Source organism: Loxodonta africana, chromosome 10, assembly GCF_030014295.1.
Source record: "Loxodonta africana isolate mLoxAfr1 chromosome 10, mLoxAfr1.hap2, whole genome shotgun sequence".
NCBI lineage: Eukaryota > Metazoa > Chordata > Mammalia > Proboscidea > Elephantidae > Loxodonta > Loxodonta africana.
Window position 1 is genome coordinate 64,933,873 of NC_087351.1, and position 144,179 is coordinate 65,078,051.

Genomic DNA, 144,179 nt, shown 5'->3' on the forward strand with positions numbered 1-144,179 from the left:
TAATGAGGGAAGAAAGACCAATCTATAAGAGGTAGTATACAAGATAGTATAAGATAAAACTGCAGTAATTTACAGCGTGTTTTGTGAATGAAGTCAGTGGAATAGATTTGAGAACCCAGTAATAGATGTATACATAAAGAATTTTAGCATGATAAAAGTGGCATCTTAAGTAAACAGGGAAAAGATTGATTGGACAGTTAACTGAATGGCCATCTGAAAAAAATAAAAATGAGATGGTATCCCTGCTTCGCTATACCAAAATAAATTTGAGATAGATCAACAAAAATTTAAATGTAAACAAACTAATTAATAAACGCTCTAGGAAAAAACACAGGATCCATAGACACATCCAAACTCCCTGAGGGGCCAAATTACTGGGCTGAGGGCTGTGGGGACTATGGTCTATGGGAACATCTAGCTCCATTGGCATGACATGGTTTATAAAGGAAATGTTCTACATTCTACTTTGGTGAGTAGCGTCTAGGGTCTTAAAAGCCTATGAGCAGCCATCTGAGATACTCCACTTGTCCCACCCCATCTGGAGCAAGGGAGAATGAAGAAAACCAAAGACACAAGGGAAAGATTAGTCGAAAGGACTAATGGATCACAACTACCACAGCCTCCACCAGACTGAGTCCAGCACAACTAGTTGGTGCCCAGCAACTACGACCGAATGAATGCTCTGACAGGGATCACAATAGAGGATCCTGGACAGAGCTGGAGAAAAATGTAGAACAAAATTCTAACTCACACACACACCCACAAAAGACCAGACTTACTGGTCTGACAGCCTGGAGAAACCTGGAGAGTATGGACCACAGACACCCTTTTAACTCAGTAATGAAGTCACTCCTGAGGTTCACCCTTCAGCCAAAGATTAGACAGGCCCATGAAATAAAACGAGACTAAATGGGCACACCAGCCTAGGGGCAAGGATGAGAAGGCAGGAGGGGACAGAAAAGCTGGTAATGGGGAACCTAAGGTGGAGAAGGGGAGAGCTTTGACATGTCATGGGGTTGGCAACCAATGTCACAAAACAATATGTGTATTGTCTAATGAGAAACTAGTTTGCTCTGTAAACTTTCATCTAAAGTACAATAAAAATTTATTTTTAAAAAATGGGAGGATTTTTATGAGTAATGTTTAGGGAATTCTTTGGAGAAAGAATTTAACAAGTTTTTTGGAAGAAACAAGTATTAAACATAGTTTAGGAGAAATTAAATCAAACTAAACCAAACCCATTGCCCTTGAGTCTATTCTGACTCCTAGCGACCCTATAGGACAGAGTAGAATGGCTCCACAGGGTTTCCAAAGAGCGCCTGGTGGGTTTGAAGCATCAACCTTTTGGTTAGCAGCCAGAGCTTAACCGCTGAGGAACCAGAAGAAATTCCTGCTGCGTCGAGTCGATTCTGACTCATAGTGACCCTACAGGACAGAGTAGAACCGCCCCGTGGACTTTCCAAGAAGCGCCTGGTGGATTCAAACTGCCACCTTTTGGTCAGCAGCCATGGCTTTTAACCACATGCCACCAGGGTTTCCCAGGAGTTAGAGGCCTTAAAAGCCTGATTTCCTGACCAAGAGTTGGAGACTGGGTTAGTTAAAACCTCTGAAAGTTTAGTTTTAGAGGAAGGAGTGGGAAATGCTGTATACTCCTTTTGTGCCTATGTAGTGCTGTAGATATACAAATGTATCACTTACTTTACAGTCTCATTGTTTGAGTCTTTACTGGAGGGAAGTATAACCCAGAAGTCAATTGAAAATCAAAGGAAATTAGCTTGAACTCACCTGCCCCTCCTCAGGGGAATCTGGGCAATTGATCATTTTTCCAGTTACCTCAGGATTGGAAGAACTACTTTATAAACTGCTTTGACTTTCTATTGCCATTACTGTTCTGCATTGCTTTGTCCCAAGAGAGCAATATCAGACCTTTTCCCTTCATCCTTTCTCAAAACATCACTCACACGAGGCATTTATGTATGGAGCAAAGTTTACTGAAGATTGCTTGGTTTCCTTTTCCCTTAGACGCCCTTTTTGCAGTTTTCTACCCTCCTGAGCTCCTTACCTTAGGGTTTTTTACCCACCAGCTCAATCCCCCCTTTACATGTAAGACCATGTTGCTCTCCTCCTCCTTAGTTCCAGTCCTAGGACTTAGCAAGTCCCAGGATTCATTGGTTCATTTTATAAACAATGGCTCATCTAAGGGGGTGTGAACCTTTAACAGCACAGTGAAGAACTGGCAAAGGCTTTTCTTTTTATCCTCTTTGTGTGAGGTGGTGCAGTGGTTAAGCATTTCAAATCCACCATCCACTCCTTGGAAGCCCTATTGAGCAGTTCTTCTGTCCTCCTATAGGGTCGCTATGAGTCAGATTTGACTCGATGGCAGTGGGTTTGGTTCTTTTTTTTCTGTGTGAAGAAGGGAGATGATATTTCCCCACTGATAGAAATTATTCCACTGTCCTTCGAAGGCAGAAATGGCTATAGTCTGTTTTGGTTTTTAGTAATTTAAGTAATTTTTCTCTATCATAGAACTTTGCCAATGTTGTAGGTAAAACATGTTATCTCATTGTAGGTTAGGTACTTCTTGCTGAATCATTTGAAACGTCATCTTTACCATACACTAAATTGCCCAGTATTTCATCTACTTTCGGACTTTGTAGTCTATTCCATTGAGCTCTTTCGTCTCTTCATATATTATTACTATACTGTTTTGATCACAGTGGCTTTATAATTATGTTTTACTGTATAGTAGGTCTAACCCTCCTCATTACTTCGCCATCCTTACCCCCCAAATTTCCTGGTCACTCTTGTTTATTCTGTATGAACTTGAGAAACAGATTGACTGGTTTTAAAAAAAAAAATCCTGTTGAATTTTTACTGGGATTGCATCACATTAATAGATTAGAGACTAGTCCTCACTTTTTAAAGCTTATTATTATTGAAGGCTTACCATTTCTTGTGAATTGTATCTTCCTTGTGCTTATAAAAACAATGCCTTAAATAAAATGTTATCTTATTAATTCTTCACAGCAACCTTGAAAAACAGGGCAGATAGAAGGCAAGGGGTTAATTAGCCCAAGATTATATTTGGTAGAAAGTCTGAATCCAGTTTTCTATCTACAATTTTATAATGCCTCAGTAGTAGATTTTATGCAAATTAAAAAACAAACTACTAAGGGTTAAATTTTCCTATTGCAAAAAACTAGCAATATGCAAGCACAATTGTGCAGTGTATTTCTTGCTTGATGATCTGTGGCAAAGCACTGTGGAATGTGTTCCAATCATGGAGTAAAAATTTCAAAAGAATTTTGAAACCGGAGTTGGCCTTAATGTTGTACAATGACACTCAGGATCTTGGTCCATTTCCCAGATTTTCTCCTTTTGGTCTTCTTGCAAGTTTGTCATGCCTAGGAAATTGCTGAATATGGTACTTGGATCAATGACACCCTAAATGTGGCATTGGGATCAATGGCTCTTGTCTGCCCAAGGGTTTTGGGACTATAATTTTTAGACATAAATGCCATTGTAAGTAAGCTCTCTACAGAACTGGTGCTCAGGAAGACTTGGCACTGGCGTGCAAACAGGAAGGGCAGTTTGTGAGTTGACTATGGAGAAAACAAATATCTTGAGAATGTTCTTTTGTGAATATTGAGTTGCATACCTGGGCACACTGGAGTTTCAGCTGGAGGATCTTTAAGTCTTTAAATAAAGATCTAATGGATTTAAAACTATCTTTAATGCCTCCTTAACAAACAGCCACTCACTAAAAGTTAGCCAGGTCTTGATAAACTCACAGCTGATTAACTGCAGCAATCTGGGCGCCTCCTACCTTCACCCTACGTCAGTTAACATGGGGAGAACTAAAAATCTGTGTTAGTAACTGAATAGTTATGACACAATATGTGTTGACATACATCTGAGTGCATTTTTGGATTACATTTCTAAAGCAAATATTGTATTTGTCATTTTGCATTAATCAACACTCCTCTTATTGCCATATGTAATTAGGAGCTGAATTATGTAAGATATTTAAAAAATGTATATCAGCATGATATACGTACCTAGATAAGTGTCTATCAGTATGATATACATACGTACATAATGTCTATCTTCTGCCATAAATGTGAACATTCTTTAGCTTGTCTCTCTGCAACAAAGACTACTGTGTTCTAAACTAGAATGTTACGCACGAATCTGAATAGTGTACGGTTTACTGAATGCTCAGCCTGTTCAGTGACGTAACCAAAAAGTAGTACAAAGGCTAAAAGCAGAATTTGGAGCAAGTTCCAAGCAATGAAGTTAAAGGCATACGGATGATGAAATATTTAATTATTAAGGCAGAGACCAGGTTATAAAATCTGGGTAGCAAAAATATAAAGGGGAGCTGCAAATGGAATAGCTGTTCAGTTCAACAATCTCACTGGTCTATTGAGCAATAAGATTGTTACTAAGCTTCTGAATTAGACCTCTCTGATAGAGAAGTCTCATGGTTGTGATGGTGTCCTCTATCACTCACCTTTTATTCCCACTATAATGACAACACCTTGGGCTATAAATATTATTTATACAGGAGAAATTAATGAAAGGTGAGGCAAAATGGGCAGCAAAAGAGTAATGCAATAAATTAAGCATATGACATACATTACAAAAACAGGAAAATGACGTTACACAAATTTCATGATTCTTTTTGTTAATTTGTCTCAACCAAGTTCTAGGAGGACTACTTTTTACAAACATGACTGTGATCCCGAGTCTTGAAATTTGCCTTAATTATTATTAAATGCTGCGGTTACAGGCCTCAGCAAATCTCAGATGAATGAAAGTCTGAGAGTCTTAAAGCCTCTCAGTGAAATACAAAACACGATTTAAAGTAAAGGTAATTCCAGTTCCTTTGATGACAATTTATGGACTCCTGAGGGACCTCGGTACAGCCGAGAACTTGAGTGCCTTAGTTATATATATACATATACACATGTACAATTAAATATATACATATATGTATATTATATAAACGTATACGCATACATGTATATACAGACATATGTGTGTATAATGACTCCAGAGAACTGTTTGGAAAATTTTAGGGTCTCAATTCTGGAAAACACTTCACATTGTTAAAAATGTGTTTCCAGGATGATTCTATGACAGATTACAATATGTGATAGTTTCAGATTTCTTAAACCTAGGTAATACGGATTGACCAGTTCCGGGACTACTTTACTCCTAAGTAAGAATATTTAGCTGCTGTCTGTCCTGGAGGAATACAGGAAAGGTTATATTCATTGGGCAAACTCACTTGTCAAGACACCAGCCATTTAGCCCAAAGCCCTGAAGGAGGCAAAGCAGAGAATGATCACCTGGTTCACTCTTTCTTGTTAAATATGTGTATTTCTCTCTCACTTGGAAGTGTTGAGGTTATTTTTACCAGCAATCCAGACCAGAAGCAGGGGAGTAGGCTAGAATCTTGGCTGAGTTACAATCATCGGGCTGCTACCTACAGATATGTATGTGGAGTCTGGTTTCAAGGCCCATCTCGAATGCTTTCACACACATTAAACTGGAAGGCGCAGCAGAGCACACGGTTAAGCATATACACACTGTGGCTCCACCATCATCTCTTAGTTGTGTGACTGTGGTCTGGCTACCAAACCTTTCTGTGCCTTGTTTCCTTATAGTATAATAAGGGCTAGCAACAGTATCTACCTAATAAGGGTATTGTGAGCATTAAATTAGGTAATACATCTAAAGCACCTAGAACAGTGCTAGGTAGATAGCAAACCTTCAATATAAGATTTATTGATTGTAATAAAAGCTATAAGACTGAGAATTTAATAAATTTAGCAAGCTAGTAAGCTCCCATTCCTATGTATATAGACATATCCTTAAATATTTTTACAGTTGATAGGTGAAAAATTTAGGCAGAATCCTTTGAAATGGGTGGTGGTAGCAAATCTTTAGACCATCAATCTAATTGAGAAAAATGCCCATGGCTTTAATGTAATTGTTAGAAATGAATGTTCATCAATTTGGCATTACTATGAAGAGCCTGACTCGCCCCTCAAACAAGCTGCCCCAGCTCTTCCTGGTGCTTAAGTAACTTTTCACCGTCACTACCTGTGAGAGCATTTCCTTCCCAGGCTCTTTGTTGTGTTGTTCTATTCCTTTCTCCACGAAAGTCATCTTTAGCATAATATGTGATCAGTTTCCATCAGAGACAAAAGTTTTGTGTTCAGGAGTGACACATTTAGATATTGGTAGAAACTGGTGATCCTCAGTCTCCAAAAAAATTGCGTTCCTAAAGTTAATAGCTATTTATTTGAAACTTGGACTACATCCCCTCCTTTAAAAACAAAATACGGCAACAAAGTGTTATAGTGTCTCTCACAAAAGCAAATTAATTGGCCAGCTACCTTGAACCCCATCTTTTTCTTCTTTCCTTGTTTTCCCTTCCATTATGTTTCTGTTGCAGGGTGGCTAAATCATAAATTACTGGCTGGTATAGAGAGAAAATCATCTGCAGCTGGAAGGCATTAGGCAAACACTAGGAATGTGTTTGAATACTGCTTTCAAAGTAAGTAAAAGTTCAACAAATGGAAAACAAGAAAGAAAAAGAAAAATGAAACAAAACAAAAAACCCGGAACCAGTTGAGGGGAGAGCGAGTGGAAAGGCAGAGAGATATGAACATGCACTGTTCAGGGAACAGCCAGAGTTAGATGTTACTTTGGGGCACAAGTTGGGGAGTGCCTATAAGTATAAATATCAAATATCTCATCAGGCATTTTAGTTTGGCATAGGCCAATACAACAGACTTTTTAAAATAGTAAACTCAAGTTCTATTTTCAAGTTCATCCCATCAGTACACTTCCCACCCTTCTGCCCCACCCCAGCGTGGTACGGTACCAAAACCAGTTCCCATCCAGTCGATTCTGACTCATGGCAACCCCATGTGTGCCAGAGTAGAACTGTGCTCCCTAGGGTTCTCAGTGGCTGATTTTTTGGAAGTAGATTGTCAGGTCTTTCTTCCGAGGTGCCTCTGGGTGGACTCAAACTTCCAGCCTTTGTTAACGGCCAGCTCATTAACTGTTTGCACCACCCAGGGACTCCAATGTGGTACAAGAGCTACTGATCTTGCTTTCTTTGATTATAGAAAAAGCCTCTTGGTTCCACTTAGGGTTACCTTTCCTCAAGGCTTCTCCCAGCTTAGCACTTCCAGTGGTCACATAATTTTCCCACTAGAATGTAAACTACATGAGGGCAAGGATTTTTAAATTATTTTATTCATGGTTATTCCCAGCACTTAGCACACAGTACCAGTCTAGACATAATTCAATAAGTCGTAGAGGGTCAAACGGTCATTAAGATACGCTTCCTAACTTTAAAAAGTTTGCAAACAAGTGGGAAAGCGGTGTGTAATCAAACCCCAAATCAAAGCAACTATAGAGGTATACACTGTTAGTGGGGGCTCACAAATAGTAACTAATGTCAACCAGGAGAATGAGGAAGGGCTTCACAAGACATTGTCCACAGACAGAATTTCATTAAAATTAGGGATGTGGAGGTTATTCTTGGTTGAACCATTAACTTGAACTCTTTTGGATCCAAGAGACAGAAACACATCCCAAAATAATTTAAACAAATAAAAATAGTGTAACAGGGAAATCTGGGGGTGACATTTGCTTCCATTCTCCAGGACGTCTTGGCCCTGCTCATCCATGTGGCCTTCCTTCTCTCTCATGGCAGATGGCCATCATCCATGTCGCAGGAGGAAGAGGTGTAATGTGGTTACAGATGGCTTCATGTTCATCCCATGTGCCACAAGATTTTGTTTAACGGCCAAAGAAGGCTATCTGCATCTGGACACCTACAAATAAAATCTTAGGGAAGGCCTCGGTCTTCTCTAGTTTGGGTCATGTGCCTAACTCTGGGCTAATTAATCATTGTGGCTCATGAAGTGGGAAATATGGTCTGGCCCGAGTCATGACCTATCTCCTGGCCATGGGTAAAGATAGCACCATCACTGGGACTCATGCATAGGAGAAAATAATATTAACCAGGGGTGGGAAAGGGTGCATGAAGAAAGACTTCTATGGGATTGGTAGCCCCATTAGAATCAGAGTAGGTAAGGCTAGTGCAGTGCTTCCTAAGGAAGCGGGGAGGATTGGACCCAAAAGGAGTGAAAATAGGATGCTGGGAAGACAAAAACATGTCACCACAATGACAAAAGTGCAAGGCATTTGTAGGTGAATAGCATGTAGTTTGCTGTGACATATATAGTCTGACTGCTGGGAACAGGGGGTAGAAGGTCAGGCAGGGTGGGTTGTGGGGAAACTTGAATAAATGAAGCCATCAAAAGGCTTTGATTGAAAAAATGGTGTGCTCAGACCTGTACCACCGTATTTCCCCTTTCTCAGAAACACAGAGCACAGACTCTGGGTTAACTTTCTTGCATTAAACTGCCAAACTATCATGACCATGTACCAAGTCTCTTTTCTTCCGCACATTTTTGCCTTATTCTGAATTGTCCACTCAGTGTTCCACCTCAATTCTGCAATGTGGCCACTATATTCAAGTCGTTTATTTTCCAATCTAGGGTCAATATCACTTTAGGGAATTACTTTCGTTTAGCACTGGAAATTCCTGGACTCATACAACATATATCTAAAACACTCTACTTTTTAGTCACTCTGGAATGGACCAACAGGGGCCCTGGCTGGTGCAGTAGTTAAGAGCTACAGCTGCTAACCAAAAGGTTGCCAGTTGAAATCCACCAGCCGCTCCTTGGAAACCCTATGGGTGGCTCCACTCGGTCCTACAGGGTCATTATGGGTCAGAATTGACTTGATGGCAACGTTTTTTTTTTTTTTTTTTGCACCAACCAAAGGGTGAGGGAATGGGAAGGTTAAGTGGAAATGTACTTGGTCCAAATCTGCATGGTTTCTTAGGGTTAATTTTCTATCAGCTACCACATATTTAGGTTAGCCTAAAAACTTAGGAATTATGGTTATCTCTTGAGTTCTAGACAGAGGAATTGTGAATGGGTTATACTCTGTAAGATTATAATGTGCCGCTGTAGCCACCAACCTTCCTAGAACAGGGTGTAGTAGCCATAGACAGCTCACTACTAGGTAGATCTTAAGATCTTCCAATCATCATAAACCCTTTGGGAATCTTATCACAGACTGGGTAGGATCAGGACTATGCTCCCTAGAATGCTCGTAACAGCCTAGTCTTTGGGGTTGTTTACTGTAGGGCACAATCACCTGTTCCTGAGAATTGGCAGGGCTGGGTAAAATAGTACCTGACAACTTAAGAGGGTGTTCATCTCATTGACGGTCATTTAATTCAACCAAAAGAAGGAACTTTAGGGGGATACTGGAACTAGGGGTAAGGGAGAGAGAAAACAAATAGATCTGTTCAGCCAGAGAAACACAGTAAAATCCAAGAGAAAACACTACCTTTACCTCTTGCTCCCTTGAAAGTGTTAAATGCGCACGCACCAAAGTTCAAACTGAGAATACGCTGAACCGGACAATGCTAGAAGTCAAGGTTATAAGGTTTTTTTTTTTTTTTTAACCATTCAAGCAGATCACTGCAGAGACAGAACAGAAATAATGCATGCTTTTTTTCAGTAAAGTTGGAGATGCTGAGAAAATCAACTTGCCATGACTACAAAAAACAAGAGATAGCAAAAGAAAGAAAAACCAAAAAAGCCTTCTAAGAGTTGTTAGTTATTAATGCAGTCACTGAGAGAATTTAGTGCTGTTAGGGAGAGTGAACATACAGAAAGTGGCACAGAAGTTGAAAGAAAGGAAACAGTTTAAGGCTCTCAGGAAAGTCACAGTGCTAGCTGCTTCTGAGAAACGTACAACCTGAGAGCAAAATGCAAAAAATCTCCCGGGCTCTTACTAGAAGAGTAGGGATTTATTGTGACAGTCTTAGAACCAGAAAATGGTTATTTTTTTTAATCACAAAGGTCACGAGAAATCAATTAAGTATTTTTAGAGAGCATGCAGAGATGGTGGTGGGTGTGGGTGTGGGTGTAGTCAAGGGAATGAGTGGTGCCCATAGACATTCGATATATCTTCCAGGAAAAGGCATTAAAGGTGAAGTATTAACATTTGTTTACCATCTTACTCCAACGGAAGACCAGATGTAATCTTCCTAAAGAAAAATTTCCCAACATATCCTGACAACTGTAGGGTGGGGAGGAAACAAGTTGCACCCTGTTATGTATAAATGAAAAACCATAAGGTAACAGACAATACTAAGCACATTCCCACTCCTATTCAAACACAAAGGCAGAGGAAAAGTTTATCCTAGCCATCTGCCAAGAGATTATCTTTGGGGAACACACACACACAAATTAACAACAAAAACTCTTTTTCTATTTCCAAAAATTCCAGCAGTTAACTTTTAAATTTTTATCAGTTAACCTAAGTTGGAACAGTTTTAGAAGTGACCTACTTGTCATGAATTGAGGCCAATTATGGAAAGAAATGAAAAGGAATATTAAACATTTAACATGGCAACTTGTTTCCCTGTCAAGTTAGCATTTGTCATCAAAACGGGGAACTAACAAAATTTTCCTTTTTGCTCTTGCCTTTCCTTTTTCCTGGGTATTTTGACTCTGAGCCATGTAAAGAAGTTTGTCCAGGCCTGGTAGGACCCTCTGTCGTGAGGGCCTGAGAAGAAAGGAGGAAGACCAACTGGGAAAGAACTCAAACCTACAGACATTTGTCAAGTGCTTGGTGCAAGTAAAGCATCAAGTTATAAACATGGGGGGAAGGGAGAGGCACGAAAAATGAAGAGAGACAGTTTCTCCCCTGCAGGAGTTCCCCGTCTATTAGAGCAAACAGTAGTGGTACAACAGGCATAGCTGGGAATCAGGGGACTAGGTTCTAATTCTGGCTCTGTCACTGGCTGGCCATGTGATCATACAGGGTGTGAGCGGTCATTTGTAAAATGAAGGATTTTCATGTGAGGGGATGAAACTCTGTAATATGAGAGAATTAAATCTGATCAGCATTTCTCTAAGTATATTCCTAAGTCACATGCAATACTCTAATAAAAAAAAAAGTCTTGTTAATCAAGTTTGGAAAAACATATACCATAAACCCCATACCCAAAATAGATTCACAATGCATTCAGTATATCAAAGCTTCCAAAGTTCTGCTATTAAGAAACCTTTTTAATTTGGCATTTCCCAAATCTATTTTCTGAAGTGACATCTATTAACATCTGTAGAATATGTTTTGGAAAATGATCTCTACATCCCTTCCAGCTTTCAAATTCTACTATTGCTAGCGGTGTTTTTCCTTTGAGATTCCATCCCTTCCTCCTTTGCCTCTGCGTTTATTTGGTCTTTCACTGAGTCTTTGGGCTGCACCCAAAAGGCCACTCCTTACTTTACTTTCCACTACCTTTATTGCTATTTAAACCTTTCGTGAAACTGTAACATGTGATTCCGACTCACGGCAACCCCATGTGCACAGAGTAGAACTGCTCCCTAGGGTTTTCAAGGCTGTGACATTTTGGAAACAGATCGCCAGGTCTATCCTCAGAGGTGTACCTGGGTGGGTTCCAACCACCAAATCTTTCTCGACTACTAGTTGAGTGCTTAACTGTTGGCACTACCCACTCTAAAATCCCTGCAAATTCTGAAATTTTATGAATTTTTTGAAAATTATCACAAGCATCAACTGAAGACTGAAACAGGTTGTGTAAGATCCAGGTAGTCACCATCAGTCACTTGTTGTTAGGTGCCATCAAGTTGGCTCTGACTCATTGCAATCCCACATACAGCAGTACGCAGTGTTGCCCAGTCCTGAACCATCCTATCGTTGCCATGTTTGAGCCCATTGTTCCAGCCACTGTGCCAATTCATCTTGTTGAGGCTTTTCCTTTTTTTTTTTTTTGCTGACCCTTTACTTTATCAAACATGATATCCTTTTCAAGGGGTTGGTCCCTCCTGAAAACATGTCCAAAGTACGTGAGATGGCCTTGCCAAATGAATGTTTGAGATGAAATTCTATATCCTGCCATTCTGTACAATGCTCTAGGTTCCATACAATCAATATTTCCTTGGCAACTTCCCTTCCCCTTGACTAACCCAAAAGGAAAATGTAGGGAGACAACCTGAGTTGTACTGGCTTCCTAGATCCAACATAGATCTAACAGAGATAAGCATTCAGTGGGGATGATACCTACCAAATTTGCTGTTTGTAGATACAAGTTGTTTTTTTTTAAACATATGTATTCTAAAATGTTAGGGAACTACTCGTACTTCCCATATCTAACCATAAAATGGAAACCCTGGTGGCATGGTGGTTAAGAGCTATGGCTGCTAACCAGAAGGTCAGCAGTTCAAATCCACCAAGTGCTCCTTAGAAACCATATGGGGCACTTCTACTCTGTCCTATAAGGTTGTTATGAGTCAGAATGGACTCTACGGCAATGGGTTAACAATAAAATCCTCCATGCGTCTGTCAGTTTGTCAAACTGTGGGGGCTTGCATGTTGCTGTGATGGAAGGATGGGATATCATTACCGATGTTAGATGGATCATGACTGAAAGCAAAGCATACCAGAAAGATGTTTACCTGTATTTTATTGACTGTGCATTTAACTGTGTGGACTGTAACAAATTACGGATAACATTGTGAAGAATGGGAATTCCAGAACACTTGATCGTGCTCATGAGAAAACTGTGCTTAGACGAAGAGGCAGTTGTTCGAACAGAATAAGGGTATACTGAGTGGTTTAAAATCAGGAAAGGTGTGCGTCAGGATTGTATCCTTTCACCATACTTATTCAATCTGTATTCTGGGCAAATAATCTGAGAAGCTGGACTATATGAAGGTTGGGGCATCAGGATTGGAGGAAGACTCATTAACAACCTGTGATATGCAGATGACATAACCTTGCTTGCTGAAAGTGAAGAGAACTTGAAGCACTTACTGATGAAGATCAAAAACCACAGCCTTCAGTATAAATTACTCAACATAAAGAAAACAAAAATCCTCATATAACTGGACCGATACGCAACATCACGATAAACAGAGAAAAGATCGAAGGTGTCAAGAATTTCATTTTACTTGGATCCACAATCAACACCCATGGAAGCAGCAGTTAAGAAATCAAAACAACACATGGCACTGGGCAAATCTGCTGCAAAAGGTCTCTTTAAAGTGTTAAAAAGTAAAGATGTCACTTTAAGGACTAAGGTGCACCTGACCCAAGCCATGGTGTTTTCAATCACCTCAGAAGCATGTGAAAGCTGGACAATGAATAAGGAAGACCAAAGAAAAATCGATGCCTTTGAATTATGGTTTTGGTGAAGAATACTGAATATACCATGGACTGCCAGAAGAACAAATCTGTCTTGAAATAAGTACAGCCAGAACGCTCATTAGAAGTGAGGATGGTGAGACTTCAACTCACACACTTTGGACATGTTATCAGGAGGGAACAGTCCCTGGAAAAGGATGTCATGCTTGGTAAGGTAGATGGTCAGTGAAAAAGAGGAAGACCTTCGATGAGATGCACTGACCCTGTGGCTGCAACAATGGGCTCCAGCATAACAATGCTTGTGAGGATGGCACAGGACCAGGCAGTGTTTCGTTCTGTTGTGCATAGGGTTGCTATGAGTCAGAATCAACTTGACAGGCCTAACAACAACAACCATAAAATATTTAATGCATGTGTTCCAAGTTCAGCCAGACAACCATCAGGTTTCTATCCGTGAAGGCATCAGTAATAACAGGATTCCTGGTAGAAGGCTTCAGGGCCCAGGAATGACAGTACAATCAGGATGAGAGATGGAAAACTTGAGAATAATCACAGAAGTCAAGTATCTAATACTCAGATGGGTTTAGTCAAATTCTAGTTTCCTTTTTCAGTATATAATCACTACATTCTCTTTTTAGCTGTCTTGACCCTGGCTTTAATACCTTCTTTGGCCTCATTTGTAACAAGATTATTCAAAAATAGTTCTAAATATACACTCAAATTGGTTTTCTCAATTGTCAAAATGCCTTAGTCATTAATAGTGAAGACAGAAATACAGTACTGACCAATCTAATCAATCAGAAAGAAATATAATTATTTCTCTCTACTATAGACCTGTTTATAGACCTTACAGTAAAAATCTGTTGGTCTGGTCTGACTCCACCTCGAGGGGTTCAGGTGCTATCACTATCACTGCAACGAATGGTTGAACTAGCTGTGACACTACATGGATGATTTCTTTTCCTCTCTCTATATTTTGCAAGAAATGCCAAGCTGGGTGGGGAATGGATGAATACATGCTTATAGACTACGATGCTTCAGGCCCAACAGGAAAACAGACTGAGGATTAATGTCTGAGGGCTTCTATTGAACATATTCAGTTTGAGTATTTAAAAAAGCTAACAGATGCTGTTTAATAGGAAGAAGTAAAACATGTAAGATTCCTAAGGCTTGTTTCACATATAAAGGAGTAGTTGCTGGAAAAACCAGTATATTTTGTGATTATATCCTAAATTACAACAACACTGGATTATAAAATAAGCCCAATTACTACCAAAAATAACCCAGCAAAAACCCAGTGCCATCCAGTCGATTCCGACTCATAGCAACCCTATAGGACAGAGAACTGCCCCACATAAGGTAATAAACTAATAAAAGGCCTTAGCAAAGGCAAATTTTAAACTAAAAAGGCAAGACTTAACCCAAAGACATTCTCCTTATTCTAACCTTCAATAACTTTTGGGAACCTAACTAGCTTAAAACTGAATGATCTACCCAATACTCAAGAGAATCAGCCTAGTATGTATGCAAAATAGAGAATACAATTTTAATGGTATAAAAAATATAACTTTTTAGCCAATTTAGTACTTGCTAGAAAAAAGTTGCAAAACGCTACTTAGCTTCTAAATCAAGTCAGAATTACACACACTCTGTATACTACTTGAATATATACAAACACATCCCATGACAACAAGCAGAGACACGGAAACAAGAAGAGTACCATAACATCAAAACCACTCTCTCTCTTGATGAAATAATGTATTGGTGGAAAAACAAAACACCTGCCTGGTAGCTCAGAAGGTCTCATTTTGAAATGGGATTTTGGATGATGTCCTTTCCAACAATTAAAATGAAACCAGAGATTAAATTTGACTTTGTTTTCTCCAATGAAAAAAGGGAACAGATACATTCCTATGGCTCTGAGAAACTACTTTTCTTCTTATTCAATGATACTAAATCAAAAGATGTGATAGACTTCCTCTCTTCTCAGGTAAAAAGGGCTCTTCACATTCTAATGGTGAAGGATCAGTACCATAAAGCTTTTGGGCATTTCAGTGTCACATCACCCAAAGCAACATATGCTCAAGTACCTTTAGTGATAGTCATATGACATGAGCTTAATTTTCCTGAGAACTAAATTAGACCTATGAAATAAACAGGTTATGAAAATGATCTGAGTTCACAGGAATCTCTAAATTTGAAATCAAGATTACTTCAGCTTTGCTAAGACCTGATTAAAAGCCTTTAAAGGCAAGAGTTAGTGAGTCACGTACTTGGTCATGGAAGTTTAGGATTTTTTTAAACACTAAAAAGAAGTGTTTTATTTTGTGCAAACTCAATTAAAGGCCTAAAGAGACAAGAGTACTGATGGTCCAGAGTAAAAGCTACAGTAAGCCACAGACTCTACTTTCTTATAAAGAAAGGAGTAATGAGATGTGCAATGGATCAGCTTTGCTCCCAGTTTGAGAATGATTACTGGAAAACTAAGAAAATTCTTACAAGACAAGCAAAGACAGCACCTTAAGTGGAATCTAGTGGGAGCCACTCAGAAGTGAGGGTTGGTCGTGGCAGAGATGGCTGCTAATCCCCTCTAAGCATTTCTTTGTGTCTGACAGCCCAAGAATGCGTAAGACAAGTGGGGTAAGATATTGGCTTCCTAGCCATTTCTCCAAACCATGGATTGCAACTTCTATTATTATTACTGTTTACAAACTTGTAAGAGGTCACCTGTGAATTATTAGTCACTGAATAGCATATAGAAGAATACAGTCTGACTTCAATCTTAGCTCTTCTGATCTGCTATGTAATCTAATTCGAGGCACTTAAATATTTGGTGTCTTAGTTTATTAACATGTAACATGAGAATAACACTCATTTACTTACCTCCTGGAGCTACTACATAGACTACTGAATGTATACTTTTTAAAGCACTTTGAGCTCCTCAGATGAAAAGCACTGCGGAAGCAATTATAGTTGAAGGAAACCCGCCCAGTGCTCCAGAAGCCTGATCTACCGTGCCTTACTTCTCCATCATGTTTTCCTAAACATTTTAAAAATAAAATTTGTTAGTGGCACTCTATCCCTTCATTTATGTTAATTGTTTGGCACATGACTATGTATACATTTAAAATAATTGTCACACTCCATACTCCAAAGAAATTTACTAATTTTTCCATAAAGTTAATGTACCCATTTTGGATTACTGTGTTGAGTTTACTTTAGCTTTCTCTGAGGTACATGTGACATAATAAAAAGTTTATTTTTTTTCAGAATAACTGAACTAATGTTATTTGTGTGAAACCACAAGTTTTTAATGAAAAAAATACTGAAGGTATGCCACAGTGTCTATATATTCATCTGAAGAGTACAAAGATGGAGTTCTGAGAAAAAAGGGTCTTAACACCATAGAAAATAAATGTAGTTCTTAAATTATGTTCAAAGGAAACAGTAAAAAATATGTAATGTTTCATACACTGAAATAAACAGAGATAATAAATTATAAATACAGTAGTTCAAATATTGTTTCTTTTTTAGCATTAGTTTTCCTAAAGTTAAATTCAAAACATTTTAAATCTGTTATACTGCATTTTCAATTAAATAGTGGAAATGGAGGCTTTCATAGAAATCTAAAACAATATCACCTTGTGATCTTTACATAGAATACACTGGACCTTGGCCATTTTAGATTTACAACATATTTTGGTTAATACATTAGATCCAACCCATTAGTATACTTTTACATTTGGAAAAAATGAGATCGTGATTTATACTGTTTACATGCAGTTCGCCCAAACCTTTCCCACTTCTAGGTCTTGCTTGATGCTCTGCAGAGGGTTCCGTCAGATTCATCATCAAAATGATTAAAACCATAAATAACTCCTTTTGGTCTGAAAGTTTCTTTCTTTCCTTTTTTTAAATAAAATAAGGTGCTTTTAAATTCAAATATTCCTTGTCCTAAAAAAAAGTGAAACATATTTAACTGGAAATTTCCACGTCCTGACACACATATTTTAACAGGAAAAAAATCAGTTTGGGGCCATTAATGTCCTTCAAGAGTTCAGATTGGATCTAAATTGGGCTTTGCATCATTATCGTGCTCCTGTTTGTACATGAAGGTTAAAAGAAAGAGGGCAACATCCAAGGATGACCAATAGGCAGTGTGCGATGTGACGGCTGACCAATAGCGGCTCTCCACCAGGCCTTCTCTGAGTTCAAAATCAATCCTGTGATCCAGTTCCACTAAAAAAAAAAAAAAAAAGAAGTTAAACAAATAAATAGTCTAGTAAGATCTGTTCTACATAGACCTATTAGAGAGTAAAAATTCAGGCAGTAGAAGTGATTCTAATCGCCTTTTTTCTTCAAATAATTTTCCACTCTAATCTTATGGGGAAAAAAAACACTCAAAAGAATCTCAATAGCTCAGGACTCTCTCTGGTGGAGTCTTTTCCTATGCTCTGGTCAATATGGCTCATTGACTTAACAAAAGACAAAACCAAAAAATTAATTTGCTTGCAACACGGATCATAGAGTATATTTGGAGTCAAAAGGCAGGCCTCAAATCCTGGCTTTATGACTTAATCTTTGTGCCTAATCTGTAAAATAAGGAAAACATTTCCTCAAAGATTGGTGCAATGATGCTGCGGGAGTACAACAGATTACTCAACAGCTCCTTAATCAGTGAGGCCTATGACTCTCTGGGTGGTGAAAACTGTTAATGATCTCAGCTGCTAACTAAAAGGTTGGAGGTTCGGTTCTACCCAGAGGGACCTCAGAAGAAAAAAAGCCAAAAGGCTGGAGGTTCAATTCTACCCAGAGGCACCTCAGAAGAAAGGCCTGGTTATCTACCAAAAAAAATCACTCATTGAAAAACCTAAGGAGCAGAGTTCTACTCTGACACCATGGGGTTGCCATGAGCTGGAGATGACTTGAAGGTAACTGGTTTTGTATAGCAACTGGCTCTGTGGGAGACACGTTAGAAGATAACCATCTTTTTATAGTCGCAGACTGTTTCCTTATCCACTAGGCTAAGTTCCTCAGTGGCAGGCACCATACACCCTAGTCTGCATCCCATTAGTGCCTAAGACTGTGCTTGGAACAGACAAGTGCTCCTATAAATGTTTAAAAAAAGAAGAATCCATTGGGTGGCTAGGGAAGTTAAACTGGGAGAAATAGTGATTCTTGGAAGGAAAGACTTTGCTTATAACACTGCTGTCCTCAAACAATTCAGTGAATTAAATCATCTTTTCTAAAATCCAGAGTTCTTGCAACCCCTGTTAGAAAAGATTACGTCAGCAAATCAAGGCTATAAAAGAATCTCAGTGGTTTCACTTAATGTATCCTTAGAGGTAAACATTTAGAAAGTGATTATCTGATCTTTAGGAAGGCCTTTAAAACTGTCAAGGGGCCATATAGTATTTTGAAAGGTCTACCTTAAAAACAAAACAGAACAAAACACTCAAACCATTACCGTTCAGACACTTCACAGTCTGTCCTTTGTTCAGCGTGCCAAAGATGTAAAAGGTAAAAGCCAGCAAAATTAAGAAGGGGACTGGAGAAAAAATTGGGTTTTGCTTCACACTGGGAATTTGGTAATCACACATGAGGCAATCATGATACACTCTAGGGAATGATATATAAACGTTTAGCTACATGCTTATTAAACAGATATTTTGTGAAAATGCCATTTGGTGATGTAAAAATGCTTATACAGTTGTTACTTTTCAATTATGCTTTTCTGGGAATGAATGTCCATGGATCTATGTACACATTTTCAGAGGTTTTACGAGGTATAAATATCAATTAGGCCATAAAACACTTGTAAAATACACTGAGATATGCTTTTACAAAAGTTTTTTAAACTCTATTTTTTCTCATTTAAGTTATAATAAGCTAATCCCTAACAGGCCAAAAAGCTTAAATCATCATGTGGACCTGTGGGGTAATGCCCCCATCTTTTATCTTTTGCATGCCATACAACGTTTGTGTTAGATTCGTAGGTATATTCTGGCATAACAGATGGGAAGATGAAAAAGGAAGAGGGAATTGGAATTCTCAAGCATGATGAAGAAGAATCAAGATGAAGTTAGTTAAAAAGAAAAAAGAAGGAATAAGAGGAAAAACAGAAGAAATGAGAAACATATGTGTTAATATTGGTGAAGACCACCAAGTTACAGTTTCTAAGAATTCACTTTTGAATGCCCCGGTATAATGTCATCCTAGTCCAACAATCTTGGCTTGAATTATTCTGTTTTAAAGCCAAAGAAAGGGAGATTTTTCCTATTATAACAAGTGTTACTCTGCTTTGATTTTATGTCCCAGGAATTTATTCTTAATATGCTATTACTGTGGTGCAAACTTGCCTTTCATGTAATAGTCACTCAAACTTTAAATTTAATTATTGTCCTATTATATAGCATGTGCCCTTGTCATTCTTAACACCTATAGGGTATAATCAATGATATTAACTAGATTAGCCCTCCCATCCCTTTCTATTATCTTTAGGTTGTCCCCATGAAAATGGGAATTAGGTAGCCAGCTTGTACCTGATAAACTTGTTACAAGCCTATCATCCTTAAAAGTTCACTGCAGGCAGTTTGGCTGCCAGTGCAGTTGACCTTACATTATCTTGGTTTTGCAGGTGGATAGATGGTACGGGGTGGGCAAATGTCCCATCTTCTCCTTCCCGTTCATGTACATCACAGAATTCCCAAGGGACTGAGGTTCAACGTGGCAACATCACTCTCTATGTGCTGTAAGATCTGATCTTGGCTTAAGTAGATCCAAATCTACATGGAGTTGTCTTGGGCCTACTTTCTCATTATTACATATTGAGAATGGGTGACCCCATGCAGGCTGGTAGTTTCCCCCTAGCTTCTCTCACTGAGTTGGGTCAAAGAGAAAGAACACAGAATCATCATTTCTTCTTCTATCTGTCTCTTGAGTAGCTAAGTGCTAGAATCACTCTATCCATAAAGAGAAGAACAAGGTTCTTGAACAGTTGAAGAGATGTAAAAATGAGAAAGACAGCTGGTTTTTAACAATCACCAGGAGTTTGCTTATGTTGTTTTAAAACATTAATTTTTTTGACGGGGGGAGTGATGCATATAGGCACATTGCCCCCACCCCCCAAAGGTGAATGTTCGCAATCCACATATTGTGAAAGGAAGCTGCCATTAGTAATGTGCTTTCATTACGGAATACTTTTGCACACAAGGCTCGTCAACATGCACAAGGTATTAAAGAATAATTAATATATATAAATAGAAAATAAGCATCTTTGTATTATAACATGTACTAATTGGTCAGGTTTTTAATACAAAAACTTAACCAAAGCATCTGAACTTCCCTGAAGAGAAATTTTAAAAAATTTAATGAATCTTAAAAGTTATCTTATTTGTAAGTAACAATTATGGTCATAATTACATGATTTTTGGCTCCAGGCAGACATCAAGAAAAGTACTTAAAGTACCAGCAGAGGATACACTGATTATGTTTCCAAATGATTGGTAAAACATTCACTCATAGTAAGAAAGATGATATTCAGAGTTCTTGTTGGCAAATTATGCCTTATTTTGTGCTGCCTCAGAGCAACTATACATTTTATGTGGTGAAGCGTTTGATAGTCAAGGAATATTTGCTTTAAAATTATCATCGTTTCAAATATATTTAGGAATACTCTCCTCCAACTAGCCTTTATCTTAAAAAGGTAACAAAGACTCTAAAACAAGTTTAGTTGTCATATCTGCCAAAAAATATTTTCTAACACCCATTTACCCATACAGACACTGAAACACCTAACATTTGACAACAGATAGACTATGTGGGAAAACAGGGACTCTACAGGTAAATCTTGAATACAAACAACTCCAGAGATGGCCAGATTTGTTGGGCCCTCCACAGTCTGGTTTAACAAACTTTGCCAGTCTTATTGAGAACTACTCCTCTCTACTCACCCTTGGCTCTTCTCAAGAAAACTAACTTATGGGTCTCTACATACTCCATGCTTCCCACCTCTGTGCTTTTGCTCATGCTGTTTCTTCTCCCTGCAATGTGTTCTCATTTCTGCATGTCCAAATTCTACTTCTTCCTCATAGCCTTTCATGACTTCTCCAGCTGAAAGCAGTTTCTCATTCCTCAGTCCTTTATCTGCACTGCTCTTATGTAGCTTATCACATTTAAAAAAAAAATCACATACTACCATATAATTATTTATGTAGTTATCTACATTTGCTAGAAGAGTGAATATATGCTCTTTAGGAAATACTTATTTTATACCAGTATTTAATATCTTTTTGGGCAGTATTGAAGTCTGTTTCATCTTGGCATCTTTTCTAGGGACTAGCATGGTATCTTGCTCACGGTAAACATTTAATAATTGTTGAATGAATAAAAACAGGGTAAGAGAAAAATAGAAGTCTTATGCATATCATTGCCTGAATCACTTGAGTGTCATTATGATTAGTAGTAGTCTAACTATTTAGGTAGTTGGGATGGTTTTGACATAGTGTATGTAAGAACAATCACTACTTGATTGCAGGACAAATGTATTAGTAGATTAGTTTTCCTTTTCCCTACTAAAAACACAAAAAGCACAAAATCAAATTATATCTTTATGGACGTGACTGGCTATTACATAAGCCGCTATTACATAAGCCCAAACCAGAGAGAGTAATTATATAAGATCTTTCCTGGAGGGGAATTTATTGAGTTAGAGCAACACAAACTGTTGCTATGGAATAAAAAACAAAACAAAAACCAAACGACAAAAAAAAAAAAAAAACCCAGCTTGTTATACTAAAATATTGTTTTGGTGTATCAAGTAACATAATTTTTTTGAAAACTAGCGATCAAATAAATTAATTGCAAAATTAAATATGGTTAAAATATCCAAAGAAAAACCTGCATGATGGTTTTTGTCAAAGACAAAATCCAGTATTTAAGAGGGGAAAAAAAAAGAGGAGCTGTGGGAAACGGAATGAGAAGTGAGTGATAAAAGTAACTTTAAATTGCTAAGATTTATCCTTGGTGATACACTTAGAATCTGCTGAAAATTAAGAGTGAAAATATATTTTGCATCCAACAATACAATAAAAACAAAAAAGGATCTACCCTTAAGGTATATTAAATATTTGAATATTTATGTTAAAATCAAGTCTCAGCTACGGCATACCTAAACCCTAAGTGGTAATGTTACTGAAATCGGAAATAACTAGGAATGATTAAACTTCTTGTACTACGAAACCCCTTTATATCTAAGTGTATTACATGAAAAGAACAGTGAATCTCTTTGAAGCCTTCAGGAAAATAGAGAAGAAAAAGAATGACCTAGTACTTTTCTCCCCTCCTCAAAGGTTCCTTCTCTGTAGGAGTATATGGGAATCTCATATATTTTTGCACATTTAATGGCTAATCAATAACCAGGTTTCAGGATTACTAACATTGAAGATTAGAAAGTACATATCAAATTGTCTGCAATGGTAACATCCAAGCTGATCACATAGAAGAACTGATCCAATTTTTCAATGAGCAGAACTCTAAGTAGATCATTTTCATAGTATTCTGAACGCTATTCCTGTCATATACCATACCGAGGGTATTATCTTTATTCTGCATTACATTTTCCGGAAAAAGAAGTTGTGGGAGATTAAAGAACGATTCCTGAAGTCTGAAATCTGCGAAAAAAAAACATAAGATGCTGTAAAGGGTTCGCTGATGGTTAAAAATGGCCTTCAGTGATGTAGTGGCCAAAAGTTAGAACAATACTCCCGAGTAAGCTGATTAAACCTAGCATACATAAAGATGCACAAACTTTGGTTTTTGTGAAGAGCTTTCATGGAAAATGTAAGCACAATTAACTCTGAAGTATAATGTCATAATCTGTAAACATCCAGACATTCCCAAAATTTATAATCATTTAGGTTCTAACCTAGAGGCAAAACAACACTAAAAGGAACTGATCTTTTCTTTCCATAATATGTTACAAACACAGGAGGGCACAAAAATGAAACAGTAAAACCACAGAAAATAACTTTTCCAAACTTTTCAAAAGAAATGAAGAACACTATATAAGCTTTAGCTTAATGACGACAGAGTAGGTTTCAACTGACAATACTTATTCTTCAAAGAGAGAAACCCTGATTGATCATGAATTCAGTCTGTGTCCACCTTACTCTGAAGTATTGAGAGATTCAAAGTCAAAGCTTCAGAATAACTGAAGCAATCAGTGTGAGTACAAGGAAGAAAGACAAGAAAGGAAGCCAAAATCACCTAATCACAACAACCAAATTCTAGAAAGAAGATTTAAGGAAGAAAGGTTTCATGATTTGTCAGATACAGCCAAAACAGCAATTGCGACGTATTTGCTTAAATCAGGATTACATAGAAGGGCATATTATTGAAGCAACTCAAAGAATCAGTAAGGCAAGTCTTAGGGATGTGATTTAAAAGGCAGAATCCTACTGCAGGAATAGTCTAATTTTAATGGTCACATCTATGTCAAGAGATGGATATATGCAACTAAGACACATGATTAGCTCATATTTAGTTGAATCTATAGTTAACAAGAAATTTACCATCAGGAACAGGAAAGAATGTATATAGAAGAATGACAGAAAATGTATTTCATTAATCTACCAAAATATAATGATGTAATACAGCTAAGTACCTCTATAGTCTACTATACTCAAAGAAGAAACTGGAGGTTTCTCTATAATCATTTGGAAACTATGTTAAGTAGTCAATATTTAGCTGTTTTCTTCCCTCATGTCCTATAGATTTTATATTGTCTTCACTATCCTTTCTCTGGGGCTCAAATCCTACCCTGCTCTCCTTGCTCCTTCATTTACCCTAACGTTTACTAGCATCGCTGTTGTGTACTGACAACATTAAAAGGAATCGTAACTTTTACCTGTCATCTTACAAAATTCTTTGAAATTAATTTTCCCTAGAAGTTTAGAGTTTTCTTTTGACTTCTATGTGCCACAACAAAATTTTCACAATCATATTTCTGATATTATGTAGAAATAAGAGCTTAAGTCAGCAACAGTATAAAAATTCTTAAAAGAAAACTAAAATATGAGTTTTTTTTTAAATATAATGTCAAAGTCTAAAGAGAAATTTTCTAGGCAGTTTTCAAAAGGCTGCCGTAAGAAGATTTCCAGTACTCAGAGTCTGACACAGAAAGAATTAGGTTAAAAATGCTGTTGGCCCAAATAGGAATGTCCAATCCTACTGATAGTTCATTCTGGACTGAGGTTGACTATGAAGGAAACATCCAGCCTCTGGGACTATCACACCTGAACTACTCTAACTTACTTCCTTTTAAAGCAAGTTTTATGGATAGCAATGGATGCTGGTCATTTTCAAATTGAGAATAGTAGGCACAGTAAGAAAACAAGGATACAAGTATCTAAAATTAATTCTAAAATTTTTAGCAAAAGAGAGTAAAGTTTTCTCTTGCTCTAGTTACAGAACGTTAGTAGCTACCTTCAGAATCTACATTTCCTTTTTTTTATATAAGTCAATGGAAAAACAGAACTTGATTTATTAATCTTATTTTACTGGGCACTCAGTAATAATGCTTAAGTTTAGATCCTTGGTAGTAAATATATATATGTATACTAAGTATATTAGTGTTTCACAACTATTCAAGATTTTATATGCTACATTCAATGTAACTACCAAGACCTCAAGTCCTATTCATTCATTGATTCAATATTTCTTGAGTAATGACTTTATATTAGGTAGCTGGGATAGAACTGAAAGCCATACAGGGAATTCAATAAAGTGTTTAAGCTTTAAATGTCTTATAGTTAGGCTGGATGAAGGGATCTGTGGGATATGGAGTAGGGCGATATTGGCAGAGCCAAAAAGTTTTTTTTCAAGTCTAAGGACTAGATACAGTATAGAGTTGAAGCAACTGTGGCTATCAGAATTTTTAAGACTGAGGTCATATTAAACAAAACAAAACAACAAAACAAAACAAACAAAACAAAACAAAAAACTATAAAAATCAGATGGGTGCTTACCCAAAAGAGATTTGTTTTATGCTTGATGTTTAAGACCCCTGTGCCACAAGGTCCTGATTATTAATGTTTGTAATTATTAATTCACCAGTGCAGAGAGCAAAACTTAATTTACCTGGAAATAATTCTTAAAAATGTAAGCAGAAGGAAATTTTTTTTGTTGTTGTTAAAGCTTAATGTATGTTTTAGATCTTAGAGTTGACTGCTAGCATTAAGATCTTCACCCTCCCTGCCCTTCTCAAGTTTTAGAAAGATACAATATAAACTTAAGGAAAGAACAGTATGAACTAACATGCAGAATCAAGAAAGCCAGAGCTGCTGTGTGGAAGGGTCTGTGTTGCCACAGTGGTAGCAGGAGGCGAGGCAACTGACTTCTTCTCATCTTCCATTGAGTCTTTTGATGTCTCAGATGGCTGTGCAGATGAACGTCCAAATCTTGAGAACAACATTCCTCCAAGTCCCTTTCCAATGCTAGCAGCCCCTGTATTTAACGAAACAGGAGAGTCATTGTGTTGAATTACACCACATACCAAGCTAAAAAGCACCACCCATAATTACAGCCAATTGGCAGCGGGACTAAGCTCTAGTCATGTTTTTCCAGGGTGGGAACATAAACCTTAAGAAAACGACAATTTATATTGTAGTTCTAAATAGAAATGGTGTAAAATAGAATGAAAGTTGTACTAACTCTAGGAATATAGTTTATAAACAAAGGAATAAAGATTCTATTTTTATTCAAGTGATCACTGTTTATTAAAATATTTGGCAAGATTAAAACCTTTAATAAAAATACCATGCCATTGACATGGGTAACCCAGAACCCAGTGCCATCGAGTCGATTGTATATATTTACTATTGATATTTTTATTATTGAAGTTGAGCGGGTATGTTATAAAAAGCCATCAGTAAACAATCTGTGTGGATAACAAAGTAAAATATCAAATGAGTCCAGCAGATAAAGACTATTTATAGTGCCACCTTGTGGCATTTTATATTAAGGCAATGGACAAACTTAAGTGGCACATAACTGAGCTCCAGTGATACACCCAACATTGCACTGGTACTGAGATTCATTCAGAGAGAAATGAGATGTCCTTGCTGCCCTCAGGAAGCACACAGTTTCAGAGACACGTAGAACATCAGAGAACTCACCTGGGGGACGGCATCCTTAGAACTCAAGCACTCCTTTATTTCACAGATGAGGAAGGGGAACATTAAAGACCATGTGGTTTGCCCAAGATCTCAAAGTAAGTAGCAGGGCCAAGAGTAAAGCGAGGGACTTGACTCTCAGACCAATGCTTTTTTTGTCCATCCAGCTCTCTCATATTCTGAAACTATAGAATCTGATCTAATTAGAGAACTTTAAGGCTTTCTGCCCTCAAATATAAACAGTGAGAGGGCAGTTAATTCTAGACACAGGGGTTAGCTGTTAGAAGTCAGAGTATTTCAAAGTACCTAAAATTTAATGTCTACATAAAAAGTGTCTGTATTCACAGATAAGAAATACTTAAGAGAGATTACCTAATATGCTTGCTTTGCCTATATTTGTTATAGATTCCCCATAGTGTCGGCGGGACAAGACTGGTGAGGTCACTGGGCTTGGTATGGTTGAAATGCCTTCATTCTCTGAGACTGAGGTAGGTTCTTTTGCTGGGTTGAGAAAGCTTGGCTTCATATGCTCGTAAGGTAGAGGATTTGAAGTATTGTACCAGTGGATCTGGACAGGCGAAATGTTGCTGTAGTGTTTCAGTATTAATGGTTCTAATCTATAAGCCTTGATGACAAAAAAAAATCAAAGAAGCACAACATTAGAGCACAATCCTTGGATTTTAGTAAACTGTTCTTATCTTATCTTACTGCACAATAAATAGACCTTAGAGAAGGAACTGATAAAATGGATATTTCAAACATATATTCCTATTTGTTTACTGTTAACAATACGTTGTTGACTTATATATTCTTAATGAGGATATTACCATGTTAAAAAAAAACAAACTCTAGGATAATGTGCTGTGTGCAGTCAATTGACTTATAGTGACTCTATAGGTCAGAGTAGAACTGCCCCATAGGGGTTCCTAGGCTGAAATCTTTACGGGAGCAGATGGCCAGGGCTTTTCTCCCGTGGAGTGCCTGGTGGTTTCGAAACTCTGAACTTTCAGTTAACAGCTGAGTGCTTTAACCATTGTGCCACCAGGGCTCCCTCCTAGGATAATCCAAAAAGCCAAACCAAGCCCATTACCGTCGAGTCAATTCCAAGTCATACCAACCCTACAGGACAGAGGGTTTCCAAGGCTGTAAATCTTTACAGAACCAGGCTGCCACATCTTTCTCCTGTGGAGCAGCTCATGCGTTCAAACCACCAACCTTTCAGTTAGCAGCCAAGCACAAACTGTTTGCACTACCCTGGGACCTTAGATTTTATTAAACTCTATTTAGTCCATGAGGAATTTTCAAATAGCACAAATAAGAGTCGGACACAAGGCTATTTGTCTAATGTGAAGTAGGGGTGATTTAGAAGAAAAGGCAATGGACTTGGGTGGTGTCAGAATCCCCTAAGTTCATATTCTAGCTCTGTTACTTATTGACTGTATGATGCTTGTCAAGTTACAAGGTCTCAGTTTCCTTTTCTTTATCTGTGGAAAGAAGATAAGGAATGTTGGGAAGAAGAGACAACGTCTGTAAAAAACTGCCTAGCACAGTTCTGACATAAAGTATTAAAAAAAGAGTTATTAAAATATTTTCTACAAAACAGAAAAACTACAAAATGAGTAATGAAAATAATTTATAATAATAAAGTGATTTGGAACCTTCTTTTAAAATACAGTAAAGGTTAAGATATAAAGGATGGGGTATTCACTGAAAGCTCAGCATTCATCCAAGAAACCCAAGTTCACCTTCAAGTTATAAGGATGAGTAAAATGAAATGTATATTAATGAAATGCTTATACTATAGCTGAGTTGCTTTCATGTGTATTTTACTTAATCTTAATGACTGCGACATAAAACATGGTCATCTGCATCATATAGATAATAAAGTCTCAGAAATGACTAAGATCATATAGTCTGTATTTGAATCTAATATTAGATTCCCAGTTATTTGTTAAATATAGCAATTTTTATTCTTTAACAAACGGGAAATTTTCTAAAATTCTAGTGTTTATTCAATGTTATATTTACTTGGTACTAGCAGAAGATCCCTTATCTCAGAATGAATGCTGTTTAAATTAGTTTTAGTATTTAGCTATACCCAGTCTTATTCTGAAAAGGATTTAAGAATGCATTTTTCTTATCTAAAAATCTTATTTGGCATTAAACTGTTTAACTGGATGCAAAATCTCTGGAGTGCTTATGTTAAAAAAAAAAATTATTTATTGCATAAACATTAAAAAAAAAACCTAGTGCCGAAAATATAAATACACAAAATTTAAAAACTTCCCCATGCCAAAATACACAGTTGCAATATTTGAGTATTTTAATTTCCAAGAGGATCTATCAAACACATTTCAATATTGTACCATGCTTTAAAGAAAAGAATTTAAAGTGGAATTTTTAAAATTTATGGTTGCTAGGTTACTGGTATTATAATTGGTTAAAGCTTAAAAGTCAGACACTAGTCCCTTGTATTAATTTCCAAAGATAATATTTTTACATTACGCTCTTACATTGCAAATACAACATAAACAGATCATTTGTGTATGTGTGTTTTATTGTACTTTAGATGAAGGGTTACAGAACAAACTAGTTTCTCATTAAACAGTACATATACTGCTTTAAGACACTGGTTAACAACCCCACGACATGTCAGCACTCTCACTTCTCAACCTTGGGTTCCTATTACCAGCTTTCCTGTCCCCTCCTGTCTTCTAGTCCTTGCCCCTTCGTTGGTGTGCCCCTTTAGTCTCGTTTTGTTTATGGGCCTGTCTTATCTTTGGCTGAAGGGTAAACATCAGGAGTGACTTCATTACTGAGCTAAAAGGGTATCTGAGGGCCATACTCTCAGGGTTTCTCCAGCCTTTGTCAGGCCAGTAAGCCTGGTCTTTTTCTTGAGTTAGAATTTTGTTCTAGATTTTTCTAATTTAATGCAAGAGCCCTAAATTAACCAAAACACAAATGTTTTAAGAATATAAACTTTTTCAAATAAAAGTAGATAAATGAAATATTTCTCATTAATTCACTGGTATCTTTCAACATTTTTTACAGATTCTTTTAGGAACAATTTAATATCGAGCAAAAAATGTCTATATTTGCAACTCACCACTGGATCTGTTGGATGAAAAATATTTAGTAACCGGTTACAAATCTCTCTGGGCAAAATATGGTCTTGACTTCCAGTGTTCCCCGGGCGGATGCCACGCAATGCCAAAAAAACTGCTAGTGGAGATCCCATACAGAAGAAATTTTCAACCTAAAACGATAAAGTCAGTCATCCTAAATTATAAAAAAGGTTAAGTGTCATCTTACAAAGATTTTGGGCACAATACAATCTATGGTAAAATACAAATAACAAAATTATCTCCAAATAATAGCTTTGTCCACATGGTATATCTAAATTATTTGCTAACTACATTAACCATTAAACATTCTGAAACAAACTATTTTCAGGAGCAATGTCCTTATCTTTAAATCTAGTCATACTATGAAGAATGAGATGAGGAGGAGGACAAGGAGAAGAAAGATCATTTCATTGTGTGTACATGTTTACTTATACTGATCGAGGGTTTATTAAGCTACTATTTTGTGTAAAGTAATATGCTAGGTGCTGTGAAGAATATAAAGACCAATAAGGCAGAGACTTTTGCAGTGGGGGTGGCAGAATAAAATAAGTACATACTAGAGGGAAAGAGTGCAATAAGACAGCGGAGAAAGGAATAATTTCGACTCTGTGGGCTTTACAGAGGAGGTAGCATTTGCACTGGCAAAAGATGAAAACAATTTCCACAGTCGGGGTTGGGGCATTGGGGCTGGAAAGGTGACATTCCAGACTGATAAAAACACATGAACTAAAACTAAAGCAGAGGCAGAAAAGAACGTGGCTTAGTTTAGAGAAAAGAAATAGTCTGATATGGCTGAAAAATTGTGTATGGTGAAAATGTAGCCTGGAATGAGAATGTATAGACCCCTAACTGTGTGACTGAGAAAGCTGGCCTTTATTTTATAGGCAGTGAAGGACAACAGGATTTGATCTATGTTTGAGGATGTTAAACCTGGTAATATTGTGTAGACGAATTGGAACATTGAGAACCTGGTGACGTAGAGACAAATTAGGAACTGCTGAGTTTGTTGTTAGTTGCTGTGGAGTTGATTCTGACTCATGATGGCCCTGTGCTGCAGAGCAGAACTGTGCTCTGTGTGCAGAGTAGTCTGCTCCACAGGTCTTTTAAGGCTGTGACCTTTAGGAAGCCCATCACCAGGCCTGTCTTCTGAAGCACCTCTGGGTGGGTTCAAATTGCCAATCTTTTGGCTAATAGTTGAGCACTCAACTCTTTATGCCAGGAACTCCACTGAAAGAGTTTAGGGCAGAGATAATCTGAACCAGGGCAGGGCGAGCTGTTCCATTAAGAAATAAAAATGTGGGGGGGCGGAGCCAAGATGGCGGACTAGGCAGACGTTACCTCGGATCCCTCTTACAACAAAGACACGGAAAAACAAGTGAATCGATCACATACATAACAATCTACGAACCCTGAACAACAAACACGGATTTAGAGACGGTGAACGAACTAATACGGGGAAGCAGCGATAGTTTCCAGAGCCTGGAGCCAGCGTACCAGTCAGGTACGGCACAAGCACAGAGACCTGCTCCACCCCCCGGAACTAACCCCGGGAGGGGGACCAGCCGGTTCCACGGGCAGCATGGGATGCAGCCGGTAGGAGAAGTCCCCGGGAGGCAGTGACTGATCTTGGAGCAGAAAGAGCAGCAACCGAGCCGGGGAACCGTCCCGCAGGGATTTGGACTGCTCGCAGGTACGCCATAAACACGGAGAGTTGCTCCACCCCCTGAACTAACCCCGGGAAGGGGACCAGCCGGGTCGCGCGGGCGGCGTGGGACGCAGCCGGTAGGAGAAGTCCCCGGGAGGCAGCGACTGGTATTGGAGTGGGGAGAACAGCGTTCCAGCCGGGACACTTGGTCGCGGCACAAGCACGGGGAGCTACTCCACCCATCTGAACTAACCCCGGGAGGGGGCTCACCTGGTTCACGGGGGCGGCACGGCCACGCGGCTGGTGGGACGAGAAGTCCCCGGGAGGCAGCGACTGATTTTGGAGTTGAGAGTGCACCGTCCCAGTAGGGGAGCCTTGACGCTGGGCGTGGGGCTGGAAGCGGAGGATCTGACCGTGACTCCAGCGGGCCAGACCCCCTGGGGGCAATCTCCACACAGCCAGCACACATAGGCGACGCGCCCGCGGGAATCTCAGATATAACAGTCATTCCAAGCAAGATAAGCAACTCTGGCTATATTCTGAGGTGCTACTCTCCTATCTCTCTGTTCCCTCCCCCACCCTCCCCAGGCGGCTTCATTAACATCTGAATAGCCTGAGCCAGAGGGAGAACTCTGATAGGGATCTGACTGCAGTTTTTTTTTAGCGGATTTTCTGGAAAAACTAGTTTCCCAGTGATGGCTCGGAGACAACAATCCATATCAAACCACTTAAAGAAGCAGACCGTGACAGCTTCTCCAACCCCCCAAACAAAAGATTCAAAATCTTTCCCAAATGAAGATACAATTTTGGAATTATCAGATACAGAATATAAAAAACTAATTTACAGAATGCTTAATGATATCACAAATGAAATTAGGATATCTGCAGAAAAAGCCAAGGAACACACTGATAAAACTGTTGAAGAACTCAAAAAGATTATTCAAGAACATAGTGGAAAAATTAATAAGTTGCAAGAATCCATAGAGAGACAACATGTAGAAATCCAAAAGATTAACAATAAAATAACAGAATTAGACAACACACTAGGAAGTCAGAGGAGCAGACTCGAGCAATTAGAATGCAGACTGGGACATCTGGAGGACCAGGGAATCAACACCAACATAGCTGAAAAAAAATCAGATAAAAGAATTAAAAAAAATGAAGAAACCCTAAGAATTATGTGGGACTCTATCAAGAAGGATAACCTGCGGGTGATTGGAGTCCCAGAACAGGGAGGGGGGACAGAAAACACAGAGAAAATAGTTGAAGAACTTCTGACAGAAAACTTCCCTGACATCATGAAAGACGAAAGGATATCTATCCAAGATGCTCATCGAACCCCATTTAAGATTGATACAAAAAGAAAAACACCAAGACATATTATCATCAAACTCACCAAAACCAAAGATAAACAGAAAATTGTAAAAGCAGCCAGGGAGAAAAGAAAGGTTTCCTTCAAGGGAGAATCAATAAGAATATGTTCTGACTACTCAGCAGAAACCATGCAGGCAAGAAGGGAATGGGATGACATATACAGAACACTGAAGGAGAAAAACTGCCAACCAAGGATCATATATCCAGCAAAACTCTCTCTGAAATATGAAGGCGAAATTAAGATATTTACAGACAAACACAAGTTTAGAGAATTTGCAAAAACCAAACCAAAGCTACAAGAAATACTAAAGGATATTGTTTGGTCACAGAACCAATAATATCAGATATCAGCACAACACAAGGTCACAAAACAGAACGTCCTGATATCAACTCAAATAGGGAAATCACAAAAACAAACAAATTAAGATTAATTAAAAAAAAAAAATACACATAACAGGGAATTATGGAAGTCAATAGGTAAAAGATCACAATAATCAAAAAGAGGGACTAAATACAGGAGGCATTGAACTGCCATATGGAGAGTGATACAAGGCGATATAGAACAATACAAGTTAGGTTTTTACTTAGAAAAATAGGGGTATATAATGAGGTAACCACAAAAAGGCATAACAACTCTATAACTCAAGACAAAAACCAAGAAAAACGTAACGACTCAACTAACATAAAGTCAAACACTATGAAAATGAGGATCTCACAATTTACTAAGAAAAACGCCTCAGCACAAAAAAGTGTGTGGAAAAATGAAATTGTCAACAACACACATAAAAAGGCATCAAAATGACAGCACTAAAAACTTATTTATCTATAATTACCCTGAATGTAAATAGACTAAATGCACCAATAAAGAGACAGAGAGTCACAGACTAGATAAAGAAACACGATCCATCTATATGCTGCCTACAAGAGACACACCTTAGACTTAGAGACACAAACAAACTAAAACTCAAAGGATGGAAAAAAGTATATCAAGCAAACAATAAGCAAAAAAGAAGAGGAATAGCAATATTAATTTCTGACAAAATAGACTTTAGACTTAAATCCACCACAAAGGATAAAGAAGGACACTATATAATGATAAAAGGGACAATTGATCAGGAAGACATAACCATATTAAATATTTACGCACCCAATGACAGGGCTGCAAGATACATAAATCAAATTTTAACAGAACTGAAAAGCGAGATAGATACCTCCACAATTATAGTAGGAGACTTCAACACACCACTTTCGGAGAAGGACAGGACATCCAGTAAGAAGCTCAACAGAGACACGGAAGATCTAATTACAACAATCAACCAACTTGACCTCATTGACTTATACAGAACTCTCCACCCAACTGCTGCAAAATATACTTTTTTTTCCAGCGCACATGGAACATTCTCTAGAATAGACCACATATTAGGTCATAAAACAAACCTTTGCAGAGTCCAAAACATCGAAATATTACAAAGCATCTTCTCAGACCACAAGGCAATAAAACTAGAGATCAATAACAGAAAAACGAGGGAAAAGAAATCAAATACTTGGAAAATGAACAATACCCTCCTGAAAAAAGACTGGGTTATAGAAGACATCAAGGAGGGAATAAGGAAATTCATAGAAAGCAACGAGAATGAAAATACTTCCTATCAAAACCTCTGGGACACAGCAAAAGCAGTGCTCAGAGGCCAATTTATATCAATAAATGCACACATACAAAAAGAAGAAAGAGCCAAAATCAGAGAACTGTCCCTACAACTTGAACAAATAGAAAGTGAGCAACAAAAGAATCCATCAGGCTCCAGAAGAAAACAAATAATAAAAATTAGAGCTGAACTAAATGAATTAGAGAACAGAAAAACAATCGAAAGAATTAACAAAGCCAAAAGCTGGTTCTTTGAAAAAATTAACAAAATTGATAAACCATTGGCTAGACTGACTAAAGAAATACAGGAAAGGAAACAAATAACCCGAATAAGAAATGAGAAGGACCACATCACAACAGAACCAAATGAAATTAAAAGAATCATATCAGATTATTATGAAAAATTGTACTCTAACAAATTTGAAAACCTAGAAGAAATGGATGAATTCCTGGAAAAACACTGCCTACCTAAACTAACACATTCAGAAGTAGAACAACTAAATAGACCCATAACAAAAAAAGAGATTGAAACGGTAATCAAAAAACTCCCAACAAAAAAAAGTCCTGGCCCGGACGGCTTCACTGCAGAGTTCTACCAAATTTTCAGAGAAGAGTTAACACCACTACTACTAAAGGTATTCCAAAGCATAGAAAATGACGGAATACTACCCAACTCATTCTATGAAGCCACCATCTCCCTGATACCAAAACCAGGTAAAGACATTACAAAAAAAGAAAATTATAGACCTATATCCCTCATGAACATTGATGCAAAAATCCTCAACAAAATTCTAGCCAATAGAATCCAACGACACATCAAAAAAATAATTCACCCTGATCAAGTGGGATTTATACCAGGTATGCAAGGCTGGTTTAATATCAGAAAAACCATTAATGTAATCCACCACATAAATAAAACAAAAGACAAAAACCACATGATCTTATCAATTGATGCAGAAAAGGCATTTGACAAAGTCCAACACCCATTCATGATAAAAACTCTTACCAAAATAGGAATTGAAGGAAAATTCCTCAACATAATAAAGGGCATCTATGCAAAGCCAACAGCCAATATCACTCTAAATGGAGAGAACCTGAAAGCATTTCCCTTGAGAACGGGAACCAGACAAGGATGCCCTTTATCACCACTCTTATTCAACATCGTGTTGGAAGTCTTAGCCAGGGCAATCAGGCTAGACAAAGAAATAAAAGGTATCCGGATTGGCAAGGAAGAAGTAAAGTTATCACTATTTGCAGATGACATGATTATATACACAGAAAACCCTAAGGAATCCTCCAGAAAACTACTGAAACTAATAGAAGAGTTTGGCAGAGTCTCAGGTTATAAAATAAACATACAAAAATCACTTGGATTCCTCTACATCAACAAAAAGAACACCGAAGAGGAAATAACCAAATCAATACCATTCACAGTAGCCCCCAAGAAGATAAGATACTTAGGAATAAATCTTACCAAGGATGTAAAAGACCTATACAAAGAAAACTACAAAGCTCTACTACAAGAAATTCAAAAGGACATACTTAAGTGGAAAAACATACCTTGCTCATGGATAGGAAGACTTAACATAGTAAAAATGTCTATTCTACCAAAAGCCATCTATACATTTAACGCACTTCCGATCCAAATTCCAATGTCATATTTTAAGGGGATAGAGAAACAAATCACCAATTTCATATGGAAGGGAAAGAAGCCCCGGATAAGCAAAGCACTACTGAAAAAGAAGAAGAAAGTGGGAGGCCTCACCTTACCTGACTTCAGAACCTATTATACAGCCACAGTAGTCAAAACAGCCTGGTATTGGTACAACAACAGACACATAGACCAATGGAACAGAATTGAGAACCCAGACATAGATCCATCCACGTATGAGCAGCTGATATTTGACAAAGGACCTGTGTCAATTAACTGGGGAAAAGACAGCCTTTTTAACAAATGGTGCTGGCATAACTGGATATCCATTTGCGAAAAAATGAAACAGGACCCATACCTCACACCATGCACAAAAACTAACTCCAAGTGGATCAAAGACCTAAACATAAAGACTAAAACGATAAAGATCATGGAAGAAAAAATTGGGACAACCCTAGGAGCCCTAATACAAGGTATAAACAGAATACAAAACATTACCAAAAATGATGAAGAGAAACCCGATAACTGGGAGCTCCTAAAAATCAAACACCTATGCTCATCTAAAGACTTCACCAAAAGAGTAAAAAGACCACCTACAGATTGGGAAAGAATTTTCAGCTATGACATCTCCGACCAGCGCCTGATCTCTAAAATCTACATGATTCTGTCAAAACTCAACCACAAAAAGACAAACAACCCAATCAAGAAGTGGGCAAAGGATATGAACACACATTTCTCTAAAGAAGATATTCAGGCAGCCAACAGATACATGAGAAAATGCTCTCGATCATTAGCCATTAGAGAAATGCAAATTAAAACTACGATGAGATTCCATCTCACACCAGCAAGGCTGGCATTAATCCAAAAAACACAAAATAATAAATGTTGGAGAGGCTGCGGAGAGATTGGAACTCTCATACACTGCTGGTGGGAATGTAAAATGGTACAACCACTTTGGAAATCTATCTGGCGTTATCTTAAACAGTTAGAAATAGAACTACCATACAACCCAGAAATCCCACTCCTAGGAATATACCCTAGAGATACAAGAGCCTTCATACAAACAGATATATGCACACCCATGTTTATTGCAGCTCTGTTTACAATAGCAAAAAGTTGGAAGCAACCAAGGTGTCCATCAACGGATGAATGGGTAAATAAATTGTGGTATATTCACACAATGGAATACTATGCATCGATAAAGAACAGTGACGAGTCTCTGAAACATTTCATAACATGGAGGAACCTGGAAGGCATTATGCTGAGCGAAATTAGTCAGAGGCAAAAGGACAAATATTGTATAAGACCACTATTATAAGATCTTGAGAAACAGTAAACCTGAGAAGAACACATACTTTTGTGGTTACTAGGGGGGGAGGGAGGGAGGGTGGGAGAGGGTTTTTTTATTGATTAATCAGTAGATAAGAACTGCTTTAGGTGAAGGGAAAGACAACACTCAATACATGGAAGGTCAGCTCAATTGGACTGGACCAAAAGCAAAGAAGTTTCCGGGATAAAATGAATGCTTCAAAGGTCAGCGGAGCAAGCGCGGGGGTCTGGGGAGCATGGTTTGCGGGGACTTCTAAGTCAATTGGCAAAATAATTCTATTATGAAATCATTCTGCATCCCACTTTGAAATGTGGCGTCTGGGGTCTTAAATGCTAACAAGCAGCCATCTAAGATGCAACAATTGGTCTCAACCCACCTGGAGCAAAGAAAAATGAAGAACACCAAGCCCACATGACAACTAAGAGCCCAAGAGACAGAAAGGGCCGCATGAACCAGAGACCTACATCATCCTGAGACCAGAAGAACTAGTTGGTGCCCGGCCACAATTGATGACTGCCCTGACAGGGAGCTCAGCAGAGGACCCCTGAGGGAGCAGGAGATCAGTGGGATGCAGACCCCAAATTCTCATAAGAAGACCAAACTTAATGGTCTGACTGAGACTGGAGGAATCCCGGCGGCCATGCTCCCCAGACCTTCAGTTGACACAGGACAGGAACCATCCCCGAAGACAACTCATCAGAAATGAAAGGGACTGGTCAGCGGGTGGGAGAGAGATGCTGATGAAGAGTGAGCTAATTATATCAGGTGGACACTTGAGATTGTGTTGGCAACTCTTGTCTGGAGGGGGGATGGGAGGATAGAGAGAGAGGGTAGCCGGCAAAATTGTCAAGAAAGGAGAGACTGAAAGGGCTGACTCAAGACGGGGTGAGTAAGTGGGAGTAGGGAGTGAGATGTATGTAAACTTATATGTGACAGACTGATTGGATTTGTAAACGTTCACTTGAAGCTTAATAAAAGTTATTATAAAAATAAATAAATAAATAAATCCTAATCATAAAAAAAAAAAAAGAAATAAAAATGTGAAAGGATAGGGTAGAACCAACATGATTGAATGGAGGTGGAGATGACGAATGCATCAGAAACAATTCATAAGATTTGTGCCTAGCTGACTAGAAGGGCAGTGGTTCCATTACTTCTAACAGGAAACTCTAGGTAAATCTTGTTTTGCTCACACTGAGTTTTAACATTTAATATGTAGCTGAAAATTTAGGTCAAAAGATATAGAATTGGACGTGTCACCATCTAAGTCCACATGTCACCATCATAGAAGTGACATGTAAAACCAAGAGAATGGGTGAGATTACCTAGGAGAGTAAGAGGATAATTTTAGATAGAGCTATGAAGGATGTTTCATCATTTAAAAAACAGGTGAAGGATGTAGAGCTACAAGAGATTAAAAGGAGAAAGAGGACCTGGATAGTATTTTTATCATGGACGTCAACGGCAACCCTTCCCTGAATCCCTGGCAATCACTTATCTTTTTACTGTTTTTTTTTTTTTTTCCCAGAATGTCACATAGTTGAAATCATGCAGTATGTAGCTTTTTCAGACTGGCTTCTTTCACTCAGCTTTATGCATTTAAGGTTCCTCCATGTATTTTTCTTTTTATGTATTTTTGTAGCTTGCTAGCTCATTTCTTTTTATAGCTCAACAATACTCCATTGTAATGGATGTACCACAGTTTATTTCATTTACTTATTCGAGGACATGTTGGTTGCTTCCCATTTTTGGAAATTATGAATAAACCTGCTATAAACATTCGTGTGCAGATTTTTATGTCGACATATGTTCTCAACTTGTTTGGGTAAATAACCTAGGAGCGTGGTTGCTGGATTATATGGTAAGCCTATGTTTAGTCTTGTAAAAAACTGCCAGAATGTCTCCCAAAGTGGCTATACAATTTGGCATTCCTACCAGTAATGAATGAGAGTTCCTGCTGCTCTCACAACCTCACCAGTATCTGGGGGTGCCAGTGTTTTGGATTTTAGCTATTCTAATAAGTGTGTAGTCTTACATCCTATTTTGTATACCTTTAAATCCCTTCCCCACAATGTCCCCGGAGTCATTTTTTCCTTTTTTCAAAATGAGTATACGTTTTTGTTTTTTCCATTTTGAGATGGTACCCTTTATGTTAAAGAAGGTTTGAGGAAAAAAAATTTTTTTGCGGGGGGTAAGGATTAGGTGACTTCAACATCTTTGAAGACTGAAGAAAATGAATTGATGTTAAAAAAAAACAAAAATATAAGAAAAAGCATTTGGAAAAACAGATAAGGGCACAGATCAAAGCACAGATTTCTGAAATCTGTAAAGAGAAGAAAGAATACAGGATAGAAAAAGATACAGAAATAGCTGAGATGGGGAAAAAGCTACGTAAATTGTTTTAGCTTGATTTTGGAATAACAGGTAAGGGCACAGATGAAATCACAGATTTCTGAAAGGCATATGGCAGGAAAGAATAGAGGCTAGAGAAAGATACTGAAATAGTTTAGAGGAGAAAGCTATGTAAATTATTTCTGCTTGCTACACACATATGTGTGAGAATGCACACACATCCTCTCTCTCTCCCTCCCTCCCTACCTACGAAAATGCTTTATGCATTGGCCAGGTACTCTAAAAATGTATGTTAAATTGTTAAACCCATGGAATAAACAACTTTCCTTCTTTTGTTTATGATGATAGGACTGCAGTTTGATGAATACACAAGGAAATTATTCAGTCTCAGAAAAGGCTAATGACTGCTTTAGTGATATCTAAATCTGAAGACTTTCAAAGGTAAAAGATCTTTAAACATTTAGCCTAACCCTCTTGCTCAGAGATGAGTAAACATATGAGTTCAGAAATGTTAAATGATTTGGCTAACGTTCTATAACCAGTTAGTGGCAAAGTCTCATGATCAGAAAGCAAGTTTTCTATTCTCCAGATCATTGTTTGTCAACATTTCTCTCTCTCTCTCTTTTTTAAGTTAAAGGGTCAACTGTGACAGATCTAACACCTGTACTCTGCACATAAGCCCATCTGTTGGTTAACAGGCATGGAAAGACTTTTGTTCCTTTTAGAACCCTGGAGTCCTAAATATTAATTTGTCAATTCATCAGATATTCCTTTTTAAATTTTTTCTCTAATTAAATAACACTTAAAAAACCCTATATTAAACTATACCTGACTATGTATCAGAAGAATACAGAATTATAGGGCATAAGCTGTAGTGATGTGATATTGGATTTTTAGGTCCTAATAGGCACCGGGCACTGGGTTTTAATATACTTAACAGATCATTCCTAACTCACCAGTAATAAAATCCAAAACGTAAAATAGAAGGGTTCACTTTTTGTACCAGATCAATTCTGTAAGTTCAACATTGATTATATATAGTAATGGTGATAGAAATGCATCTAAAATTCCAGGCTGCGATGATCTGAAAGAACATGCCCTTATCTCTTATGGCTCTTTAATGTATGGTATAACTTTACTGCATGGCTGTTAAATGTATAAGTTTAGGAAAAAAAAAAAAAAAGCTTATAAGTCGTGGGGACAGATTCAGTAGAAAAATTCTCAGTGTTCAAAAAAAAAAAATTTGCATCATACTACTTCTTAACCTGTATGTTAAATTCTTATGATAAAAGAGATTTCAAGAAATAGTAATATATAACACATTAGACATTAGCATATACCCATTGTCACTGAGTCAATTCCTACTCGTAGCAACCCTATACGACATAGTAGAACTGCCCTACAGAGTTTCCAAGGAGAGCATATAGTCAACAGGAAGTGAGTATTAAATTTATAACATCTTACACTTAATAGTGTAAACAAGTTAACTGTTATTCAGCTATTCAGCATCCTTTTCACTAGTCTAGTCAATGTTGACATCTCTCTGCCAGATTTTATCCTTTTAAGCCCCTGCTTTCAAAAAGTTATTCTGAAACTCAACAACCTAAAAAGCTGCTCAAAATCAAACAGAAGTTCCCTGTTTCTAGCTATTTCTGCTCTCCCCCCAGTTACCCTGCCCTGAGTCCTATATATTCTAGCCAAACCGGTTTGCTTGCTCTGCTCCAAACTGACCATGTGCATCCTCTGCTTTGTGCTTGTGTCATGTACTTCTCATTGCTTGAAATGCCAACTTTCCACCCCTGGAGTTATAATTCCATTTAATTTTCTCACCACATACAACCAGTTGGTCACTTGTTGTTGTTGTTGTTAGGTGCCGTTGAGTCGGTTTCAACTCATAGCAACTCCATGCACAACAGAACGAAACACTGCCCGGTCCTGAGCCATCCTTACAATCGTTGTTATGCTTGAGCTCATTGTTGTAGCCGCTGTGTCAATCCATCTTGTTGAGGGTCTTCCTCTTTTCCGCTGACCCTGTACTCTGCCAAGCATGATGTCCTTCTCCAGGGGCTGATCCCTCCTGACAACATGTCCAAAGTATTTAAGACGCAGTCTCGCCATCCTTGCCTCTAAGGAGCATTCTGGCTATACTTCTTCTAAGACAGATTTGTTCGTTCTTTTGGCAGTCCATGGTATATTCAATATTCTTCGCCAACACAATTCAAAGGCATCAATTCTTCTTCGGTCTTCCTTATTCATTGTCCAGCTTTTACATGCATATGACGTGATTGAAAATACCATGCCTTACACCTTAGTCTTCAAGGTGACATCTTTGCTCTTCAACACTTTATTTATTTATTTTGCAGCAGATTTACCCAGTGCAATGCGTCTTTTGATTTCTTGACTGCTGCTTCCATGGCTGTTGATTGTGGATCCAAGCAAAATGAAATCCTTGTTAACTTCAATCTTTTCTCCATTTATCGTGATGTTGCTCATTGGTCCACTTGTGAGGATTTTTGTTTTCTTTATGTTGAGGTGCAATCCATACTGAAGGCTGTGGTCTTTGATCTTCATCAGTAAGTGGTTCAAGTCCTCTTCACTTTCAGCAAGCAAGGTTGTGTCATCTGCATAACGCAGGTTATTAATGAGTCTTTCTCCAATCCTGATGCCGCGTTCTTCTTCATATAGTCCAGCTTTTCGTATTATTTGATCAGCATACAGATTGAATAGGTATGGTGAAAGAATACAACCCGAGGCACACCTTTCCTGACTATAAACCAATGAGTATCCCCTTGTTCTGTCCAAACAACTGCCTCTTGATCTATGTAAAGGTTCTTCAGGAGCACAATTAAGTCTTCTGGAACTCCCATTCTTTGCAATGTTATCCATAATTTGTTATGACCCACACAGTCGAATGCCTTTGCATAGTCAATAAAACACAGGTAAACATCCTTATGGTATTCTCTGCTCTCAGCCAGGATCGCTCTGACATCAGCAGTGATATTCCTGCTTCCAAGTCCTCTTCTGAAACTGGCCTGAATTTCTGGCAGTTCCCTGTCGATCTACTGCTGCAGCTGTTTTTGAATGAGCTTCAGCAGAATTTTGCTTGCGTGTGATATTCAGGATATTGTTCTATAATTTCCAAATTTGGTTAGATCACCTTTCTTGGGGATAGGCATAAATATGGATCTTTTCCAGTCAGTTGGCCAGGAAGCTGTCTTCCATATTTCTTGGCATAGATGAGTGAGCACCTACAGCACTGCATCTGTTTGTTGAAACATCTCAATTGATATTCCATCAATTCCTGAAGCCTTGTTTTTTGCCAATGCCTTCAGAGCTGCTTGGACTTCTTCCTTCAGTACCATCGGTTCCTGATTATATGCCACCTCTTGAAATGGTTGAACATTGACTAATTCTTTTTGGTATAATGACTTTGTGCATTCCTTCCATCTTCTTTTGATGCTTCCTGTGTCGTTTAATACTTTCCCCATAGAATCCTTCACTATTGCAACTCGGGGCTTGAATTTTTTCTTCAGTTCTTTCAGCTTGAGAAACGCCGAGCGCATTCTTCCCTTTTGGTTTTCCATTTCCAGCTCTTTGCACATGTCATTATAATACTTCATCTTCTTGAGACAACCTTTGAAATCTTCAGTTCTTTTACTTCATTAATTCTTCCTTTTGCTTTAGCTGCTTGATGTTTGAGAGCAAGTTTAGAGTCTGCTCTGACATCCATCTCGGTCTTCTCTTTCTTTCCTGTCTTTTCAGTGGCCTCTTGCTTTCTTCATGGATGATGTCTTTCCACAACTAGTCTGGTCTTCACTCACCAGTGTTCAATGCGTCAAATCTATTCTTGAGATGGTCTCTAGATTCAGGTGGGATATACTCAAGGTCATACTTTGGCTCTCGTGGACTTGCTCTGATTTTCTTCAGTTTCAGCTTGAACTTGCATATGAGCAATTGATGGTCTGTTCCACAGCCGCCCCCTGGCCTTGTTCTGACTGATGATATTGAACTTTTCCATCATCTCCTACCACAGATGTAGTCAATTTGATTTCTGTGTGTTCCCTCTGGCGAGGTCCATGTGTACAGTTGCCATTTATGTTGGTGAAAGAAGGTATTTGTGATGAAGAAGTTGTCGGTCTTGCAAAATTCTATCATTCACTCTCTGGCATTGTTTCTATCACCAAGGCCATATTTTCCAACTACTGATCCTTCTTCTTTGTTTCCAACTTTCACATTCCAATTGCCAGTAATTATCAATGCATCTTGACTACATGTTCGATCAATTTCAGACTGCAGCAGCTAATAAAAATCTTCTATTTCTTCATCTTTGGCCCTAGTGGTTGGTGCATAAATTTGAATAATAGTCGTATTAACTGGTCTTCCTTGTAGGTGTATGGATATCATCCTATCACTGACAGCACTGTACTTAAGGATAGATCTTGAAATGTTCTTTTTGACGATGAATGCAACACCATTCCTCTTCGAGTTGTCATTCCCAGCATAGTAGACTATACGATTGTCCAATTCAAAATGGCCAATACCAGTCCATTTCAGCTCACTAATGCCTAGGATATCAATGTTTTTGTGTCCCGTTTCATTTTTGACGATTTCCAGTTTTCCTAGATTCGCACTTTGTACATTCCAGGTTCCGATTATTAATGGATGTTTGCAGCTGTTTCTTCTCATTTTGAGTCATGCCACATCAGCAAATGAAGGTCCCAAAAGCTTGACTCCATCCACGTCATTAAGATCGACTCTACTTTGAGGAGGCAGCTCTTCCCCAGTTTTCTTTTGAGTGCCTTCCAACCTGGGGGGCTCATCTTCTAGCACTATATCAGACAATGTTCTGCTGCTATTCATAAGGTTTTCACTGGCTAATGCTTTTCAGAAGTAGACTGCCGGGTCCTTTTTCCTAGTCTGTCTCAGTCTGGAAGCTCAGCTGAAACCTGTCCTCCATGGGTGACCCTGCTGGTATCTGAATACCAGTGGCATAGCTCCCAGCATCACAGCAACATGCAAGCCCCCACAGTATGACAAACTGACAGACACACGGGAGAGTTGGTCACTAAGTTCTGTTATTCTAAATGCAAAATATTTTCTAGATGTGTCTCTATTTCTCTATTCTCACTAGCCCAGATTATTTGGTGCTTCTTGAAGGTGCTATAATGTTATATCCCTCCATGCCTTTGTTTATGCTGCTCCATTTATTATATACATAAATGCTATATATATGTAGCATTTCTCCTTTTCTCCATTTAGCAATATTCAACTTACTGAAATCAAGTACAAAATGCCATTCCTTTGTTAACCTTTCCAGGCAATATTAAAAACTTCCTCTCTTGTGTAAACCAAAGGAAGAGCTTGCTTTTCATTCTGTAAACTGAAAATAGTATCCATAACACTGTGTTAAAGTAACACACATAGTTATATAGAGTTATATATCCTGAGAACTAGGGTACTGTTTTGTTCAGTCTTTTCTCAGTAGAACTCAGAAACTAGTAGCATCCAACATGTAGCATGTGTTCAATAAACATTAATTTGAAAGAATAATAATTAAGTTTTCATTTGAATTCTAATGATGTGTTTCAAATGATGCTCAGAAAAAAAATTAAGATAAATAATAAGAATCTCATCACTCTCTTACCTTAAATTTTAAGGCAGGTGTTTGTGTCATAGATGATGCCTTCAACCCATGCAGCCGTTCTTCTATTTCCCTCAGCCTACGAAGAGGTATGAGATTATATATACACACATATTTATAATTTAAGAAATATTAGATGTTCACTAGTTCACTAAAGTATAAAGAAAATGATGACCCATTATTCCATCTCTCAGATAAATAATCCCCACTGACAGTATTTGATAAATGTACCTGCTGTAGCATAGGAAGCCTATAAAAGTTTATAAAACAATTATTAAAAGTATCCCTACTTCTCAGAAAACCTACTCATAGCTTTTTTGGGGGATCCTTTAGTAAAATGTGAGGCATATACAAATCTACACATCTTTTAAAAAAAAGACACCAAATGGTTAATACCAAACACACAATTCTATGTCTTCAATCTTTATAAAAGCTGTGTAACTGTCCATCATATGGATGAACCATAATTTACAACCCTCCCTGCTGATGACACATGGGTTATTTCAATTTTTCTCCCATCACAATTTTTTGTATTTACATTAAATAAACAATGGAACTAAGTAAAAGAAATGTACCGTTCATTTCCTAAGTCTATTTAAAGAAAAAGTTTTACTGGATTTTATAAATCTAAAATGCTGCTGAGGCTTGCCAAGTATGAAAACATGACATTTTCTTTCAAAATTAGCAATTATTTTGACACTATAAAATTTATTTATCTAGCCTATGGAACTTAAGATTCTAAATGAAGTCCTTAAATAACTTCTGTAAGACTAGAACAAAACCAAGGCTACCTGAAAGTAAAAAATTTAGTAAATTTAACTGGCTTTTTTAATATAATGCCAAAACTATCAAAATACGTGGTTTCTCACTGTTTTATTAGCATTGATCAGATGAACTTGTGTCATTGATAGGACAAAGAAGACAGGGTACGTAACTATAGGTGAAGATAGGAATGTAGCAAAGAATTAAAGAGTACCAGCAAGTCCCCAAAAGACCCAATAATTTTAGAATCTACCAAGTATATTTGCCAAGAATAATAAAAAAGGTTTTGAAATGATTTTTAGAGTAATAAGAAAGGCAGTGGTCTACCTCTAAACATCAGTAAAACTACAAAAGGAGGATGACAAAATAATTTATTTTATGATTTAGGAAAACCACATGTAATTAGCATGAAAATTAACATATACTTTCTGGATTACTGGATGCGTATTCTATTGCACTCTGAACAATATATGTATTTTTTATCATGGAAATCTTAAGTTTCCCCTTTAGAAGTCCATGAGGACATTTTTCATTCTTTTTAGAGCACTGCATATCTTACCGTCGTTTTGTTATATAGAGCTCATCAAGAAGATGTCGTTTTTCATAGCTCATCCATTGTTCATCAGGCAACTCTTCTTCTTTCTGCAGCAACTGTTCATAGAGTCTAACTGGATTCCAGCCAGTCATTATGTCATAAGTGATTACACATCCCAAGGAATGTGACACTATTGAGACTTTACCCCCTTTTTCTTCAAAGTCTGGATTCCGAGAACAGAAAAGGGAATATAATCGATTCAGCTCTTGCTGAAGGCCTTTAACTAGCTGTTTGAAATAAGAAAACATCATATTAGAGTTATCACTGACTGCTACAAACTATTTCTAAACTCAAATACATTAAGAAAGAAAAACAGACATTACTGACCTAATATACCTAGGTTATTAACATTAACTTGCGTGCCTTAACACCTCACAAGAATGAAGTAAGGTATACATAATATTAATGAGCCCTGGTGGCACAGTGGTTAGGCATTCAGCTGCTAAACCAAAAGGTCAGTAGTTCAAACCCACCAGCCACTTCACTGGAGAAAAAGGTACAGTCTGCTTCCATAAGGACTACTGCCTTGGAAACCCTATGGGGCAGTTCTACTCTGTCTTATAGGGTTGCTATGAGTCAGAATGGGCTTGATGGGAATGAGTTTATATATTATAATCCAAATCATCACTAAAAGAATACTGGCAGATATTACCCATGTAGATCCTTGCACAGCCCTATATGAGCCACCAGTTTCACAGGTTAATATTGAATATTTCAGTAAGATTTCCAGTGTGTTCTGAAAATGTCTTCTTCATTGCATCTTACCTATATGTAACTCAAAATTTTTTTATCTTTTGGTTTTTAAACCATAGTAAATTTTAGAAAAAGAATGTTTAATGATAACAATTGTACTATCACACATGCATATCTCTATATCTATATAACGTATTACGACAATAATGAAAGGCCATTGTATGATTGAAAAAAAACCTAATGTTGACCTACTTGATATTCTAAAATCTCATCAAGTTGGCATTATAGATATGAGAAAAAAGTTGTTTTCTATGACTGGAAAGCTGGTTTTTTTTTTTTTTTAAGTTTAGGTTTTAATAATAAGAGAGTATCTTATGGTTAAGTGCTACGGCTGCTAACCAATAGGTCAGCAGTTCAAATCTGCCAGGGGCTCCTTGGAAACTCTATGGGGCAGTTCTGCTCTGTCCTACAGGGTCACTATGAGTCAGAATCGACTCGACGGCAGTGGGTTTTGTTTTGTTTTTTTGGATCTTAGTAATTTTATTTATAAAATTGGTTTCTTTGAAATGTAGCTTTAACAGGTTTTGCTGAAATATTCCATTAAAGGCGTAAGAATAAGGTTCGTTCCTCAAACCCACAGAGCCCTGTCTTGAGTTTTAAAACAATTCCTTCCTTTTGCTATCATTACTTATTGCTATTTATAAATTTCACACTTGATATTCACTTTTTTCATTTTAGTATTTATTTACTATGCCAGCTGCTTCTTTCACATACAAATTAGTTAACTATTGCTTCAGTTTTTAATTTATTTTGTCTAAAGAGACAACTAGACTCCATTAGCTTTTACTGAGCATTTTTAACCTACTGATATAAACTGAAAATCATTTGAGCTCCTCATGGCAGGGTTAGGAATGACATGAAAAAAGGCATAATGCTCCCTATGTTGACATCTTAGAGCTCTGTAATGCAACACTGAGGTCTAAAGCTACTGAAACCATGTATCGTGGCCAGTGAATGTATTCAGCCAATGAAGGGAGAGAAGGATAAGACAGGGTAGTAGCATGTGGAAGGATGATAAGCTGCTTTTCATCTAGGGACGAATTCAGAAGTTTTAAATTTATTGAACATTTTATTTTCTTCCCCAGGAAAAGCAAAAGAATCCCATCCCTTAAGTGCAAGGGTCCTGTAACATTTAGCATGCATAAGAATCACCTGCAGGACTTGCTAAACACAGATTGCTAGGCCTCATCTCATCCCTGGGTGCTGCAAATAAACGTGCTCAGGTTCGAGTCTACCTGGAGGCACCTAGGCAGAAAGGCCTGGTGATCTACTTCTGAAAAACCAGCCACTGAAAACACATGGGGTCGCCTTGCATTAGGATTAACTTGATAAAAAAAACTTGATGGCAACTGGTAAAAAAAGGCCCTATCCCAGAGTTTTCGATTTAGTAGGTCTGGTTGGGGGTGGGGCCTGAGAATTTCTAATGTTTCCGGAAGATGCTGATGTGACCGGTCTGGGGACCACACTTCAGCAACTGCTTTAGTGGCAAAAGCACATAAAAACCTTTGACGGCATGGGTTTTTAGTAAAATTCTAGTCAATATAGTTTAAGGAGTGCGCAGTATGGCATGAAATTACATGACTTTGTTTAAAGGGGAGATGTAATGTTTTGGACTTGCTTTTGATAAGATTATCAACTAATCCTTAAAATTTAGCAACTTTCCTAATCTACAATCTACCGTAAGGGAGGTAAAGACAAAGCTAGTGCTTAGGTAAAGTAAGTTCCTTTAAAAACCTTTTTGAACAGTTTTTACTTTTGAAGGCCTCCTTGATTTTAAGACTCATACCATGTAAGTCTAGAATCACAAAAGGTATATACTTTAGTACTCTGGCAGAAGGTACTCAATCTTTTTTTTTTTTTTAAACAACTCTCCAAATTAAAATTTAGAAATTAAAAAAAAAGTAAGAAAAGAATAAGTACTTCTACAGTGATTAACCTACTTCATATTAAAAAAATTGAAAGGGTCTCTCACTAAGTTGAATCCTTCATTAGTCTGGTGAGCACACAGAGATAAATTTACAAAGGTAAATCCCTAAGACAGAGAAAGCCTGGCTTTTCAAAACAATTTGTTTCTGATAGCCACTGCTCATAGGTTAAAATTTCCAAAGAAAATCAACTCAAGGTAAAAACACAGCATTTTCAAGGGTGAAACCAAACACAAAATATAGGTGAGGACTATAATTAATTCTTTTTCTTTCTACCTGCTTCCAGAAATTTTAATGATAAAGAGTAATTCAGAGAGTTTGTCACATACACCAATTAAGTAATTTTCAAATAACAATGACAAGCGGAGACCATGACTATTCTCTCTATAACTTTTCATTTTTAAAACTCATTGAAAACACAGTTCGGATATACACAAAATGCACAACTCTCTTTGAAGCTCTTATGTTTCTTTATTTAGAGTGAAATAAGGGCCAAACACAGGAGGCCTGGTGGAGCACTAGTTAAAGTGCTCAGCTGCTAACCACTGCTAACCAAAAGGTCAGTGGTTCAAAGGCACCAGTGGCTCTGCGAAAGATGTGACAGTCTGTTTTCGTAAAGATTTATAGCCTTGGAAATTCTATAGGTCAGTTCTACTCTGTCCTAAAGGGTCACTCTGAGTCAGAGTCAATTTGATGGCAGCAGGCTTGGTAAGGGCCAAACCACAACTTCCCAGTTTGTTGAACTGTGGTGGCTTGCGTGTTGCTGCGATGCTAGAAGCTATGCCGCTGGTATTTCAAATACCAGCAGGGTCACCCATGGTGGACAGGCTGCAACAGAGCTTACAGACTGGAAAGAAGTCTTCCAGTCTGAATTTACTTCTGAAAAAATTGGCCAGTATAAACCTCATGAATAGCAGTGGAATACTGCCATAGTTAAAGTGCCAAAATATGAGCCCTGAGGTTGGAAGGCACTCAAAATACAACCAGGGAAGAGCTGCCTCCTCAGAGTCTGCCTTAACGGTGTGGATGGAGCAAAGCTTCCAAGACCTTCATTTGCTTATGCGGCATGACTCAAAATAAGAAACAATTGCAAATAACTGTTAATAATTGGAACATGGAATGTATGAAGTCTGAATTGAGGAAAATAGGAAGTTGTCAAAAATGAAATTAAGATTGATATCCTAGACATTAGTGAGCTGAAATGGACTGGTATTGACCATTTTGAATCAGACAATCATATGGTCTACTATTCCGGGAATGACAAATTGAAGAGGAATAGTGTTGCATTTACTGTCAATAAGAACATTTCAAGATCTATCCTGAAGTATAACGCTGTCAGTGATAATATCCATACACCTAAAAGGAAGACCAGCAGTTAATACTATTATTCAAGTTTATGCACCAACCACTAAGGCCAAAGATGAAATTGAAGATTTTTTTAAATCAATTCTTGCAGTCTGAAATTGATCAAACATGCAATCAAGATGCATTGATAATTACTGGTGACTGGAATACCAAAAATAGAAACAAAGAAGGATCAGTAGTTGGAAAATATGGCCTTGGTGACAGAAATGATGCCAGCGATAGCATGACAGAATTTTGAAAGACCAATGACTTCTTCACTGCAAATACCTTTTTTCAACAACATAAACAGCGACTATACATGTGGACCTCGCTGAATGGAATACACGGGAATCAAATTGACTATATTTGTGGAAAGAGATGGTGGAACAAAATATCATCAGCCAGAACTAGGCCAGGGGCCAAATGCAAAACGGACCATCAAATGCTCATATGCCAAGTTCAAGTAGAAGCTAAAGTAAATTAAAACAAGTCCACGAGAGTCAAAGTATGACCTTGAGTATATCTCACCTGAATTTAGACAGCATCTCAAGAATAGATTTGACATACTAAACACTAATGATCCAAGACCAGGTGAGTTGTGGGATGATGTCAAAGACATCATACATGATGAAAGCAAAAGGTTATTAAAAAAGACAGGAAAGAAAGAAAAAATGGATTTCAGAAGAGACTCTGAAACTAGCTCTTGAACACAGAACAGCTAAAGCGAATGGAAGAAATGATGACGTAAAAGAGCTGAACAGAAGATTTCGAAAGGCGGCTTGAGGAGACAAAGTAAAGTATTATAATGAAATGTGCAAAGAGCTGGAATTAGAAAACCGAAAGGGAAGAGTATGCTTAGCATTTCTCGAACTGAAGAAAAAATTCAAGCCTTGAGTTGCAATACTAAAGGATTCTATGGGCCAAAAAAAAAAAAAGGAACCCTGGTTGCACAATGGTTAAGAGCTCGGCTGCTAACTGAAAGGTCAGCAGTTTGAATCTATCGGCTGCTTCTTGGAAACCCTACGGGGAAGTTCTACTCTGTCCTATAGGACTGCTATGATGTGGAATCGAGTCAATGGCAACAGGTTTGGTTTTCACAGGTTTTATGGATAAAAAATTGAATGATGCAGGAAGGATCAAAAGAAGACATAAGGGAAGACGGCCCAAGATGACAGCTTCGTCACACACACCATGCTATTGTCCTACAGTAAAAAAAAAAAAAAAAAATAGGAGCCTAGAAACCAAGTGAAACAGATACAGATGACAATCTGGGAACCCAGAACAGCAAATAGATGGATGAAGAATTAAACACCGAAGGGAAGGAGAAAACTGAAAGAAAACTGTGAACAATGACTTACAGACCGTAGGCATCCTGCCAGCTGGCCTGCTGCAGCGTGGCCATCTTAAGACAAAGCAAGCAGCGTTTCCAGGTGAGGAGCACAGAAGGCAACTTCAGAGAATCCCCAATAGGAGACAGACATAACGAGTAGACAAACGCAGAGTGAAGCAAGGTGAACAGAACATGAACTGGGTCTCAGGAGGGAAGGTGCCGGAAGGCAGATGAGACCCCTAGGGATCTTGGTGACCGCAGAGCAGGACAGAGCCAGAAAATAAGGACAGAACTACCCACCAACAACAATATCTGTTCCGTGGTCCCCACCACCTACTAAGATGCCAATTCATGCACGCACAGCGGGCCTACCCTGTCCATCTGGGTAGCACTCCCTCACAACAGATACAGAGACATCCCGCTTTGACTGCCAGAGAACACACTAACTACTAGCACCAACCTGGAAAGAATCCATGGTCCCACAAGGGCTGTTGAGGACCCTGACTTGTCATCCAATATCAGGGAAAGAACCTGCTCTCCCTTTCCACTTAATCCAGTAAGGGAAGACATACAGCCTAACCACAGAGGACTTGCACGTGGGTGTGACCTACCATATCCACTAATAAGAGGAAATCACGCTCAGCCAACAGACACCACCAAAATCACACATAGACCAGAATCACAAAATAATAACAATTAAAATATTATAAAAGAAGAAATACATTCTAAAGAGAAGAAACAAAGCTCCAGATACATCAAAACAAACAAAATTAATAAAAAATAAATCAGCACAAGACATACATACAATCAGTAAAGAAATACATAAATAAAGAAATAAACACCTTAATGCCTCAGAGACAGCACACAATAACAAATCATATGAAGAAACGGGATAAGATAATTCAAACAAGTGAGCAAATTAAAGAGGCAGAAAGCCTTTATTTGAAGAAATGGTAATGGAACTACTTGATAAGGAATTCAAAAGACTTATATATAGAATCCTCAAAGAGATCAAGGAAAACACAGATAAAATCCTAGAAGAATTCTGGAAAACAATACAAGAACAAAATATCAAATAAACAGATAATTAGAAACCATACAAAAACAACCAGAAATCCAGAAGATTAACAATAAAATATCAGAAATAGATAACTCAGTGGAAGGACACAGAAGTAGAACTGAATCAACAGAATAAAGAAACAGTGAAATAGAGGACAGATCTCTTGATATTAATTTGTTTGAGGAACAATCAGAAAAAAGACTGCAGAAAAGTAAAATAAGCCTAGAGTTATGTGAGACATTATCAAGAGGAACAATTTACACATAATAGGAATTCCAGAAGAGGAGGACTGAATTTTTGAAGATTTACTGGAAGAAAACTTCCCTAATATCATGAAAGACAAAGTTTCCATCCAAGAAGCTCAACAACCTCACACAGGATAGTCACCTCAAAAGAAAGACACCAAGACATATCATAATCAAACTTTCCGAAACCAAAGACAAATAAAAAATTCTGAGAGCAGGTTGTGAAAAGCAAAATATAACCCACAAAGGTGCACCAATAAGATTAAGTGCTGATTTCTTGACAGAAACCATGCAGGCAAGAAGGCAATGATATGACATATATAAAACTTTGAAAGAAAACAACTGCTAACTAAGAGTCGTATATCCAGTAAAACTGTCTTTCAAATATGATGGTAAAACTAGGACATTCCCAGAAAAACAGAAATTAAAGGAATTTGTAAAAACCAGATCAAACTTACAAAAAATATTAAAGGGAGCCCTTCGGACAGAGAACCAATGACATTAGACAACAACCTGAGATTAAGACACATGACTATCACCCAGATGGCAACCCAGATAAAGAGTTCTCTAAAGAAAAATAAAACTGAAAACAGGGAACCAGAGATGTCAATCTGTAAGCAATGACAACTTCAAAACAAAAAAGGGGAATAAATGCTGTAGACATAGGACTTCCATATGGAGAGAAAGTCAAGGCGGTATCAAGATACAACAGACTGTTTTAAACTTAGGAAGATGAAAGTAAATTTCAGAATAATCATAAAGAAAATTAAAAAAAGGTTTTTAAATTTTCTTTGTGGTTATTTGGAAATTTACTTTATCTTTCTAAGTTTAAAACTCACCAAAATACAGAAGAAAATCAAAAAGACTCAGTAAACACAAAATCAACAACAATGAAGGATATGAAAAGAAAATCCATAAACAAAAAGAACCCAGCACAGAAAATTAAGTGGAACAAAGAAACTGTTAACACCATCAAAAAACAAAACAAATAAAAGCCTAGCAAAATGGTAGCTGTAAATTCATACCTGTTGATAATCACATGACTGTAAATGGTTTAAATGTACCAGTCAAGAGACAGAGAGTGGCAGAATGGATAAAAAAACATGACCCAACAGTATGTTGCCTACAAGAGACACACCTTAGACAAAAATAAGCTAAAAATCAAAGAATGGAAAAAATATATAAAGCAAACAGTAACCAAAAGAGAGCAGGAGTGGCAACAATTATCTCTGATAAAATAGACTTTAAGTCAAAATCCACTATAAGATACAAAGAAGGGCATCATACAATGATTAAAGGGTCAATGCATGAAGAGGATATAATCATAATAAATATTTATGTACCCAATGACAGAGCTCCAAAATATATAAATTCCAACAGAATTGAAAAGAGAAACAGTTCTACAATAACAGGAGGAGACTTTAACACACCACTTTCGATGGACAGAACTAGAAAGAAACTCAACAAAGATACAGAAGATCTAAATAACACATGACCAACTTGACCTCATAGACAAATACACAACCCAGCACGTTCTTCTCCAATGCACATGGATCATTCTACAGAACAGATCATATTTTAGGCCACAAAGCAAGCCTCAATAAATTAAAAAACAACAAAATAATACAAAGCATCTTCTCTGATCATAATGCTAACCTAAACCTAAATGTTAAAGCTAAAACTATAAAGTTCCTGGAAAATAACATAGGGTCAAAACTAGGATACCTAGTTTTCGGTATAAATAGCCTATCGAACAAAACTAAAATGCACAAACAACAGAAGATAAATTAGATAACTACGACTTCCTAAAAATTAAATACTTATGCTCATCAAAAGACTGTATCAAGAGAGTAAAAAGGGAACCTACAGATTGGGAAAAAAATCTTTGGCAATGACATAACTGATAAGGGTCTAATCTCTAAAATATATAGAAAACTTCAACAACACAAAGATGAACAATTCAATCAAGAATGGGCAAAGGTCATGAACAGATATTTTATCAAAGAGGACATTCAGGCAGCCAACAAATACATGAAAGATGCTCACAATCATTAGCCACTAGAGAGATGCAAATCAAAACTATAATGAGAAACTGCAAAAATGGTAGTGATCAAAAAAACAGAAAACAACAAATGCTGGTGAGGTTGTTGGGGAACTGAAACTCTTATACATTGCTGGTGGGACTGTAAAATGGTACAATCACTACGGAAAACGGTATGGCGCTTCCTCAAAAAGCTAGAAATAGTAAAGCCTTATGATCCAGCAATCCTGCTCCTAGGTATATATCCTACAGATACGCCTGGGAATTCCAGAACACTTAATTGTTCAAACAGAGTAAGGGACAGCGTGGTTTAAAATCAGAAAAAGTGTGTGTCAGGGTCATATTCTTTCACTATACTTAAATTCAATCTGTATGCCGAGCAAATAATTTGAGAAGCTGGACAATATGAAGAAGAATATGGCATCAGGATCGGAGGAAAACTCATTAACAACCTGCAATATGCAGATGACACAACTTGGACTTGTGGAAAGCAAACAGGGCTTGAAGGACTTACTGATGAAGATCAAAGATTAAAGTTTTGCGTATGGATTACATCTCAACATAAAGAAAATAAAAATCCTCACAATTGGACCAATAAGGAGCATCATGATAAATGGAGAAAAGATTGAAGTTGCCAAGGATTTCATTTTACTTGGATCCATAATCAATGCCCATGGAAGCAGCGGTCAAGAAATCAAAGTACTGCACTGGGCAAATAGGCTGCAAAAGACCTTTCTGAAGTGTTCAAAAGCAAAGATGTCACTTTGAGGACTAAGATGCACCTGACCCAATCCGTGGTATTTCAATTGCCTCGTATGCATGCAAAAGCTGGACAGTGAATAAGGAAGACTGAATAAGAATTGATGCACTTGAATTACGGTGTTGGTGAAGAATACTGAATACACCATAGACTGCCACAAGAATGAACAAATCTATCTTGGAAGAAGCACAGCACCTTAGAAGTGAGGAAGGCCAGATTTCATCCCACGTACTTTGGGCATGTTATTAGGAGGGACTAGTCCCTGGAAAAGGACTTCACGCTTGGCAGAGGGTCCGTGAAAAAGAGGAAGACCCTCAACGAGATGGAATGGCACTGTGGGTGCAAACACTGGGCTCAACCATAGCAACAACTGTGAGGATGGCACAGGACTGGGTAGCACTTTGTCCTGTTGTACACAGGGGAGCTATGTATGTGTCAGAACCGACTGGATGGCACTTAACAACAACAAAGGGCCAAAGGCTCTCTGATAATCTCTTGATAGGATTTTTTTTTAACTCATCCTCAGAAAGTGTGACCTGAGAAGTACTGATCCATAACCAAACCTTTTTCCCAAACCATGGCTTTTTAGTAATTATTAGCATAATCATTAATTAGTGTCCTCCCCCTCAGAATCTGAGTTTAAAGGAACCTCAGAGTTGATCTAATTCAAATTGCTATGAAGGTAGAAGTCCTTCTAGTATCACCCCGATAAGTGGCTGCTTAGTATCTTTTCCAATGAGTTATCCATTCTAAAGTGGCCAATTCTATTTTTTAGGCAGCTCTAGTTACTACAAAGTTCTTCAAGATAGTAAACAAATAAGCATATTTCTTCCCATATTTTCTATTCACTAATCCTTATTCTGTTCTTTAGTGTTAACAGGATGAGAATCCTCCCTCCCTTTTTTTTAAACACGGTAAAAAAATACCCCGGTAGTCCTTGGCATATGTAAAGACAGAGACCATATACATAATCACATCTTCAGTGTCTTACTAAAGATCAGAAATTATGATGGGAACTTCATATATATTTTATCTTTAATCCTCATGACAACCTTCATCAGTAAGCATTTTATAAGAGAGGAAGCTGAGAAGGTGAGAAATTTGACCTAAGGTCACATAGCTGGTTAAGTGGCAGGTTTCAAATTTGACTCCAAAGGCTCAGACAGAAAGGGGAAAAAAAGGGCTCTCTTAGTTTGTTAGTTTGTTAGTCTGCCTCTGCCCATACTATCCTTAAGAATATCATGGGACCTTGCCTCAAATCCAGATGTGCTAACCAAAAACCCAATCCAACCCAACCCACTGTTTTCAAGTCGACTGCAACTCATAGCAACCCTATAGGACAGGGTAGAACTGCCTCCTAGGCTTTAAAACTTTACGGAAGCAGACTGCCACATCTTTCTTCTGTGGCCAGATGTGCTGGGATATAAAACTTGCCAGTTCTACCAATGTTATAAAACAAACGAACACAAATGAAGATCATTCACCAGGCATAACTTATTACTAATGAAGCCATTCTGGCTATCATTTATCATTAGTTTTCTAAGAAAGTATAAACCAACCTTCTAAATAGTATCTTCTAGGCACTGGGTTTTCTGGGTTTTTAGAATACTGCCTAACACTAACCTAAATGGACTTTAATTTGCAGAATAAACTTCCCTTTTTTGAAAACAAGAACAATTTTTGCACACCTCTCACTTTTTTTTTTGTTGTTGTTCCTTTTTGTTCTTCACAATGCCTGAAGCAGTGTTTTCCAGACTTCCCTGATGGTATTACCTGGGGAACTGTTAAAAATACAAATCTAATCTCAGACTCACTGAATCAGAATTTTGAGTGGATAGGCCTCGAGAAGTGTTGTTTGTTATTTTTTCTCTTTCCATTTTAACTTTTTATTTGGAAATAATCGCAAAGTTAGAAAATGTTATAAATTAGAAATAGTAGAAATATTATCCCTATACCGTTTGGTCAGATTTTATAAAATTTTATTCTATTTGCGTTATCATTTATTCTCTAACACACACACACACACACGTACGTTACTCTGGGAACCACTTCAGAATACATTACATATGTCATGGTCCTTTATCCCTAAATACTTCAGTGTATATTTCCTAAGACTAGGAATATTCTCTTCCATAATTAAAGTATAGGTAAAAACTTCATAAATTTACACTGATATAATACTTTCATCTAATCTACCATCAATATTTCAATTTTATCAGATGAACTAATAATGTCCTTTATATCATTTGCCCCTTCAGTACAGCAAATGGTCTAGGATCAGATATTTAGCCATCATTTCTCTTTAGCCTCCTTTCCTCTAGAACATTTTCCACAGTCATTTTTTATCTTTTATGATACTGATATTTTTAATGAGTGCAGTCCTCCACCGGAACGTTCTCATTTTGTGTTTGCTGTCTCCTCAGGATTAGATTGAGGCTATATATTTTCAGACAGAATACTGTGTAAGTGATGCTATGTCCTTAGGGGATCACACCTGGAGGTAAATGATGTCCACCTGTTCCTCACAGGTACTGCTCATTTTCTCCTTTTTAACTAATAAGTGGTCAGTAGGGATACCCTTTAAGACCATGCAAATATGCTGTTCATTAAAAATTTTCCCTAGATTTAGCATCTGTTGATGATTCTTGCCTAATCCCATCTTTACTATGACGGCTGGCAAAATGACTTTCCAACTCTGCCTCTCCCTCAACATTCACCAGTCATACCTAATTTGCGTTAAATTCTACCAATTTTATACGCCTATCAAGAAAACGAAATGAGGTTCATTCACCAGTCATTGCTCACTTCTGGCAGATTCTAGGAGGCTGAAATCTCTTTGCTCTATTTCAAACCTAGACCAGTTTTGTTAAACTATGTGGAGATTCCCTCAATGTGGCTGGAAAGTTCATTGCTATACTGCTTCTACAATATCACACCCTGGCCTCTACTTTCACCTTTATCTTAATGATCTCAAGCTGTCCTCCACCCATAAAAAAAAAAAAGCAAAATTCTGTGGAGGCACACCAATCATCAACATTCAGTGGTATTTCACTTTTCCTTCTAATGAGCTCATAATTTTTAAACAGCGTGGAAGAGATAATGATTTGGCTTGAGGTACCTAGAATCTTGCTTTGTACCAGTTTCTTCATCCTTCAAATGAGGACAGTAATCTTACCTACACCTCACAGGGTTTTTATGGAGATTAAACAAGCTAATACATGCTAGGCAATTAGCAAACGTTAGTTACTCCTATGAAACAGAATTCTTTTTCTTTTACCAATAAAGTGACACAATGCATTTGGTAGAGATGCTCTCACTCTATCGTATAAACCTTCACCCCTCAGCTCCTCCAGGGTTATATTTGTGTAGCATCAGTAATGCTACCACTTGAGGCTGATATGAAACCACCACAGAAATGAGGCAGTAAAAGTCTGTTGTTTTTTTTTTTGCAAAAAAACTTGAAGGAAATTTCCAAGTGCCTAACACTTTGTTGTGAGGACAATAATCACAAACATAATTAATCAAATATAAGAAAACTGATATTCTTCAAATAACTATTTTCGAACCCACCTCCCACACTCATGACTATCCATTTTATTAAGGGTCCCAAAGCTAGTTTGAAGACTATCAAATTCACTATTAAATACCAGTATTTATAGATTAATGGATGCCTGCAATATCCCATTTGTTTTTAAAATTCAGGACATTTATATGTTATCACTCCAAAATACTCAACGGCAACAAGATATCACGATACTTACTTCATCTCTATAAAGTGGGCTAGTGTAATACATTATGTCCATTGCACTGCTGTTTAACATATCCCTTAAACCTCGTACTTTGTCAGGAGTAATAGAATCAACAGTGTCTACAAATAAAACAAACAAATTTAAACTTACAAAAGATCTGTTTTAGAGAAAAAATATCTTGTGAAAAAAAATTACATTCCCTGAATAACCACTCTTTAAGTTAACAACATTTGAATATTCAAGGCTAGCTTTGGGTCTAATGGACCTTTCTTTCCTGGAAGATTATTTCAAGAGAAAAAACAGTAAAAGACCACCTTTGGCACTTACATCTGCTGCAACATTTTTTTCCAGTTTGTGGCTTGTTCTTCATTCTTTTTATGATAAAAAAGATATCTACTGATAAAGTTCTTACTTCCAATCTAATGAGATATATCCATATGCCACTTCATAGTTGTGTTTTTCATGTCTTGTTTAAAAATTTCTTTCCTATCCTGAAGTCTTTATGATATTCTCCTATATTTTTTTCTAAAATTTTTAAAAGTCTTGGCTTTCATATTTATGCCCTAGATCTATCTGGGACGTGGGGTAAGGATCATTCCCATTTTTTTTCCTCATAAAAATAACCAGTTACCCAACACTCTTTATAGAATAGGCCACCCTGTTGTTAATGATCTATGATGCCAGCTCTGTTATAGATCGAGTTTTCCAAACTACGCACAGGTCTTTTAGAGACTCTTTAGTCTGGTGCACTGGTCTCTTTGCCTAGCCCTGTACTAATACTGGAAGCCCTGGTGGCTTAGTGGTTAAGAGCCGGTTGGCAGTTCGAATCCACGAGGTGCTCCTTGGAAACTATGGGGTGGTTTTACTCTGTCCTATAGTATCCCTATGAGTCAGAATTTACTTGACGGCAAAGGGTTTGGTTTTGGTTTTTTGTACTAATGCTAAACTTTCTTAATTACAAAAAGTCACATAATATAATCTGGCTCTCCAGTAGGACATGACTCTCATCTCCATCCCCCCTTGGTTATTTTTGGCCCTTTGCTCTTCTACAATTATTTTAGAATCAGCTTACCAAGTTTCATGAAAAACCTATTGGGATTTTGATTGGAAATGCATGGAATTTATAGATTAATTTTGGAGAAACGACATCGCTAGGATAATGAAACATCCTAAGAAAATGGCGTATCTATTTAAGTTGTATTTAATAGTTTTTTCATTTTTAATAAAAACATGTATCTTTTATTATATTTATTTCTACAAAACACACTAGTATTTATTTCTAGGGACCTTTTATTATTTTTTTTAATTAACTTTTATTGAGCTTCAAGTGAACGTTTACAAATCAAGTCAAACTGTCACATATAAGTTTATATACACCTTACTCCGTCCTCCACTTGCTCTCCCCCCTAATAAGTCAGCCCTTCCAGTCTCTTGTGACAATTTTGCCAGCTTCCAACTCTTTCTATCCTCCCATCCCCCCTCCAGACAGGAGATGCCAACACAGTCTCAAGTGTCCACCTGATACAAATAGCTCACTCTTCATCAGCATCTCTCTCCTACCCACTGTCCAGTCCCTTTCATGTCTGATGAGTTGTCTTCGGGAACGGTTCCTGTCCTGGGCCAACAGAAGGTTTGGGGACCATGACCGCCGAGATTCCTCTAGTCTCAGTCAGACCATTAAGTATGGTCTTTTTGTGAGAATTTGGGGTCTGCATCCCACTGTTCTCCTGCTCCCTCAGGGGTTCTCTGTTGTGCTCCCTGTCAGGGCAGTCATCGGTTGTGGCTGGGCACCAACTAGTTCTTCTGGTCTCAGGATGATGTAGGTCTCTGCTTCATGTGGCCCTTTCTGTCTCTTGGGCTCTTAGTTATCGTGTGACCTTGGTGTTCTTCATTCTCCTTTGATCCAGGTGGGTTGAGACCAATTGATGCATCTTAGATGGCCGCTTGTTAGCATTTAAGACCCCAGACGCCACATTTCAAAGCGGGATGCAGAATGTTTTCATAATAGAATTATTTTGCCAATTGACTTAGAAGTCCCCGCAAACCATGGGACCTTTTACTTTTGATGCTATTTTAACTGTACCTTTTTTAAAAATGGCACTTTCTGTTTGTTGCTGGCATGTAGAAATGTAATTACTTTCATAAACAGATCTATTTTACAATCTTGACAAATTATTAATTTGATTAATTTTTCTGTAGATCCTTTTGTATAGTCTATATAGACAACCATATAATTTGCAAATAAAAACATCTTTTTCAATCTTTGGAAACCCTGGTGGCATAATGGTTAAGTGCTACGGCTGCTAATCAAAAGGTGAGCAGTTCAAATCCAGCAGGAGCTCCTTGGAAACTCCACGGGGCAGTTCTACTCTGTCCTATAGGGTCACTATGAGTCAGAATCGACTTGACGGCAGTGGGTTTGGTTTTCAATCGTTATAATTTCTTTTTCTTGTTTCAAGGATAAAGTTTAAGTGTAAGAATAGGCATCCTTAGCTTGTTCTTTTTTTAGCCTTTCACTACCAACGAGCATCATGATGTCTGTGTATTTGCTAGATACATTATTATTTAAAAAATTTATATACAGTAAAATGGTTTCTTTTTAATGCATAGATTGAGTAACCACTACCACAGTCAGGATACAGAACAATTCCATCACCCTAAAAAACCCCCACACGGTGTCCTTTTTAAGTCAAACACTATTCCCCACCTTCTAACTGCTGACAACCACTAATTTGTTCTCTGGTCCTATAATTTCAAGCTTTTCCAGAGTGTCATATAAATGATATCTTTTAAATATCTGTGGGGTCTACAGTGACAACTCCTTTTTAATTTCCCGACGTTGGTCATTTGCGTCTTCTCTTTTTTCCCCATGAACACTCTTTCTAGAGATTCATTAATTTTATTGATATTTTCAAAGAATCGGCTTTTGGTTTCATTTATTTTCTCTACTGCTTTTCTGTTTTCAATTTAAATGATTCTTTGTCTTTAAACTTTCTTCCTTCTGCTTGCTTTCGGTTTATTTTGGCATATATATTTTTTTCCTAATTTCTTAAGGTGGAAGCTTACTGATTTGAGACCTTTTATTTTTTTTAACATAAGCACTTAATACTATATATTTCCCTGTAAGCACTGCTTTAGCTGCACCTCACAAAGTTTTATATGTTGTATTTTTAAAAAATATTTTATAGTGTTTTAGGTGAAAGTTTACAGAGAAAATTAGTTTCTCCTTCAACAAACTGTATACGAAGTGTTCCATGACACTGGTTGCAATTCTCATACTGTGCCAGCCCTCTCCCCATTTCTACCTGGGTGCCCCATTTCTTCTGGTTTTCCTACCCCTTCCTGCCTCCTCATCTTTACTCTTGGGCAAATGTTACCCTTTTGGTCTCACATAATTGTTTGTTCTATGAAGCATGTTCTTTTTTGGGTGTTACTGTTTATTTTATAGGCCTGTCTGTTGTTTGGCTGGAAAGTGGCTTCTGGGAATGACTGCAGTTCCAAGTCAGAGGAGTACCTCAGGGTCACAGTCTTAGGGGTTCCTCCAGTCTCTCTCAGGCCAGTAAGTCTTGTCTTTTATTTTTTTTATGAATTTGATTTTTTTTTTTCCTACATTTTTCTCCCGCTCTGTTTGAGATCTTCTATTGTGATCCCAGTCAGAACAGCTGACAGTGGTAGCCGGGCTCCATCTAGTTCTTCTGGTCTCAGGGTATGTGTTTTATTTTCATTTCTCTCCAGCTTAAGATATTTTCTAATCTCCCTTGAAATTTGTTTGACCCATTGTTGAGAAGTGTGCTATTTAACTCCCAAGTATTTGGAGATTTTCTAGCTACAGATTTCTAGATTAATTCCATTATTCCTAGGTAATCACTTCACATGATTTCAGGTTTTTAAGTTTTTTATTAAGGTTGTTTTATGATACAGGATAGGTCTATCTTGGGGAGTGTTTAACAATGTACTTGAAAAGATTATGTACTTTGCAGTTGTTGGATGGGATATTCTATAGCTATCACTTAGACCTAGATGCTTGATGATGTTGTTCAGTGCTTTTATATCCTTGCTAATTTTAATCTGTAACTGAGACTGGAGTATTAAAAGTATGCTAGTACAATTATGAATTTGTCCATTTCTCCTTTCAGGTTTCTGAGTTTTTGCTTCAGGTATTTTGAGGCTCTCTTAGTAGGAGCATATACATTTAAGATTGTTATGTTTCCTTGGTGAATGGATCCTTTTATAATAATGCCTCTTTGAATACATTAAATAGATCTTTTGTGTCTGATGACCTAAGACATGTGGCCTTTGTAGATCAGATTATGTAGTTTGTAGTTTCTATAGACTCTTGCTCATAGTGACTTGTTTTCTTCTGTATTCAATTATGAATTCATTCTCCCCGGAATCTCATCTATAGGAAATCTATGAAGCTTGAGGTTAAAAATGCGTTCTTGAAGGATCTGTGTTTGCTTCGGCCAGGTGCCTAAGGATACAACTGTCTGGGACCATTTTAAAGTATTTGGCTTTCACAGGTAGGAAGATTCTGGCCCAAGTAAGTGCAAGCTTGTCATTAGGAATCCTCAGATATCATTCTGTTCTTTCTTGTCCTCCCAAGATCCAAGACCAAATGAAGCATATATCTTTACTGTCATCCACTGTGGGGTGAACTTTTTTTTCCTAGTACCCACCAAAGGTGCCACCTTTCAGGTATTCTAGTATTACACTGGGGTTGCTCATCCGAATTCTGAACACGCCTAGGTCACAGGCTTCGTCTTCTGTTCCCTGTGCTTGTGGTTTATTAAACCCAGACCCTCAAGAGAGAAAAAAAAACTCTGGTCTTGCTTAATTCTCTGGCACAGCACTCTGAAAGGAATTTCATTACTTTACCACAATTTCAATCTTAAATGGAAAAAAAAGAACTAAACAAGAGGTGTCTCTGAACATCTAGTCTGAAAAGTTTTCAGAACTGGCAGTCCATGATGCATTTTTGACTCAGGCAAAATTCTAACTGTGCGAAAATCATCTAAAATGGACACTAATGTTCACTGCACTTTCCACAATGGCTAAAATGTTTTAACAACTTAAATGTCCATCAACAGATGAATGGATAAACAAAATGTGGTATATACACAGAATGGAATATTACTCAGCCATAAAGAGAAATGAAGTCCCGATACACGCCACAGGATGGATAAACCTTGAAAACATGCTGAGCAAAATACGTCAGTCACGAAAGGACAGATCTTATATTATCTCACAGATATGAAATAAGCAAATGTATAGAAATCAAAGATTATTAGTGGTTACCAGGGGTTGGAACTAAGGGGAAAGAGGGTGTTTTTGCTTGGGGGACATTGAGTTTATGCTAATGGTGGCAGCTTAATTAGGAGAAAGATAGTGATAGGGGTTGCACAACATGAAGAAAATAATCAATGCTATTGAATTGTACATGTAGAAACTGTTGAATTGGCAAATATTTTGTGTATATATTCATCACAATAATGAAAAAAAATCTAAGATGGGACAAATGCGTGAGTCAAGAGTGTCAATTGTAGCTTATCAAATCCAAATGGCATGATAATACGTAATGAGTGAAAAAAATTGCTAACAACCAAAGAAGAGGTGTCAGCAGCAACAGTTCATATGGAAAGTTCTGGTGTAATTAAAACACTGTCCTTTGGGCTTTTCCCACCTACCCAGATAAATTTCTTAGGCTCCTCAGGAATATGGGCAAAATTAATGACTTAATATTTAATAAAACCCCAGAGTTCACAACTTTCTGTTAGATTTAAACTACTGAGATAGGATCATAGATCTGGAAGGATTCTGAGAAATCATTCAGGGAGGTAGCTTAGCACTGTGATAGGCTCAGGTGTCATAGAGACCTGGATTCTGCCTGCTATTCTAAATTGAGCTGAATTCACTTTTTATTCAGTTTTAGTTTCCTCATCAGTAAAATGGAGAAAATAAAGTATCTGATAGATTTGTGAAAAGATTAAATGAGATAATCCATGTGAAATGCACAGCAGAGTGCTGGGCACATAGTACAGGTTCTATGAATGGAAGCTGCTAATATATCCAGTAGAACTCCCTCATTTCCCAGATTATGTAAATAATTAACCTAAACATTCTATTTTAGTGGTTTTAATATTCAGAGGATACAACTTTCTGTAAAGGGAGATGTATATTTTGGTTGGTATCAGCTCTTTAAGGAATGAAACAAAAATGATTTTATTTAAATACATACAATTTCTCTATGCTAGATTATGATTCACCAACCCAGAGTATGCAAGAGTCATATAACAAACAGAAAAAAAAACCCAGAGACTTTATCTTCCAAACATAGGGAGGAAAACTATTTTGAAGAAAATATAAACTTACATGGAATTGTGGACAATTTTTTTTATAGTATTGACAAATCACTCTTCTGTCAAAAGATTCAGAAAACATTTTGTTCCTTCCACATTATTCCCTGCCCCCCACCAAAAATACCCATAAAAGACACTCACGAAAACAGTACTATCTGTGAAATCTATGTGGTGATCCAAAATGACATAAGTAAATAAAATTATTTTTTAAATCAACAATTTTTATTTTCTTAAATAATCTAGAACAAAGAGTATACCTCAAAACGGCTAAATTGAAGACACCTTGTTTCCAGCAAGGAAAAAGCGTTTTCTAAAATTTTCCACATTACCTTAGTAAAAATTTGCCACTGGCTAAATCATTCAGTTTTTAAACAAAATGTACCTCCATCAAGAGTAAGTTTTGACCGCCACTCAACAGGTAGAAACTCAACATGTGTTGCATGATTGGAAAAATGCTTTTCTTCTATTTTTCTTGCAGCTTCTCTCATCCTAAAAAAATAAAAACAAAACTTTTTCAGAGTAATTTAGCACATGGATTTATATAGTATTAAATGTCTTTAATCATAACACTTCCATTTCCTTATGACATTCTACTTTTTCTAATTATATTTCAATTACTGCTACACTAAGCAATAGTTTACAACACTGGAATACATTAATCTCAAAGTTATTTGCCTAAATCTGCCACATAGGAATTTCAAAATTTCTAATCTTTCATATTATAAGTAATTATACACTTAAATTTTTTTATTATGAAAATTTCAAATACATACAAAGGTAGAAAGAATGGTATAATGAACACCCATGTGCCATCACCCAGCTCTAAATATTGGCAAGTTATAGCCCGTTTTATTTATATCTAGTGTCCTAGTCTTTCTCTCTATAATATGTACTTCTGAATTATATTTTTTAAGATATCATATAGCAAAATTGACATTTTGTTTCTCCTTTTTGGTGTCACTTATGTGACTTTCAACATATGTATAGATTTGTGGTTACCACCAAAACAACCAAGATATAGAACAGTTCCATCACCCAAAAAACTCCCTTTGCTCTCTTTTTATAGTCATATCCGTCCCCCATAAGATTTTAAAGCAAATTTCAGGCAACACATCATTTCATGTATAAATAGTTTAATATATATTTCTAAAACTAAGGACATAATCCACTCAGTACTATTGTCACACCAAAAATTAATAATTCTGTAATTTCAGCAAATATCTCGTTCAGTGGTCCAATTTCCTGAATTGGATTATGTTATTTTATAATAACATAAAACAATTTTTTATAGTTATTTGAACTAAGATCCAAATAGAATCTGCGCATTTATAATTGGTTGATATGTCTAAGTGTATTTTAATCTGTAGGTTCCTGTCCCTCTTTCAGGTTTTGCAATTTTTTCTCTTGGTCCTGTAGAGTTTCCCAAAGGAGCCCTGGCGGTGCAATGGTTAAGCGCTAGGCTGCTAACTGAAAGGTCAGTGATTCGAACCCACCAGATGATCTGCTCCCATAAAGATTACAGCCTAGGAAACCCTTTAGGGCAGTTCTAGTCTGTCCTTTAGTAGGGTCGCTATGAGTTGGAATCAACTTGACGGTACACAGCAACAACAATTTCCTAGAGTCTTTTACTGACTGCATGCCCAAGGTGTTAAAGTATTACTTTGTTGCTGGATTCAGTTTGCAGTTATCTTGTTGGGGATTTTTGCATTTATATTCATGAGGAATACTGGCCTATAGTTTTCTGTGATGTCTTTATCTGATTTTGGTACTAATTATCTCAGAATGATTTGGGAAATTTTCTTCCACCTTCTGTATTTTGAAAGAGTTTTTGAAGAATTAGTGCTAGTTTTTCTTGAAACACTTGATGGAATTTGCTAGTGAAGCTATCTGGTCCTGGCCTTTTTTTGTGTGTGTGTGAAGTTTGATTACTTATTTAAAATCTTTACTTGTCTTAAGTCTAATCAGATTCTCTATTTCTTCTTCAGTCACTTTGGTAGTTTGTCTTTCCAGAAATTTGTCTATTTCGCCTAGTTTATCTAATTTGCTGGCATACAATTGTTTACAGTATTTTCTTATAATCCTTTTATTTCTGTAAGATTGGTAATAATGTCCCTTTTTTCATTCCTGGTTTTAGTACTTTGAGTCTTCTCTCTTTAACATCAGTCTAGCTAATGGTTTCCCAATTTTGCAAATCTTTATAAGGACCATGTTGTTAATAGGTGCCATTGAGTCAGTTCCGACTCATAGTGACCCTATGTACAACAAACAAAACACTGCCCGCTTCTGCACCACCCTCAAAATCATTGCTATGTTTGAGCACAGTGTTGCAACCACTGTGTCAACCCATCTCATTGAGGGTCTTCCTATTTTTTGATGACCCTCTACTTTACCAAGCATGACGTCCTTCTCCTTCTCCAGGGACTGATCCTTCCTGATAACGTGTCCAAAGTACGTGAGATGAAGTCTTGCCATGCTCGCTTCTGAGGAACATTCTGACTATGCTTCTTCCAAGGCAGATTTGTTTATTCTTCTGGCAGTCTCCAGTATATTCAATATTCTTCGCCAACATCACACTTTAAATGCATCAATTCTTCTTCAGTCTTCCTTATTCACTGTCTAGCTTTTGCATCCAGATGAGATGACTGAAAATATCATGGCTTAGGTCAGGCACACCTTAGTCCTCAAAGTGACATCTTTGCTTTTGAATCCTTCAAAGAGATCTTTTGCAGATTTGCCCAATGCAATACGTCATTTGATTTCTTGACTGTTGCTTCCACGGATGTTGATTACGGATTCAAATAAAATGAAATCCTTGACAACTTCAATCTTTTCTCCTCTATCATGATGTTACTTATTGGTCCAGTTGTGAGGATTTTTGTTTTCATTATGTTAAAGTGTAATCCCTATTGAAGGCTGTAGTATTTGATCTTCATTGGTAAGTATTTCAAATTCTCTCCACCTTCAACCCTGGTGGCGTAGTGGTTAAGCGCTATGGCTGCTAACCAAAGGGTCGGCAGTTCCAATCTGCCAGGTGCTCCTTGGAAACTCTATGGGGCAGTTCTACTCTGTCCTGTAGGGTTGCTATGAGTTGGAATAGACTTGACGGCACTGGGTTTGGTTTTGGGTTTTGGTTACTTTCACCAAGCAAGGTTGTATCATCTACACATTGCAGGTTGTTAAGGAGTTTTCCTCCAATTCTGATGCCGCATTCTTCTTCATACGATCCAGCTTCTCGGATTATAAAAATATATTAGTATATAGAACTATAGTAGTATACAGAAGAACTATAGTAGTATATAGAGATCTCCCTTACTGCTTTTTATAACTTCACAGTACTCCATCATATGGATAATAAAAAAAAAATAACCATAGTTTATTCAATCATTCTTTTACCAATGAATATTTGGGTAGTTTTCTATTACAAGTAATGTTGCAATGAATAGCATTATACATATGTATATCTTTATAATTCTGCTGATATTAGCTCTGGGATAGATTCCTAGAAGTTGAAAAGTAAATATGTATGTAATTTTGATAGATATTACCATATTGTCTTCCACTGCGTTCCACTATCAGTGTGAGACTGCCTATTACCTACAGCTTGGGCAAAAGAGTACGCTGTCAAACTTTTTAATTTTTTGCTTATCTGAAAGTCAAGAAATGGTATCTTGGTGTGATTTTTTTTTTAATGGACCCTAACATTTTATTTGGCAAGATATGTAATAAGCAAACATGTAGCATAATGCCAGTTAGTTTCAATCACAGGAAAATACACACACACACTCATAAATTAACAACAGATTGGCATAGGGTTAACAAAATAAGGGTATCTAAACAAATACTTCAGATTCAAAATGAGTTGTGAGATGATGTGTTTTTCTTCCATTCGATTTTTCTTTTTTTTAATTGCTCTTCAGGGGAAAGTTTACAGCTCAAGTTAATTTCTCATTCAAAGATTTTTACACACATTGTTTTGTGACATTAGTTGCAATCCCCACAATGTGACAGTACACTCCTTTCCACCCTGGGTTCCCTGTGTCCACTAGACCAGTTCCTGTCCCTTCCTGCCTTCTCATCCTGTTTTTGGACAGGAGCTGCCTATTTGGTCTCATATATCTGATTGAACTAAGAAGTACATTCCTCATGTGTGTTATTTTTTGTCTTATAATCCTGTCTAATCTTTGTCTAAAGAGCGGGTTTCGGGAATGGTTTCAGTTCTCGGTTAACAGTGCGTCTGGGGGCCACAGTTTCGGGGGTTCCTCCAGTCTCTGTCTTGGTATAATTTTAACATACATTTTGTGAGCAAGGTTGAACACCTTTTCATATTGTTAGGAGACATCTGCATGTCTTTTTCTTGGCATTGGCTATTCACATCTTTAGCCCATTTTTCTATACTGGTTGGTCACTTTTTTCCTTTATTTAAGAAATCTTTTTAATACCAGAAGATAAGCTAGATAACTGGGGGCTTCTAAAAATCAAGCACTTATGCTCATCCAAAGACTTTACCAAAAGAGTAAAAAGACAACCTACAGACTGGGAAAAAATTTCTGGCTATGGCAAATCAGATCAGCATCTAATCTCTAAAATCTACAAGATACTGCAAAATCTCAGCAACAAAGAGACAAATAACCCAATTAAAAAAGGGAGAAAGAATACGAACAGATACTTTACCAAAGAAGACATTCAGGCAGCTAACAGATACATGAGGAAATGCTCATGGTCACTAGCCATTAGAGAAATGAAAATCAAAACTACAATGAGATACCATCTCACCCCAACAAGGCTAGCATTAATGCAAAAAACACAAAATAATAAATGCTGGAGAGGTTGTTGAGAGAATGAAACACATACACTGCTGATGGAAATGTAAAATGGTACAACCACTTTGGAAATCGATTTGGCGCTTCCTTAAAAAGCTAGAAATAGAACTACCATACCATCCAGCAATCCCACTCCTTGTAATATATCCTAGAGAAATTAGAGCCCTCACATGAATAGATACATGCACACCCATGTTCACTGCAGCACTGTTTACAATAGCAAAAAGATGGAAACAGCCAAGGTGTCCATCAACGGATGAATGGATAAACAAATTATGGTATATTTACACGACGGAATACTATACAACAATAAAGAACAATGATGAATCCATGAAACATCTCATAACATGAAGGAATCTGGAAGGCATTATGCTGAGTGAAAATAGTCAGTTCTAAGAAGACAAATATTGTATGAGACTACTATTATAAGAACTCAAGAAATAGTTTAAACACAGAAGGAAACATTCTTTGATGGTGATGAGGGTGGGGAAGGAGGAGAGGGGAATTCACTAACCACAGAGTAGACCAGAATTATCTTAGGTTGAAGGCAAGGACAGCACACAATGCAGGGGAAGTCAGCACAACTGGTCTAAATCAAAAGCTAAGAAGTTTCCTGAATACAACCAAACATTTTGAGGGACAGAGTAGCAGGGGCGGGGACCTAGGGACCATGGTTTTTGGGGACATCTAGGTCAACTGGCATAACAAAATGTATTAAGAAAACGTTCTGCATTCCACTTTAGTGAGTGGCGTCAGGGGTCTTAAAAGCTAGCAAGTGGCCATCTAAGACACATCAATTGTTCTCAACCCACCTGTAGCAAAGGAAAATGAAGAACACCAAAGACAAAAGGAAAATAAGAGCCTAAGAGACAGGGTCACATAGTCAGAGGCTACATCAGCCTGAGACCGGAAAAACTAGATGGTGCCTGGCTACCATCAATGACTGCCCTGACAGGGAACACAACAGAGAATCCCTGATGGAGCAGGAGAAAAGCAGGATGCAGAACTCAAATTCTAGTAAAAAGACCAGAGTTAATGGTCTGACAGACTGGAGGGAACCCAGAAGACATGACCCCCGGACTCTCTGTTAGCCCAGAACTAAAACCATTCCCGAAGCCAACACTTCCGACAAAGATTAGACTGGACTATGAAACATAAAATGATACTGGTGAGGAGTGTGCTTCTTAGCTCAAGTAGACACATGAGACTATGTGGTCAGCTCCTGTCTGGAGGTGAGGTGAGAAGGCAGAGGGGGACAGGAGCTGGCTGAATGGACATGGGAAATACAGGGTGGAGAGGAGGAATGTGCTGTCACATTGTTGGGAGGGCAACTAGGGTCACATAACAATGAGTATATAAGTTTTTGTATGAGAAACTGACTTGAATTGTAAACTTTTTTATTGTGCTTTAACTTTCACTTAAAGCACAATAAGAAAAGAAAAAGAATTCCTTATATATTAGGGATATTAATCCTTTATCTGTGATATAAAGTTGTACATATTTTTCTTTCTTTGTGATAGCGTATTTTTTTAATGATATAATAATTATATTTTCCCTTATTGCTTCTGGATCAAGTCATAGTTTTCTCTATTCCCAAGGTACAGAGGAATTGCCCTCTCTCCTCATCGACTTCTTAAATTCCTAGTACCTGCACGGTTTCAATTATTACATTTAAATGTGATCCAGCTCAAGTTTATCCCAGTGTGAGGAACGGGTTCAGTTTTATTTTTTTTCCATATGGCTATCTAGTTATTCCAACACTATTGTTAAAATGTCTATCTTTCTCCATATCCAGCATATTTTAAAAGGCATAATTTAAAATATACTGATATTTTATTGATTGCATAGCCCCCAATTTGCCATTTTAAAAGTCTAAACAGATTCTAGGTTGCAAAAAAAAAAAAAAAATTTGCTTCCCTTATCATAATGATGTAATGACAATAGTCAAAACTTCAGATCTCTTTATTACTCACAAAGCCTAAAAGCTCCTTGTTCACAGCAAACACTCAAATCATGGTTACAAATATACTTTTTAAGCTTCTTTGCCATCTTTTCAAATGCTTCCCTTTTGACAAATATGAGTATATGCAAGAAGGAACATATTTAAAATTTCTAATATTTTTCTAGCCAGTTACTCATCTTTGCTGTATAATACTCACATATTTCATTGTGGTGTAATAATTAGAAAGTAGTATGTATGATACTGAATGAATTTATCAAAAAAGAAAAAAAAAGTTCATTTAGTCTAGTGATTCTCAACTGTGGGCAAACCTCCACTGCCCCTCCAAAATAGGGACATTTGGCAATGTGTAGACACGATTTTGGTTGTCACAATCAGGGGACTGTATCGGAATCTAGTTGGGGAGAGGCCAGGGATGCTGCTAAACATTTTACAATGCACAAGACAGCCCCCAATAACAAAGAATTATCTGGCCAAAAAATGTTAATAGTGTCAAGGTTAAGAAATACTGATTTTGAGTTATGAACTGAGAAATACCATGTCTGCTTAAAACTGTCCTTTTCTAGGGCAAGCTCACATAATCCTCAAATCTATCAGCTCACCACCCTAATTTTGACATGGTCACATAAGTAGATGCTGATTAGGCAATTAGTTATTTTTCTGTTTTATGAACCATTTTTAAAAAAACGAAAGGGAAAAAAAAGGACAGATGAAAGAAAACAGCGAGGGAGGAAGACTGACTTACTGACTGGACTGACTGGACGGACGGACGGACGGACGGACGGACGGACTGACTGATTTGTGGCTACCTTCCCAAATGTGCCTTACCAAAAATGGTTAAAATACATTTCCTAAGTTTGTCAGTCTTCACTACATGAGAAACACAGAGACCAATGAGAAAAGAGAATGATTTAAAAACATTCTACTACAGCTCAGACTATGGTCTATTATTGTGCAGCTGTACTGACATGCACAAAACTGGTGGCACAGTGGTTAAGCGGTTGGCTGCTAACTGAAAGATCGGCAGTTCAAACCCACCAGCCGTTCTGCAGAATAAAGATGTAGCAGTCTGCTTCTGTAAAGATTTACAGCCTTGGAAAACCTGTGGGGCAGTCCTACTCTGTAGGGGCTGTTATGAGTTGGAGTCGACTCAATGGCAATGGGTTATAAGGTTATTAAATTTACATGTTCTCCTGCTGAGCAATGCATGTTTAATTCATATTTTGAAAAGGGAAGAGATTAACAGCATCTGTGAATTCCTATCCAACTAAGGATAATTAAATAGCTCTGAAAAAATATGTCTTTATGATTCTTCTCAATTAGAAAAATCAGTTCATAAACTTAATAGTACTAAAATATACAGAGAGAGAAGGGAGGGAAATAGAAATCGTAAGTAATAATCTCCAAGATATATTTTTTTAAACAAAAAGGCAAGGCTCATAACAGTATGTGTATTATGCCACCTTTTGTGTAGAAAAATTTACACTTGTCTAAAGAAACTCTGGAAGGAGATAAATTAATAACTGTTTTGAGACGCAAAGACAAGGAGTAAAAAGGGAAAAATGGGAACAAGGTTGAAAGTCAGCATTTTCACTCTATATATTTTTATATTTTCTTGAATTGATGAACAATGTGAATGATTATTTAAAAAAATAAGCCTTTGACAATGTCTGCTGTTGTCTCTTCTTCCATTCTTTCTGTACTTACAGATGCATGCCTTTTTTCTTTTTAAAATTTCTTTGCTATCATTTTTAGTGAGGTTTCAGGAGGGAGTAGGATAAGCTTTTATGTCTGACCTGACATGTTTAATTGAAATTCTCTTTATATTCTTCCAAAAATCACAGTTTAAAAATTACTAATTTATGGCATTAGATATATAATTTCAAAGAAGACCTCCCTTGCACTAAAACTCTGTAACAAGTAAATCCAGTTATATTTTAAATGTATTTATCCCTTTAGTAACCCAATTCTGATACTCCCAGAAAACTGTCTATAAACTTTCAACCTATGTAAATAAAATCATGCTATGCTGGAACAAAAGTGATTAAAATAAGTTTAAATTCATTAGCAAATTTACTAAAATAAGATAAAAGGGGAGGAAAAAAACTCTATTTCAAGGCATCTGAGACCTGATTTCAAGACATCCTCAGAAAACAGAAGGTTGCCAGTGGAGTGGAGTGTGGTAACCCCTTAGTCTACCTTGTTTATTTCAACTGCAGTCTTATAAATCAGCTCATGAGTGCGAATAAGCTTCAGAATGGCACTGACAAGGATGAAATGAATTTTACCTTCTTCACTGTCCTAGACAACTACCTTAAGAATAGTAGAAAGCAGGGAAAGGGTAGGAAATCTTGATGTTCCTATCATTAAGCAGAATTTCTTTTTGTTTGAATATAACTCTGATGGGGACTTTTCCATCGAATTAACCTGACTCTGACTCTGTCTTGGAAGAAGTACAACCAGAATGCTCCTTAGAAGCAAAGATGGCAAGACTGCGTCTTACATACTTTGGACATGTTTTAAGGAGGGATCAGTACCTGGAGAAGGACATCGTGCTTGTTAAAGCACAGGGTCAGTGGAAAAGAGGAAAACCCTCAATGAGATGGACTGACACAGTGGCTGCAACAATGGGCTCAAGCATAACAACAATTATAAGGATGGCGCAGGACCAGGCAGTGTTTTGTTCTGTGGTACACAGGGTTGCTATGAGTCGGAACTGACTTGATGGCTCCTAACAACAACAACAACAACCGAAGAAATGATGGCAAACCTCCTTGCAGTGGACCTTAACTTTTTTTTTTTTGAGTTACCTTTAATTCAACCACTCTACTTCCAATAATAGTTCTTGATTTTTATCTGTGGCTATATCACTCTCTCTGCAGTTGTAATGAAGCCAACTTCTACCTGATTATAGGGTGGGATTGAGTTACTAAATCCTCTTTTTGGCTTAAGTTTTCCTAGCCCAAATCAAAGAGATACATTCTCATTTACCAATGGCTCCAGAGAGAACATGCCACCAAACCTAGCTCTTAGGTTCCCAGATATCCAAGCAAAAAACATGCCTCCTGACAGAAGAATTTCAGTATTATGGGAAATAATGTAGAACTCATCAAAAATAAAATCAGGATTAGAGAGAAGCAACTCCTGTAATACGAGCTATGGAGATTGACAAGGATCAGGGTAGCTTGGCAGCCTCTGACAAAATGTTTTTGTTTAAGATGAATTTTACTTTATTCCATCAGCTGGTATTAAGGATGTCACTAAAAAATGAAACAAAACATCATCATATTATTATAGAGATGTTATTGAGGATATAGTTCATGGTATCATGTATTGGTGCCTTATAAAGACTCAAGAAACACATTTATTTGAAACCTCAGTGCCAGTTAAACTGCTTCTCACCTGCAACTGGTTTGTTCTCATCATATCATAAATCTGTAACTGATCAGAATTTTCTTTATATTGGTTGCTAGTTCAGAGAGAAATCTGTGGAAATCTTAATATCCTAATACTCCCTTATAACACAACTCTTTACATTTCTGTAAAACAACAATCACACACAATAACATCTTAACAATTATTTGAATAAAGTTGAGTATAAATAAGTTAATGAGGTAAATAACCTGCCTGACATGTGCTCCACTGTTTAATTTCCTCTGGTAGCAATTAATTGCACAGCTTAAGCTGCTAACTAGCAATTTAAACAATTTTTAGCTTTTCCAGAGTTATGCAACTTTGCAGTACTCTCAGTATCTATAGTTCACAGAGTAAAATACAAACTTAAAACTAGATCTTTTTCTTGTTTTCAATCTTAGTTCGATATAAATTAACTTAATATACTAAGTTAAAAAATGATTTCTTAGGCCTTTCTCCAAACTGCGTGTGTGCTGGGGGTGGGGGATCAAGCAAACAACAATAAAATCATCTAGATATAATTACTCTTAAAATTTGTCCAGAAACTTGATCTATACTTAAAGAGATATAAATTAGTTGGCACTAGGGAAGCATGTGGTAGAATGAGTAAACCCTCTGTTACTATCTGCTATAGCATGGACAAAAGTTTGGATTCTAGACTATAGAATATATACAGATTTAGAAGAATATATACAGATTTAGAATGTATTCATCAAAGAACTCACATGGCTGTATTTTTGATAATTCTTCCTTGGTCCATTTTCTGCCCAATGCCATGCACGACAAATACAATATGGGTAGTCTGTGATGGCTTGTCTTCTAATGTGGCTTCTTCTACATAACCTCTATGAAGTCTGGTCCCACTACTTGATGCTGTAGAAAAATTATGATTCTAAGTTTAATATTTTATTCTGAGAAACAGCAGCATTTTCACAATATGTTGAAAGAAAAAAAGAAGCAAAAGGAATACTGAGAAAAAATTTGAGTGGGGATGGGATATAAAATCTATAAAATAATGTATATTGATTGGCTCTGATATAAAATGCTGAACTTGACATGACACCAAAGCCAGAACTCATAGGGAAAAGATAAGGAAGAAAGGATGAACTGGATACATAAAAATTAAAAACTTCCCCATTAAATAATACTATGAATGAGGGAGGAACACTTCAGAAAAAGAGGGCGAGAATGGGCATAGAACTCAAAGAATGTAATCAATGTCACTAAACTGTACATGTAGAAACTACTGAATTGGTGTATGTTTGGCTGTATAAAAACAATTTAAAAACTACTATGAAACCAAGAAAAAAAATGGCAAACTGGGGAAATTTTTGCAAAACATGACACACAATAAGTTAATCAACTACACATTCAAAGGGAGCTTACTAATCAAAAAATAAAAAGATAACCATTCAAATAGCAATGTAGATTAAAGATATGATCAGACAATTCACAAAATAAAAAATATAACTAATAAACATATAAAAGATATTCAAGTACATTTGTTATCAAAGAAATTAAAATACAAAATGGGATAGTAAAAAAATTATATCAGACATAATAAAAATAAAATTTTTTTGATAATGCTCTCACATTTTCCCCACACACCATCCTCTATCTCTTTTCTTTCAGTCAAACTTCTTTAAAGAGTTGTCTGTTCTAACTGCCTCCATTTCCTCACCCTCTACTTAAGCTTCAACCCATGCCAATCTGGCTTCTGCTCCATCAACACATTTAAAGTCACCAATGACCTCCACATCTGGTGGGAAAATTACAGTATTTTTCTTTCTTGACACTATGAATCGCCATGTTTTATTTTCACATCACTGCTTCAGCTTGACTGCTTTTGTGCTTTTAGAAGTATAAAGGTATTTATTAATCTTGTCAGATCATTCTAAATACATATTTATTGATGAATCCATGTCAACTCAATCAGCTTAATAAAATTTTCATTTAACAGGACAGTAACTGCTAGTAAATTTAATACGTATTTAAAATATACTAAAAATAGAATTTGTATAGTCTATTTTGAATGTATAAGACAAAAGTCAGATTCCCAAAATTTTGACAAACTAAAATAATATACAATGATTACCTTTAGAAAACCCCAGTTTTTGAGTAACTGTTCTTGCAATTTTAGATGTTGTTGCATCACTGTAAAGATACACTTCATCAACACTGTGCCAGTCCACATGGTTTCGACTCAACTTGAAACTATGAATAGCTGTTACAAAAAGGAAAAACTAATTTGAAGGGTTTCAAAACAAATTTCATTTGTGTGGAAAATTACGGTCCACAAATTCTTGAATCAATATTATCTAATTCAACTTAGATTTTTAACTCAGTTCAATAGAAAACTATTTCACTGAAACATATTTATGTGATGCAAGTAATGGATACCAAAAACCAAACCAAACCCAGTGCCGTCGAGTCGATTCCGACTCATAGCGACCCTACAGGACAGAGTAGAACCGCCCTGTACAGTTTCCAAGAAGCGCCTGGTGGACTCGAACTGCCAACCCTTTGGTTAGCAGCTGTAGCACTTAACCACTACGCAGTAAGTAATGGATAGGGACTTTATAAATGATAAACCATGCTACAGGGGATGACAACTTGTAAAAATAACATAGATTGACTAAAATTACCTGTACTTATCTACATGACTGGATGAATTACCATAATTTTAACCTGTAACACATAATTAATATGTGTGCTGATTATTAAAGAACTGCTTTCCTAGGTGATTTGACCATTTCTTAGGTTTAAGGGATATAAACTACTTGATAGTTCTCAATAGCTTCGACACTTAAGTTCCATTCTTCTGTTGATTTTACTAAATATATTGAAATCTTTGTGAAAATTCTGCTCACTTCAAGACAAACTAAGACTTGGAAAAAATTACCTTTAAACTAGGAAGAGAATAATCTAGTTTATTAGAATATAAGGCATTTTTGGAATGCATATTAAAGCCAATTATTACTGGGTATTGCTCACCACAGCAGAAATCCAACCTTGGAAGATGTTTTAATAATACAAAAATAAAAGAACTTTTTTTCTACCATGATATTCAGAACAGTATGGTTATTAATTTCTATTACTGAGGTTGGGGTATGCTTTGTGAAAAGGAGCTCTTAAAAACAAACAAACAAACAAACCTATATACTTAGGAATACATAAGCTCCTTGAGGTCAGGGGCTGTGTCTTAATCATTTTTCTATCCCTAGCACCAAGCACAATACACCAGCACAATGCCTAGCAAACAGCATAGCATTCAATAATAATGTTTGTGGAAGCAATTAATTGAGACAATGCCATCCACCAGTTCATAATTTGTTTGTTTTTGTATTCTGAATGCTTTTAACTTCTCTTCTATACCTCTTATACAGGTTAGAAAAACTCACATACCCATCTTCAGAAAACCAGGCATCTTCTAATCACTATGCCTGATTCATTTTCCTAAAATCCTCTTATGGCAAATATTACCCTCCCCCTCTTTTTATCTAAAGATAGAGATACAAAGTGACTTCTCCCAAAGTTAGTTACTGGCAGAACTATACCACAGTCTAACTTTTCTGATATGAAAATGAATAAACTTTCCTCTAGAAAATTAAAAAACAGGTTGAAAATAACCTCAAGGTATATACATAAAAGGATATGGCTCTAGTCAAGATCTAAGACCACTGAAACATTTTTATCTAAACTTAGTACACAGAGAAGTAAACCCTCTATGGGAAAAATGTACTACTTTTTAGTTATACTACAAATGTAATTTCAAAAATTTATGAAAAATCAACTCAAATTTTACTAACCTGCAGGGTACAGTACTAACACTGAACATAAGACCAAGAAGCAATTAACATAACAAACATTAGTAATATCTAAGTTCCAAAGAAAGCAATGTACAAACTCAGCTTTTTAAAAATGAACTTTTCATAAATTTTTAAATCTTTTCCAAGAGTTTAAAATTACTTTTCTAATTTCCTGTCTGATGCACGACACTGTTTTTATTTTAAACCAGTTTCTAAACCACATTTTGGTTAAAATACTTTTGAGCAACATACATTTAATTGTTGCTGAACTACAATTAGTTCACTGAAACTATACGACCAAGATATTTAGAGAGGAGCCAACGAAATTTTGTTCTTCCCTAAATCGCCCACTACAATATATACTGTTTAAGGTTCATCATTTTAACATTGGCTATGTACAATATTTATAAATGTTTATACACAGTTATAGTTAAGTAAAGCGAAGCAAAATAGCATAATGGATATATTAAAAAAACTAATTTCTATGACTTAAACACAGTCTTTCAACACATTTCATAGCAAAATAACTGCTATACTTAGAAATACGACTACATGGAGAACTAAAACTACAATTACTGTACCTTGGTAACGCTTTCTTTTAAGACCTGTCGCATCTGTACTCTCCTTATATCCTCTCCATTTGAACAGAGAAGGGAGGGAGAAGGGAGGGAGGTGGTAGACAACTAAGAGAGCAAAAACACTGAGCTTCAAAGTAATTTTTAAATGAGGTTTGTCATTTTGCCTTTTTGTTGCAGTATTAACTTTAAAAACGAGTTGTATTTGACAAACATTATTCTAAATGCTTTATTTATATAATTTCTAATTAAAAACCAGTAAGCAAAACATTTTTTAGCAAAATTCTTTTTTGTAGTAAAACATTTTTAATGTTTATCAAATATATGCTCTACTTTTACTGAAAGAAAAAAAGGCAAATGATATCTAAATTTATCAGTTAAAGATTGATTATCACATTTAATGTCTTTACACAGATTAAAACAAAAACATAGCAGTTTTGAGCACTTAAGAGATTTATAAACCCTATTTTCACAAAAATAAGGTTATTTACTCTCACCAAATTTAGGACTACAACATAGTCGACATCTGATGTACCAATCAAAAATGCAATAAACATTTTAAACACCTAATACATCTTTCCTGAGACGATACCACAGCATACATTCTTCTAGATGATTTTTTATTACTGATGTATAATGGAGCCTTTCCCAAAGAAATGAAATATTCTTCTAACAACTCTGTTCAAGTTGTTAAAAGACTTTTAAAAATGAAATTTCAACTAAAAAAAAAAAAAAATGGCAAGTTCTACTGTTAACTGAAGATCTATTAATGATAAAATAATGGAAAAAATGTCATTGGTAAAAATGTATGCTATGACATCTTTTAAGCATGAAACAGACAACGTAAAAGCCAGGCATAGACTTGGTATTTGGCAAATCAGTAGATAACCTTAAAGTCAACATTTTGTCTGTCAAATTTTACTAGTTATACATCAATAAATTTCTTTACAATTTTAAGTAAGGACCTATTTAAAAATCTACTTGAAATACATCCTTACAAGTCAATTTTCCAATGAACTATAGAATAGAAGCTTTATGGTTTAGTTTAAATTTACATTCTAATATGTTTGATTTTCATCCTCACTCCCTTCTATGTGAATGTGACATTCAAAGGTTAAATGCTGCTCGAATACGAAGAGTTAATTCCTACTGTACGGTACCAGAGATATAACAAATCTTTTGCATATATATGAATGATATGCAAAGATTTGTGTAATAAAGTGATTTGAAAATGCTTACAAGGCACTCTAAAATACCTATACGTAATCAGACAGCTATAAAAGACTATAGGCTATGACTAAAAGCTGAGTTTTTACATCAGGATTATAAAAACATTTCAATGCCACAGAGAGGTGGAAAATAACAACTGAAGCAATTTTCTTCACTGAAAATGTTTCTTCTTTCATGTGCCTTCTGGTCAGTTACTGAGGAGTAGGTCTACTATTTAAATTAAACATTTTTAAACAAAGAATTCATTAGGAAAAAGCTGCTAACGTATCAAAGTAGATCAAACTGGCACAGACTTGAAATTTTACCACCCAAAGAAGCAAAAACTAGGTTTTGACAATCTAGTAGGTTTTGTCAATCCGTATGGACTGATTCTACATTTACTAAAAAAAAAAAAAAAAAAAAAACACTAACGGGAAACATATGGACCATTTGACCACATTTTAAAGTTATGCACACACTTCCAGAAAGCTAGTGAAGTTACAAAAATGAGAGGTTTTTCTTTCTAAAGGCATAGTATAATTTAAGGATTAAAAAAGACAAACACCCAATATACTAAAAACAGAGAAGCATGTTTACTTAGACATTTTCACAAAATTAAATAGACACGGTTCTTTAACTTCTTTTGAAATTTAATTCTTATTTTCACTGGAAAGTTATTTATTTATTACGCATCCTGTAGCACGGTTAGAGAGCTTAAATTTAAGGAATTCTTAATCCAAACCACAGAATTAGGGATATTATTATAACTATAGCAGAGAAAAAAAAGTGCTACTATTCGTCAAATAGGGAACGCTGTTAAAGGAAATTTAAGTGCTAGAAAGCATTATTTAGTTTTTCTTTTTTAAGCTTTAGTTACCCAGTGCTATCTAGTCGATTCTGACTCATAGTGACCCTATAGCTTTAGTTAGAAATTCTTATATAGTATGCACAAAAGTACACATGAATTCAAAATGCAACCGAAATGCTAATTTGTTAAATGCTAATATTAAGATATACTTTTATGTATTAAAGTCTTACACAGTTATATTCACTGTAATTATTGATATGGTTGGATTTAGGTCTATCATTTTCCCATTTATTTTTTCTTTGTCCCATCTGTTTTTTGCTCCTCTGTTCTTTCTTTCCTATTTCTTCCACAAAATTGCCTAGCACAGTACTCTTTGCACATGGAAACATTACAAATCTTCTGACAATAGGAAGAGACAAGGCTTCATTATATACATGTGAAAAAATTTAGGTGGAAAAGGTATTTTCCTTCTCAAACTAATGAAATGTGAAATTTCAGAAGCGTGGAGGTAAAAAGCAAAATAATCAAAAGATTTATATTTTTCATCTTTACACATGTGGTAAGTTTGAGTTGTTTTCTTGATAATGGTGGCTTGTTAGACTGTAAAAATTCTTTCCTAAGGCCAGTTATAATTTTCAAATGTACAGCAAAATTCCCCATAATCTTCGAAATTAAATGTCACATCTCAACACGTAAATGTATATTCAAAATATTCCATAACAAATATAATGTCTGTAAATCTTTAACAATATATACTGAATTAAATTTATACTCTTTATTAATAATAAAACATACTCATGCTTTACCTAATGCTGTAATACTTAAAAATTTTTTTCTTCTAATGAACCTCAATGAATCAATCATAATTTTGAAAAAATACAATGCAAAAGCACTTTAATAATTTGACAATTTTTTGTTATTACTAATTAAAATTTTACCACCCTTAAAAAAAAAAAAGTAAAGCTAATAAAAAATGTAATTATTGTAATACCCTACAACTGACACACACATACACAAAGACATACTAAAAAGATCTACTCACACAAATAAACCATGTTCTTACCAAAACCAAAACCAAACACGCTGCCATGGAGTTGATTCTGACTCACAGTGACCCCACAGGACAGAACAGAACTGCCCCACAGGGTTTCCAAGGAATGGCTGGTGGATTAGAGCTGTCTATCTTTTGGTTAGCAGCTGAGCTCTTAACTACTGTGCCACCAGGGCTCCTATGTTCTTACATCAGACTTATTTAAGAAACTGGCTCATAAAATTAGGATACTTTGAACAAAATATAAGTATTCTGCTATGGCTAACATTTAGGTAGGGAGCAGAAGTAACAAAGACACATGAAATTCTAATTTTGTTTTTGTAATAGAAACAAGATTCCAAGCAGATAAGATCTAGAGATGAAAAAGCTGATGACTAACCTCCACAGGATGAATTAGCAAGCAGGAAAAAGTGTTTTGAACACAGTGTCAGAAAGGGGAACAATCTACTTATATTTTTAACACTCATTCTTTTTCTTCTCCAAGCTCCTGGATTTTTTTCATACATTAATTAACAGTAAAGAATTGGAGTGGCTAAACTGGGTTTGTTAAAGTGAACTGTCATTTTTGAGGCAGAAGACTTAAAGAGAAGAAATAGAAGGGGAAAAAATTCAGAGATCAATTTTCTCAAATAGCAATGAAATTAATTCACAATAAAAAATCTTTTGAGACTATTCTGGTAGTGGTGATGAGAGGTTACAAAATACTTCCGTTACTAACAAAAGATCAGGGATATATCAAATTTGCTATAAGAACAAAGTATTATTTCTATCGTAATCTAAAGGAATGAAGATTTGGCAGTTATATACAACTTTTCTTTATATATTGATATATAAGAAACTTCAGTTTGAATTTCACAGTGAAATAATACTTGACTGTACAGATTAAAGAAATTAGATAGTATATTAAATATTCCTAGAATACAGTATCTGGCACATAACAGACAACTATTATTATACAAACCTGTTAAATTTAATTGCCAATTCATATAGAAACCACAACTTTCCTCAGTTACATAAATTTTTAATGAACCTGATATGAAAGATATTTTAATTTGGTATAAGTTAAACTATACAGTTTCCTTGCTTGTGACAAATGTGTATATACATTTGTACAGAGAGAGAGAAGGCTGGAAGAGAGAAAAGACTTGGGACGTAGCTACTAATAAGAAAAAAAACAAAAAAAAAACCAACCAGTCTATAGATTATTCCTCTGCCATTAATTATGTTATACTGTAAAAACTGTGAGAGCTGGAACTTGATGGGATTGCCTTTTTTTTCTGGGTCTTACAAGTTTTCCATCTTTGTCAGGGTGCAGTCTTACCACTTTTCTATCGCTCGTTTTAGTGGAAACTATTCTGAGTTTCCCTTCTCTGATAGGTTTCTGCCTTACACAGGTTCCAGGTTTCACAGGTGTTTACTGTATAAACAATTACTTTCAACTACATAATTCATTTTTTCAAGCTACATTCTGTGGATTACTTGATCAATGTTATTTTTTTCTGTTTGAGATATTTTATAAGAAGAAAAAAATAATTTGTATTTTAATTCACTAAACTCAGCAGAACTTGCCAAGAAACCTCCCAAAAAAGGCAAGCATGGATGAAGAAACACTTAAAAATATATATTTTTAGAGAAATCTATAAATTGTAATCTATCTGCACTGTTATACTCACCAGAATAGTTGATCCCACTGCCTGCAGTAAATGGAACAACAGAAGCGTTTTTAACTTGACCATACATTTTGAATTTTACACAAGATTCAGAAAACATGGCCATCTTGGCTATTATTAAAATGTTTTTAACTACTGCAAACATATTCAAATGCTGAATAAGGAAATGTAAGGAACAGATTGTTTCAAACTAGACACTGATGGGGTTATCAGTATGGAGACAGGTAAGAGGCACTTATGCAAAGGTAACTGAAGGTTTTTTTTTTAGTTTCAGGAAAAGAATCAACATTAAAATATTAATTGTTGTTCTATTAGAGTGGCAAGGGATTTTTTTTTATAAGTTCAATTTGCTTTGATAACTGTAGAAACTACTAAAAAGGACTAGTTTGGGACTATATTATAATAATTTAAACATTTATAGCAGATTGTGTTAGTGTCATGCCACTGAACATATATCTTACTTAATAAAAATTGAAAAAATTTGCTTCAGAAATTCATAGTAGTTTATTACTCTAATTCTAAAATAATAATCAAAATGTTAAAAAAAATCAGTTGTATGAATTGTAACCTTTCTGAATTACTGTATCAAACTTAGAAACTACTTTAAACATTACCAAAATGCTTGGTTTAAAGAATGCATTAATCGGTCTTACCCTCTTTTCCATCTATGGGTTTTGACACTTCAATATCAAAATTTTCCTGCATCTGCTGACCCCTAAAACAGCTGAGATGTTCTTGCTCAATTAAATTACTTTCTTCTTCTTCTAGAGGTTGCCAAGTACCATCAATAAACCACTGTCCACGCATTACTGGTATTTTATCAGCCTCTGAAAAAAAGAAATCACAGGATTATACATTTTTACAATACAAAGACACATGGTAATTACATTTTTATATTTTGCTACTGCTATGGCAAAAACAGACTTTTATGAAACACAGAATCATTTTAAAGTTTTAAAATGCAGAGTTTAAGCCAGATTATATAATTTTACTTATATTAAATAAAAATACAAAAAAATTACTTTGGCATTAACAAGGTCAATGAACAGTTACCTATGTGACGGAGGTCCTGAGTATCCAAAATTAGTAGGATAAGGGGTTAAGTTTCATGCAAGGCTCTAGTGATAGTTCCAACACCTTGGAAGATACTAATATTATAAAATCCCAGAAGTAGAAATAGTGTGTGTTGTAGTAGTGTGTTGCACGTTTTAGGGATACCTTGGGGATTATGAGTTTCCAGTTAACACATGGCAATAGCTGAAACCTTTAGTTATACTGCAGTGACCTCAGTCATTTTAGGAAAAACTGAGAAAAATTTCCTTGAATAACTTAACATACCCTTGACTAACATTGTTCCTATAAGCCCAATTAGCTCTGTATTTATTTAAAATAAATCACAAATGTCAGCTAAGCCATCTCAAATCCTTTAAAAAATTATTTTAAGTCAAGCAAAAATAAATCAAAATGGAAATAATGAAACCCTAAAAGTAAAAAGAGCAAGATGAAATGAACGCCCTAGTCAAGCTGACACATAACATTAACCATCACAGCAGGTAACCAAGAAATGATTCTCTTATTCCTCGTAGCTGTGTGTCACAGTGGAGGGACGAGGGCTCTTTCTGAATTATAAAGCCAAAAAGTAGGTGACTTCCTTGGCATCTCTGTACTTGTAAACTTTGACTTTCCTGTACCAGGTCACAAAAAAGCTGTTAAGCATTAATAGGAAAGGGCTAGATATTTTAGTATTTTGGTAACTATCTTTAAATTTGCTTCCAAAAACAGAACATTAGATTCAGCAAAACTAAAATTTTCATTTAAATGCTTGACATGTAATACACACTAGAATAAAATGCATTTTATAGAAATACAAAGTTTCAGTTATTCAGATGCAATTCCTTTGCTTGATGCCCTGATTAAAATTAGTCTAATACAGTAATACCTTGGTTATCCAAATGTAGTATTCTAAATAATTACGGCTTCTCAAAAGTTGAACATCCAACTGTGGAGTTCACATTAACTTTGTCCAAAGAATTTGTCTTTGCCCTTGGTTTTTAATCTCTAAAAAATAATCCTTGGAATTTAAGTGTCTCTGATAAGGACTCCATACTACACCTGGCTAACAGGTTATGCCAATGAGGTAATGAGGTGACTCTAGGGTGAGGACTGGCGAGGCCAGAAAGACCTACTGTGTGAGACCTCATAATCACCTAGTGATATCAACCAATCTCAGGGAAGAGGGGCTGGAGTTTGTATTATATAATGAGACCTACAATAAAAGCTCTGGACACTGAGGCTCCATGGGCTTCCTTGTTGGTGAAAGACATTGATGCACGTGGGAGGGTAGTGTGTCCCTTTCTGAGATGTAGAAGCTGTGCTGGGAAACTCCCCGGATCTTACTCTATGCATCTCTTCTTTATGCTGATCCTGCTTTGCATCCTTTCCAATAAAGCTATAATCACAAAGTGCATTCTGTGAGTTCTGTGAGTTGTTCTAGTGAATTATTGACTCTGAGATAGTAGTGAGAACTAGCACATCAGAAGGGGTGGGGGGCGGGGGGAGGAGGGTTGGGAGCCCCTTAGCTTACAGCTGGTATCCTGAAGGAGTAGATAGAACCGTTGAAGTTATAGCCATCAGGTCAAAAGTAAGGGAGCTCAGGGGGGAACCCCCAAGCTTGTGGCTGGCACCTGAAGGGGGCATGGGAAAACTCTGAATTTGTAGCCAGCAGGTCAGAAGTGAGGGTGTCACATGGATCCCAAACTTTTGGCTGGCATTGAAGTCTCAGACCTACTTGGCAGTCTGGAGGACTGTGTCCCTTTAACTTGTGAGATCTGACCTAACTCCAGATGGACAGGGTCAGAAGAACAACTGCTGCATGGGCAGCTGGTATCAGAAATGAACAGTGAAGTGTAAAGTGGGAATTTGTCATACGCTTGTAGTAGGTATCAGGAAAAAGTAAATTTGATATTTATTTCCACACACCAACCTTTAAAGCACAGAAAATTTCCTAAAGTATCTAACATTGTCCCTGGTAAACAGAATATATACTAAATATAATTTTACATTTCACGTCTAACTGCAGGGTTCTCATTAACTTTGTACAAAGAATTTGGTCTTCACCCTTGGTTTTTTTTATCTCTTAAAAAAAAAAAACCTTGGAATTTAAGTGTCTTTGATAAGTGAACTTCGCTGTAGAAGCTACAGATGATACAGCATAGGACTGAATGGGCTCTGAGCATAGAAGATACACTAAACACTAAGTCTCTAAAATCAACTTGGCTTTCTAGTTGGCTTTCTAGCATCGCTGTCAGTTTAGTTCAACATGAATGGAACTTTGTAAAATTGTTATATCAAAGCTGTTGAAAACAGCTCTTTTCTCAAGTGATTTTCTCACCATACATAAAAGCATCTTCTATGGTAATTATGCTTTTTGCATGTTATTAACATCCATAATTTTCAACACATTTTATTTGTTTTTCTTCATTAAAACTAAAACCCGTTGCCGTCGACTCAATCCTGACTTATAGTGACCCTGTAGGACAGAGGACAACTGCTCCATGGAGTTTCCAAGGACTGCCTTGTGGATTTGAACTGCCGACCTTTTGATGAGCAGCCGTAGCTCTTAACCACTACGCCGCCAGGGTTTCCTATTCTATATTACTAACATAATATACCTATCAATCTGCTTACCAAAACATCTACCTCATTTTCTATTATTTTCCATTCTTATTATTTGTATAAATAATAGGTGAAATAGTCTCTATAGCGTTAGTCATTTATACTAGTGTAATCTGCACAAATTCTTATCATCAGAAGACGGTGACAAAACTTCTTCATATATATCACTAAGCTCTGCTTGACTTTCAACAGAATTGTTTGCATGCTGTTCATCAGACTGAAAATCTTGGACTGCCTGAATGTAAAAAAGGTAAATTTGAAACACTTGATAGAGAAATGCATTAAGAATTTAAACGTGATATAAACTGTAAAAATAATGAGTTAGATTGGGAGAACTTATTTTCCACGCATACAGCCTTTAAAAAAAAATACCTTCTACAAACCAAATAAAAAAATACAGCAACTAAATTAAAAATATGGGCAAAGGATTCTGTGTAACTTATCAATTTATTGCCTCTCAGCTCCAAATCTACCCTTCCCTAAACGCTCTACACAAAGGTATGCCTCCCTTAGCAGCTGGCCTAATATTAGGCTTTGCCAGCAGAGGGCACTGGAAGGACACTCGGAAAAGAAGGGGGTTTCTCTTCTGGGTCCCAATGCACTCACTCAACTCACTGGGCTCCCACAGAGGGTGCTCCTGTTAGGCGCCTAGCAGCTAACAGCAGTGACACTTCCCATGGGCATTCCCCTGTCATTCCCTCTCCCCCAGGCAGTTTCACAATGGAATGCCACCTGCTAGGCATCTCCCATTGGACTACTTGTCGGGCACCCTTCTAGCAGCCTGCAGTGAGTTCTGAGGCTAGGTACCTCCCTGTATAAGACTCCCCCCAGCACGCCAGAGAGCAGAATTACAGCAACTTCTACTGGTTCAGCACCTCTGGGAACCACTGCCGTACGCTCCCTCCAGTCAGGTCTGAATCTCACCCCTTGCAAAGAATAGGCTCTTCCTTGGGTGCTCTATCTCAGTCCCAAGGAGCAGTGGCTGCTACCTATATCTGCTATTTCTGTATTCTTGACAGAGTTCTCTTTGCTCTGTTACATCACACCTCTGTCAATAATTCTTTATATTAAACTTTCTCTGCTGAAATTATTGTGTGGTTTCTGTTTCATGACTGGGTGCTAATATACAAAGACTTTCAAAGAAGAGGAAACCCAAATAGGTAATACACTTATAAAACATGCTTAGATTGACTGGTAACGAGGGAGATGGATGAAATTTGAAACAGTTCCATCCTAGCTTTATACTTAAACTGTGGAATCTCTTTTGTACAAGGAGGTATATATAAAAATGTTTATTACAGCAACGTTTATAGTATCAAAAATTTGCAAATAATCTAAATGTCCAAAAATGAAAACAAAGTGTAGCATATACACGCAATGGAATACTACTATATATAAATATACAGTGAAAATAAATAGATGGAGTTACATGTGCCATCATGGATAAATCTCAAAAACCTAACACTGAACCAAAAAGCAAGTTGCAGAATACAAACAGAATGGCACTGTTTATATAAAGTTAAAACAAGTAATGATAAAAAAAATGCCACTGTCACTTATTGATACATATACATATGTTCTGACAATCTAAAAAATACATGGGGATAAACATCAAGTTTAGGATGATTTTGATTCTATCTCTAATGTTTAATTTTTTAAGCTAGGTGGGGGGTCCTGAGTGTCAGTTATGTTACCTATGCCTTTTACATGCTTGAAATATTTCAAATACAAAATCAATAATTAAAAATAAGCAACTGGTAGTTCTCAGAAGGTGGGTGATAATAATATACTATGTAGAAAATTAATAAATGTTTAATTGGCAAATGGAATTAATTAACAGTAGAAAATGAGGAACTAGATATCAAAATGTTACCTTTCATTTGAATACCTGAACACTTGCTCATTGACCAGGCAGAAACTAACCTGGAGGGATTATGTAGGACAAACGCAATTAAACAATCACTATGTCAATCATCATTTAGCTTGGTTGCAATACCTTAACTGCAGAATTGGGTTAGTAGTTAGCAATCACACAGAATTCTACTGTATCAGAGAAATACTTATACCTCATAATATACCTGGGATCACCTTTAAAATAACAATTACACTAAGAAAACTAAACTACGCTCAGGAAAGAGTTACTATCAATAATACCTGTCACTGATCAAGTTCCTATTTTATAGGGGTGAGAAAGTATGGACAATATACTTTATACCCTCAATAGTTTGCTTCTTTTGATTAAAGAGTCAAGGATGTAAGGGTTTTTAAGCCTGTATATATTTCTTAGTTCTTAAGCAATATAGCTAAAAAATTGATTTACTGTCCTGAAAAGCTTTTATTACATGATCCTTTCAGGAATTCATATTACATTCTCATCCTTTTCTCAAATTTTAATTAACAGGCATATTTTAGATTTTGTTAGCAATCCCTTTCATTTCAAAAGGAAGAACAAGCTTTAAGTGACAGGTCCTTTTGTCCTAAGTCTTCCAACTTTAATATTCTGGTGGATCTAGGCAATGCAGAATTTCACGTAGTGATTAAGTGCTATCCAAGTGCTATACCAAGAGGTCGGCAGTTCAAATCTGCCAGGCGCTCCTTGGAAACTCTGTGGGGCAGTTCTACTCTGTCCTATAGGGTTGCTATGAGTTGGAATCGACTCGAAGGCAGTGGGTTTGGTTTTGGTTCTATTAGGAAAAGAGTTCTCTTTAGGTAATTGGCTAGTCAAAAAATGTTCTGTATCATTTTGATAGAGGAGTCTGTAGCAGAACCCTGATCAAAAGGGGGAAAACGCAGAACAGAATTTCAAATTTTCATGGACTCTGACTTTCTGGAGTCTGGATGAACCCCTGAAACTACTGCCCAAGATTATCTTTAAACCTTAAGCCAAAAATGTTCCCGAATCTTCTTAAAACCATAACAATTGTTTAGCCTAATTAGTAAAGAATGTCTACCTTGAGCATTATACTCTTTTAAGGAATATCTGTTGTTGTTAGGTGCCCTCGAGTGGGTTCTGACTTATAACCATCCTATATACAACAGAACGAAACAGTATCTGATCCTGTGCGATCCTCACAATTATTGCTGGGTTTGAGCACAGTGTGTCAATCCATTTCTTCGAGGGTCTTCCTCTTTTTTGATGACCTTCTACCTTACCAAGCATGATGTCCTTCTCAGGGACTGGTCCCTCCTGATAGCATGTCCAAAGTATGTAAGATGAAGTCTCGCCATCTTCCCTTCTAAGGAGCATTTTGGCTGTACTTCTTCCAAGACATATTTGTTCATTCTTCTAGCAGTCCATGATATAGTCAATATTCTTTGCCAATGCCATAACTCAAAGGCATCAATTCTTCTTCAGTCCTCCTTATTCATTGCCCAGCTTTGCCAAGCACAGTAGGCAACTGAAAACACCATGGCTTGGATCAGGTGCACTTTAGTCCTGAAAGTAATATCTTTGCTTTTTAACACTTGAAAAATGTCTTTTGCAGCAGGTTTGCCCAAAGCAACACATCATTTGATTTCTTGACTGCTGCTTCCATGGATGTTGACTGTGGATCCAAGTAAAATGAAATCCTTGACAACTTCAATCTTTTCTCCATTTATCATGATGTTGCTTATCGGTCCAGTTGTAAGGATTTTTGTTTTCTTTATGTGAAGGTGTAGTCCATATTGAAGGCTGTAGTCTTTGATCTTCATCAGTAAGTGCTTCAAGTCCTCTTGGCTTTTAGCAAGTCAGGTTGTGTCATCTGCATATTACAGGTTGTTAAGGAGTCTTACTCCAATCCTAATGCCATGTTCTTCTTCATATAGCCCAATTTCTTGGATTATTTGCTCATTATACAGATTGAATAAGTACGGTAAAATGACACATCCCTGACACACACCTTTCCTGACTTTAAACCACACATATTTCCTTGTTCTGTTCAAATGACTGTCTCTTGGTCTATGTACAGGCTCTGCATGAACACAATTAAGTGTCCTGGAATTCCCATTCTTCACAATTTTATCCATAATTTGTTATGGTCCACACAGTTGAATGCCTTTGCATAGTCAATAAAACACAGGTAAACATCTTTCTGGTATTCTCTGTTTTTAGCCAAGATCCATCTGACATCAGCAACGATACCCCTCATTCCACATCCTCTTCTGAATCCAGCTTACAATTTCTGGAAGTTCCCTGTTGATGATGTACTGCTACAACCATTTTTGAATTATCTTCAGCAAAATCTTACCCGTGTATGATATTAATGATACTGTTCAGTAGTAATTCTACATTCCATTGTATCACCTTTCTTTGGAATGGGCACAGAATGGATCTCTTCCAGTTGGTTGGCCAGGTAGAAATATCTATATGGGATCAAACTGACAACAGCAACTCAAAATATTAGGCAGGAACCTTAGGGGGCAGTGAGTTTATGTTAATGGGGGAGGTGCAACTCAGAAAAGGAAGGTGAAAGTGGCTGTACAACTTGAAGAATATAATCAACATCACTGAATTGTACACGTAGAAACTGTTGAGTTTGTGTATGTTTTGCTGTGTATGCTCAACAAAGGAGCCCCGGTGCCACAGTGGTTAAGTACTTGGCTACTAATCAAAAGGTCAGTGGTTCGAACCCACCAGCCACTTCATGAGAGAAAGATGTGGCAGTCTGCTTACATAGAGATTACAGCCTTGGAAACTCTATGGGCAAGTTCTGCTCTGTCCTATAGGGTCGCTATGAGCCAGAATTGATTCGACAGCAACAGGTTTGAGTTCTTCAGTTATTCTCAACAACATAATAAATTAAATAAAATAAAAATTCGATGTAATCTGCATATACATGGGAAATAAACCTGTATCAGAAATGAAGCATACGTTAAAACAGACATTTGAATTTTTAACTATAGCTTAATGGTGATCATCAATTCAATATGGACTATAGCCATTCTATCAGATGATGAAAATCAAAAGAATATGTATTAAATATAGTTGGAACTTTTAGAATTAGTACAGTATCAATCCAACCTATCTATCTTCTCTTCTCTTCATCATCTCTGTCTATATGTTTTCCATAGTTTTAAAGTGGCCATAATCAGAATCACTTGAGCAATTAAAAGAAAAGGTAGACCTTCAGGTTTCTTGCTACACAAGTTAAAGACCTAAGAGTCTCTGAAGATAGGGTTCAGAAAGACATATTTTTAAAAAAGTTCTCCAGGTTATTATTGTAAAGCAGAATACCTATAAGGGACCATAGGTTCCCAACAAGGTTAAACCAGTACTCTCCGAATCTGATCAAGCACCAAAGGAAAAAATATTTTGAGCATATCACGTATACACACTTATTTATAAGTTAAACATGTATATTACAGTTTTGTAATATATATGTAATATATTACATATATATTACAGTTTTGTAATATATATGTAATATATTACATATATATTACAAAACATACAAAAAATGGCAAATCAAAAGGATGAAACAGAAAGTAAATATAAATTCAAACATTTCATCATATACCTGAATGAAGCCTGCATATGCCATTCTAGAGACTACTGGTTTAAATTACTGAGGATCTTTAATTCCAGCACTGCCCTCTTCTGTGTTTCACACTGATATATATCCAACTGCCCACTGGTTGCATCCATCTGGGTATGCAACAAATACTTTAATTTTTTTTAATTGAATTTTAGATGAAGTTTACAGAACAAACTAGTTTTTTTAATCAGTTAGTACACATATTGTTCTATGACATTGGTTAACAACCCCATGACATGTCAACACTCTCCCTTCTCAACCCTGGGTTCCCTATTATCAGCTTTCCTGTTCCCTCCTGCCTCCTAGTCCCTGCCCCAGGGCTGGTGCACCCCTTTAGTCTTGTTTTGTTCCATCTTTGGCTAGAGGGTGAACCTCAGGAATGACCTCATTACTGAGCTGAAAGGGTGTCTGGGGGCCATATTCTCAGGATTTCTCCAGTCTCTGTTTGGCCAGTGAGACTGGTCTTTATTTTTGAGTTAAAATTTTGTTCTACATTTTTCTCCATCCGTGTCCAGGACCCTCTGTTGTGATCTCTGCCTGAGCAGTCAGTGGCAGTAGCCGAGCATCATCTACTTGTACTGGACTCAGTCCAGTGGAGGGCGTGGTAGATGTGGTCCATTAGTCCTTTGGGCTAATCTTTCCCTTGTATCTTTAGTTTTCTTCATTCTTCCTTGCTCCTGAAGGGGCGAGACCAGTGGAGTATACTAGATGGCCACTCACAGGCTTTTACAGCCCCAAACACTACTCACCAAGTAGCATGTAGAACATATTCTTTATGAATTATGTTACATCAGTTGAGCTAGATGCTGCCCCAAGATCATGGCCCCCACAGCTGTCAGCCCAGCAATTCGGTCCCTTGGGGAGTTTGGATGTGTCTATGGAGCTATCATGACCTTGCCTTGTACAAGTTGTGCTGGCTTCCCCAGTATTGTGTATGCAACAGGTACTTTAAATGCAATATATCAAAATGAACTCTTATTCAGCATCCCTCTGCCACTCCAACCAGGAGAAATGGGGTTGGGTGGGAAAACCTGTTCTTCCCTCACAACCCACCCAAGTCAAAACCATTGGAGATAACCTAGACTACCCTTCCCCTTACTCATACTGAACTGATATGGTACATTCTGTTTCCTTAACATCTTCTTCCACCCTTCCAATAACCATAGTACCACCCCAGACCCTAATTGTTTCTGAGTTCGCATACTGCAGTAACACCCTAAAACTAGTTTCCCTGTCACTGTCTCACTTTCCCAGCTTTCCATTTATATTCTACCGTGTTGCCAGGGTAAAACTCTAGAAATGCAAATCTGATAAAGTCATTTCCCCCATTTTATACTTTCTGATGCTTTTTCCTCATAGGATAAAGTTTAAATTTTCAGTATGAAATGGCATGTTCTGATCCATCTTCTACCCTTTTTTTTTTTAACCTTATTCCCAATGCTCCTGCCAAACAGAACCTCTTGAGTCCTCTGAGTGCATTATCCTCCTTTGTGCCTTTAAACATGCCATTTCCTCTGCAATAATGACTTAAGATCCAACTCAAGCATTAATTTCTCTGGAAAGATTTTTGTAAACTCTAGGTAGAGGTGATCACTCCCTTCCTTTACCTAGTACAGACTAGGTAAATATTTGTCGCATGAAAGCAATAAAATGTGACCTTCCAAATTTAAAAAAGATATAGAGAGAATGAAAACAACTTACATTACAAAAGAGAAATACAAAGCTTAGGAAGATGGCAAACAAACAGAAACTGCCAAACCAGTTACTCGTCAGGAGGATTAACTACCTATGAAAGAAATATAACCATCTCTTACAATTTAAGCTCTAAGTTGGGTTCAAAATCAAAACTAAAGCCTTAAAAACAAACAAACAAAAAAACCAAGGAACACATGGAGAAAAAGTTTTGTGTAGGCAAAATTCAGAATGCTAACAAAAATAGAAGCAAAAGCTTGAACACGTGCAAAAAAAGAAGCTGAGGAAAACATTTAAGAAACTCCTAAGACCAAAGTGACAAGAAGCTTATTTGAGGAATATATTTAGAAAATCATCAAACAGGAGGAACAAGTGGCAGTAAAAGCAAACAAGGAAATCTTACATAGGTTACAAAATAAGATATAGGGTACCTTCATATCTGCTGTGAGGTCACAGGTAGTATACAGCAGAAAAAGAACTGGTTAAGGATCCAGAAGCCTGAGGCTCTAATCTCATCTATACCTTAACCTCTCTGAGCTTGTTTATCATCTCTAACATGAGGCTATTCTGTCTCGCTGTTGGGTTATGATGGGGACTAGTGAGATACCGTATTTCCAAGTTATGGCACTGTTCCACAATGTGGAATATTTTTTAAAGTTTCTAAAACCACATGCAGTAATTACACCTGGTTTTAAGAGAATCTTGTAGAGCCCTCAGCCATTTATTTGGCTTAATTAAACCTCCTTTTTCCTGCCACCTCTTCCAATATGAAAAACTTCACAGCGTGACAGAGGAGAAGCAGACCCAGAGAACCAAAAAATAATTATACACTAAGACCTGATGATGAGACCACTCCAGGCACACTGTGACTGGAAGTTAACCCAGTGCTTTGATTTACTTTCTGGTGTTATCAGTAAAAGGTAGGTCCTTTGGTGTGAAAACAAGATCTTTAAGAGCTGGTTTTTACATCTGAGTTGTGAAAAATAAGACATAAAAAGGGGGAGACTAGGGAGCATGCCACCACCTGTCAGTATTGTGGTGACATGCGTGTTGCTATAATCCTGGAAAATATGCCACCAGTATTTCACCTACCAGTAGTGTCACCCATAATAGACAGGTTTCAGTGGAGCTTCCAGACTAAGACAGACTAGGAATAAAAATCTGGAGATTTACTCCCCAAAATTAGCCAATGAAAATCTTATGAATAGCAGCAGAACACTGTCCAATATAGCGCTGAGCCCCTCAGGTTGAAAAGCACTCAAAACATACCTGGGGGAAGAATTGTCTCCTCCAGGTAGAGTCGACCTTAATGATGTGGATGGAGTAAAGCCCTCGGGACCTTCACTTGCTGATATGGCATGACTCAAAATGAAAAGTAACAGCTACAAACACCTATCAGTAATCAGAACATGGAATGTACAAAGCATAAATCAAAGAAAATTGGAAGTCGTCAAAAATGAAATGGAACGCTGGAAGATTGATATCCTAAGCATTAGTGAGCTGAAATGGACTGGTATTGGCCGTTTTTAATCCAATAATCATACAAATTGAAGAGGAATGGTATTGCACTCAGAGTTAAAAAGAACATTTTGAGATTTATCCTGAAATACAATGCTGTCAGTGATACGTTAACATCCACATGCCTACAAGAAAGACCAGCGAGTACAACCATTATTCAAATTTACACACCAACCACGAATGCCAAAGATGAAGAAACAGAAAATTTTTATAAACTGCTGTGGTCTGTAATTGCTCGAACATGCAGTCAAGATGCATTGATAATTACTGGTGATTGGAATGCAAAAGTTAGAATGAAGACAAAGGACCAATAGTTGGAAAACATGGCCTTGGTAAAAAAGATGCTGGAGATAGAATTCTGCAAGACCAAAGACTTAGTCATCAGAAATACTTTTTTCCAACAACACAAGTGATGACTATACATGTGCACATGGCCAGATGGATAGCAGGCACGAAATAGGCTACGTCTGTGGAAAAAGGCAATGGAGGAGCTCAAAATCATCAGTCATGACAAATTCAGGGGCCAAGTGTGGATGAGACCATCAACTGCTCATGCGCAAGTTTAAATTGAAGCTGAAGAAAATCAGAGTAAGTTCACAAGAGCCAATGTATGACCTTGAATACATCCTGCCTGAATTTAGAGGCCATCTCAAGAACAGATCTGATGCAATGAACAATAATGACCAAAGACCCGAAGAGATGTGGGATGACATCAAAGACACAATACATGAAGGTAAAAGGTCATTAAAAAGACAGGAAAGGGAAAAAGGACTAAAATGGATGTCAGAAGAGACTCTGAAACATGCTCTTAAGGGCACAGTAGCTAAAGTAAATGGAAGAAATGATGAAGTAAAAGAGCAAAACAAAAGATTTCAAAGGGTGGCTCCAGAAGACCAAGTAAAGCATTGTACTAAAATGTGTAAAGACCTGGAGTTAGACAACCAAGAGGGAAGAACACGCTTGGCATTTATCAAGCTGAAAGAACTGAAGAAAAAATTCAAGTCTTGAGTTGCAATATTGAAGAATTCTATGGAAAAAAATTTGAATGACACAGAAAGCATCAAAAGAAGATGGAAGGAATACAGAGTAACTGTATCACAAAGAACTGGTCAGTGTTCAACCATTTCAGGAGGCAGCATATGATTAAGAACTGCTAGTACTGAAGGAAAAAGTTCAAGCTGCACTGGTGAAAAACAAGGCTCCAGGAACTGATGGAATGCCAATTGAAATACTTCGATAAAGACATGCAACGCTGGAAGCACTTACTTGTCTATGTCAAGAAATCTGAAAGAGAGCTACCTGGTCAACTGACTGAAAGAGATCCATATTTGTGCCCATTACAAAGAAAGGTGATCAAACAGAATGTCGGAATTACTGGACAATATCATTAATGTCACATGCTAACAAAATTTTGCTGAAGATAATTCAAAAACAACTGCAGCTGTACATCAACAGGGAACTTCCAGAAATTCAAGCTGGATTCAGAAGAGGATATGGAATGAAGGACATCATTGTCGGGTGGGTCTTGGCTAAAAGCAGAGAATACCACAAAGGTATTTACCTGTGTTTTATCAACTGTGAGAAGGCATTTGACTGTGTAGATCATAAATTATGTTAACAATATGAAGAATGGGAATCCCAGAACACTTAATTATGCTCATGTGGAACCTGCACATAGATCCAGGGGCAGCTGTTTGAACAGGAACACGGTGATGCTGTGTGGTTCAAAATCAGAAAAGATATGTGGCAGGGCTGTATCCTTTCACCATATCTATTAAATCTGTATGCTGAACAACTACTGCGAGAAGCCAGCCTATGTGAAGAATGCAGCATTAAAACTGGAGGAAGACTCACTGTCTTAGTGTCCTAGTGCTGCTGTAAAAGAAATACCACAAGTGGGTAGCTTTAGAGAACAGAAATTTATTTTCTCAGTCTCACAGTTTAGGAGACTACAAATCAGAATTTATGGCACTGGCTATAGGTGAAGACTCTCCCTGTTGCCTCTGGGGGAAGAGCCATGTCTTAGCTTCTAGACATGGCGCTGTCAATCCTCACATGTATTTCCCTAGTTTGTGCTGCCTTGTCTGTGTATAGGCTGCTCTTTGTGTCACTCAGAAGTGATCAGATTTAGGCCACACCCTATACTGATGTGGCCTCATTAACATAACAGCAAAAATTCTATTTCCGAACAGGATTACATTCACGAGTATAGAGGTCAGGGGATACAACTCCATCCATAACACTAATAACTTGCAAGATACAGATGACACAATTTTGCTTGCTGAAAATAAAAACTTGAAACACTTACTGAGGAAAGTAAAAGACTACAGAGCTTTCCAAACAGATTATGCCTGAATGTAAAGAAAAAAGAAGTCCTTGTAAGTGGACCAATAAGCAACATCATGATAAATGGAGAAAATATTGAAGTTGTCAAGAATTTCATTCTACCTGGATCAACAATCAACACTCATGGAAACAGCAGTCAAGAAATCAAACGGCATACTGCACTGGGAAAATCTGTTTTAAGAGACCTCTTTAAAAAGCAAAGATGTCACTTTGATGATTAAGTTTCACCTGACCCAAGCCATGGTCTTTTCAATCACCTCATATGCATACGAAAGCTCGACAATGAAAAAAGAAGACAGAAGATAACTGATGCATTTGAACTGCAGTATTGATGAAGAATACTGAATATACCATGGACTGCCAGAAAAACAAATAAATTAGTCTTAGAAGAAATAAAACCAAATGAAAGCGGAATGTTTCTTAGAAGCAAGGATGGCAAAACTTCACCTGGTTACTTTGGACACATCAGCAGTAAAGACCAATCCCTAGATAAGGACACTATGTTTGGTAAAGTAGAGGGTCGGCAAAAACAAGGGAAACCTTCAATAAGATGGACTGACACACAATGGTTCAAACATATCAAAGATCATGAAGATGGTGCAGGACCAGGCAACATTTTGTTAGCTGCCATTAGTCAGAGCCAACTCAATGGCAACTAACAACAACAGGGAGCATGAGAAATCAAATGCAGCAATTGGGAGAAGTGGCCACAGGCATTATTTCAGCAGACAGTTTTGACATCTGTGTAAGTCTAACAATTACTTCCACCCTATAGCTAAAGAAACATTTCAAATATACACTCTGTGTAGTAAAAGGAGCCCTAGTGGTGTAGCTGCTAACTGAAAGGTTGGTGGTTCGAACCTACCCAGCAGCTCTGCAGTCAGGGAAGCGGGGGCGTAGGAAGGTGGAGGAGGGAAAGAGCTGGCAATATGCTTCAGTAAAGATTACTGCCAAGAAAACCCTATGGGGTAGTTCTCCTCTGTCACAAGGGGGTCCCTATGAGTTGAAATCCACTCATAATGACACCTAACAACAACTGTGTAATAAGTAACTACTTGATCCATATCAGCTTGGTAAGAAAGACCAATGGTGGAGAGAGTAAACCAGTTTGCTAAATTGGAAGGACTAACTTCCACTTCTAGCTATGATGGAGTAATAGGTACTGGACTCACTGAATTTACCTTAAACAACTAGAAACTCAGACGAAATATAATTCAGTGATTTTTAGACACTGCAGAACAGGCAGCAGAAGACAGCAGTCCCTCAGAAAACCCCTAATATTGCCCCAGCTTAGTGCCTTGGAGTTTCCAGGCTGCAATGCAGGGAAGGGGAACCTATACCAAGTCTGGCAGTTTTGCTAAGTTGCAAAACAAAGCTCAGAGTTTAGGGGGGCCAAAGTAGCTAGAATTTGTAGGGAAAAATACTAGAAAGGAGAGGGCTGTACAGAGATATTGCCAGAGATTACTAGAGGGGCTTCCCTGAGCCTTTTGCTGAGTAATAATCTATACACGTGTGGGAAAAAACTACCCAAGGCCAGGGAAAGAACCACCAAAAAGCAATAGGTGGAACAATCTCCAGAGCTCATATAAGGCTGAGTCAGAGTTCATATAAGGCAGAGAACAGTTTGTGTTCCAATCAGCCAGAATATAAGGACCTAACCCACAGGGCATTGAGTGATGCCCTCATAAAGGCATTCCTTCAGTTAAAACGCGCGCACGCACACACACACGCACACACACACACAGAACCAACCAGTTGCTGTCAGGCTGATTCAGACTCATTACAGAACAGAACTGCGCTCCATTGGTTTTTCATGGCTGTGATCTTTCAGAAGCAGATTGCCAGGCTTTTCTTCTGAGGCACCTCTGGGTGGGTTTGAACTGCCAATCTTTCATTTAGCAGCTGAGTGCTTAGGTGTTTTGGCCACCCAGGGACTCCATATTGCCTCAGTAGTGGAGATAAATTATCCCCAGGCTAAAGGCTGCTCTGGACTCACCCTAACAAAGTTTAAAATAAAGTCTAAAAAGTTGATTTCAAGTAACTTAATTGTATATTAGAACAAATTATAACAACGTTAAAGAAATACTATAAAATCCAGCACACAACAAAAATTTTCCAATGCTTGACATCAAACAAATTACCAGGCATTCAAAGAAGCAAGATAATATAATTCAGAACCAAGAGAAAAGTCAATCAATAGAAACAGACCCAGAAACAACAGAGATAGTAAATTTAGCAGAGAAAGATGTTAACACAAATATTATATTCACTAATTTAAGAAGGTAGAGGAAAACACGAACATCGTAAGGAGAGAAATGTAAGATATTAAAGAATACCTAAATTGGACTTAGAAATACAGTATCATAAATGAAAAATATACCAAATGATATCAATAATAGATTAACCAAAAAACCAAACCCCATTTGCCGATGAGTTGCTTACGACTCATAGTGACCCAACAGTACAGAGTAGAACTGCCCCACAGGGTTTCCAAGGCTGTAAACTTTATGGACGTGGACTCCCACATCTTTCTCCCATGGAGCTGCTTGGTGGGTTCCAACCACCAACCTTTCAGTTAGCAGCCTGCACCATCTATCTCTCAAGAGAGAAAAAGGAAAGGGAAGCAAGCAGAGAAGGGGGCCCTCATACCACCAAGAAAGCAGTGCCAGGAGCAGAGTGCATCCTTTGGACCTGAGGTTCCTGTGCTGAGATGCTCCCAGATCACAGGAAGATTGATGACAAGGATCTTCCTCGAGAACCGAAATAGAAAGCCTTCTACCTGGAGCTGATGCCCTGAATCTGGACTTCTAGCCTACTAACCAAAAAAACCAAACCCAGTGACATCGAGTAGATTCCGACTCATAGTGACCCTATAGGACAGGATAGAACTGCCCCATAGAGTTTCCAGGAGCGCCTGGCGGATCTGAACTGCTGACCCTTTGGTTAGCAGCCGTGGCACTTAACCACTATGCCACCAGGGTTTCCTCTAGCCTACTAGACTGAGAAAATACATTTCTCTGTTAAAGCCAACCACTTGTGGTATTTCTGTCACGGCAGCACTAGATCACTAAGACAAAGACAAAGGATACTTCGGTACAAGGAATATTATCAGGGATAAAGACGGGTATTTCAAAATGATAAAGGCCTTACTTCATCAAAAGGATATAACAATTCTAAATGTGTGTACCTAATAAGATTCAAAATACATGAAGCAAAAAACAAAATTAAAAATAAAGCCACAATCATGGTTGGAGACTTCAACGTCCCTCTCTCAATAATTGACAGAACAAGTAGACAGGAAAATCAATTAGGATATAAAAGTTTTAAATGGGAAGGACAGAGCAGAAATAGGTTTAAGTAGAAAGAAAAACAGGGATGAAATAAACATGGGTTGAAGGCTAGTTGCCCTAAAAGAAAAAAAAATTTTTTTTTTTTTTTCCTAGCACTCCTTGAAATTCAACCTTGAACTGGCTGAAGAGGTAATTTTCTGAGCGTTTTCTAAGCACAGATAACTGCAGATCACACAGCTCCAAGCCATTCAGACTGGGGTTGGGGTTATGAAATAACAATGTTATTAAAATGTGGTCTTATAAAACCCTTGCAATCAGAATTACTTGGGATACCTAGTGAAGAAAATTCTCAAGCCCCTACTCAGATCTCTTGAATAAAATCTTCAGTGATGAGATCTGGGAACTTGCATTTTTAACACACTTCCCAGTGACTGTCAGGCTCAATGAAATCTGTAAACTGCTGATCTAAGAAAGGATGGCATTCCTCAGACCCCAGCAGAGGCAATGCAGAGACTGTCTTTACCTGACCTGGAAAAGTCTTTATTTTGGTCAACCTGAGTTTACAGAAGGAATTAAAGTCCCTGCAATGTGACATTTCATTGTGATTCCCAGAACTCTCAGGGAGTGATTAAACAGGTTTAACATGAGCACAAGTATGTATATATGTATCATACTGTATGTATACATGTGTGCATGTGTGTGTCTATACATGGTAATCAAATTTAGGCTGAAGTAATTTTGGTAAGGCTTCCCACTCATCATTTTCACAAATAAGACAGATCCACCCACATGTTTTTTAATGTCCAGAAGCTAGGTTTCTATTTCAAGAGCGAATATACCAGCCTGGTGTAGATATGGTAACTAACACTTATTGAGCCAGGTACTATGCAAAGTGCTCTACATACATGTATTTCAACTGAATCTTCGTAACAACCCTGTAAAGCAGGAATTATCTCCATTTACAAAGGAGAAACTGGGCCACAGAGAGATTATAACTTGCCCAAAGTCAGCAAGGTAAATCAGGGATTCAAGATAAGGGAGTCTGATCATAAAGATCTGTCCTCTGAACGCACATGGCTTTTATTGCCAACATTAGATAAGGGATGGCTGCCTTAAATCCCTAGACTAAGTAAGGGTGGATTCAAGACTACTTCAACTTACTAGGTACCGAAACCTAGCTGCCACCCCCACCATGCTGTTAACACTGCAGGTCAATTAGGAAGAATCCCTCTAAGTTTTCATGCTGAGGTCTCCTTCACTGTAAGAGGGCCATTTATTTCTTGCCAACATGGCAGAAAACCAAGAGCACTACTGGCTCTGCCTCAACTGAAAACTGAGCAGTCTTTTAGAAAATTGTAAAGTCCTCTGTTGTTGTTGTTAAAAAAAAAAAAAAAAAAAATTTTTTTTTTTTAGGTGCCATCCAATCGGTTCTGACTCACAGTGACCCTACGTACAACAGAATGAAACAGTGCCCAGTCCTGTGCCATCTTCACGATTTCTGCCATGTTTGAGCCCATTGTTGCAACCACTGTGTCAATCCATCTCGTCGAGGATCTTCCTTTTTTTCACTGACCCTCTACTTAACCAAGCATGATGTCCTTGTCCAGGATCTAGTCTCACCTGATAACACATCTGAAATATGTGAGACGAAGTCTCGCCATCCTCACTTCTAAGGAACATTGTGGCTGTACTTCCTCCAGAAGTCCTCTACTGTTTCAAAAATCCTGGTAGCTGGAAGAGATCTTCTAAATGAGCTTTTGGGGTAGAGTTAGCATCTCCCATATCTGGTGACAGGGTCCGCATACCTCCAAAAAACAGATATGCTCAAGAATTTTGAATGCTTTTGTGGAGAAGAATCCCTTCTTTCCCACAGGTAACAGATCTCTAAGAGAATGACTGGTTGAACTCCTCTGGGGTCCAAGTCAGGAAGACTCAGAAAAGCACAATTCTTTCTGGTGCCTGAAACACCAGGCCAAAATCAGTCACAGCTTCTCACAAGGGCAGGCAAGTTACACAGGTTCTAGAGCTGTGCCTAATTGAGAGTCGATTACCAAAAGAGCAGGCCAAGAAAATGCAATGTCAGGAAAGAGACTACAAATCAAAGTAGGAGAGTTGAAAGCCAAGAATGTCAAGTGGACTATAAATTTGGAAGGCCAGAAGAGGCAGGAAAATGAAGAAATAATAATAGCTTGTAGTTATACAGAACTTACTATACATCAGGCGACATTTCAAGATCTTTAAATATTTTAACTTGTTTATTACAACAATCCTAAGAGGCAGGTACTATTATCCATGTTTTACAGAAGCAGCAGCTGAGGCACAGAGCATTTATGTTTCCCAAGGTCATAGATGGTATATAGCAGAGCTGGGATTTGGGCCTAGGTAGCCTGGTTCCAGTGCTGATTCACATGTTTTACCACTACACAATGCTGCCTCCCTAGAAAAACCAGTAAGAGTTGAAATGCAGGGGGCAGAAATGACACTGATAAGCTACAGTCGGGTCAGAGTTGATTTGAAAACAAATGTAAACCAGGCTCACCCTTTATGTGTGACCTATCATACTTTGATGGGTTGTAGGTCTTTCCAAAAAAGAATTCAGAATTCCAAACAATTCAATCCAGCATCCCAGGATTAGACACGTTCCCTATATACAAGGTACGCATTTCTCCCCCACCAAAAAAAGTGTGAATAGATAATGCAGTCTACACAGAATAGTGTAACAAGGCTAACGAGCAAACAGATTAAAGAATAAACTACAATTATACCCAAAAAGACACTCTAAAACATAAGGTTCCGATTTTTTTCCAGTGAAAGGCAAACAGCAGGACCATGAGGAAGTTTTGCTAATCTTAAATAAGAAGGCTGATAATGGCTGGATGTATTTGGAAGAGCTAGGATTTGGGCCATAGGAATATATCGACACAGGCAAGTATCTGTTCACAAGAACACCTGTCTCATTTAATGCTAGCCACATAGTAAGGATTCATTACGGTACTGAAGAATAAGCATGGAAGAGTAAGTGTCATGACAAATGCGTGAGCAGCCATACTGAGATTTCCTCAGTTTGAATGGTGTTAAACAATCAGTTTGGTTTAGTTCCAAGTAGGCTCTCTATACTATTTTTCCCTGACTGTCTTTTGATTCACAACAAAGACTTTGTTTTCAAAACATACACAAATGTGGGAGAACTAATGTTTAAATCCTCTACATATCTGTCAGTTTGTCATACTGTGGGACCTTGCACGTTGCTGTGATGCTGGAAGCTATGCCACCGGTATTCAGATACCAGCAGGGTCACCCATGGCGGAGAGATTTCAGCGGAGCTTCCAGACTAAGACAGACAAGGAAGAAGGACCCGGCAGTTTACTTCTGAAAAGAATTAGCCAGTGATAACCTTATGAATAGCAGTGGAACACTGTCTGATATAGGGCCAGGAAGATGAGCCCCCAGGTTGGAAGGCACTCAAAACACAACTGGGGAAAAGCTGCCTCCCCAAAGTAGAGTCAACCTTAATAACGTGGATGTATTCAAGCTTTTGGGACCTTCATTTGCTGATGTGGTATGACTTAAAATGAGAAGAAACAGCTACAGATATCCATTAATAATTGGAACCTGGAATGTATGAAGTATGAATCTAGGAAAATTGTAAATCATCAAAAATGGAATGCATAAACATCGATATCCTAGGCATTAGCAAGCTGAAATGGACTGGTATTGGCCATTTTGAATTGGACAATCATACGTTCTACTTGCCAGGAATGACAACTTGAAGAGCAATGGCATTGTATTCACCGTCAAAAAGAACATTTCAGAATTTATCCTGAAGTACAACGCTGTCAGTGAGAGGATAATATTCAGGCGCCTACAAGGAAGACCAGTTAATATGATTATTATTCAAATTAATGCACCAAACACTTAGGCCAAAGATGAAGAAATGGAAGAATTTTACCAGTTTCTGCAGTCTGAAATCTATCAAATATGCAATCAGGATGCACTGATAATTACTGGTGATTGGAATGGGAAAGTTTGAAACAAAGAAGGATTGGTAGTTGGAAAATATGGCCTTGGTGATGTAACCAGTGCCAGAGATCACTTGATAGAATTTTGCATGACCAAGGACTTCTTCATTTCAAATACTTTTTTTCACCAACATAAACAGTGACTATACACATGGACATCACCAAATGGAATACACAGGAATCAAATCAACTACATCTGCAGAAAAAGACGATGGAAAAACTCAATATCATCCGTCAGAACAAGGCCAGGGGCCGACTGTGGAACAGACCATCAATTGCTCACATGCAAGTTCAGGCTGAAACTGAAGAAAACTAGAACAAGCCCACGAGAGTCAAAGTATGACCTTGAGTATATCCCACCTTAATTTTAGAGACCATCTCAAGAACAGATTTGACATGTTGAACACTAATGACTGGAGACCAGACGAGTTGCGGAATGACATCAAGGACACCATACATGAAGAAACCAAAAGGGTCATTAAAAAGACAAGAAAGAACAGACCAAAACGGATGTCAGAAGAGACTTTGAAACTTGCAGTTGAAAGCTGAACAGCTAAAGCAAAAGGAAGAAATGATGAAGTAAAAAAACTGAACAGAAGATTTCAAAGGGTGCAGCTCAAGAAGACCAAGTAAAGTATTATAATGATGTGCAAAGACCTGGAGATAGAAAATCAAAAGGAAGAATATGCTCAGCATTTCTCTGGGTGAAAGAAATGAAGAAGAAATTCAAGCCTTGAGTTGCAATAGTGAAGCATTCTATGGGGAAAATATTAAATGGCACAGGAAGCATCAAAAGAAGATGGAAGGAATACAGAGTCACTGAACCAAAAAGAACTAGTCAGTGTTCAACCATTTCAGGAGGCAGCATATGATCAGGAACCAATGGTACTGAAGGAAGAAGTCTAAGCTCCACTGAAGGCACTGGCGAAAAACAAGGCTCCGGGAATTGACAAATACCAATCGAGATGTTTCAACAAATGAAAGCAGCACTGAAGTGCTCACTCATCTATGCCAAGAAATTTGGAAAACAGCTACCTGGCCAACCTACTGGAAGCGATCCATATTTATACCTATTCCCAAGAAAGGTGATCCAACTGAATGCGGAAATTATCGAACAGTATCATTAATATCACATGTAAGTAAAATTTAGCTTAAGATCACTGAAAAGCGGTTGTAGCAGCATATCGACAGGGAATTGCCAGAAATTCAAGCAAGATTCAGAAGAGAACATGGAACCAGGGATAACATCACCGATGTCAGACTGATCTTGGCTGAAAGCAGAGAATACCAGTAGGATGTTTACCTGTGTTTTATTGACTATGCTGAGGCATTTGACTGTATGGATCATAACAAATTACGGGTCACACTGCAGAGGATGGGAATTCCAGAACACTAAATTGTGCTCATGAGGAACCTTTACATAGATCAGGAGGCAGTTGTTTGGACAGAAGAAGGGGTACTGCATGGTTTAAAGTCAGGAAAGGTGTGTGTCAAGGTTGTATCCTTTTATCATACCTATTCAATCTGTGTGCTGAGAAAATAATACGAGAAGCTGGACTATATGAAGAAGAACAGGGCATCAGGATTGGCAGAAGAATAATTAACAACTTGTGTTATGCAGATGACACAACCCTGCTTGCTGAAAGTGAAGAGCACTTGAAGCACTTACAAAGAAGATCAAACACCACAGCCTTCAGTATAGATTCCACCTCAACATAAAGAAAACAAAAACCCTCACAACTGGACCAATACATAACATCATGATAAACAGAGAAAAGACTGAAGTTGTCAAGGATTTCATTTTACTTGGATCCACAATCAACACCCATGGAAGCAGCAGTCGAGAAAAAGATGCATTGCATTGGACAAATCTGCTGCAACGGACCTTTTTAAAGTGTTGAAAAGCAAAGATGTCACCCTGAGGACTAAGGTGTCCCTGACCCAAACCATGGTATTTTCAATTGCTTCATATGCATGCGAAAGCTGGACAATGAATAAAGAAGATCGAAGAGGAGTTGATGCCTTTGAACTGTGGTGCTGGCGAAGAACACTGAATATACCATGGACTGCCAAAAGAACGAACAAATCTGTCATGGAAGAAGTACAACCAGAATGTCCTTAGAAGCAAGGACGGTGAGACTGCGTCTTACATACTTTGGACATGTTGTCAGGAAGGATCAGTCCCTGGAGAAGGACATCATGCTTGGTAAAGTAGCGGGTCAGTGAAAAAGTGGAAGACCCTCAAGGAGATGGACTGACATTGACTGTAACAATGGGCTCTGGCAAAACGACTGTTAGCATGGAGCAGGGGCAGTGTTTCGCTCTGTGGTACCCAGAGTCGCTATGAGTCAGAGCCAACTAGACGGTACCTAACAAAAACAACAACGTTTAAATATACGGTAAATATTTAAATGCAAGTTTTACTAAAGGTGGGTGAATCAGGTGGGTATGGGACATTCTGGGCCTACCTAGAAGCAATTTTATAGAATGGGAAGAAAATAATGGATGAGGTCAATAATAAACCAAGTGAAAGTTGATCATTTGTAACAGGTAGTAAATTACAAAGCATTTAACTATGCCTGTGTCTCTTTTTTTTGTGTGTCAAGGTGCAGACATAATTCCTACTTAGCTCCCTGTGTGTAGTCTAAAGTTGCTGAGCAGCACATTTCATGGCATATAATGTAGAATCTTATGTCTTAGCATAAAATATTCAGTTCTTTGTCCCATATCATCTGTATCAAGAGCTATCTTGCATCAATGTTTTGTTCAAAGTCCATTGAGAAGTAGTCAAAGGGAGAGTTAGTAATATTAGAGAAATTTTCCATTCATAGTTAAAATTATATTCCAGCAAATAAAGGTGTAACTCTCAGGTATTTGGAAGAGCCATCCATTCTGATGGAATTTATATTTCTCTAAGGTTTCCAGATTATCTGAGGTCACGGGATACAGAAGTACCAAGAACAATGTAATTTCCAAAGGCAATCCTGGCCCCCAGCAGGCATTCGACAGAGCTTATTTGAACGTATAAGAAAAATGATTATAAAGATTATCTAGATAAAGTTTAATGTAAGAAAACAGTAGAGAAAATATTAAGGAACATACAATTTATTATTGTATGGTAATCTGGTAAAATTGGAAAGCAGTGCATAAAATTAACTAAAATTGCTTTTATACAATCAAATTTTCCCAGTTTCTCTTTGGTTCTCTGGTACAAGCAATTCCTACTTTTCATCACCTTGAATTTCACCTGTTTCCTATCAAAAAGTACCTGTATTTTGCTTTTCATTCCAGTAATCCATTCATTTGTCACTGATCCAACATCTTTTGTGGGCACAATTTCCCTTTTCCAATGCAGACTCAAAAGAGAAGAATTGTAGGTTATAAAAAATGATGTTTTTCCTTGTTCCACTTTTTAAATGAGCTTTTAGGAGTATATTGTGGCTAGAAGGAAGGGACTGCCTTCATCTATACCCCTTACTGGTGCTGAAAGTTTTTCTCGATAACATACACAGTTTAAACTCCATCACCCTGATGAAAAGATAAAGGTCTTAGATTAGATTCCCCCACACTCAGGGATTCCAGAACTATCTGCCTTTCTATTTCGTCTGCCAATAATCTCAATTGTAGGCTTCCTGTGAGCACATTCCCCATTTCTGTCGTTCCTCCCTCTTTCCTTACTCCCCCCTTTCCCAGTGTCCATAATTCTCAGGATTTCTTGATTGGTGCATCCAGATTTTTCTTGCTGTCTACAGAAAATGGTCAGCCCTAGGGTTCCAGACATCAAAGGTCTCAAAAAGGCAGAAACTGTAGAGTGGTATGTGCGGATAAAAGACCCAGGAAATAAAATTTGGAAAAGAGCACAAAAGGTCTCTTTTATGACAAAATGGTAAAGGAAAGAAGATATTGACAGAGGAAAGAAAACAGCACTAATTACCTTGAATATTTATATAAAGCATTTGTATAAACATGCATAATTACAGTTGAGCCATATATAAACAAGGTGGTCAAATAACTGGTATTAGATCAACTTTTAAACTAATGGTACAATGTAAAGGGAAAAAGAAGTCCTCAATGCCTTGGCCAGGTAGTGTCAAGTCCTTTCCTCCATATATGCCACACTAGACATTCATATCCTTGTGCTGTTTTATTAAGTCACTGACAAGTGCCATTAGTCTAAAGCCGATTTGAACTGGGATGGGATGGGTTTTCAGAAGACTACGGCCAGGGTTCTGCAAACTTGAACAGCTAGGGGCTCCGATGCAAGTCAAGGTGGCTTTCCATTGTGGGCTGGAGGGGAGGGACGGATACTGCAGTTAAAGGAGTAAGAGATTAAAGTCTGCAGCACTTACTCGGGGTCAGGCATGCCAATGCCTGGCCTCTATCCTCTACCCCTGCTGCTGTCGAGTCAATTCCAACTCCTAGCAACCCTACAGGACTGAGCAGAACCGCCCCATGAGGTTTCCAAGGCTGTAATCTTTTACAGAAGAAGATTGCCGCATCTTTCTTCCACAGAGAGGCTGGTGGATTTGAACTATTGACCGTTTCGTTAGTAGCTGAGTGCTTAGCCATCTGGGATTTTTGGAGGTAGAAGCTGATCCAGAATCTTTCCACCCCTTGGGCCTCATTACTTTCTCATGATGCCCTGAGCCTCATAAATGACTGGTATTAACCCTTGAATGGAAAAGGCCTAACAGATTGTTACATCTATGAGTTAATAAACATTACATAATTTGGGTATTTATGAGAAAAGCCTTATTTTTTCTACCCGATTTTATTGGGAATATTATTTTCCTTTCATTCCAATGTACTGTGAAGACAAGTGGTTAGTTTTAAAGTATTTGAAACAGAAAATGGTCTGGAATTATAATAGCGGCAAGTAGACCTCATATGTATACCAGAACGGGAAGGAGGAAGCTGTGGCTTATAGTTAATGACTGCTTTTGGAAACTACACATTCATATAAAAATTTGGTCAATTAAATTACTTTGGTCAATGAATGGAAGTTATATACTCCCTAGTGTATACCACACATATTACTGCCATCAGAACTACTATGAGACTATGCTTTCTAAACTCCTCAAATTTCTCTAGAATGCTCCAAATGTGCTCCCATCAGCTATTACTAAATGTTACTTGCCAATATTCTTCACAAATATACTTTTACCTCTGATGAGGTGTAGGTCAGTAACAAACGTGGCACAATTTTGCACTGGTCAACCTTACTAACCTTCATACGAACATCTACAAATAAGGTATACTGTTTTTTGAGATCCACACAGATACAGTTAACACTTGACCAATACTTACTATGTGCCAACCACTGTTCTAAGCACTTTACATATAATCATCCTCAAAACGAGCCTATGAAGTGGATACAAATAGCTTAGGAAGAAGACTGGGAGCAAGGCAGTTCACTTAGCCATTACTCAGCAACAATCAGTTTTTATCTAAAACGTCTACATGCAGCCAGAAAAATATCTGAACGTATAATAAAATGAAAACAAATTTCGTATAACTAATACTTTTTCATATGTAATAAAATTTGCCCCCTATCTACAGAAAACAAATACTGTTTCCCTTTCTATTTGTGTACCCCAAACTGATTTAAATTGTGACTGCTAATAAGAGTTTAAACCAGGCATAGCCCATACCCACAAGCAGGGCTCAATTAGGTCACGAAGTCTAAATGGATACTTGAATCCTACCACCAAGCTATAAAGGAACTTGTTGGACTGTTTTTTTTAGCCTTTCATAATCACTATCCAGAAAGTTTCCAGAAAGGTTAAAAGAGTAAAAATGGGGAGAAGTCAAAAGCTCTGACGTATCGTAAGAATTCTTCCATGTGAAGAATGGTTGGGGAGATCATACTAGACGGAGCCCTCCAAGGGGGTGAGAAAATTTACATAATACACATAGACTTGAAGAAACAATTAGAGCAAAGTTATAAGAGATTTTGTAAGAAGTGGCAAATTATGGGATGCCACAAAAAGCACTACTGTATTTTCACCGTAGCTTTTTCTATGAGGACCTTGGATACCCACAGGATTGTACCGTACAGAAAACTATTTAGAAAATGTTAAAATGGAGCCAAAATAGTGTTGCTGTCATGTTAATTGACAAAAATGTATTTACAATCTATAATAAGCCTACTAGCTATCTGCATCAGGAAAGAAGATTCCAAAAGACTAAGTTCATAAGCCCTTTCAGGGTAACTTATTGTAAGGCACTCACTATTTCTCACCTGATTTATGATGCTAGCTTTCTAATGATACTGTGTTTGCGACCTTCCAATCCAATCTCCACATTGTCACCGATCACATAAGTAACAGAGAACCTTCAACTGTTTCGTTCTCCTTAACTCACTGGATAAAGTCCAAACTCCTTAGCACTGCACATCCACCCTTGTCCCTTTTCCAGCTACTCTCCTAAATGAGCCATGCATGTACTAGTGCTCCTACATGTTCTCCATCCTGTTCCCCTACCCACCCAGGTGCATCTTGGCCCCTGCAAGCACAGCCACCGTTTCCTCGAAATGTCATGCAGTTTCATGCCTCTGTGTCCTTGCAGATGTTACCCCACTTGGTTGGAATGCCTTTCCTTCTACCTTCCCCGTTTCTTTGCCTTATAAATTCATTCTTTAGGACTCAGCCTCACATCTTCTGGGAAGCCTTCCTGACACCCTCAACCTTGGATGGGTCAGATGCTCTTTGAACACTGCACTGTATTCCCCCATTAGACTACAGATTGCTTTACCACTTTCCAGCTGATTACTTCAAACAAGTTCATTAATTCCAGTGATCCCATTTCTTCATATACAGGAATTTTAACATTAATTTGATACCATTGGGAAATAATGAATGTGAAAATCATTTTGTAAACAGGAAAGCACTATGTTAGCATTAACAATTTTATCATAAACCAATAGAGCATTCTAGGTGAATATACTTAACTTTGTTCTAAGGGTAAAGATTCATCTTTTGGTGTTCGGTCCCCTCTCCAAGGATGACCTGCATTTTACACAACTGTCTGGCTCCATTAAGTCTTTGTGCGTCCATCTTTAGGAAAAAAAAAATCTACACAGTCATGTTCTGATCTTATGAAGAAAGCTCCTAAAGGGTAAGGATTTTCCTTTTTTCTACCTTTCCTAATGCTTTTATAGGAGTAACTGTACCACGCATGCACAAATACTCAGTAAATATGAACAAAATGAATGAACGGAAACAAGAATATCTGACCCTTGTTAAGTTGCTGTTGAGTCAGTTGCAACTCATGATGACCTTATGTGTAATCCTGCCCTTAGTGAGCTTATAATCAAGAGGAGTGATGTGACAGGTCTTACATGATTCTGACCTTGTGAAAATGGTAACAAATGCCTTCAGTGCCATCTTAAATTGTACTAAGAAATTAAATTTCCTGCTATGCTTATTTAGTGATTTGACACATGCTGTCATTACCATCTTAGTGACTCATGCTTACCACGAATTTTTTTTTAACATTATCAGAATCCCTGATGCAATTCAACACCAATTTCTTGAATATCTATTGCACTATGGGCCCTTGTGGTGCAGTGGTTAAGAGCTACCGCTGCTAACCAAAAAAAGGCTGGCAGTTCAAATCTACCAGCCTCTCCTTAGAAATCCTATGGGGCAGTTCTACCCTGTCCTATAGGGTCACTGAGTCAGAACTGACCCGAGGGCAATGGGTTTGGGTTTTTTTTTTTTGAGGCTTTATTAGAATACAAAGATAAAGGCAATAGACTCTGCCCATAAGAGCCTAAATGTATAAAAAAGAAGCTAAGCCACAAACACAGATAATTAATACAAAGCAGAATATTGTAAGAAATATGGAGAACCTAAGTCTAGCGACAATCAGTGAAGATATTTGAATTAGGATGTTGGATCCATTAGAATTAAAACCATATATTACAAAATATTGGTGGCCAATAGCTTCTGTTAGCACAGAATATCTGCTATATATTACATACGTAACCTTTGCTACAGGCACTGACAGATATTTCTGGTCACCTTATTCGAATTATAATAATAATTGTGTTCCTGTCTAATGATAAGGGCCGAACACTAACCTCATAAAACACAAATGTGTACAGATCCAAGTCCTTTATGAGGTAGGTACAATTATCCTCATTTTATGCATGAGGAAATCGAGGGACGGGCCTTATAATTTTGTAAGATTAACATGCAAAAATAAAAACATAAAAACAAGCACTTAAGGGGCAAAAACGAGTATTCCATAAAGAGAATGAGCGAGCCCAATTACCAGAACTTGGGTGCTTCATGCAGTGCTTTCTACCTTTCCCAAACGTAACCTATTTCCCCCTCCTTTCCCTCCAGGGATTAATCTTCTTCTCCTGAGTCCATAACTGAACTATTGATTCTCGTGCAGATCCTCTCAAATCTTCCCACCCTAGAGCGCACGCTGCTATTTAAAGCAGTTCAGGGTAAATGAGCCCGAATCAGATCCCCAGTTGGACAAAGCTGTGGTAGGGACAAGAAATTAAACCTTTCGGGTTGGGGATACCTTCCTGGATCACCTCTAGGGGATGGCAGCAGCACCTGGCTCACCAGGGAGACGCTACCCCGGCAGTCTGCTCTCCCCTAGATCCCAGGCACCTTGGGTTTTGCCATCTGCTCGTTTACCCTTCACTTGCCAGCTCTCCCCGCACGATCTCCATTCTGCCCTCAGCAAACGCCAGGCCTCACGCGCCTCCCTCTCCGCAGCCGTCAAGTGCCAAACGCACCCTGGTGCGTCTGTAGGTGCAGCCCGTCCCGCCCAAACCCCGGCCTCCTCCTGACGAGGGGCCGCCGCGAGCCCTCCCCCGGCCGCTACTCACGGTTCCAGTACACAGGGTAGCACTCTCCTTGGGTTACATCCACCTCGTAGAGTCCGCCCCGCACGCACACCGGCTCGATGTTCACCACCTCCTCCATCTCTGGCTCGTGCCTCGCCGCGCGCGGGCAGAACCCGCAGGCGCGGTCCTCGTCGTCGTCCTCCCCGGAGCTGGAGGCCGGGCCTGCGAGGGTACCCGAGCCGCACACATGGTCGCCGTCCAGGTCCTCGGCCTGGGGCCGGGCGCCTGTGGCCTGCAGCAGGGTCCGGAAGGCGAGCTCAATGCGGAGCGAGTCGTAGCCGATGAAGGGCTTCCAAGCCTTCTTGTCCTCTTTGTAGAACCAGCGCACCTCCTCCGGGCCCAGCTCCGTCACCACCTCGTAGCGGTGCCGAGCGGCCGAGCCGCCCAGCCGGCTGCGCTTCCTCTCCCCGGACCCCCCTCCCGCCGCCCCGCCGCCCCCGGAGTTCGACGGGACCAGCGGCGGCTGCTGCGGCGGATGCAGTGACAAGGTGCTGCCGCCGCCGCCGCTCTCGCCCTCGCTGTAGTAGCGTAGCGAGGAGCCTGACTCGGCTGAGCTGAAGTCATAGTTCTCGTCACTGAGGCAGGAGTCCAGCGCCAGGTGGTGGTTGTGGTCCTCGGCGCCGGACGCCAAGTGCAGTCCGGGGTCAGCGCGCAGCAGGGCCAGGGGCACCTCGCCGTCGCCTGGGTCCCCGCCGGGCAGGTGCTCGAAGCAGCAGACGCTACCCCCGAACGCCGGCTCCGCATCCGAGCCCAGCTCCCAGGCGCCGCCGCCGCCGCCCCGGCCGTTATGTTCCGGGCTCCGCGGTGACCCGCGGCCCGGGTAATTCATGGTGCGAAAACACCGCCCGCTGCCCGGCCCCGCGCCGAGCCGTGGCCCCCAGCGCTTCCGCCACACATTAAACGCCGCAGCCCTCTGAGCCCGGAGTTTCTAATCTTTCAAATCCCGAACCCCGCTGCGCAGGCAGCGGCGGCGTCTCCGCCCCCCTCGAGGCCCGCGGTCACCGCACGCGCGTTCCGCGGCCCGCCTCATTGTCACGCAGCCCGACGTAGGCGGCGCTTGGGCCGTCGGCCCCGCCCCGCCGGCCGCGCGCACAGCCCAGGAGACCCCGCCCCTGCCGGCCCTGCGCGTGGGCCCCTCTGTACTTCCCCGCCTCGGGTGTTGCGTCGGCGCGGGTCACCAGGCCACCTTTTGGCATCTTCAACTCTCTTCCGCCTTCTCCAGCTCCCTTCCGCCTCCTCTCTCTTCTCCCTGAACAGCTGCGTCTGCACCGCCCTTTTGAGATTCAGAGCCCAGATGCAGAGTGTTTACCCCACTCATCCTTGCACTCATCCCGGAAGTTGGGTTCTCCCAGCATTGCTTTTGTGGCCTTAGGCCCACATGCAACTTCAGCTGGACCTCTTCGGTCACCTGGTTCTGGTTCCTTCCAGAATTGTCGGCCTACATGAGGGCGTTGCACCCTAGGCCTACCGATTTCTCACCTCAGCGGCACCACTCCCACTCAGAAGCCTGAGCCTAAACCTCCCTCCATATGCCACCTCATATTATTATCTTTCAATACTTATTTCCTGTTTTCTCACCCTTATTGTAAACCCCATGAGACTGGTTTTGTATGTCTCAGCTTCTCCCTCACAATGGGGACCTACTTAATATTTGTTGGTTATAATGATGGCAAATCCACCAGGTGTGGCAGAAAGATAATTAGATTGAAAACTAGGTTGTAGACTCAGTTTTAAGGAGCCGTGGTGGCGCAGTGGTTAAAGCACTGAGCTGCTAACCTAAAGGTTGGGAGTGGAACCCATCACAGCAATTCCGAGGGAGAAAGATGTGGCAGTCTTCGTAAAGATGACAGCCTAGGAAACCCTATGAGGCAGCTCTACTTTGTCATACAAGGTCATTGTGAGTGGGAATCGACTTAATGGCACACAGCTAGACCCAGTTTTGCTAACTAGCCAAAGGCAAGTCACTTAATCTCCCTGATCTTTTTGGTGTCCTCATCTGTAAAATGAAGTGATTATTGAACTGGATGATCTCTAAAGTCACTTCCAGCAATGAAATTGCTTTTTTAAACCTGCAAGGTTTCTCTTAGTTCTTTAGATGTCTCCGATTCTGTAGCTCGCTTTCTGGAGTCAGGTTGAATGCTGAGGTTCCCTTATGTGGTTCTTTTGTATTTGAGAAGGATTTTATTTCAGCATCATCTTGTGTTGAGAATCCAGAGAAACACCATCTCCAGTTTCAGTATTCTCAATTTAAACTCAGACAATCTTCATTTCTTTCAGTCCTTTTGTGGTGGAATCAGATTGGCAGAGCAGTTTCTCTTTTCCTGGATACCTAACCTGTCAGAGGTTACTCTAAGTCATTACTTCAAGCAGAATCATCTCTAGCTTTTACAAGCTTTTGTACAATTTCAGAATAAGGCATTGCTTCCAGTGGGCCGATACAGACCTATGCTGGGGTTCATGGTTTGATGAGCAGAGTACAGTATGGATTTCTGCCCCAGTTTGCCCCTTGGACTGAATAATCTTGTACAGTGAACAACCTGCCTCACTGTACACTGCAGCCCTCTTTTCTATTTATACTGCTTTCTGTGTACCTTCTTATCAGTTTTTCCTCTAATCTTTGAATTGACAATATTGCAGAATATGAAATTGGGTATTAGCTTTGATGTTTTTACTACCCACGAAAGCATTTATTCTATAGTGTTTTGATGGCCACCCATGTGCCACATATTTTAGGTTCTGATACAAAAGAAAATAGGAGAGACTTGGTTCTGTCTTCAAGGATCTTACAGCCTAGTGGTAGATACAAGTAAACAGGTACACTGTTGTACAGTGTGGAAAGTACTATACCCACAGCCATCGAGTCAATTCCTACTCATAGCGACCCTATAGGACAGTGTAGAACCGCCCCATAAGGTTTCCAAGAAATGTAAATCTTTATAGAGTTGCTGGTGGTTTCAAACTGCCAACCTCTCAGTTAACAGCTGAGCACTTTAACCACTGTGCACCCAAACCCATTGTTGCCGAGTTGATTCCGACTCATAGTGACCCTATAGGACAGAGTAGAACTGCCCCACAGAGTTTCCAAGGAGCACCTGGTGGATTCGAACTGCCAACCTTTTTGGTTAGCAGCCATAGCACTTAACCACTACACCGCCAGGGTTTCCAAACTGTGCACCAGGGCTCCAAAAACTGCTATGAAGGGGATTAAAGATAAGGGCTATCACAACATTTAAAATATCTCTATCCCTTTAAGTTTCTTGATGGAACATAGCCTAACTATATAGCTCTTTGGTCAGATTATTTTAGCTGAATTTTAACTCTTAAGAACAGTATAATTCCCATTAATGAATGTAATCCTGTATAAGGAAATCACTTCCTGCTCTTTATGGAATAAATACATTTATTGTTTAAATGTTGTGCTTATTTGGTTATATTGAGAAAAGTATCCTTTTGTTGTCCATTGAAAAAGGCTACACTTTATAAGGTAGCACAACCTTCTCTGAAGGAGATGTTGATCCTCAAAGAAGAAGATGAAAAAAACCACAATTTGATTGGCAGGAAAAGGGAGTCCCAGACTCTTGGGCTAGACCTTGGTGAGGAGAAATGTCAATCAATATTTGTTGGGGTTAAAATTGCATTGACCCCCTTGGCAGTGAGCTGGACTAGAAGGACAGATTCATGTGGTGGGCCTCAGAATGACAGTGAGTAAAAGATATTTGAAAATATAATACCTAGTTTCATGTGACTGGATGTGTTTGTTTCCTTTTAATTCCCTAGCCATATCAAGGCCAAGGCACGATGGAGTTCTCCACAACTTTTTGTTTCTGCTTTAAAAAGTCATCCTTATAAACAAAATGTGATATGGATATACAATGGAATATTATTCAGCCATAAAGAGAAATGAAGCTCTGATACATACTACAACATAGATGAACCTTAAAAACAAAATGACAAATATTGTATGATCCCACTTATATGAAATAGCTAGAATAGACACAGAGACCAAAGTTTATTAGTGGTTACCAGGGGCTGGGTGGAGGAGGAAATGGGAATTATTGCTGAAAAAGTACTGGATTTCTATTTGCAGTGATGTAAAACTTTTGAAAATGGATAGTGTTGGTGGTAGCACAACATGGTGAAAGTAATTAATGTCACTGAGTCGCACATTTAAAAATGGTTAGAATGGGAACCTAGTTGTTATATATTTTTACCAAAAAAAAAAAAGATGTCCTTTTATTTGATGCTTCCTGCTACTACTCTGGTCTTTTTCTAGCTCATCTTTTCAGATCATATGATCCTGACAGGCAAGGGAAGGGTTAGGGCCTCCATTCCAGTCCCCACCTGCTGGAACAGGTGTTAGGTGGCTCCTCACCACTTTAAATCATCAGTGTGTTCAATTGACACAGCAGTATCTGACCTTCCATGGCTGTATGCATAGCATTCTGTTGTATTTTAATAATTACCCAAGACCAAGCCTCATTTACATAAGGCAAATAATTATGATTGATCCAGACTCCTGCACTTGTAGGCCAGTGCTGCAGAAATAACCAGGTGGATGTGGAACCAAGTGGAGGGAGTTCTTGTTGGTGGAAGAGAAGAAAGAGGTAAATCCAGCTGGCTTGTTCTGTAGAAGGCTAGAGCAGCTCAGCTGTGCATCCCACCAACCACTATTCCCCATTAGGCATATGACAGAGGCTATCTGGCAATAGGAGTTCCTGGGTGGTACAAATAGTTAATGTACTTGACTATGTTAAAACTTGGAGGTTTGAGTCAATCCAGAGACGCCTTAGAAGAAAGTCCTGGCGATCTACCTCCAAAAGAATCAGCCACTGAATAGCCTATGAAGCACAGTTCTACTCTGACATACATGGGGTGACCATGAGTCAGAATCGACTCAACGGCAACCAATGGTAGTAGTGGATCTGGCAACAACGGCCATCTTTCCTTTCCCACCTTTCTCAGGTTAGCTGGTGTAATTTCATGTCACCTCTCCCTTTTTTCTCCCTTAAAGGTTTTACCTGTTGTTCATTTTAACCCATTTTCATCTCTGTAAAAAATTAGGGGCAGTCTTATGTAATTTTTTCTGAGACAATACTCCACATTCCCACTTGAAATGGCTTCACCCAAAATATACAATGGAATACATATATTCTGAATAAAGGGGAGTGTCATATAACAATACCCCCCATATTCTGTATCTCCTGTTTGATAAACCATCCATTACATTTTAAATTTTATTTAACTCTTTGGTTTTAGGATTATTATTTATCCAGTTTCTTAAAACAAGAGTGTTTTCTTTGGTGCACAGACTAAATGGAACGATAACGTACACTGACTCAGGGAACGTAAATTGAACATATATTAGGTGTCTACTAAGTTTCAGGAGCACTGATGGTGCAGTGGTTAAGAGCTCGGCTGATAATCAAATTGTGGGCAGTTCGAATCCACCAGCCGTTCCTTGGAAACCCTGTGGGGCAGTTCTACTCTGTCCTATAGGGTCGCTATGAGTGGGGATCAACTTGACAGCAATGGGTTTACTAAGTTTCAGGCACCATGCTAGTCCCTACAGTGAAGCATACACAGTTTTCAGATATCTTTAAATAAAACCTTAATGCCAGCTTTTAATTCCCGTAAGGAATATAATTACAATGCTAGAATAGCTGCATCAACATCACAAGGTCATTCTCTTCCTATAGACAAATCAATATAGGATGCCAAATAATAAATGACATAGGGAATACATAACAAAGAAAGCCATTCATCCTTCTATCTATTCATTCAAAAAATATTCCTTGCTTAGTGCTATGTTGATTTCATTTTTATTTTTAACTGAAATCACACTTAAGATGTAGAATTGTCAAATGCATTTACTTAAAGATGTGTAAGTGGTCTGCCCACAAAACTGTGCTTACCAAAACCTCATAAAAATGTTTTATATTCCTTTGGACATAAAGGTCAATGGTATTGAAGGTATATATTTAAAAGAGATAAAATATATCAATACAATATTGATACATACTATATCAAGGTAGCCACAAAATACCCATCAGCTTGTTTACATCAGAAGAGAAGATTTGGCTATGTCATTGTCTCTTCATTCTAAAAAAGTGAGTTAGGCCATAGACTACTGTGAGGTTCACATTATAAATCCCATGTAAATATAGTGGATAATTTTTGTGCTCTCGGATTTTTTTCTTACTTTACCCTAGAAGTAAACTAAAAGCATATAGCATATAAATCATATGGGCCTTCAACAAAATTAATTGATAATCATAATATTGTGCTGAAAAAAAACTAAGAAACAACATCTTGTATATAGGTACTTTATTATGCTTTTCATACAAGTGAAAAATGGAAAAAACAAAAAAAAGCTATGACCCAATAGGAATTTCTACTGGGTAAGTTGCTGAGTTTTTGAAAGGACTGACCAGCTAAGTTGATTTAGTTTTTTTGCAACTACTGCTTAAGAAAGTATGTTTATCCTTATATCATAAGTCAGCATTTCCAATTTAATGTGTCAGCTCACACAAAATAAGATTGTAGACTCACAAATCCCTTCCACAGCTCTCCCATTGTTTTTTGTTTGTTTTAACGTAGACTAAATAGCCATTAGGGTAACATCATTAATAAATTAAAATGGGATGATAGGAAAGCAAAATTCTTCAGAAATTTAAACAACTTATATTGGAAGTGTAAGAAATGAGTAACCATGGTCCTACATGTGGAACTCATTCTTTCTTCAGTTCTTCAGTTTAGAAATTCAGATTCAAGTTAATTCTTAATCATCAATGAGAGCTCACAAACAACCTCTCAAGTTAGAGATTATAAACCTTGATTACTCATATTAGTAAAACACTTAGTGTAATATATACTTGGTACGCACTCAGGAACTATAAACCTCAAGTATTCTTGAGATAGTTTTAATGAAAATATATATGGACAGTGAATGAGAATATGCAAGCACAAGTGTTTAAACAACGTTATTGAGCATATAAACAATTACTAGGTGAATTTTTTCTTGGAGAGTTTTTGTATATTTAAATGAAAATGGTAAATTTAAAGATCATAAACGTAGTTGTAGTAATTCAACAGTCCAAATCAGAAAACAACGTGGGATAAAGAGGTTTTACAATCTATATGCTGTTGTAAAGCCAGTGATGACTCATTAAAAAACAAAATATTTGATAGGTTGTTCAGGAAAAGATGTCTTTTGACTCATTTAGCTTTCTCTGTCCATCTTTCCAATTATCTATTCATCCTCCCACTTATTCAGAAGGAATTTGAAGTGATTTCTAAAAATAAATTCAGAACAAAAATATAAGTGAGAAACTGAGGAAAGGAGAAAACTGAGGCTAGAAAAGTAAGTCAGGGAATTAACCATACTGGGTAAAATCCCATATATTTGCAAAATAGAAATGGGCCACAATTTGACTCTGAGCTTTCCAGTAGCTAATGTAAAGAGAAAAGCATGATTATAGTTATATGATTCATAGTCTCAACAAGATGAACAAGTTGGTTATTGATATTTGTTTTTCATGTGTGTGGTGGTTAAGGTTATGTATCAACTTGGCTAGGCCATGATTCTCAGTAGGTTGGCAGATACTATGTAATCATCCTCCATTTGGTAATCTGATGTGAGCAGCTGATCAGTTGGTAGGGGAGTTTTTTTGGCGGTGCGGCATGCATCATATATTCTGACAAAGTTCGTCCTCTCTGGATCCTGCATCCAACTCATCATCCTCTGACCTCCAGCTCTTGGGATGCGAGCCTGCAGCCTACTGTCTGACCTGCCAATTTTGGATTTATCAGTCCCCGCAACCATGAGAGTCAGGAGAAGCCTCCAGCCTGACATTTGATCGACAGATTTGGTATTTGCCAGCCTCCACAACTGCATGAGTCATTTCCTTGAAAAATATATGTGTGTGTGTGTACTTAGGTTGTTAGGTGCCATCGAGTTGGTTCCAACTCATAGCAACCTTATATACAATATAACAAAATATTGCCCACTCCTGTGCCATCCTCACGATCATTGTTATTTTTGAGCCATCGTTGCATCCACTGGGTCAATCCATCTCATCAAAGGTCTTCCTCTTTTTTGCTGACCCTCCACTTTACCAAGCATGATGTCCTTCTCCAGGGACTAGTCCCTCCTAATAATGTGTGTCCAAAGTACGTGAGACTAAGTCTCGCCATACTTGCTTCTAAGGAGCATTCTGGTTGTACTTCTTCCAAGACAGACTTGTTTGTTCTTCCAGCAGTCCATGGTATATTCAATATTCTTCACAAACACCATAATTCAAAGGCATCAGCTCTTCTTAGGTCTTCCTTATTCATTGTCCAGCTTTCGAATGCATAGAAGGCAGTTGAAAACATAATGGCTTGGATTAGGTGCACCTTAGTTATCAAAGTGACATCTTTGTTTTTTTACACTTGAAAGAAGCCTTTTGCAGTGGATTTTCCCAATGCAATACATCATTTGATTTCCTGACTGCTGCCTCCCTGGGCGCTGATTGTGGACATAAGTAAAATGAAATGCTTGACAATGTCAATCTTTTCTCCATTTATCATGATGCTGCTTATTGGTCCTGTTGTGAGGATTTTTGTTTTCTTTATGTTGAGGTATAATCCATACTGAAGGCTGCAGTCTTCGAAGTAAGTGCTTCAAGTCCTCTTTGCTTTCAGCAAGAAAGGCCGTATCATCTGCATAAATGCAGGTTGTTAATGAATCTTCCACCAATCCTGATGCCACATTCTTCTTCGTATAGTCCAGTTTCTCCGATTATTTGCTCAGTGTGTAGATTGAATAAGTATGCTGAAGGAATGCAACCCTGAAGCACACCTTTCTTGATTTTAAACTACACAGTATCCCCTTGTCCTGTTTGAACGACTGCCTCTTGGTCTACTTTCCATGAACACAAGTGTTCTGGAATTCCCATTCTTTGCAATGTTATCCATAATTTGTTATGATCCACACAGTAGAATGACTTTGCATAGTCAATAAACACAGGTAAACACTTTTCTCGTATTCGCTGCTTTCAGCCAAGACCTGACATCAGCAATGATATCCCTCGTTCCATTCCTCTTTTGAATCCAGCTTGAATTTCTGGCAGCTCCCTGTTGATGTACTGCTGCAACTGCTTTTGAATGATCTTCAGTAAAATTTTACTTGCATGTGATATTAATGATATTGTTTGATAATTTCTGCATTCTGTTGGATCACCTTTCTTTGGAATGGGCACAAATCTGGATCTCTTCCAGTCAGTTGGCCGGGTAGCTGTCTTCCAAATTTCTTGGCATAGATGAGTGAGCACCTCCAGCGCTGCATCCATTTGCTGAAACATCTCAATTGGTATTCCGTCTATTCCTGGAGACTTGTTTTTTGCTAATGCCTTCAGCTTGGACTACTTCTTTACATATATACATGTGTATATATATGTACATACATATATGTATATATCTGTATCTGTATCTATAGTCACTCATATATATGTGTATATATATACACACACACATACTTCACTGCTTTTGCTCCTCTAGAGAATCCAGCCTAAGACAATATGTTATCAAAGAAAATAAAGCATTATTTATCAGGGAAAATTACTTATTTTCATCTTTAGAATTTAGGTGATAAATATATTATTGTAATACTTTCCTATGGATATTCCTTTATGTAACTTCCCAGATAAGTCAAAGATTTTTCCACAAAACTTTTTTGGGGGCAATAGTGGAAGGACTATCTTTCCTATATCCTTATTTATATAGAGGTAGGTAATAGACAATATAATTTAAAGTGTATTATCTCTGTTTCAAAAACAAAAACCCACCATTTGGTAAGAAATATCTTGACATTGGAATGAAAATAGCAGGATTGTTTAACTAGCCTATTGCACACCTCTGAGTACGGAACATTGCAAGGACTAGTTAAAAAGAAGGTACTGGCACAGAAAGATCTTTAAGTGAAAAAAGCAGGTTAATGATCTGTGGTTTGATCTCATTCTTACATTAAAAATACTAGCAAATCCACATTCTGCACACGTATTTGTATATATATTCATCTGTTGTTGTTGTTGCTGAGTGCCATCAAGTTGATTCCGACTCATAGCAAACCCGTGTGACAGAGTGAAACTGCTCCATAGGGCTTTCTTGTCTGTGACCCTTCTGGAAGTGAATTATCAGGCCTTTCGTCCATGGTTGCTAGATGGGTTTGAATCACCAACCTTCAGTTAGTAGCCAAGCACTTAACCATTGCACTATCAGGGTTCCTACATACATGTAAATCTGTTGGCAGAAGTCTGCATGGACAAGCTCCAAACAACCCATACAGTGACTTCTGTGAGGTGTGTAAGATGGTGGGGGAAAAAAAAAAAAATTTTTTTTTTTTAGGTGGGGAGGGAACAAAAATGGACCTTAAGTTGTATACTCTCTGAACTTTCTATGACTATTATATATTTGTATTTTATTTGTAGGATGAAAAAAGCTCAAAACAAGCAAAGAAAAAGGGAAGTAATATTATTTAACATTGACCACTGTCACCTACTTCAGGACTGTCTCTTCTCCAAGTAGCCTTCTCCTTATATGACCATGTTAATCTGGCTAATCTGTGTATATGAATAAAATCACTATGTACGAGTTTCATAGAAACTACATGTACATTGTGGACAGACCTAGGTTCAGTTCTCAATCCAGTCAAAGACTATCTTTATGAGCTTGAAATTTCAGATTTATCATCCCTAATGTGAAAATAATGAGATTACTTGCCTCACTTGGTTGTGGTGAGGATTATTTAAAACAGAATGAGATAATGTATATGAAAGCAGGTGTGGCACTTCCCACCATAGCTGGCCCCAAATAAGTCATATGACAGAAGACCTTCCTGTATTTCAGAAGATTTCCGTATGGTTTTTTTTTTTTTTTGCCCTTGCTTTCTCTTTATTTCTAAGTCTTATAAATTGGAATCAGTAGTAGCAACATCGAAAGTACCTTATTTGTTTACATTCTTACTCTAGTCCTGTGATTCTTCAGTTGCTTACTCTGTTCCTCTCAAAACTCTTGGACAATCTACATAGCAGTCAGAGAAGGGATTGAGCAGTGCCTGTAATTACCCATGTTCTTATCTCTGAAACTATTCATATACCCTTCTCTGCTCCTCTGCCTTGGTGTTACTTCTTGGAGAGGCCATAGACCTGAATTCTAGGCCACGTGGAGTCCTTGTTGCAACTCTGCCTTCTTCTGTACCTGATATTACTTGGCTTGACTCCCGTAATTGTAAGGGTCAGGGAACAGTCCAAAGATGGTCTGTGCAGGCATGTTGTTCGAGGTATAGCTTCGGAAAAACCCAGGAGAAAGGTCTGAATTACTCACTGAATTCTTCCATCCATTATACTGTCTCTCACTAGACCTTGCTGCCTGATAAGGGATGCTAATGTACATGAGACGCTATATAAAACTGGTATCACACAAGAACAGCTATGAACTCATTTTCAAATTGAACAGAGGTGTCCTTTTAAAGAAATTATGTCCTTCCACAAAAATCAGAAGGTATCAGCATCAAGAATTAGGAGACTTCCATTTTCAAAAATGCTTTAAAAAAATTTTTTTTTCCTCACTGTCCATGAAACATGAGGAAGAATTTTACCAGCTGACTTAAAATAACTATGCCAGCCATTTTTTTTATTAACTTTTATTGAGCTTCAAGTGAACGTTTACAAATCAAGTCAGACTGTCACATATAAGTTTATATACACCTTACTCCGTTCTCCCACTTGCTCTCCCCCTAATGAGTCAGCCCTTCCAGTCTCTCCTTTCGTGACAATTTTGCCAGCTTCCAACTCTCTCTATCATCCCATCTCCCCTCCAGACAGGAGATGCCAACACAGTCTCAAGTGTCCACCTGATATCATTAGCTCACTCTTCATCAGCATCTCTCTCCTACCCACTGTCCAGTCCCTTCCATGTCTGATGAGTTGTCTTCAGGAATGGTTCCTGTCCTGGGCCAACAGAAGGTTTGGGGACCGTGACCACCGGGATTCCTCTAGTCTCAGTCAGACCATTAAGTATGGTCTTTTTGTGCGAATTTGGGGTCTGCATCCCACTGATCTCCTGCTCCCTCAGGGGTATGCCAGCCATTTTTAAGGGTCCTGCTTCAATACAAAGACAGACTACCACCATGAGACTTCCCTAACTTAGGCTTTACCCCAAGGACAAAGAGTTTTCTGATACATTTTATTTTTTGAAATATTGCAACCTTCTTAGAAGATGCCTTTCCCTAAATGAATATAAATACTGCTTTCTTCTTTCAAAGAAATAACTGAACAATAATTCTGTTTAATTGGCAATAGCACTGAGCAACAATTCATTTCTCCTCCCCAAATTGCTTTTGCTTACTTCCTATGTTTTAACCATGTTCCCCAGAGCTTACTAAGGACATAGTAATGTAACTATGGTTGACACTTTCTCCAACTTGCTACTAAAAAAAAATTTGTTCAGACCATCAGCTGTACTTAAATAACTATGCTGTTGTTGGGTGCCATTGAGTCAATTCCAACTCATAGCAACCCATGTGACAGAGTAAAACTGCCCCATAGGATTTTCTAGGCTGTAATCTCTACAGGGTTAGATTTCTAGGTCTCTGTTGCAAAGCTGCTGGGTGGGTTTGAACTGCCAACCTTTCAGTTAGCAGCCAAGTGCTTAACGTGTGTGACACTTTTTACTTATTAGTGCCACCAGAGCTCCTTCAAATAACTACAGAGCTCATTAATTGTCTTTTAACTAATTATTACTATTGCATGGACAGGAAAACAGGATATTTGGGTTATAGTAACTCTTTTTTCTGCCACTCTGAGGGAGAAGGACGTGGCAGTCTGCTTCCAGTAAAGATTTACAGCCTTGGAAACCCTATGGGGCAGTTCTATACTGCCTATAGGGTCACTCTGAGTTGGAATCGACTCAACAGCAATGGGTATGATTTTTGGTTTTAGCTCTCTTTTTCCCATTGTAGGTAGGTGCAGTTGACCTTGCTGGTTCCAGCAGTCCTTGGCAGTACCTTTCACAGAAATGGAAGGAAGAAAGTTGGTACTACTGACAGAGATCAGGAAAGCATGAGTGCTTTAAAATGTGTAGCTGTGGCAGCATGTGGGAATGAAGGATTAGGAAAAGTATGGGAAAGGAAATTGGAAGCTCGGATTCTAGACTCAGCTCTGCCGGTAATTTAACATGTGATCTTTAACCCCCATAAGCTCTGACTTTTTTCATCTGGAATATGAGGAAATTGGGCTAAGGCTATTTCTAGCAATAGCTTTTCATGATTGTTTTTCCTACACCCAAATTCAGCAAATATAACTGCATAAGGTTTTTTGTCTGTTTTCCAAAGGGGGCATCTGGCAAGTCACTGTTAGCATTATCTAAGATGTAGGTTATTAAATTTTGATATGTCTTGTTAACCCAAAGGAAACTAAAGCTATTGAAATGTTGGGAGTGTTCTGGAGGTGGAGGGTGGTGATAGTAGATGTAGCTTAGAGACTACTTATGTGATCTTATGCATTATCTCTTTTTTTCTACACGTCTCTCATTTTTTCACTCTTGTCTTATTTTCGTGTTTTATATTATTTAATATTTCTCTTCTAACCATGACTCTTTTCTTTCCTTTACAATATTCAGGCTTTAATGTTCTTTCAGAGGAATATTCAGAATTCTGGGTCTGAAAGAAATGTCGTATTATAACTCTGACTACTGAAATGTAATCCCAGCCAACTTCATTCATCACCGCACACTGGGCAAAGCCTTTCAAGCATGCATGTGGGTGGCGCTGCACCTGCAGGAGTTCCTGGCACTGGGGTCCCAGGGATAGGATCCTTACACATGTGATGCAAGCACAGGTGGCTCACATGGTGTGAATAAGGCACTCTATTTGCTTCCTGTCCTTGCTCAGATTGTGACACATTTTGTTGTTGCTTAATGTTTTTATAACTGTTTGGTCAAATTACAACTAGTTGTATTAACCAATGTAGTAGGGACATATTTCAGGCTATGTATGCAATTGCATAAGAAATGTACCCTTTTTTTCCCCAACCGTCTTATGGAGAAATAGTGGTATATATATATATATATATATATATATATATATATATATATATATATATATATATATATATATATGTGTGTGTGTGTGTGTGTATACGCAAACACACATACATATGGAACTGTGTTCCATGGAGTTTTCATGGAAGCAGATCTCCAGGCTTGTCTTCAGAGGCATCTCTGGGTGGGTGTGAATCACCAGCCTTTCAGCTAGTAGTCAAGAGCTTAACCATTTGTGCCACCCAGGACCCAGTTCAATCCATATTAGACAGAATAAAAAACAAAAAACCAAAACAAAACAAAAGCACTGCCATTGAATCAATTCCTACACATAGTGACCCTGTAGGACAGAGTAGAACAGCTCCGTAGGGTTTCCAGAGCCATAAATCTTTATGGAAGCAGATTGCCAAATCTCTCTCTCATGGAGCAGCTGGTAGGATTGAACTGCTGACCTTTCTGTTTGCAGCAAAGAGCTTAATCACTGCTCCACCAGGGCTCCTCATCAGATAAGTTAGTGTTTTCCAAAGGCCGATGCTGTTCATAATAACAGCAAAATTGTAGAAGGGGTGATGTTGTCTGGTGCTTCTATTTTCCTTTTCTTCTCTTTCTTTTTTCAGTGTTCTCTCTTCCTTGAGGTGCTTCTGTTATCCTGATCTCTTCTGCCTCAGGGGTAAAAACTGAGATAAATTTATTTGCATTAAAATTTCCTGTGTTTAAATTTTAAAAGAGTACAGTAGGGATAGGCTAACATTTAACATAAAGGAACAGGTCACTATTGGTGGAATTTAAGATAAATGTAACTAGTAACCACTTGCTATCCAGTCACTTCTGACTCAAGATGACTCCTGTGTTTCAGGCTAGAACTGTGCTTCACAGGGTTTTCAATGGCTAATTTTTCAGAAGGAGATTGCCAGGCCTTTCTTCTGAGATGCCACTGGGTGAACTTGAACCTCCAACTTTTCAGTTAGCAGCTGAGTGCATTAACATTTTATGCCACCCAGGAAGGAGATTTTTACATTTTTCTCATTACTGGAGTAACTATGACATGGTTCAGGGTCAAAGAGTGGGCACTTTCTCCCTCTTCCCTGAAAGGTTGTGACAAATTAGGTAAGGGAGGGACAAGTTGGAGATGGGAACAGCCCCCTGAGGCAGAAGTGGCCTGCGAGGGTGTCTACAATGCTGTGAGGTGACGAGGTGCATAGCGGCAGTTGGGAGGAACTAACCAGAGACAGGCATCAAACTGCATGACACACAGGTGTGCTAGGACAGGTTGAGGAGTATGGAGAGCCCTGGGGGTTTCCCAGGTGAGCTCTAAAACAGCAACCAGGAAAGGAGATTTGCTTTGTGTGGTGCTTGGCATGTGCCATAGGCTTAAAGATACTGAGTCAACGGGTTAGAGGTTCCTGAAGATATGGTGTGGGAAGAGGTCTCTCTCTGGTGTCTTTGGAAAATCCCCAGCATGCAAGTGTGCTTTTTCTTTCTTTTTGAAATATAGTCAGCATTCATGTTTAAGAGTAGCTATTTGGAATATTCCTTAAACATCAAGCAAAGTACTTCTTGAGTAATGGCTTTCAGATGTAGCTTCTTGTTACCTATATCCTTAGTGAAAAAGTTGAAAGTAGTCTTACACCTAAGATTTTCCAGCATTGTTGGATCCTTTCATTCCACCCTTGGCAGAGCTAAGTAGGCCAGGGCCAGTGCAAAGGGAATCACCTGTAATCATTCAGGCTCTACAGACTTAATCCCTCTGTCTTGCCTGACCTGCCCACACCTGTTTCAAGTTCTCCTTCCTTGACTTAGCTTGTCTCCTTGCATCTGTATCTGTTTAGCCAACCTTCCAGGTGATTGGCCTGATTCTTGTCCTCGGCATCATTCTCCTGCCTTTCTGATCATAGGTTTTCGGTCTTAACTGGTGTTATTGGTTGAACTGTGTCTCCCAAAAGATTTTGCACTCCTAACCTCCAGTAACAGTGATTGTGGCTTGATTTGGAAATAGTGTCTTTGCAGATGTGATTTATTAGTGTGAAATCACACTGGATTAGGGTGGACCCTAATCCAATAAAACTTGTGTCCTTGTAAAAACAAAAAACAGAACAGAAACAGACACGCAGAGAAGAATGCCATTTGAAGACACAGACACAAGACAGCCATGTGAAGACAGAGATAGACATTGGAGACATGCTGCTATAAGCCAAGGAATGCCTGGGGCTACCAGAAGCTGGAAGAAGCAAGCAAGATCTTCCTCTAGAGACTGCAGAGAAATCATGGCCCTGCCAACGTCCTGAATTTGCCCTTCTAACTTCCAGAACTATGAGACAATAAATTTCTGTCATTTTAAGTCATCCACTTTGTAGTAGTTTATTATGGCAACCCTGGAAACTAATACAATTGGATTCTGGATGCAAGTGCCAAGCCCTAGTATCTCCCCTTGGAGTGTTATTGCCCAGATCTTGGTTAGGGCTCTTAAGGTGATGGGGTCAGAGAGTAGAATCCAAACATAGACATTTAAGCTATAATTTAAATTTCCCCACGTCTCCATTTATTGAGAAAGATACTGTATTTTGCATTCTAAATGTAACTCTACAAAACTTATTTTCAATAAGTTTATTTGTAATCCTATTATCACTGATGGCTAGTTCACTGAAATAAAATAAGTAACAATTTTCTATGCCTCCATTTTTTTCAGGTGACAAATCAGCAGAACATACTTTCAGTGAGTCTTAAGAATTATTAGCAAAAGGGATTATTGGCTGAAGGTTAACAAACCTTGCTTGGGAGACTTTTCTGAGATGAAGCAAGAGTTAAGATGAGTCAACTTCACACCAAGGAGGAATCAGAGGCACTGAAGCAAATGCAAACACTATGCCTGGCTTTGGATTTTGGAAAAATGACAGCAACAAACAAGTCAGTGAAACACTTAAGAATCTCCGAAGACTTAGCCCTTTCAGAGAAACACTTCAGGACAAAGGTTCATTGGAAACAGGGTTTCAAAAACACCAAGCTAGTCTTGCAAAGGGGTTTTGTCTTGTACACGGCAAGGGGCAGATTGGCACAGTGACTGGAACCTGGCTTTGGAGCCATACAGGCCTGAGTTTGAATCCTGGTCCCTCTGTTTACCAGCTGCATGTCCTTGTGCAAATTCCCAAATATTTCTCAGCTTCAGTTTTCTCCAACCTTAAGACATGAATAGTAATACTTATTAATCATTACTGTAATGATTAAAGATAATACATATAAATCTCTTGGTCAATAAATAATTGCACTTATTTCATGAAAAAATCCAAAAAAGTCAAAAACCATTGCCATCAAGTCAATTCCAACTCATAGCGACCCTATAGGACAGAGAAGAACTACCCCATAGAGTTTCCAAGGAGTGCCTGGTGGATTTGAACTGCTGACCTTTTCATTAGCAGCTATAGATATTAACAACTATACCACCAGGGTTTCTCTTATTTCATGAAAGAAGGTAAAATTCTAGTGACTTCCACATTTGGCAAGCTAATTATCTGGTTATGACGGATAATACACATGTGTTCCTGGATTTGAAAGTGCAGCTCAGGATGGTTTGTGATTGCCAAAATGTACCATAGAGGCCTGTTTTCAGAGTTTCCTTATTTCTCAAGTAGAGATAAATGCTGATGGAAACTGTCACTCGTCACATTCCCAGCAGCCAGGTATCTCTCTCATCTCTCTGTTCCTCTCCAAGCAGGACTGTCAAGAAAGGCAAATCAAGAGCCCAGACAACAAGGGACTTTGGCATTGTTCCTTTGCCCACACATCATTTCCTCTCAGAGAGATGTGTCAGACGCTCTGAGCTGACTTGGAGGAACAGGATAGAGGAGCCCAGATACTTTAATATAACATACTTCCTCATATTCATTTGAAGCAGAAGATTTTATGTTTGTAAGATAAATATTACCACTTAAGTCTGGTCATGGTCAGAACTAATCATAGTTTTAATTTCCTATGTTGTAGCGTATGTAAGAAGGGGATCCTGGGAAAATATTCTAGACTTTTAGAATTCGTCTCAATGGAATTTATAGAACTTCTGGGTGTTATTGCTGATATAGGTTCTCACTTCCTTTTTATGGGTTCTCAGTTCCTTATTTAAGTATCGACTTATTTAAAAATATGAGTTTACCTTCTACTAGTGACCATCAGGTGACGACAATTTCCTAAGGACAGGGCTGAAAATAGGAATAAGTTTGGTTCTCACTCACTGTCTCTCAGTCTCTCACAGATGAATAGTTTGTTCATTCAGTGCCTCAACTGCCTCCAGTCAAGCGACAGAGAATGTTAAAAACACTGTCACCACCACTGAGTGGTATTTATCATAAGTTCACCACTGCCTAATGCCAAGCCAAGGCGAGTAGGCAGAATAAATGACCCTAAGCAAAGACTGTTTGACACACAAATAATTTCACAGATCCCTCCAGACCCCTGTGTGAATCCTTTAATGGGACTTTGGTAGGATATCGATTAGCAATGAAGGTAGATATTATGGATAGAGGGACATGAGAGTTGGTTATATTCTTAAATATATATTGTTAAATCATTAAATCGCTACATACATATCTCAATTCCATTAGCTTTAAAGTCTTCTAAAAAGGAGAGTGGGAAGCGGTGTACCATATAGTTCAGTGGCTCTCTGGGTATTTGGATTTCATAAATCAGTTAAATTTAAAAGGAAAAATTGGAGGGACTAATCTAAGGTTGCCAACTTTTAATTTTGTCTAGTAAGGGAATTAAAAAAAGTAATTTACTATAAAAAAGAGATTTGCAATCATTCCACAGAAGAAAGACAATTGGATAGTGTTATGGGTTGAATTGTGCCTCCCCCAAAAGATATGTTGAAGTCCTAACTGCCTCCTACCTGTGAATGTGACCTTATTTGGGAATAGGATCTTTGCAGATGTCATTAGTTAACATGAGGTTATATTGGAGTAGGGTGGCACCTAATCCAGTATGACTGGTGTCCTAATGAAAAGAGACGGAGACATAGAGCAAAGATGGCTATGTGAAGATGGAGGCTGATATTGGAGTTATGCTGCCAAATGCCAAGAAATGCCTTGGGCCACCAGAGCTAGAAGAGGCAAGGAAGGATCTTCCTCTAGAACCTTTGGAGAGAGTATGGCTGTCTTAGGCTGGATTCTCTAGGGAAGCAAAACCAGTAATGGATATAAATACATAGAAAGAGATTTATATTAAGGAAGCAGCTCATGTGATTGTAGGGGTTGGAATGTCCCAAGTCCTTGGATCAGGGTAGAGTCCTTTCCCAATTCACGGAGCTGCAGAAGCTGACGAACCCCAGGTTGGAGAGCAGAGATCCTGCTCACAGGTTGTGATAGTCGAGGAATCCCCAAGTTTGGCAGGCAAGACTGCAAGGTTTCTTCTGAGTCACTTAGCTACAGGAGCTGGCAAATCCAAGGTAGGTAGGCCCGGGAGCAGGATTCTTGCTCACAGGCTGTGAAGATCGGCAAATCCCAAGATGGACAGTTAAACTGCTAGCTCAAGTCCCAAGAAGCAGAGGTCAGACAAGAGACAGCTGCTGGATCCAGAACAAGCCAACAACCTTTGCAAGGTGAGCAGAAAGGAAGTAGGTGGCAGAAGGCGGAGAGATGAAGGCTGAGGGGGTGGTGAGCTGCCACAGGCCCCACCCCTGCCAGGACCACTCAGCAGATTCCATCATGAGGGAGATCACATCAAATTTCAACAGGACAGTGGTCACAACATTATACAACTGCCAAAACACTGAGAATCATGGCCCAGCCAAGTTGACACACACTCTTAACCATCACAATGGCTCTGCTGACACCCTAAATTAGGACTTCTAGCCTCTAGAATTATGACAGAATAACATTCTGTTGTTACCACTTTGTGATAATTTATTATGGCAGCCCTAGAAAAACTAATACAAATATCAAAATAATAAAACCAAAAAGCCAAACCCAGTGCCGTCGAGTCGATTCCGACTCATAGAGACCCCATAGGACAGAGTACAACTGCCCCATAGTTTCCAAGGAGTGCTTGGAGGATTTGAACTGCCGACCTTTTGGTTAGCAGCCATAGCACTTAACCACTACGCCACAAGGGTTTCCTCAAAATAACAGGGAGGGCAAAATTTCAGAATAAAAATATGATCGTTCAAATGGAATAATAGTGGCTAACATTTACTGAGCACTTATATGCAAGGTGATGTTCTAAGCCATTTAAATATGCTATTTTACTGACGACAACTTTATGAAATGGATACTGCTCTTATTCCCATTGATGATGAGGATATTGAGGTACAAAGTGGTAACATATCTAAAGTAACTCAGTTAATAACGTCAAAGTTTGGATTCGTTATCTTCAGAGTTCATGGTTAAAAAAAAGAAAAGCCACATGATAAACCTTAATAAGGCCTTACATGCATTTAAAAAAAAATGCATTTAGCTTCATTAAAATAGTTGATGTTGTTGATAGGTGGCATTGAGTCACTTCCAACTCATAGAGACCCCGTGCACAACAGAAAGAAACACTGCCTGTTCTGCACCATCCTCACAATTGTTGCTATGTTTTAGCCCATTGTTGCAGCCACTGTGTCAGTTCATCTCATTGAAGGTCTTCCTCTTTTTCGCTGACCCTCTACTTTACCAAGCATGATGTCCTTCTCCAGGGACTGATCCTTCCTGATACCATATCCAGAGTTTGTGAGGTATGGTCTTGCTCTCCTCGCTCCTAAGGAGCATTCTGGTTGTACTTCTTCCAAGACAGATTTGTTTGTTCTTTTGGGAGTCTGTGGTATATTCAATATTCTTCACCAACACCACAATTTGAAGACATCAATTCTTCAGTCTTCCTTATTCATTGTCCACCTTTCACATGCGTGTGAGGCCATTGAAAACACCATGGCTTGGGTCAGGCGTGCCTTAGTCCTCAAGGTGACATCTTTGCTTTTTGACACTTCAAAGAGGTCCTTTGCAGCAGATTTACCCATTGCAATGCATCTTTTGATTTCTCAACTGTTGCTTCCATGGACATTGATTGTGGATCCAAGTAAAATGAAATTCTTGACAACTTCAATCTTTTCTCCGTTTATCATGATGTTGCTCATTGGTCCAGTTGTGAGGATTTTTGTTTTCTTTATGTTGAAGCATAATCCATACTGAAGACTGTGGTCTTTGATCTTCATTAGTATGTGCTTCAAGTCCTTTTCATTTTCAGCAAGCAAGGCTGTGTCGTCTTCATAAGGCGGGTTGTTAATGAGTCATCCTCCAAACCTGATGCCCCATTCTTCTTCATACAGTCCAGCTTCTCAGATTATTTTCTCAGCATATGAATTGAATAGGTATGGTGAAAGGATACAACCCTGATGCACACGTTTCCTGACTTTAAACCATGCAGTATCCTCTTGTTCTGTTTGAACAACTATCTGTTGATTCATGTACAGATTCTGCATGAGCTCAATTAACGGTTCTGGAATTCCCATTCTCCATAATGTTATCCATAGTTTGCTATGAGCCACACAGCTGAATGCCTTAGCATAGTCAGTAAAACACAGGTAAACATCTTTCTGGCATTCTTTCCTTTCAGCCAGGATCCATCTGACATCAGTGATGATATCCCCGGTTCCATTTCCTCTTCCGAATCTGGCTTGGATTTCTGGCAGTCCCTTGTCAGTATAATGCTACTACCACTTTCCAATGATCTTCAGCAAAATTTTACTTGCGTGTAGTATTAATGACATTGGTAATTTCCACATTCGGTTGGATCACTTTTCTTGTGAATAGGCATAAATATGAATCTTTTCCAGTTGATTGGCCTGGTAGCTGTTTTCCAAATTTCTTGGCATAGACTAGTGAGCACTTCCAGCGCTGCATCCATTTGTAGAAACATCTCAATTCGTATTTCGTCAATTCCCGGAGCCATGTTTTTCACAAATGCTTTCAGTACAGCTTGGACTTCTTCCTTCAGTACCATTGGTTCCTGATCATATGTTACCTCCTGAAATGGTTGAATGTAAACCCATTCTTTTTGGTATAGTGACTCTGTGTATTCCTTCCGTCTTCTTTTGATGCTTCCTGAGTCGTTTAATATTTTTCCCATAGAATCCTTCAGTATTGCAACTCGAGGATTGGATTTTTTTCTTCATTTCTTTCAGCTTGAGAAATGCTGAGCATATTCTTCCCTTTTGGTTTTCTATCTCCAGGTCTTTGCACATGTCATCATAGTACTTTGTCTTCTCAAGCTGCCCTTTGAAATCTTCTATTCAGCTAAAATAGTTACATAACTTATTTTTCTAAATTTGACATCAGTAGGTAAAAATGTGGTCACAGACCTGCACCTGTCTGAGCATCAGGGTTTCCCCTCAAGAAGGGGCAAGAGATAGGTGGTAAGAGTGGGTGGTGGGAATAGTCTTGAGACTCATCTTCATGAGAGGCCTGTAATTTATACTTTTGATGTTATCTTCGAACATTGTTTTACATATAGATACCAAGAGACATCAACTGGTTTAAAAGACAAACAAAAGAAGTTATTAACCAAACATCTTTTCACTTGCATACCATTACAAACATACTACCCGAAGTGATTTTTTTTTTCAAAGAAAAAATGAAGCCAAGGGGTCTTATTAACACATCTCCCAAAGGTGCTTTTGAATAATGTTTGTGAAAAACACTATTCTAGTGGCATTGAAACTATATTGTTAGGGAGAGAGTACTTATTTCCCATGTCTCACATTTCCATAGCAGGGATGGATTGTCCAACTTCCTTACCCAAAAGGAAAATGCCTGCCAGCACCCTCTTTATGTTCTTCTGCCTTCTTTAGGGGGATGGAATACCTTACCTGTTGGTGAATTTGCTTGGCTGTGTGCCTTCTGAGTTTCTTTTTCAAAACCAATGTGTCCTCGGGTTGCCCATATCCTCTCCTCTTCCCTGTGGTTTACCTACTGAGGCAACTCTGCCCTTTACAGAGGCCTGTTGTTTCCAGGTAGGAGTAAATCCAACTTTGGAGGGCGTGATGGTTAATGTCGTGTATCAACTTGGCTAGGTTATGATTCTCAGTGGTTTGGCAGACACTATGTAATCACCTCCCATTTTGCAATTTGATGTGAGCACCCAATCAGTTGGAAGAGGAGTTTCCTTAAGGGCGTGGCCTACATCCAAGATATAAACAGATGTTCTGGCAAAGCTCTCTGTCTTTCTCTTTCTTAATCCTGCATTCTTCTCGTTGTTGTCTGACCTCTGGTTCTTGGGATGTGAGAAGCCTCCAACCTGCCCCCTGACCTGCAGATTTTGGATTTATCAGCCTTTGCAACCATGTGAGTCAGGAGAAGCCTCCATCCTGTTACCTGACTCATGGATTTGGGCTCTTGCCAGCCTCCACAATTGTGTGAGCCATTTCCTTGAAATAAATCTCTCTCTGTATATTGATATATATGCTTTGGTGGTTTTTCTCCTCTAGAGAACCCAACATAAGACAGCAGTGGTATTAGTAAGCCCTTTTGACTTCATATCTAAAGCCACATTTTCCAATCAGCTTTATCTATTATAAAGTTAACATTTTGATATTTACTTGTCTGTTTCCTGTGTTTTATTTGTCATTTAGTTGTAAATTTTGGAAGGGAAGAAAGGAGGTGCTAATTATTGAGTCTCTAAACTCCAGAACTATATGGCATCGTAGAATTATGAGATGGGGTTTGATAGGGACCTTAAGAGGTTGTCTGGAACCATGTCTATGCTAAAGATCTGTAAGGAAAGATCATCTTTAACATTTTTCTTAGCACTTACTATGTGATAGGTGTTGGACTGAAAGTCTTTTGCGAAAGTGATTTCATTTAATTCTTACAATGATCCTATGAGAGAGGTGCTACCGATATCACCATTTTACTAATTAGAAACCTGAAGCTTGGAGAAGTTAAATAATATGTCTAAGGTTACAGAATGATTCAGTATCAAAGTCCTATTGAGGGGTAAACAGATAGATTTCATCCTAGGCCTGTGTGGAGAAGACAGACATGAAACAATTAACCAAATAAATAATTGATGATAGTTGTGATGAGTATTGTGACGGGTGCTAAGAGAACATATAACCTCTAGTATGAGAGGTCGAGGAAGATATTCTTCCCTGAGAAAATGACATTTAAATGTGGGCCCCCAACAGCCTCCACCAAACAGTCCAGTACAACTAGATGGTGCCTGACTACTACCACTGACGGCTCTGACAGGGATCACAATAGAGAGTCTCGGGCAGGGCTGGAGAAAAATGTAGAAAAAAATTTTAACTCACAACGAAACAAAACAAAAAACCAGATTTACTGGTCTAACAGTGACTGGAGAAACCCCCAGTGTATGTCCTCTGGATATCCTTATAGCTCAGCAATGAAGTCATTCCTGAAGTTCACCTTTCAGCCAAAGATTAGACAGGCCCATAAAATGAAATGAGATTAAATGGACACACCAGCCTAGGGGCAAAGACTAGAATGAAGCAGGGGACAGGAAAGCTGATAATGGGGAATCCAAAGTAAAGAAGGGGAGAGTGTTGGTATGTCATGGGGCTGGCAACCAATGTCACAAAACAATATGTGTATCAATTGTTTAATGAGAAACTAGTTTACTCTGCAATCCTTCTTCTAAAGTACAATAAAATAAATAAATAAATAAATGTGGGCCTCAACAGTGAATCGGAGTTAACAAGGCAAAGAGATGAACAGGATAAATGTGAGGATGAGGAATGGGCAGTATTCCAGGAAGAAGGCACAGCAGCTGGGAGGTCTGAGTGGTTAGAGACATGTCAGTCAAAGGAACTGAAAGAAGGGTAGCCTGCCTACTGCGAAGACAATGAGGGAGGAGCCAGCACCGGATGAGTTTGGAAAGCCAGACTGGAGCCATGAGAGAGACTTTACAGGCTCTGTCAGGAATTTCTGACCTTATTCTAAGAACAATGGAATACTATTGAAAGCTATAAATAAATATTTGTGCCCATTCTCTCTGTACCACTAGTTGGTGTTCAGTTGATTCTGACTCACAGCAGCCCAATGTGTGCAGAGTAGAACTGCTCTCTAGGGTTTTCTAGGCTGCGATCTTTCAGAAGCAGATTGCCAGACCTTTGTTCCAACACACCTCTGGGTGGGTTCCAACCACCAACCTTTTGGTTAGTAGTGGAGCACCACCCAGGGACTCATTCCTTTCTGTAGCACCCTCTATTTTCTAAGCTTTTAATTCTGAATACATCAGAGAAAATTCCTGTTAGACACACCTCGTAGCTTTTGACAAACTGCTGACTTCCTTCTTGATGAGGCGAGTAAGCCCCCTAGGGCAGGGTATGTGAAGACTATTTCATGGTTTTCAGCCTTAGCTGCACCTTGGAATTGCCTGGAAAACTTTTAAACGTCCTAATAAGAGACTGCACCCAAGACCATTGAGTCAGAATATCTGGGTGTGGGAGCCGGGCATCAGTGTTTTTTTAAATACAGCAGCCTCTGCAATTCAATTTAACAAACATTTATTGAACCTCTACTGATACTAAACCCAGGCACTGTGTTGGATGCTGTGCATACAAAGATGAATAAGTGTGAACAGCTGTTGGCAGCTGGTAACCATTACAGTTGTAGCTGCTGCACCTGCAAATTCTAGCAAAAGGCAAGTGAGGCTGGGGCAGCCCCAGGAATCAAGAGGCAATCAAAGGAATCCTTGAAGTCAAAGTCAATGAAAATAATGTATCACATGGTTGCATATAAATCATGTAGTCTATTCACCATATTCATATAGTCCAGTTTCTTGGATTATTTGCCCAGCATACAGATTGAATAAGTATAGTGTAAAGACAGAGCCCCGACGCACATCTTTCCTGATTTTGAACCACACAGTACTCCCTTGTTCTGTTTAAACAACTACCTTTTGGTCTACGTACAGTTGCCGCATGAGCACAATTAAGTGTTCTGGAACTCCCATTTTTCACAATGTTGTCCATAATTTGTTATGATCCACACAGCCAAATGCCTTTGCATAGTCAATAAAACACAGGTAAACATCCTTCTGGTATTCTCTGCTTTAACTAAAGATCCATCTGACATCAGGAATGATATCCCTTGTTCCCTGTTCTCTTCTGAATCCAGCTTAAATTTCTGGAAGTTCCCTGTCGATGTACTGCTGGACTGTATGAAGAAGAACCTGGCATCAGGATTGGCATCATTAACAACCTATGATATGCAGATGCCAGCCTTGCTTGCTGAAAGTGAAAAGGACTTGAAGGACTTACTGATGAAGAACAAAATCTACAGCCTTCAGTATGGATTACACCTTAACATTAAGAAAACAAAAATCCTTACAACTAGGCCAATAAGCTACATCATGACAAATGGAGAAAATATTGAAGTTGTCAAGGATTTCATTTACTTGGACCAACCATCAACACCCATGGAAGCAGCAGTCAAGAAATCAATACATATTGCATTTGGCAAATCTGCTGTAAAAGACGTCTTTAAAGTGCTAAAAAGCAAAAATATCACCTTGAAGACCAAGGTACCCCGACTTAAGCCATGGTATTTTCAGCTACCTCATATTAACAGGAAAGCTGGATAATGAATAAGGAAGATTGAAGAAAAATTGATGCCTTTGAATTATGGTGTTGGTGAAGAATTTTGAATATACCATGGACTGCCAGAAGAATGAACAAATCTACCCTGGAAGAAGTACAGCCAGAATGCTCCTTAGAACATGTCCTTTGGACCTGTTTTCAGAAGGGACCAGACCCTACAGAAGGAAGGACATTATGCTTGGTAAAGTAGAGGAGTAACGAAAAAGAGGAAGACCCTCAATGAGTGGCTGCTGCAACAATGAGTTCAAATATAGCAACAATTGTGAGTATAGTGCAGGACTGGGCAGTGTTTTGTTCTGTTGTACATAAGGGCGCTATGAGTCAGAACTGACTCCATGGCACCTAATGACAACATTCACCATATGACCAGTTGGGAGGAAACCCCAGAAATCAGGAACACCAAACCAGGAAAGGTGGATGCTAACTTTCCTGGTGCCATGTGTGAGAATTCGGAGACCCTGAGGTACCTTGCTGCTTGGATTCCTCCCCTACCCTCTCCTTGGGTCTGCTAGTGGAAGGAGGCAACACATTTATTAAGCTACTATTAATTGAGCTACTATTTTGTGCTAAGCAATACTTCAGTCATTGGGCTACTAAAGTAGTTCATGGAAAATTAAAATTTTCTTTCTTTCTTTTTTTTTTTAATTAATAGGCTTTTTAAAATTTGTGTTTTGATAAAAGCTTACAGAGCAAATTAGTTTCCCATTCAAGAATTTATACACGAATTGTTTTGTAACACTGTTTGTAATCCCCACAATATATCAACATTCTCCTCTTCTCTACCCCAGGGTTCCACATTTCCATTCGTCCCATTTTCCTGTCCTTTCCCCTCTTCTCATCTTTGCTTTTGGGCAGGTGTGCTCATTTGGTCTCGTCTACATGATTGAACTAAGCACCACGTTCTTCACGTGTGTTGTTGTTTGTTTTATAGACCTGTCAAATCTTTGGCTGAAGGGTGAACTTTGGGAGTTACATTAGTCTGACTTGGATATTCTTTCCATAGTCCTAGGGTTCTTCCAATCTCTGTCAGACCTATAAGTCTAATCTTCTTTTTGTGAGTTTGAATTTTGTTCTCTATTTTTTTCCCACTTTGTCTAGAACCCTCTGTTATGATCCCTGTCAGAGTGGTTGGTGGTGGTAGTC

General features: G+C 38.1%; 1 protein-coding gene across 8 annotated transcripts; it reads right to left on the reverse strand.

Moving 5' to 3' along the window:
- Positions 1-11,881: 11,881 nt before the first annotated feature.
- On the reverse strand, positions 11,882-117,377 carry DDHD1 (DDHD domain containing 1). Of its 8 annotated transcripts, XM_023546167.2 has the most exons (15): positions 116,363-117,376; positions 86,109-86,282; positions 85,459-85,479; positions 80,724-80,825; positions 78,429-78,557; positions 77,059-77,206; positions 66,522-66,628; positions 59,796-59,902; positions 46,541-46,803; positions 45,223-45,298; positions 29,563-29,712; positions 26,829-27,081; positions 25,600-25,788; positions 22,872-22,955; positions 11,882-17,523 (listed from the first exon to the last, which is right to left on the reverse strand). In XM_023546167.2, the coding sequence occupies exons 1-15, from the start codon at positions 117,207-117,209 to the stop codon at positions 17,342-17,344; spliced, it is 2,832 nt and encodes a 943-aa protein (XP_023401935.1). In that variant the 5' UTR covers positions 117,210-117,376; the 3' UTR covers positions 11,882-17,341. The 8 variants fall into 8 exon arrangements, with proteins under 8 accessions (XP_023401935.1, XP_023401936.1, XP_023401939.1 ...); XM_023546168.2 differs by lacking the exon at positions 85,459-85,479; XM_023546171.2 differs by lacking the exon at positions 80,724-80,825.
- Positions 117,378-144,179: the final 26,802 nt, after the last annotated feature.

What these genes read in the sequence shown, in the direction of transcription:
- DDHD1 (XM_023546167.2), bottom strand. Translation starts at nt 117,209, where the DNA reads ATGAATTACCCGGGCCGCGGGTCACCGCGGAGCCCGGAACATAACGGC. An exon ending in TAAAAGAAAGCGTTACCAAG is followed by an intron (nt 78,558 to 80,723) that starts GTACAGTAATTG and finishes TTTTTGTAACAG; the next exon opens with CTATTCATAGTTTCAAGTTG. An exon ending in GAATAAAGATAATACCCTCG is followed by an intron (nt 17,524 to 22,871) that starts GTATGGTATATG and finishes TTTTTTTTTTAG; the next exon opens with TGGAACTGGATCACAGGATT.